This window comes from Melospiza georgiana, chromosome 4 (assembly GCF_028018845.1).
Source record: "Melospiza georgiana isolate bMelGeo1 chromosome 4, bMelGeo1.pri, whole genome shotgun sequence".
Lineage (NCBI taxonomy): Eukaryota > Metazoa > Chordata > Aves > Passeriformes > Passerellidae > Melospiza > Melospiza georgiana.
Window position 1 is genome coordinate 30,475,318 of NC_080433.1, and position 122,204 is coordinate 30,597,521.

A 122,204-nucleotide genomic window follows, 5' to 3' on the forward strand; every position below is an offset into this window, starting at 1 on the left:
AGTCTTACTTTTCTTGCATGACCATTTTGATTTACAAATAAGCAGAGTCAAACAGTTGAGACTTTTTCAGTTCTAAGACTCAGATAAAATTCTGATAAAAGGCAAAGACTCCAGCCTGTTCTAAGAGCAGGAACTGATGTTGGAGACTTCTTGCCACTTTCCCACGCGGGGCCAATCTTGACTAGTGAAATAAACACAGATCAATACTGTGGTTATTCCCAGCAGTTCTCATCACCCAGCACCTTCTGTGTCTCTGCTTTCTCCAGTCCATGTTAATTTTACCATTTCCCACTGTGTTCTTCAGCCTGATCCATTTTCTATTCAGAAAGACCCCCAGTGAAGACCTTACAGTGACTACAATATGACCCTACAGTGACTACATCTCTTACAGCTGGCACATGGGTGGAGTGTTCTCAGGCTCATCAAATCATGAATGTGTCTCTGAGCTTTAATAACTGCTGTAAAAACAAAGTTCCTGGCTGGTGTCCCGTGAAGGGCTTGAAGAGGCTTTGTTGATGAACCTGAGAGATGGAGCTGGGCAAAAGGATATGGGCTGGTCTTGCAGCTAGCATAGTATCCAGCTTGCAGACACCAGTGTTATGTCCAGACAAGGGAGGAAGCTGGTTCTCTACATGATGAGGAACAACAGGAAGCAGAGCATGCTGATCCATCTGGTTTCATTACCTTTTCAATCACTGTCCCCTGCTTTTGCTGTGAGAGCACACAGACACATTGTAGCACATTTAGTAACAGGACTTGCTAATAATTGCACTTGAGTGGAGGATAATGTGTTACACTAGAGACAGTGGTGATAACAACTAATCAGATTGTCAAAGAAGGCTGGTTCTTCCTTATGTCAGTAAGAGCATAGTTCTGTTGAAATTATTTCTGCAAAACAAAAACTGTGAGAAAAACAGAAGCTGTACGTGTTTGTCTGACTTATGTTTCCTCCCAGATATACTAGATGTGTCTTGCACTATCTTGTTGCTACTTCTGCTTCCTTTCAGGAAGAGAACAGAACAGTCAGATTGGAGAGTATGAGAGGGAGGAAGGAACAGAGAATCAAGAAGAGATAGGGGAAAGAGAAAAAGTTCAATAGTGAATGAGGAGATGATCTTTCTCTCCAGCAAAGAGATTGGCAGGAAAGAAAACACATGAAATAAGAATAGGAAGAAATTACCTTGGTTTTAATTTTGAGAAAGAGCTGTAGATTTCATTCATGAATTGACTTGACAGCTGTGAAGGCAATGGAGAAAGTAGCTCTAACAATCCCTAGAGAATTGAATTACATTCCAAAAATTAGCAATTTGCTCTGAAGTCTCAAACCACAGAAGTGTTCCTGAGGCATAAAGGACTTCACGGTCTGCACTGAAATAATTTTCTGTTTGCAGGAGCTCTGCAGTCCCACAGTCCTTACAAAACCTCTGTCTCAACTGCTGGTTACATTTCTCTGGTGTCCCTGCTTTGTATTCCCTAGCGTGAGCAAGCACAACAGATGTGTGTACACATGTAAAATGCCAAGCCCGCTGCTATGGAAGTCACAAGCTTTGCTTGCTGAGGGAAGGTGAGCTGGGAGCTGAAGGTGACAGCAAGGCATTGGCCTCAGTGACAATGGTGTGATCCCACAGTAACAGGAAATGTAGAGCAGTGAGAGTGACCAGAGTCAGCCATCAATCCAGACCCCATAGAAGTCCCTACCCAGTAGCCAGACCTAAGGCCAAGTTAGGAAGTCAATCCCATGGATCACAATCAGCAATGTGCATCACCAGGCTCAAGTATGGCTGTGCCATAGCTCAGGCAAGGGCCTGAATCTACAAGCACCTTCTGAGTGAAGGTGGGGAGACCCTCAGCCAGGATGATTCCAGTTTAGGCAGCCTTGAGCATGGGCAGCCAAACCCCTTTTGAGGGAAGGCATGAAAAAGGTTGTGCTCAGGGCCCAGACATCCACCAACCCAAAATAGTTATTCTGAGTGCATCTTCCTTTGAGAAAAGAAAGAGAGAGTAAAACAAAGTGTTTGATATTAGAGAATTTATTCATGTCACTTAAAGAATTACAGGAGTATGCCAGCATAATGTAATATTGATTTAGAAACAGAGTAAAATATAAGTGGAGAAAGATTCAGCAGCCACGCATAGGGCAGTGCAGCAGCATCATACTGAGATAGTCATGCTTTTTTCCTTCTGATTAACCAGGAACAAATAAATGGTTCTGAACAAAGAAATGGACCTGAAGGTCCCACAAAAGTCTAAAACCCCTTGACTTCCAGAACTTCACAATATCCTGGGTGTGTCACATCCATGGATATGATCAAGAAAACCACAACTTCTAATTTGACTGGATAGTGGAGGCAGAGATGAATATCTACTTGTTTCAGAATGATAAAAGTGAACCACTAAGTTTTGTCTCTAGTCTTGAGTATTTAAAATATTCTCAGGTTATATTATTGAATATCTAATCCTTGAATTCCTTACTAGCCATAGGCTAAGAGCAGGCTGCACATGGGTATCGCCCATTGCAGTGGGGGAGACAAACTATTTTCACCCATTTATCTCCTGTGTCACCTTCCAAACACCTATGGAAATTGTAAGGAATTACTGCAACTGCAGCCCTTGATCTCCCTGGATGGAAGTCTGAGGATAGAAAACTGCTTCCTTTCTTCTTCTGCATTTCCTTTGGAAATAGGTTTCAATAAAAAGCAGTGGAAACCTTGTTGGCTGAATTCCTTCCAGCTTGCCTGAACACAACTTCTCTCTCACAAAACACAGATATTCCCTTACCCCCCCTCATCCTTTAGAAATTACATACTTTCTGCTCCTTGAAGCAAAGTCTGACTTTGAAAGTGGAATGTAAACAAAGAACAGCTGCATTGGTCCCAGTCAGTGTGTGGCTGATCAGAAATAGCTCTAAATGGTCCATAATGCCTCAAATTTATGACAGAGTGGGAAGGTGACCAGAACACTCTCTTTGGGAAAATATCCTAGGTTGCAGAACAGTTAGGGAAACTGATACAAATTAAATTGACTCCTGGGTCTCATGGTAATTATCTGGCTCATAGGAGTGAGGGTCAGGTCTTTTTAATTTGTACTTTTGTAAGTCATGTGAAGGAAAGTTGGGGTTGTTTGCAGCTTCTTGGAAATTGTTGTCTTCTCCCTTTGTCTAGTCTCACACTCAGTGCTTGTAAGAGACAAGGGCCCTTTATTTTAAAAAACTGACTGCAAAATATCCCTGAAAGCTCGTGAGCTTCATAAATGCTGATGCTAGCAGTCACATTGCCTGAGTTATTAGCGCCAAATAATTCAGGGCCAAGATGTAGTATCACACACTGCCTTGCAACTGCTTGCACTGTTTTGTTGTCAGCACTCCCCCTGCCATGGTTTTGCCTGTGCCAACCAGTGTTCTCCAAGATAACAACCTGGCACCATTTGGGAGACAGCACAGGGTAGCAACAATTCCCACTGGGCAACATGGACACAGCTGTACTGGCTGAGGCTGTAGGCAGTGTCCTTCAGCAGCATTCCAGCAGGCTTTGCACCCAGGCTGGGCAAAGCACATCCTTTTTCACTCAGAGTACAGCTGTAACACAGTGTGTCGGGCACTTTGAGCTGAATAAAAGAGACACAGAACTTGATCTGTGTTTTACACTGCAGAGGCTCTGTGGGAGACCAAGGAGAGCAGCAAGGCTGCAGATGCAGCCAGCCTGTGCCATTTTACCAGAGAGCCAGAGAATGGCCCCTGCCCCTGTTTTATTTATGGGAAAAACATAGATTTTTCTCAAAAGCTGAATTGTGCTTTCATATCTCAGAACTGGGACACTTGTAGTTGGCAGTAGACAGTTGACCTCTTCCTGGGTCACAGAAAAGTCTGAGGCTTGCAACTTCTGAGGAAGGTACAAAAGATTTGGCCAGAGGTTCCTTCTGGCTTCCTGGAAGACAATGTACCCCATTAGGTCATGTCCTGTCTGCATGCACCTTAGAGCATCTCCTGTTAGCACCTTAGAGAGCTGCCAGCTAGAGAGCTGTTAGTAGCAGCCAAGTCCTGTGCTTCTTTTCATCCAGCAGTGGCAAGGAAGACACTGCAAGGCTCTTCAGAACACTGAAGAAAGCTGTTGGAAAAGGAAAGTAGCCAGCCTTGAGATTCAGAAAACCCCATGCAGGGGTGTTAGATAACCAAACAAAAAATTAGAAATATAACACCACTATCATCCCATTTTCTGTCCAAAAATGCTACCTCTCCTCTCCAGCTTCTAGTTCAAGATGGCGAAAGATCTCAAACAACCCCAGCTCTTTCTTAGTCATATTAATGTATTTGGTAAAAGGGACAGGCCATAATTCCTAGGCACCTGCATTCAGATAGGCTTGTCTTGCACTCCCTTGATAGGTGTGATTGGCAGGGGAAGAAGTCAGATTTAGCTAGAGCTTCTTTCTAAAAATAGTTAATCAATTTCAGTTCAAGGCTCTTGGGTTATAGGAAAAGAAAATTATTTCACTTGGGCACATAATGAGCTTGGATAATCAGTTTTCCTGCTCAGAAGCAATGAATCCAAGGGTTTAAAAGAAAAGGAATGTTATTAAGAGGGATAAAATGGCAACTCAGCATAAAAATTCTAGGCCTGTTCACTAAAATCAGCAATAGAACCTTCTTGCATATTTTTCAATGTAGCCCTCACCCCTGTTTTGCCCAAATAGAGAGAGCCTATTCTCCATCTGTAAGGAGCTGTTGTTCTTAAACCTCTTGTACTGTTTCCCACCCCTGACACCGGGTCACTGCTCTTCCAGCTTCAATCCAGGAAGCTTTGGCTCTGTCAGAGAGGAGTCTGTGGCAAGGAAAACACAAAGTGAACCCCGAGGAACACATTTGAGTTTTGGTTTTGTTTGATACCTTTCTTGCTCCTTGGCTCATTTGCTCTACCCCTATCAAGTGGAGCACCACAGGTAATTCCTAACCCTCAAATCACCATTCTCTCTTCATGAATAAGAGTTTTTAATACCTTCAAATGTAAGACACAATTGTATTTTAAACTGCCTGAGAGTGAAATCCACTGAAGTCAATTCACCTGCTCCCTTTTTGTTGCGATCTCTAGTCACTTCAAGCAGTGCTGGATTTCTCTTTGATCCCATTATGGGCAGGATCAGCAGTAAGTCTCCATTCTTTTAGGAATACTGGGCTTACCTCAGGATAGATGTAGCTCTGAATTTTAGTTTTACTTCCATGCAAGTTTACAGCACAAAGGATTGAATCAAATAGCTGGCTGAAGATGCTAAAAGGAGTTTTTGCAGTGTCTGTCTTCCGTTTTTACAGTTGTTACCATCTCTTTATATGAGCCATTCAAAGTCATTCACAGTGGAGATACCAAAGGTTGGAATCATTCAGGAAAGCATGAAATAGGCAGAGGTGAGAGGGTTAAACGAAAAGAAAAAATAAATATTGTTTGGATAATAGGAAATATTTATTGTAAGTGATATCGTGCAAAATGACCTGTGCTTTAACTGCAGTGATGCATAAATCTGAACTGGGAAGTAGCCATTACTGCTAGAAAAAGCTGTGAAGAGAGTGCTGCAGAAGCTGGGGTGAAACCAGCTTCTTCTACTTCAAGTCCTTGTAGTCTGATTATTTTTCAAGTGCACCGACTCTTTAGAGGTGACCTAAACAGTTCTTTAATAGCAATTTCAGTGAATGCTTTCGCTAAACCAGAGAACTCATTTCCCCCCCCAGTTTCTGAGCTGTCAGATAAAAACACTGGCTCAGAGCTGCCACCCAATGATCAGACCCTGTAAAATCACTCAAATACGGGCTACCTGTGTTGCAAGGCACTGCGCTCTATGACACAATACAGTGGAGGCAAACTAATTTCTTGCTGCATAAAAAAGGCAGTGAAAGGCCATTTCCATCTCCATTCTCCTTCTCCTCCTCTTTCCCCACATCTGCATATCCCATCACTCATTGCCTTGTCTGTTAACTTCTGGTTTGTTTTGTTTTTCCTTCTGTATTGATTTTCTGCTGGTTTATCAATTTGACTCAGTTCAGAGCATGGGCAGGGAAGTGCCAACCCCAGCACAAAACAAGCAAGAAGGAATGAACTGTTGAGAGCTGAAGAAGGGAGATTTCAGCTGCTGTGAGCATGAGCACTTATTTCAACTCTGTTCTTTTCTAACTGCATGTGACATGGTACCTGCAGATTCCAAGGCTGGCTTTCCATATATGTGCTTGGAAATCCAAAGCACTCTAAAACACTTCTGCCACACAGGAAAATGCTCCTTGCCAAGGCTGTGGCTAAATTAGTCTTTTCAGCACTCAAAGACTTCAGGTATTGATTGTCTCCAGTGGCTGTGCTGCCTTACTGAAAACTATAATCTCAGTTATCTCTGCAGCTTTCATGTGCCACCTGTCTGAAAGTGGTTTTTCCTGGCTGAGCTGTACCATTTGGGAAAGCAAAGAAGATGAAGGGGGTTTGACACAGGTATGTTCATTTATCATCAAACAGCTGTCACCCATTTGAGTGCATTATACACCACCAAGTATTTTATACTATTTAAGTGGTTATAAAATATCTTCATTTGTAAAAGGTATACACAGTGCCTTCATTTCACTGCAAGAGGCAAATACCCCATTTTGGGCCCAGTGGTGCACCAACAGGACCTTTCAGTCCATTTCTCTTCTGATCTATTCTCTTAATGAGCCCTACATGAATAGTAAAAGGGTATTTGCTTCCAGCTGAACCATAATCCTGCAGTCTGCTTGCTTGCCCTAATGTCCATTTCTAATGGCTAGTAGGCATTTTTAATGTCTAGTGGGAACAAATTTTACATTTATGCATGGATTCATCCCACATTATGTGTTGCCTATTAGCTGACTGTGCCCTGAACTGCCTGCTTCCAATATGCCCAATAACATCAATAGATTTCTCTTCAGCTCCATGTTTTCTGGACTAGGACCTGCTGTGGTCTCAGAGCACAGTGTTCATTATGTACCTGGAGTTATACTGGCCATCACTGCTGGGTGCAACACAGAGAACCGGCTGTTCCTGCAGAGCTGTGCTGTTCAGGGCAGGCCAGAGTGGTGTGTGCTCAGACAGCAGCCAGTCAGTACTGATGTACAAAGCAAACCCATAGGGATGTTTCTACAAGCTGCAATTTGGCCAGTCTCCTTAATTGGAAAGGCTTGGACATCTGCCTGGAAATATTCTGTTAATTATTGGTGGTGGAGAATGATTATCACTTGATTATCATATTAGTTAAATTTTAACCTCCTTCACTACTTTAACAAAGTCAGCATACTGTTATCTAATCACCAGCCAATGGTGAAGTAATAATACTAATTCTGTCCCAAAACAGTTCATACTATTGAGCAAAGCATCAATCTTCCGAAATGGTGAGAGCTTAGGACCAGATGGGGAAGAACAGGGCGTTGCTCTTCACAGAAATGTACTTTGTGATTGCTGCACCAAATTGCTACACTTTGGAGCTGGAAGGCAGAGTCTGCAATAAAGACCATTACATTTGTGAGAAAAACACCTCAGGAAGCACTAAAGACCCTGCATAGCCTGCATCATTCAACCCTTGCATGGTCCTCACTTACTGCCCACATAAACTCCTGAACGCCACGTTGAACAGACTGGATGCTGGATGCATGTACTTCTCTCTGAGAGCCACTTACCTCTGAGCTAGGTAAAGGTCTGTCAGGGGCAGGTGGGGCTTATGAGAGCTTCAGTAAGGGAACATACATGTTGTAGGGTGATTTGTGCATTGGAGGAGTCCTGAGGCTTCTTGCAGCTTTCCTGTTCCCTTTAGGTGGAATAATCTATTGATTCTTTGGTTTTATTTTCACTGGCTTGGCCTGTAAATAGCATGAGCTTTCACAAACAGCCTGATGCTGCCTCTTCTCAGGTGAATTTCCATTTGCTTTAGTACATTTCTGCTGCTGGGACAACACTGGCTGGATCCCAGTGCATCCTCCGTGCTCTCTGGACTGCTAGGGTAGCTGTCAAAGCATCATGAATCTTCTCACAAAGATGAGTTTGCTCACAAACACACACCCCTTCCTCCACTGCCCTCTTACACCACTCACAGGTCCTGCTCAAACTTACAAGCTGAGCAGTTGAATTTCTGTGTGGGCTCCTCTCAACACCATATCCTTCTGCAAGGGTATGGACATCACACACCAGTTCTTCCCACTGTACCAGTGGTGGAAACAACAAAGTGATTTTTTTCTTGTTTACATATTCAGATTTATCTCACACCGCTCTCCCCTTTATTATAATCTCTTTATTATAAAGAAACACTTTATAATAGAGAAGGGAGAAAGCACCAGGAACAAATCTGCTGTTGCCAGCTAGCAGGCAATGGGTTCAGGTTTCGCAGGCAGGTTTATTAGATGGTGGAAGAAAAAGACTCATTGTTGAATGCACTCCAATCTTCAACTTTCATCGTCTAGGATTTGTCTTTTTTACTCTCCTCATATTTCTCCATTTCTTTCTGCAAGTTAAGTTCTAGGAAATATTTCCCATACCATCTCCCTGAAAAGAAGGGAAATCGTAGTTCAATTACAGCTTCCCTCCTAGTGCTATCATACCCCAAGGATTATTCTAGATGTAGAGCTTTTGTCTTATTAAAATGCCAGTTTCTACTCCCCTCGTGCCTCTGCCCAAATTCATCTTTTGTCCTTGGCAGTGGCAGCACCCATCTCAGGAATTCAGCAATGTATTTTTCCTGGGAGAAGTCATACCTAGTTCAGTAATTCTCCTTCCATGCCAATGTCTGGGATCTATGACTGCCTTCTGAAATATGTCAGGGGTGTAGGAGTCTTTCATCAAGCTTTGGATCTTCAGTGGGCCACCTGTAAGGAACAGCAAATAAAGAATTGTATGTAGAAATCACCCTACTGCAGTCCTGGATTTGAGCAGGGGAGCAACACCAGCAGTTGCCAGGGCCTCAAGAAAAGGCATGTGATAACTGCTGTACCTTCTATCAGGTCTGAGGCTGGGTGCTGAAAAATAGCTTCATCATCATCACCCAAGAGGTTGCCTGTGTTTGCCAAGTTATCTGCTTTTCATTCTCAAGTATGAGATGCACAAAAAGGGTGATGCAAGGTATCATCTTTATTTATATCCTGGTGCCCTTTCTTCAGTCAAGTACCCGCTTACCTCCTGTTGAATCTCCTCATCCATGTGACTAGCTTCCTAGCAGCTACTAGCAGGGCAACTCCACAAAATCACCACCATCTTACCGCTCCAGGCCTTCTTGATCTCATTTTCTGCCACATTACTTAACAAAGAGTTGCCAACTGTGACTTCTCTTTTTATCCCCTCTTTACTTCTAGCCACGAGGGGGCTTTCTTTTAATCTCTAACCCTTTCCTCTTCACCTTCCTTTTAATCACACCTTTGTCTTGACAATATTGATTTTGAGCTCCCTGAGGAAAGATGTCCTTCTTTTCTGTGTGACTACACAAACCCAGGACAATGCTGTCCTCAATACCCACAGTATGCCATGGAACATACTGTATAAGGAAAAGGAATCTGCCTTATGCTGGTAAATGAGAATCTAGAACCAGGGACAATTATTTCAGCATTTCTTGGATGAATTCTCAGTTTCCAATATTTGCTTAGATGGAGGGATCCTGGGGAACCTTGGAAACAGAGGTTAGGGAAAGATATTTCAGAGCTCCACATGTCTAAAGGTCTGGAAGAGAAATTATGTTGAAACTGAACTGGAGGTAACTAGCAACTGGATATGGCGGGGACAATTGGTGTCCATTTGGACAAATGCAAATGGTGTCCATTTGGACAACTCTGGACAGGATGACAGAGGTTATGATTTGTGTTCACTTGTCACACTGTGGGGGAAAAAATAGTGAAAGAAAAGAAAGGGATAGAATACATAAAATGAGAGTGTCTAGATTCCAGTTCCTCAGGTACTACAGCCTGGAAAAGCAGTGACTTTGGATGGAAGGAATAAGAAGGGAAAGTGAGTATTACCTATGGTCAGATCTCTACCCACAGCAATGTGGCTGCCTGAGACCTGGCAAAGCATAGATGGAATCGGCTTTGAAAGTCAGGGGTAGGTGGTGTGTCCCCTCACCTTGGAAGAGATTTACTCTCAAATTGTAATCCAGCTGTTGGTAATCTGAAAGAGATGCCCAGGCCAAGGAGTTTTTTGTCATTTCAGTACAGTTTTTAGGTCCTTTTTGTCCTGCTTCTAATGCTGCAGTGGCCTGAGCTTGATGTTTCTGGAAATACAAACAACAGGGAAACTCTGTCAATCCACTTTCCCAAAGTGCAGCAAACTCCTGGCATTTCCACCCCTGCACAGCTCTTTCAGCTATGACTAATCCCTGGGACCTGGATCTGTCCTTGAGTCTCCCTTAGCAGCTTCTGTAGGCATTGCATTTGCATGGGACAACCAGGATGAGAAGAGCCTTTTGGGCAGAGGGAACATCTGTGTAACCCTCTGTCATGTCCTGCTTGTGGGTGTGTTCCTCATCCCAGGAGGACTTGACAGGTTTAGCTCATGCAAAGGCTGTGACAAGTTAAAACCAAAGCCCTGGCCAAATTCCACACACATGGTGGTGTGTGGGAACCCAGGGCACCGGGAATATTTCTCTGTCTGCTCTGGGGTGCCCTGACCCTCTGGGGAGCACTGACTTTGATCCTCATTCATGGAGAAAGTTTCCTAGACTTCAAGATAGACTAGAATCCACAAAAGTGTGAAATAGATTGTAGAGAGTAGTGTAGGTGTATCACCTGGTGAGAAGTTTAGATTTTAGGATTTTTAGTATGTTGTGGATGGAAGCAAGATGAAGGGCACAGGGTGTCATCCTGGGTTTCTTCTTCATGCTGCTTCTTCCTTCTTCAAGGGTTTAGGTGGCATTTTGTAATTGGGCAGGAAGGCCAGCATTGCGGGCTCTTTGGGATCAGTTTTGGGTTAAAAGAGAAAATAATCTAGGTGTTGGTTCTTAATTGGATAGTTTAGTTTTAAAAGACCTTGTAACAAGAGATTGTTAGCCATTTTGTGCTTTCTAATGAAAAGCTGCCAAACTCACAGTGTCTGTTTTACAGATAAATAATAAACACCTGAGTCCAAACGTGAACTACTGTCTCAAGTGCCTTCAATCCAGACCCAGAGAAACTGACTACTGGTACCGCCAGAGTGGTGGAATACAGTAACTGTGAGCCTGCTGGCACTAGCAGCAGGACAAATGGGATCTGGATCAGGTAGGAATGTATGTTTGGATTCGCCAGATTAGCTCAGGACATGACATGGGGCTTACCCTCTGCTCTTGAGGCAGTTGTGGGAATGAAGGTGCCAGCCCATGGGATAGGAAGCCTAGTGCTCCACCAGGGCTGCCTTGAATCAGCAGCAGCTTGGGTATTACACTGAGACAAGTCTTTGCAGCACCAAGTCTTTACACAGTATTGGGATCCTGAAGCTGAAGTTACTGTATCAGCCAGACTCCAGGAGTCAGTGCTGCATGCTCTGTAGAACCTCTCCCACAAAAAGAACAGAGCCACAAAACATGAGGAGAGGAAGCCAGTCCTGACTCACAGGGAATGATCTGCTTCTTTTCTCTATCACTCTTCTTTCTTTTTAAAGAAGAGCCATACACTTACACATGATCAAAGTGCAGGAAGCTGCTGCTAAATAAACTGCTGTGCTAACTCCCACCTCCTACTTAAAACAAAAACATGTCTGTTTGTTATTATTACTATATTCGGTAGGAAGAACTTTCCAGTCTGCTGATGCAGAAATTCCTCCTCTCCCATTTCTTCCAACAAAGCAGAATTTCTGTGTAATGAGGCAATGTCTTCATTTCCCAAATCCCTTTCATCAATAATTTCCCCAGTTCCTCTCAGACAAAATGACACCAAAGCCTGCAACTGTTCCTACTTTCTAGTTTGTAATTGTATATGATATTCTTGTCAGTGTTATTATAAAAACACTGCAACTGCATGTGATTGTTATTTTTTAAATTTTATTTCTGACTCTGAAGGTCCAAAATCAAAGCACTGCTCAGAGAATCCCACACCTTGAGGTCAAGAAGGACTTCAAGGCCATTTCACCATTCTCCTGGATAACAGAAACCGCAGAAGTATGTCTACTTATTGCTTTGCTAAACCAATTCTGCGAGGGACAATAGGCAACCAATCAGAAAATATATATCTTGATCAAAGAGCTAAGAAGGGTTAAACGTGATCCTTCTTTCTGAAGGAAATGTTTAGCATAGCCTAACACAGACTTTCCTAACATGCAGCCTTTGAGGAAAGAGGGAGCTGTTCTTCCCAGGCAGAAAACCTCCTTAGACAGGTGTGGGAACTGGCCACTCTCACCAGCCAGCAGCCAAGAGCGGTCTCATAGGCCTTCCATCTTTGACTGGGTCTCCAAAGTGTGAGGAGGTTTCAGTGACTTTCCAAACCTGAGAGCCCCATGGATGTGAACATGACATTTCTCTCTCTTCTTTTTTTTAACTGATTAAAAAAAAAAATCCAAATATCTATGGTTTACCAGGAGGCAAAGCCTCTTCCATAACCACCTCTCTCACCTGTTCCATGATCCCTGGTGTGGTGACTGGTGGTTTGTAGAAGCAGGGAGGTCCTGCTGAAGTCCAGGTATGGAGGTGGGATGAAGACTGAAGAGTAGAGATGGTTGCTAGGGAACAATGTTCCCTCCCTCTATGAGCTGTGGGCTCCAGCTCCATAGGAAACATGGAGTTTCACACAGTTTACAGAAGGGTTATCCTTGCTGATGGAAAACCACACAAGGAGCAGAGTAAAAGGCTCATATTTCATGAAATACCTGTGCCCAAAAGTTCTCAGCACACATAAAGGATTTCAGGGGACTTTCCTAACGTAGTCATGATAATCAACAAGACTGTATTTCAGCAGAAATGGATCTTTTAGCATCTCCAAATGCTAAAGCTGAACATGAGCTCTCTGACCTCAGCCTTCTTGCTGGGACCTTATTGCTGCCTACCTGGAACAGCAGTAGAGGGTAATAATCAATGGGCCATACCAGTTGATAGCATACATTTCCTTTTGATGTCCCTTACCTGGACCCCAGGGAAGCAACGCACCTCCCTGTGGGTTGGGTCCAGTTGCTATATGGAAGGTACCCCCATTTTCCACATTCCAATGGGGAGATGGTGCGCCGGCAAGAAATCTTCCATAGAGGCAAAGACAGAACCACAGCTTGGCCCTCCCATGTCCAATACCCAGTGCTGTATTTAGCACTTTGATTCATTCTGCCCCTAATCTTTCACCAGGACACTGGAATTTCTGCAGGTCTTCAGGCACAGACTGTAACTCTCTTTCATGCTGCAGAGCTGCTGTTCCCACCCAACACAAGCAGGTCGCAGGTAACAGAAAAGAATTAGAAATACTCACAGATGCATCATCTAAGATTTTATTAATTGTCAAAAATCAAAAGTTCAATAGAAACCTAATGATAATTCTTTAAAAAATTCAAAAAAACCTAAACAAACTGATATTTTCTTTACTTTACTTCCTCCCTTTTGCTTTACCCTGGGCTGGAGACAGCTGCTAGACCGCGTTACCCCAGACCCAGCCCTCCCTCTAGGCCTTGCTGCGCTTCAGCTCGGTGACTTTGTAGTGCGGAGGGGCTCGGTGGAACCACTCGGACCAGGAGCCGTCGTACACGGCCACGTCGCGCTTGCCGCACAGGAAGGCAGCCAAGGCGATCTGGCACGCCGTGACGCCCTTGCGGCACGTGGCCGTCAGCGGCTTCGAGAGATCCACCTTCTTCTCGCGGAATATTGCCTGGATCTCCTCAATACTCTTCTCGTGCCCCGTTTCTGATAGGAATGAGTGGAAGGGTATGTTCACAGCGCCAGGGATGTGGCCAGATTCCAAGCCTGCGAGAGTGAACCAGAAAATGAAACATGAGCAAGGACACATTAACATAGGTGATGAACGACACCCACAAGAGACATTAAAAACATCACTGCAGATAGTCTCACTCCCTCCAGAAGACTCATTTGTTCCACTTGATGATGAAGATGCAAAGTGGTATTAGGCTAAAAAGAAGAGGACAAATATTATTCAACTTTGTTGAAGTCAAAACTTCCAGAATATTTAGCAAACTATTTCCTCGTTGAAAGCAATGAGATGTAGAAATCTGAAGAAACCCTAGACATGACAGAAATCAAAGAACCTCCACAGAAAATGCCTTAACAAAGGCATTAAGGGCACCTGTGATAAGAGGAATAAAGCAATGCATTTCCAACCTTCCCCAGGTATGCCATCAGTCTGTAGTGACACACTGTCGTTTTCAGAAGCAGGAAATGTGGCCTGTATGTGGAATTTGTGAAAGTGGTTATCTGTTCACAGTTTATTCCTGCATCACCTTAAAGTCATATTTCAGAAAAATAAATAAGAAATCATAAAGCAACCTTAAGTCAGCCACATCACTTCTGAGGCAGCTATTCTGGGACAATGGGGTCAGAGAAGTCAAAATTTAAATTTTGTATCACTTCTTATCTACTCCATGGATGAAATCAGCACAGGTTGTTTTTCTGCTGGTGTATCTGACCACTTCAGGCAAGTTCAAAACTGCACGTCAAAAGAAGGTCTTTAGAGAGTTGCAGATATAAAAATATAATGGGCAAGGTTGGCATCACACCCTTCAAATTCAGACTCTTAAGGCTTAATAATGGAAGCTTTTCCAATCATTTTGAGAGGCTTTGGATCAAGCCTCACTGGAGCCAAAACCATTATGTATTACACTGAAAATGTGTTTCAGGGAATGTTTCCTTGCTAGGTTTGAACTTCCAATGAGACACATCTAAATAAAATCACATGAATAGTAATCTGTTTCACTGACAGCTATCTATGTGCCCAAATTATTGGGATAACTGGTCTCGGGAGGTGGGAGTGATTGGGGCAGTTTAATCATTTGACTTTGTTACAGTCAAATGATTAAAGTATACCTAGGCAGAGACTGACATCATACATAATGACACTGCAGTTTCATCACTATGCAGAGTGGTAACATGACATGGTGAGATATAAGGGGAAAATGGCTTTGGCACGGAATTGAAGGGAATTTTTGCTCTGCTGAACAAAGACAGAGCCTAAAGACAATCAAAGCTGCCCTGAGTCAGCTTCACAAGTACTCTTCCTGTTCCAGATGGACCCTCTTTGTCTCTTGATTAATCCTCCCCGGGTGCATTAAAAATACAGCACAGTTGTCTAGGAGTCACCTCATGCATGCTTCAGAAATGTTTAGCATTACTGAGAGAAGTTGGGATAAAAACTGCTGACTTCTGCAGGGACTAACGTTTTAAAAGGAAAAGAAAAAATAAAAGAGGCAGTGTTTTGACTGATGGTTTCACCATACTTTTTCCAGTTCCAGAAGATAACAACTCATCACTTCAGTACAGAGAACTCCAAAACTCACTCATCAATACAGTGTCTGTATGACAGAGATGAAATAAAAAATCAAGCAAAAGCTGAGAAAACCTTGTATATGGTTCTCAGACTGCAAAGCTGCTTACTGAAGCCTCTTACATGCCTGGGTTAGGCCACCACTTTCCCACAGAGTAAATGGAAAAGGACGCTTTCAGCAAAGGATTTCTGCAAGGCTCTGCTGCAGTCCTGGTGATCACCCCAATACAGAAAAGTCTGTGAGCCACCTAGGGCACTGGGAAGTATACTGAGACCAGGAACTCCTGGAGGATGAACTAGAAGGGAACTCTTGCTCAAAGAGGCTTGCTGGGCCATCGATTCACTTTCTAGGTGTCCCAGGCATCATGACCATTATAGCTTCTCTAGACTGTTCACACACCTTAAAATAGGTTTGTACCTCTCTTATAGGAGACTGACAATTCATCACCCTTAAACAACTCTTCAGGTAGGAGCTGAGCAGATCTGAAAAAAACACTCATTTTAGAGCAGTTTGGACTTTGATCTTTAGGGAGACTATATTGCTCCAGAGATTCAAAAGTCTGCTGGAGTCAGAGACCAGTGTTTGCACTCTGTGGGTGAAAGATGAGAATTCTGTAGAAACTGCATTTATTCACATATGTGGGTGTTCAGCTGAGAAAAAGAGCTGAAACTGCACAACCACAATCGCTTGGACTGCCTAAGAGCTCTCAAGTGGCTGAGGAAGCTTTATAATCTCTCTCTGCTAGGTCAAGAGCAGAGAAACATAGGATTGGAAGGCAAGGCTGGATGCAGCTGGAATCTGAACAGGGGAGAGGATACATTTGCTCCTGTCCCATATGAAACAGAGGACACTCCACACCAGATTCCATCCATCTCAGAACAGTTTGGATTCTTGTAATGAAACTTCCCACTGAAGTACCTCCTGGCTCAAGTGAGGAGGAACATTAATTTCCAGTGTTCAGATCATCACAGTCAGTCCATACACCATTTATCCTTGAGCTAACACTGCCCTATGGCCAAAATAGTTTTTCTGCTATTGCTCCAACAGGCTGATGGCAAGCCCTCAGCACTCCCAACAACCTCATGTCCTTAGCCTAAACCCAGTAAGAGCCAATTAGATACACTTTTCTCTGTCCTGGCCACCCTAGAATCAGCTTTAGGGGTCCAGCAGGCTGCTGGACAAAGAAGTGGCATTTCCTACCGTCACAGTTGGCAAACAGGAGTTGCCAAGGCTGTTGCCAAGGTTAAATCACATGTGATGTTCCTGCACCCAACTAATTCATCCAAGTCTTACCCTCTTCTATTGCTTCCAAATGTGGATTATTGGCCTGTAGGAGAAACACAAGCAGTTCAGTTTTGGGCTACTAAGCACTTGAGTTTGCTCTCTGTACTGTTATACATACATACATCTGCAGGTGGCACCTCACATCATTCTCCCCATGTGATCATTTAGACCTTCCCATGGCTGTCCCACAGCACATTTTAGTATCAACTCCCTATGTTCAAAGCCTTGATGATTCAGGAAAATACAAAACAAAACACGTAAGCTTAATGATGGGACCGTGCTGGCAACTTACAACCCCACAGATCTTCTTTCAGTACATGCTGTTCTCATCTCACTTATCTCCTTTTCAGTCAATTTTTAAAACCTAACAATACTTGTGCTATTTGCCCTCTCCTCATATTGACCTAATAAATGTCCCTCTAATGTTATGCCCAAAGCATGAATAAAGTGCAAATGGCACAACTCTACCTTGTAGGTGCTTCCAATGGGTGGAAGAAAAGATCAGACATTACTTCCAGACATGCATGTTTCCATTTCTCTTATCTGGCCAACCAAGTGTGTTGGCAAGGAAATAAAGCCCTTGGGTGAAGTGCAAGTCTACCAATATATTTTACTCAATTTTGCCTTTGTTTAAAGTAATTTTTCTTGAAGAGTTTTTTGAAAGTTTCCCAGTTTGTCTATGGTAGAAGACCAGCAGCTGCCTAGGTTGTGCTGTATCCCCTATTCTAAAGATGAAGTTTGCAATTGTTTCTGTCCCATAGAACTATGCTTTGAATAAATGTATCAAATTCTTGCTTCATGAAGTTCCAATATCACATGACTGATTCTTGGAACATATTTGGGATCGAGCTCATCTGCCTCACTGATTTGAGCATGGGAATATCTCTTGGTTAGCCCTCTCCCTGCTCTGCAGAATTATCCGTAGGAGAGAAGAAAACATGGTAGCACAGACTCAGGGCTCAGTATAATGCCAAGACCACACACAAATAATCTTCCACCTGGAACCCCTGCTAACTGCACAGCAACCTTATTTATTCTTTCTCTCCTTGTTCTCTTTTGTTCACTCTGTTCCAGAAGATTTTGTTATTTAATTCCTTTTGCCAAGTCTCACTCAGCTTGGTGTCTGGCAATCCTTCCTCACAATTTATAACTTGTAATATGTTATCTTCTTCACTACTTAATCCCCTTTTCCACATCTGTTGATTCTCAGCTTACATATTGTTTTTATTGTTGGCTATTTATCTAAAACCACGGCCCCTCCTCTCTTAGCCTTCCCTTTGCGATGAAAGCTCCAGATGGAATTTCTTAATGTCAAAAAGATAAAAGATTTGCTCAGCCCATATTTAACTCCCTGTGGCTTTGGAGTGTGCTGGCTGCAGATAGTTCTTTTCCAAATGCCTCCTCTGTTGCCTCCTTGTTTATCTCTCTCTTCCATTCAAATGGTATGTCTTAGAAGGGACAATTACTGATCTTGTCTAACCTGCCATGAACACATTGTAAGGAACACTTTAAGCTCCCTCAAAGTCCTCATAGGTTCCTGTGGGTTGAAACAGACTTTGATAAAGTCTCTCACTCTCCATTCCTGTGACCCAAGTATTATTACAGAATCAAAGCAAAGCCAGTCCACGCCCAGCTGCAGAATCCACTTGGAGGAGAGGGGAAAGAAAAATGTACATTTCATTCTCATTTCCACTGAACATTCAAGATTAGCAAAAGCTTTACGTTTGAGGCAGGCAGGATGGAGAGCTGGGAAAATGGGCAAAATCTGAAGAGTTCTATATGCAGAAGGGAGACAAGGACTACTTCAGGGTTGAGAAAAAGAAGAAAACTACCTGCAAGCTCATTAAATGATTTTGGGTTTGCTCTCTTTTTTTAGATGATAGACTCCTTGCCTGGCAACTTTTGTCTCTTTTCTCAGATGTCTGCAAAAGAATTCAGAAATGCACAACTCTTCTGTATGCATTTGGTTAACTATAATTCTTGTTCATCAGTTTTCAGCGCCCGACAGCCAGAGAGGATCAGCACTGGCAACCATCATGTAATTATTTTTATCATCAGCCCTGGACAGCTAGTTCCTGCAGAAACAGAGCACTGTGCAGGGACACCTTGAACTATTCAGTGCATAGGTCAGGGCTGCACATCTGTCAGGCTTCTGCTGCACACTCTGCATGAACATCCAAGCTTTGCATCCAAAGCAATACCTGCATTTAAGACCTAGGAGACCTGGCCTATAGAGATGCCCACTTTATTCCACTCTGGCAACTTTGGTGAACCTCTCCCACCAAATAAAAATTAGTACTATATTATGGCTTATCTTAACCAATACAGAGGTCTAAATCCCAGCAAGGATAAAAGTAAAACGGGGACAATTAATTCTTACCACAAAGAACTGAAAAACTAAAGAGGCAAAAGAGTCAGCTGCAATTAGCCTCTTCTAGAGATGAAGTTCACAGAACAGGAGAGATTAATTGACTTAATTAGGAAGTCAAGAACTGAAGCAATAATTAAACTGAAATCACCTGAGAAGGCAGAAAGTTCCTTAACCTGAAGACCATTAGTCTTCTCTAAATTGCGTCCTCCCTGATTGGATGACCCCTGCAATTAATCAGCATTGATTTAAAATTGCTCTTTTAGGTGTAAGCACTGTCTTTTACCCACTGCTGGCTGATGTGCTGCTACTGGCTAGCTTGGTTCAGAGAGCTGTCAAGCTCCTGTGGAATGAGCAGCTGCAGCTGGAGTGCTTATCCTGCTGGATCTGCTGTGGGAAGCAAAACTGGACCACCACAAATAAGCTGTTCCATGCTGACTCATTTCAAAGGAAAAATCTGTTTTGAAGATGCTGTTGGGTCTGTGGTATTTGTCATCTTGTGACAACTCTCACCTTGGGAAAGAATGCAAAATCTACCAGCTCCCAGCAAGGAGCATTTTAGTCACATCTTGAGGTTAAAATTCAACCTTCACTTTGATGGGCTGTGGTAGGAGAAGAAATAGAATGAGTGATCAGCCTAACTTTCCCTTTCCCCAGCCACAGTGTCCTCCATCACTCCCATTACCTCTCCCATGTTCCCCATTGTCTTTCTGCAGATCAAATGTGTTGAGGAGCTCCCTGTAGACACCTGGGCCACCCATGTGTGCAGTCATTTACAGCCAAATGCCACTGAAGTTTGGATGCAGGAATGCACTTCAGGTCATACTGTCACACTAACTGGCTGTACAGCAACACACACACATGTGAACAGCCAGGACAGAATGACAACCTGTGGGGCAGCAGGGCAGCCAGCCTGGGGACCACAGAAACCCTCTGCACGTATCAGCAGGGTGGGCTCTGCTCAGACCCAACAGCTGCTGCTGAGCTTTTCTGTGCTTTCTTCTAGAAACTCTTTCTTTTCCAACCATTTCTGTGATTCCCTTGTTGAGGAACGCATTCAGTGCTGGCAGCTCGGCGTGCAGCTGCAGTGCCAGCCGCAGCTTGGGCACTGGGCTGGGAGAGCCCCAGGCAGGAGGCCAGGAACTGGTGCTGACCCTTGGCACAGCACAGGGCACAGGACCTGCGGCACAGCCAGGTGACCGGACACTGAGACACAGCAGGAGCCGAGGACTCAGCAGGAAGAGCCAGGACTTTGTCACACACAGACTGGGAGAGCATAAAAGTTCAGTGCTTCCTTTGTCTAGGTCCCTCCTTGGAGGCACGAGCTCAAGCTGTTTCTGTGTTATTGTACTGTTAATAAATTGCTTTAAGGAACCAGACTTTTGAGGCTCTGCTAAGGAAAACCCAGGCTCGAGACGGTAGGAAAACCTGGTCTGAGTGTGTGTGGGGGGTGTAGGTAGTCAAGTGAGGCACCCATCAGTTTAGTGGAACTGCCTGCTGAGAAGGGGCTTTGGTCTCAGCGGTTAAAGTCTCTAGTGGTGGGAGTGTGATTGCCAGAGTGCCTCCTGAATGGTCAGGAAAGTTTCCTTTACACCCTTTCAGAAGGGAGGTTATTCTGGGATATACCAAGGCTTAAATTACATAGCAAGGGCCTCCTTTAACCAACTTCAATTTCATTTCAGGCACATTGCTGTACCTGCTGTCCCCACTGCACAGGACTTCTCCCACCCCTGCTGATTGGGTGTCCAGTGTTTCACCGAGGTAATGAAATCAGTTTTTGTTCCTCTAACTTGGGGCACCTAAAAGAGAGAGGCTGACACCCCACACATTTGCTAAAGGCTTCAGACTTTTCTTACATAAGCAAAAGAACAAAGATCAGCTCAAGCAAATTCTCTATTTGCTGGAAGTCAGAGCGATAAGAAGAATGTCCCTTGGGTTACTGTATTACCTAAAACCTTGGCTTTTGCTTGTGCGCTCATTATGGTGAGAGGCGCCTGTACGAATACTGATAGTTTTTATGTGTCTGCTGGTTTTAGATAGGCCCCTGAACAAACCCCTGGGAGCTCTCACCTCCCATGTTTGCATTTTGATAAACTTCTGCAAGGTGTGGGATGGGAGATCCTGGAACCAAATGACTGCAGCCCTTTTCTGCTATTTCCTCCTGCAGCTTTATAGCCAACTGCAACAAAAGCATTCAGTGATGGCACTGGGGTCTGAACGTGCAGCTGTGGATCCCTTAAGGTAATCAATGAGTCGGGCTGAGGCATGCCTGTGCATTAGGAAAATCTTTTTGATGGCTGTCAGGAGCTGTTACGCCTGGTCTAGAGTTGACATTCATCCCATTCTGGGGCAGGTGCCAGTCCCACCTCCATTACCTTGATCCAGCTCTGTCCCCCGAAACCGGCCCTCGGGGCGGGAATCCACCACCTGGAAGTTTAGGGACGACACGTTCTGTATCATCTCCTCGAAAGTCTTCACCAGGGCCCTGTTCAGCCTGGCCTTAAAGACAGCCGGGGTGGGCTGGGTGACCTCCGCCGTGACGGGGTGCCCCTCCTTCACCCAATTCTTGAAGCCGCCATTCAGCACAGAGACTTCCTTGTGCCCGAAGGCTCGGAACATCCACCAGGCTCGGGGGGCGTAGAAGGTGCCCACCTCGTCCCCGTCGTACACCACCACGTGGGTGTCATTGCTCACGCCCAGCCCCCCCACGTAGTCGGCGAAGTGGGACTCGCTGGGCAGCATGAAGTCGTAGGGGGAGGACTTGTCCCGGCACTCCTCGATGTCGAAGAAGGACGCCCCAGGGATGTGCCTCTCCTTGAACTCCTGCCGGGCGTTTCGCTCCTTGGGGGGGTACCAGGAGGCGTCCAGCACCCGCAGGCCGGCGCCCACCCGCCCGGCCCGCACCGCCTCCGCCAGCCAGGAGGCCGTGACCAGCGCCCGGCTGAGGCTCTGCCGCGCCATCTCGGGGCACCGGCGGGGGCGCCGCAGCCGGGCCGCGCTCCCCTCGCACACAGAGCCCGACGCGGCCCGACACACGAAATGGCGGCGGGAGGCGCGGCCCGAGGGGCGGCACGGAGGCGGCCGCACGGCCGGGACCGGCCCGCTGGGAGCGCTCCCGCCCTCCGGCGACGGCCGTGGCTGGCGGGCAGCGAGGCCCAGCGCGGAGGTACGGGGCGAAGCGGCGGCAATCGCGGCCCCGCCGAGCCGGGGGGGCTCGCAGAGGGCGGCGGCGGGGCCCCGCAAGGCCCCGGCTGCCGGTGTTCTCCGTGCGGGCAGAGGCGTGGGGCCGTGCCTGACCGCCGAGCACTTGGTCCTTGGGCTGCCCCGCTGCGCTCTCGCTGCTGTCGGTGCTGGCTGGCGTCCCTGGATGGGGCCAGAGGAGCTGCGTGGGGCCGGGCGCAGGGCACGACTGCCGTGGCTGTCCCGCTCGGGGCGTTGTTTGGGACGAGCTCTGGGAAACTACTTTCAGGGCTGGAGCATTTCAAGCCCCTCATTGTAGGCTTAGCCAGCACATCAGTGAGGACACAGGTCTCAAAATGCACCTTTGTCAGTTGCTTTTTGAAAGACTGGTCTCTAATTTGTGACTCTCTACCTTCTGCAGTCAGGTGGACTCCGGCAGAATCCAGAAATTGGCTAATCTCAGCCAGGACTCGGGAGCGATGTCGCAACAACTCCTTTACCGAGCTCTGGTATCTGCAAAATGGCTTTCAGAAGCCATCAAGTCCCAGCAAGCTGGCCTGGCCTTGAAAATCGTGGATGCATCGTGGTATTTGCCGAAGATGAAGCGCGATCCGAAGCGGGAGTTTGAGGAGCGCCACATCCCTGGTGCGGTTTTCTTCGACATTGACCAGTGCAGTGACCGAACCTCACCTTACGATCACATGCTGCCCAAGGCTAATGACTTTGCTGAGTATGTGGGGAAGCTGGGTGTGGGGAATGATTCCCATGTTGTGGTGTATGATGGCAGCGACCAAGGTCTCTTCTCGGCACCTCGGGTATGGTGGATGTTCCGGGTCTTTGGACACGAAGCTGTCTCCCTTCTGGATGGTGGCCTGAAGAACTGGCAGCAAGAGGGGAATGCACTTAGCTCTGGGAAAGCCCAGGTATCTCCATCTGAGTTCCATGCCTCCTTGGACAAGTCCCTGGTGAAAACATACGAGGATGTCTTAGATAACTTGGATTCCCGTCGCTTCCAACTAGTGGATGCCCGTGCTGCAGGACGGTTCCGGGGAGTAGAGCCAGAGCCCCGAGATGGTAATGCGCCTTCTGAGACAGTGGCATTATAAAGAGGGGTTTCATTTAGGGTGCCCATCACTTTGACTCCTGTAGAGGAAATGCTAGGAAATAGTGGCTGTCTTTTATGGGATGGGACTTCAGGCAGTGCGTCCACCTGTCCTCCTTCCCTTTTGACTAGCAAGTGCTACTCTTTGAAAATTCAACAGTAGGGAAGCCATGTATCTTTTTGTCCTCATGAGGGGCTGGGGTGAGGAACAAAGCTTTTGATACACCCCGAAGATTCTCATTGGTCTCTTCAAGTACTGGTGCTACTCTTCCCTTCAGAATGGTCTGTGGAGGGGCTTCATCAGTGTGGGTTGCTCTGATGGGGAGAAAGATGTGGAAGGAACTGGGGGAAAAATGGAACTTGGCAGGGTTGTGCCCGTGGGGTAACATTAGAGCCATCCTTCCTGAGTAATCAGTAATCTAGTAAAGCAAAGTGTAACAAAAATGAATGTACTTCTTTTACCAAAATACTCTAAGCAATAAATATTCCTCTCAGTGAAACAGAAGAGGCTTTGCAATAGACTTGTCCCAGACAGTAGAGGTCAATTCCTGTCTGTATTGTTTTTTCTCTAGGAATTGAGCCTGGTCATGTCCCTGGGTCGACGAGCATCCCCTTCACTGATTTCCTCACAGAGTCTGGCTTCGAGAAGACCCCTGAGCAGATCCGCACTCTGTTCCAGGAGAAGAAGGTGGATCTCTTGAAGCCAGTGGTAGCCACGTGTGGCTCTGGGGTCACTGCCTGCCATGTGGCTCTGGGGGCCTACCTCTGTGGCAAGCCAGATGTCGCAGTGTACGACGGGGCCTGGGTGGAATGGTACATGCGGGCACAGCCTGAAAATATTATTTCTGAGGGAAAGGGGAAAACAGTGTAATAAGCTGCATTGTTTTCCAGCTGTGCACATAGCTTGCCTTGAAACAGGATTTGGAAAAGATGGGTTTAGCTTTCCTGATTAAGTGTCTTGAGATGAAGGCATTGGATAACAATCATGCGCACACGGTGCTTCGGCACTTTCTCCTTACCCTGCTGCTGCTTAGGAGGATGAAGATGACAGGAGTTCTGGGCAGCCAGCTCTAGGTGACCCTGCTTGAGAAGATAGGGTGGAACAGATGTCCTCTCAAGGTCACTTCCAACCTCAGCCATTCTGTGATTCTGTGACCCTTTCACCTTATCAGATGGATGGCAGAGAGTGCTGCTGCCAGCATGGGGAATTAATTGAGTTAAGCCAAGCTCCTGACTCAAAACATTCAATCATGCTCATTCACAGGGTGGTCATACTTATATAACTGTGCCTCATAATCCTGGTCTCTGCTTCTGTCCCATCCATGCATGTTATGGCCACTTTGAGTGCAAAACGTTGTGGGAAGAGATGGCTGTTAAAGGAGCAAATACAGCATTCAGGTTGGCACTTAGGCTAGAGACTTGATTTGTGTTTCTTCTTGTACTTGGACTCTAATGTGTACTTAGCCAGCCTTGTAGCCCTATTGTCCAAAATCCCCCTTGAGAAAAAGAAAAGATTATGGGATTTAAACAATGTAAATAAACATGTTTCAAGGTCTTTCTGCTGAATGGAATTTACCTGAGTGTTGCTTAGGTGAATACTTTTCAGGAGTTCTGTTTTTATGGAATCACGTTGTCCACAGTGAGATTCAAATGAGATATTTCCTTCTCTCTGAAAGTAGAGCCACACCTGCTAACCTCAACAAGCTCTTTGACCCAGGAAGGACAATGACATGCCTCTCTCTTGGGTCTCTGCACCATCTTCCTGCTTTCAGTCTTAAGTCCATTTGCTTTTTTTGCCTTAAGGTCCACAGTTGTAGGTTACAGCTCTGTTCTTGAAACACTGGATGTCAGCTTACATAGTGGAAAATGGACTGCATGGGTATTTTCATTCTTGCCATGTAACCTTTCCCTGCAAACTTAGCAGAACTGAGACCTTCAGAGGAATAGCCCACACTGAAACCTATTTTTCCCCAAGACCTTTTTCTTTTATGTCTTAAAGTTGAAAGTACACCAGGTATCCCTGATAATGTTCAAGATTTTGTTCTCTCTGAGATATTCTCCTCATGTGAGGAGAAAATGCCCAAAACTAAACAAAAAAAAACCTCACAGAAACCTCCCACAAAAAACAAACAAACAAAAAAAAAGCCTGCATCTCTTTTGGCCTACTGCTAACTTAAAAGTTCTTAAAAGTTAATGTGACAGTTTCCTCTCTTGGGCTTGCAGCAACAGGTACCTGTAAACATCTGTGGATAGTGGGGTTGGACTTTCTAGGGAATGCAGTGGATAATTATTGTCACAGTTTTGACTGTAAGGACTGGATTCTTCCCTATTGCTGGGTGTTTATTCTTTGCATTTCCTCTTACCTCTTTTGGCTGCTTCTTCTTGGCCTTGGCTTGCATGCATGGAAGTTCTGTTTCTACTTACCTCCTGGGCAGCTGGAATTTCACTGTCCAGTTTATTTCTTCCTCTGTCCTCCCCACTCACACACAGGGTCCGAGCACCCAGTGACTGACAGCCTGCAATTTCCCTGCTTGCGTCCAGACTGACAACCCAGCTCTTGGAGGCCTTGGGACTGGCATTGCAGCAAGTGCTGAGCATACTGTGTGCACAGGGGTCTGAAACAAGTGACCCTTGTCACAACAACAACACAGAGAGGTTGATTTTTTGATTATGTAGCCAGATGAGTGCCTGCTCTGTTTCTCCAGGAAAGTTTAGTTATTAGGAAAATTGACATATTGTTTCAGACTTATTTGCAATAGATGCAGGGAGCTGGCTCTTGTGTGTATTTTTGGATGCATCTTAAGCACTCTGTTCCTTTTTTGCCACTGACCCATCAGTCCTGGGTGTCAGTGGGGAATCTCTCTGCTTCCTCTTGAGACTGGGATACTTTTCGCTGTCCTGTGTGTTGCAGGCAGATGTGTGACACAGCCCAGCCATCCACCTGGAGATTGCAGATTACACTGAAAACTTCCCTCTGCCCTTGCTCTACATTTCACCCCTGTGGCTTGATGACATCTAGCAGGGCCCTTCCCCCTCTCTGGTATTTAGCCAAGCTTGGCAGTACTCAACTGCCCTTCTCTGGCTGAATTTTCTGCTACAAAATCTCAGTGATTCTTCCCAGCTTTTGGCAAATCTTTTCCCAGATGCTTAACTTTGCCTTCATTTCTCCACAGAGGAGAAACTGAGATCTTCTTTCCCACAGCAAGATACTTTGTTTTTCTGAGGTATTCCCTCTTATATCATGTATCAAAAATCTATCCAAGAGTGTCTTCTGATGTTCCCCCTCTTTTTCGTTGAGATCCCTTCTGGTGATGCAGGCAAAGCACTGAGAAGGTTGTGAAGACCGGGCAATGTTTTCAAATCCTGGAGACTTGAAAAACCTATTTTGAGCTATAACAGATGCTACTGGACATATGGAACAGCTGAGGGGACTTACACCAGGACTATAAATGTTCTGCAGATCTTTATGTCCCTGACTCAGTGGGTGGGTTTCCTATAGGAACCAAAAGCTGGGGAGAAGTGTATATAATGCAGATCACTAATGTTCATGATTTTCCTGTGGAAAATTTGCCACAGGGGATTGGTAATAGCATATCTTTGGTAGGGCTCATGGTAACCAAAAAGGTAGCCTAAACAACAGCCCTGATGTAGGAGGAAGGTCACACTGACCTGTGGCTACCTTGGAACTAGAGTTTTTAGAGCTCTCTATCTAAATTTGAGAATCCCAGGCCAGCATGTAAACTGTTTATTGGTATATTTTACTATCTGCAATACTTTTGTCCTGAAGGAAGTTTGGATTCTGTGCAGTCTGGTCTAGTCAAAAGTAATCCCATGGTCCCCTGTTCTTCACTTGTCTTCTTTGTCACCTCTCTTCCTCTTCCTTCCATCCTGCTCCCTAGCAGTCAGGCTGCACTATTTCATGCTTCATTTCCCAGCAAACTTTGTTTCTCTGCAAATTTTTCCAAATTCTAAAGCAGCCCCTCTACCAGCACCACTGGCCCGGTGAGCACTGCGTGAGCCGTGGTAATTGGTGTTGCCTGCAGGGACTTTTCGTATTCCTCCCTTCTCTCTTGGTCCCAGCTTACAGCCAGGTGTTCCACAACCATTCTGACTCCTCTTCCCAGCAGTCTTCAGCAAAGGTGCTGCATGATGCACATCCACACACAGGCTTTGCACACTGCTTTGAATGCAGGTACATTGCTCACAGACCTCATGCAGCACAAGGAGCTGGAGGAAGAGTAGCTTGCCTGTACACCATGGAGCCTTTCTCTTCATGCTTCAATGTGCCTGGCTCAGCTGGCAGTCAAGCTGCACTCTGTTATTCAACAGTGTCCACCCCCAAGTCCAGTGTAGGGAATTTTATTTGCCCAGTTCCCTCAAAATGTCAGAGCATCACTTGTCTTCCCCTCTCCACTTCCTGCAGAAAAGAGAGTGGCACTGATCCTACATGGACATGCCAACTAGTTTTTCCTGGTTTCTTCTCCAGTGCCTCCTGCCATGTAATCCCCAGTATGTATTCCCAGCCTATCAGAGTGGTGACACTCTGTGCCAGCACATGGTGATCCCTGCTCCCACTGTTGTTCCACAACACAACAGTTCCAGAAGAGCAGCTCTACAATGCCAGTGATGCATCATATGCCATGTACCAAGCTGCAGACCACTGCAGTGTGTGTAGCTTTCTGCAGGATTGCGTTGCAGGCCTGACTGCTGAACCAAGACACTCCCAGTTTGTCCTGCTCTCTTCTTCTCAGCTCTTGCTCAGTATCCAGTGGCTGTCAAGTTTTTCCTGCTCCCAGTCTGTCTGAGCAATGGTCCCCATGATTTCTCTGGGGACTCTGCAAGGTTATAGGGTCTTACAGCATCACGCAGCGCTGTGTAAGCTCTTGCTTGCTCTCCCTCTGTGCATATGTTTTATATACAGTTGTCATAAAAGCAGCAGGAATAAGTCATAGACTCATAAACCCATAAAACTGGGAAAGAACTGATATCATTAAGTCCAACCTTTGACCAAACACCACTGATTGTTTAAACTTACCTCTCCTGTGTCCTATTTCTTGATTTTAGGGAACTTTAACAAGGGTGCCTTAATTGCATCTCAGAACTACATCTGGTGATAGTGTGCAATCAAGTCTGTATTTAGCCTATGCCACCAACTCATCAGAACATTTCAGTTGGTAACTCACCCCACATTGGCTTCTTACTGAAGAGTATTTTCACATACTATGGGGAAATCCCTGGCCTGGTTCATTTTCAATGATTTTTTTGCTGTATATTGCAGAAAAAAAGGCTCTGATGTTACAAGTGGTGTTCCTTGGCATCTTTCCTTACTCACAATATACCTCTTTAGATTTAGCAATTAACTTTTCACCCCATGGCCCTGGGGTGAGCAAGACTTGAGGTTCCAGCCACAATTGGAGACTGGTATTGATGGAACAAAGTATGCCTCGAATATAGACTGTCCTGGACTCATGAGCGGCATTGTCATGGGAGAGGTTGGAAAAGAAGATGTTCAGAACAGGAGATGGACCTTAAAAAGAAGAGGCTGAGGGGATGTGAGAGGAGAAAAAGGAGAGGGTGAACCCTTGGTGAAAGAGGGAAAAAAATTGAAGGCAGGGCAGATTTCTTGGAGGGGGAGATAAGGGGCTATAGTCTGCCACCTATAGGGGGCAGACTATAAGGGGCTATAGTCTGCCACCAACGCATATGAACTACTGCGTTCATATCAGAGCCACAATCCTCACCCTGTTCTGTGCTGGAGCTGCAGCCAGCACAGACAGGGTCCTGTAGTCCTCACACACCAGAGGGCAGGGCAGAGGTCTCCAATTTGCTGTGGTTTGACTCAGAGGCAGAATTAGGAGGACAGCAGTCTGACAGCCCAGAGCTGTGTTGCACTGTGATGCTTCAGCCCGGGTCAGCAATAGTCTGAGCATCTTTGATACATGTTACTGCTCAGTGGAGACTGGTCCCAGGGCTGGGCAGTAATTTTGGCCAGAGCTTGCTCCATATAGGTAGACAAAAATATTTTTTCATGCTCTGTTAATGGTCACTCTAGTGCTGGTTCAAAATTATTTGAATTTACACCCTGGAGCAGCTGAATTGTTCCTGTACTTAAATTAACTGAAGGTCAGCAGTCTTGAAACCTCTTCCGTGTTGCCCTCTCTTCCTCTCCTCCCTTGGCACTCCTCCACAGAAGGAGCAAAGTACACATGCCATCTTTGTGAAGGAAATCCTGGGTGATTGGGGGAAGGGCAATGCTGCCTTCTTCTGTAGTGATAAAAGGGAGTGATTTGCAAGTAAAAGAAGGAAGGACAAGAAGAAAAGGAATGTAAGAGTAGAACATAATGCTTCTCTTTACCCAGCCTCTTCACTCAATAACCTCCCATGTCCAAAGGCCCTAAGATCTAAATGCAAGAAAAAGAGTGTTGTGTGTCTCTGCAGTGCTGCATTGCCCTGTCAAGGAAGAGCCAGGAAGTTGCTTAGGTGGAGGAAGGTTTTGAGCCACAATGGGGTGAAACACCAGCCTTTCCTTTCCATTCTTAATGTGCTCGAGCTGCTGGCAAGCACAGCTGTGCTTAGGTGAGAGTGGGAAAGGCAGAGCTGTTGGAGAGAGTTTGTTCAGATTGTTTCTGTGCCAAGGAGTGTGTTTGAACAGAGTCCCCTGGGGCATGAACTGCTGAGCACCAGGCTCGGCCTGGCAGGAGCGAGTGGCAGAGGCAGGGCTAGATTCCATACCACGGGATTGGCACATCAGCCTCGGCGGGTGATACATGCCTGGGGCAGAGGTAAAGCTCCACACAGAGCTGACTTCCAGTCTGAGCTCTCTTGCCCAGACACAGACAGGGATGGCAGGAGCCCAGGGTGGGGAACGTGGGGGGGTTTGCTCTGGTAGAGCAGCACAGGGGGGAGTTTGCTGAGTCAGCAACTCCTCTGAGCTGGAAGAAAAATGATTCCTGCCCCCTGCCAGCGCTTCATACAGATCCAAAATACAGTTCCCAGAACTGTCCCTATGTATGTTAGCAAGAAGGCAACTGTCTGCATATTTTGCTGCAAGAAAGTATGGTAACTGATGTGGCACTGAGTGCTGAGCCTGGGATAATGGATGTCCTGAAGGGAATGCTGGGAAGTACGGCCCTGAGGGGCTTAATCTGCCGACTGCCAGGAAGCGGCTTGTGCTTGCTGTCTCCGAGGAAACTTGCAGGCAAGACCCAGGACTGGAAGCAGGCAGAGCACCGTCCGCAGGGCTGGCGCCATGTGTGCAGTGCCCTTCGTTACAGCATCCTCATTGCAGGAACTGCGAGCTGGGAAAACTACAGTTCCCATCACCCTTTTGTGCATGTCCCGGCGAAACTACAGTTCCCAGAACCTTTTAATGAGCCAGAGAGGATGTCTGTGGAAATAAATGCCGACGATTTTTGCATAACACCCTGCACCTCCGGAGTGCTGACCGGCCCACGGTCTGTGGAAACGGGAACAAGGGAGAAGCCAAGGGAGTGTCAGAGCTGTGGAGCTGTGGCTTTGCCCACCCCAATAGCCGCAGCGATATTCTCCAGCGTCGAGCAACCTTCCTCCTCTCAGGACTCCCTTGGTAGTCACAGGGAAGATCCTGGCCCCCGGGAAACACGGCTGCTGCGGAGGGAGAGGCAGATAAACTACAGATCCCGGCATTCTCCGACAGGCAGCACCTGCGGCAGTCCCTGCACGCCGTGGGGGAGGTGGGGGTGAGGATGAGGATGGAGGGCAGGGAGGAGATGCAGGGCGCCGTGGGGCTACGCTGCACCTGGGACATTCCGCCACCCGCTGGCACCCAGGCCAAGTGGGTGAGGCTCAATGTGGGGGGCACCGTGTTCCTCACCACCAGGCAGACCCTGTGTCGGGAGCAGAAATCTTTCCTGTGTCGCTTGTGCCAGGGCGAGGAGCTGCAGTCGGACCGGGTAAGGCAGCTGGGTTGCCTCCCGCACCGTGCCCCACTGAGCACGGGGAGGGCTGGAGGGATGCAGGGATGGAGCCAGACCCCGGCAGCTGCAGGAGCTGCTGAGTGAGAAATGCCTGCTCTTTGCCCCCCCTCTCCCGGGAAGGATTTCCCCATGCCAGATTCCACCTTGTTGTAGCCTGGCACTTGCCTTCCTGAGCTGGGGAAAAGAGAGGCCATCCCCCCTCTGCTCCTGCTCTCCTTCCTCTTTGTCACCGCACATCCTGGGTTTACTTCCCAGCTGTGTCTGCCTGACTCAGCCTTGTTCCTGTAAGGCGGTCTCTGCTCTCTTGCACCAGGCCGGGATTCACAGTTACACAAAGAGGCTGAGGCCTATTTTTTGGGCTTTTTCAACTGGATTGATTCATGCTGAGGTGGGCATGCTGAGCAGATCAATACAGGAGTTATAATCCAAGCTGGACTGACTTGGCTAGGGACTCTCAGGGACCCATGGTTTCCAAAGAATCTTAGAAATAGTGGACATTTTTGCTTAGGTTTGTATTTTCTTGTATTCTAGGGTATTTTACAGTTAGTTACAGTTTTCCGTAGGTTTTTTCTCCTTGTGATCTGTATCTGTTGCTAGGATGAAACTGGTGCATACCTCATAGATCGGGACCCCACTTATTTTGGACCGATTCTGAATTTCCTCCGCCATGGGAAGCTGGTCCTGGATAAAGACATGGCTGAAGAGGGTGAGTTGTGGAGCTCAGAAAAATCCCACTTCCCATATTCAGGAAAAATAGGACTTGTGATCAACCTTGTTGTCTCTTGTTCTTGTTTTGGATGTTGATGTGGGGTGATTTCAGAGAGCTATCCCTGCAAAGTATGACGATGTCTCCTTTACTAAAGGAGTTTGCAGTGGGTGAGGAAGGCATCCTTGCAGGTGTTGTGGCATCACAACTGTCCAGCAGAGATGTCACCAAGACAGAAGTAGGCAGCATCTCAGAGCCTCAATAAGCCATTTTTTACTGGTTCCTGATCTACTTTTAACCAGGCTCTATGACTGAGTTTTCTATTAATGTCTGTTTCTAATTAGGAACGAAAGCCCAATAGACCAAACAAAACCAAGTTCATCTCTTCTACTGACTGCAATAAAGACCATCATTAATCAGTGATATGCCCTGTTATGCTGCTTGTGCTCTCATGATCGAGGACTGCAGAAATTCCAGTGGAACAAGTCAGATAAACTAATCCTTCATCTAAGGTTGACAGTGGGTCTAATAGGATGACTTAGTGACATCACAGTGTTACCAGTCAGCAGTCCACAGTGCCTTGTAATTTTTTGGATGCAAGGGTGTAATAAGGAGCCAATTCCAAATACAGGTTGTGCTGTCCAGCCCTTGCCAGGCACGGTTTCTGCATGGTCATTTGTCTTCTTGCCTTTCTTAGACATTTTTACCTAAAGCAAGGAAACTTTTCTTCAGAGTAGTCTTACCAGTTATAATTCCAAAAATATACCCAACTAATGGTACAGGATTGTAATAAGCACAATTTTGAGGTGTTTCCTACTTTACATTTCTTGTAATCCTTGGGTCAGAGAGAGTTCATCTGCAGGTTTTACTATCAAATCTGAAACATAAACACGAGCCCAGTTCATTTGCATTGCCTTTTTTTATCCTGCTGCAAACATTCAGGCTGGCATAAGACTAACCCAATAGACAATACACTGCTGAATGAGAGACACAGAAGAGGTCTGAGTGTGTCAGATAGCGAGGGACCTCCCCATCTATATTTTCTTTGTACTGCCTTGGGAACATGTGAGTGTTGGCTTCCAGCCACCTTTCCCTCACTGACTCTCTGGGAACCACCTCCCTTTTCCTGAAGGCCTGTTAGCAAACAGGTGAGTCTCAGGAGAGGTGATGGATGCAAACACCATAGAGAAAAAAACAAAACCATTTCTGTTTACCTCTTTTAAGTTGAAGCACAGGGAATAAAGCCAAAGATCATATAAAGTCATATGGGGCTGCAACTCCAAGTAGCCTAGGAGGTAAGCTAGGCTTTTCTAGGGTCTTTTGGTGACTTGTCAGAACTGCAAGTTTTTGTTTTCTGCCTTATTGAGAAAGTCTGAGCAAGGTCAGACAAATGGTCATTGAGAGAGACTGGAGCCTACAGTTGTTCTCCTTGGCCAGGTATCTGGGACAGGTATTGGCAGTCCTCAGCACAAGCCTTCACTGGCAGTGCCTGCTTCTGTAGTAGCAGGCAGCATAAGGAAGTTGGGATGAGCATTAGAAACAAGATGCAGAGAGCCAAGTTTCAGTTCTCTGCAGTAAGGGTTTCAAGCCTGTTAAAAAGAAAAGCAGTAATATAATTTCTCCCTATGGACCTTGTGAGGCTCAGAATTGATCTTTTGCAAGTCAAAAAATAAAGATGGGCTGCTAACTTTCTGTCTTTTTGGTCCTTCTGTCTGTCTTTCTCAGGGATCCTTGAAGAAGCTGAGTTCTATAACATTGGTCCTTTGATCCGAATAATCAAGGATCGAATGGAGGAGAAGGACTACACAGTAACACAGGTATGGAAAGATGGAGTGGGGTGGGGGAAGCAGGGGGTGTAAAAAAGGAGAGAGATGAGTCCAGAGCGAGAGAAGACTTGAGAGAAGCAGCAAGGAATGGAAGGAAACAACTAATTAGAGATTATGTGCTAATCCCAATGCAGCAAAATCTTGCAGGGGACAAGCTACCACCAATTTAGTTACAATAAACAAGTTGCAGTCTTGCTTTGCATCCCAGAAGTAATGCTGGATGTAGCCCCTGAAACTAAGTGAGCTCCTCTAGCTTTTGGAAGAAGGCAGCTGGTTGCTGTGTGATATAGAGGAATGTTTGTGAGGAGAGCAAAGGTGTCATGGGGAGGAGGACTGGTGTGGGGAGTCCTGGGAGTGTAATCACAATGAAGAGCATGGAAATACCTGTAGAGAAGCTGGAGGAAATAGATGAAGAGATGGCTGTGAAAGAGTTAAATGCAGACAAAGAATCAATCCTGTGGCACAATCACACCCTGTCTTGGCCAGCAACCTTTGAAAATCTTTCTTAGAGGGAGGATTGTCTGCTATCTCACTTTTCATCTTGTCTTCCTCAGATTGTAAGCCTCCAGCAGCACAGCCACTTTGTGCTGCCAAGCCCCCTCAGCATTTGTTGCATTTGCAAAAATTATTTTGTACTTACAAGTGCATACTCCCCATCAAAAGAGGGCAATATCTTCTGGGGACAATGCAGGGAGCACTCAGCTCAGTCCCTGCTCTTCAGAAGAGATACTGTTCTTGCCTCCAGTGACAACACAGGAGAAAGCTGGATTGTGGTTTCCACTCCCCTTTCACCTGGGACACGGGGAAGGGGACAGGTCTGTCAAGGAGGGGTATTACCACTTCATTCTACAGGAGGGGAACAGCTTTTAGCATGTGACAGTTGTCAGTGTGCTCTGCAATTTTGCTCTCAGGTGCCTCCTAAGCATGTCTATCGTGTGCTGCAGTGCCAGGAAGAGGAGCTCACTCAGATGGTTTCCACTATGTCAGATGGATGGCGCTTTGAGCAGGTATGGGTAAGGCAGAGCAGGGGGAGAAGGAGTTGTCTTCTGGGGAAAAGATCATGGATACCATACAGTTGCCAGGCAAGGCTCCTTCCCTCTCTGAGAATACTGGGTAAGTCATTGATTGACTCATCATGCTCAATCAATGACTCTTTCTTGCCCCTTTCTAGAGGTTTAGAGGATACTGTGTGAGGCCAGCCTGTTTTGCATCCTGGCTGACTTCTCTCCTGCTTCTCTGTGTTGTCTCCTCGGCTTAGTTATGAGGCCTTTCCAACAGGATTATGCATTGGACTCAGTGATGCATGATGGGCTTTCTGCCTTGCTCCCCAGGTGGAGTGGGTGTTTCCAGGAATATGTGCTTGTGATTTTTGCTCTCATCTTTTCTAGCTTGTGAACATTGGCTCATCCTATAATTATGGGAATGAGGATCAGACAGAATTCCTGTGCGTGGTCTCCAAGGAGTTGTACAACTCCCCCAATGGCCTGAGCTCTGAGCCCAGCCACAAAGCCAAGGTGAGATTAACTTTGCTATGGCCCTGCTCCCATTGCCTATGAGATCCTTTGCTCTTTGCTCCTTCTCTCTTTTCTCTCTCCCTTGCAACAGTGGGGCACCTCAGTGGTGAAATACAGGGGCTTGCCCTGGTGTTCAGCACTGTGGCATTACACCCATTGCCCAAAAGGAGGAGTATGTGTGTTGGAGGGGTGGTGTGTGGCTGTGTGTGGCAAATGGCTTTAGCAAGTCACCCTGGCACCTCTCATGCTACTCTAACACCCCCCTCATGCCTCCTCATGCCCATTCTGTGTGTATCACTGCCTATAGGGCACTATTTCCCTGAAGGTTTTGCAGCATTCTCTTCCCTTTTTGAGTCTCAGCCTGAGGGGCAGATATCTCCTGCTCCCCTTTTGAGGGAAGGACAGAAACATGTACAGTGCATGACATTCTGTAGACACCCAGGATGCAGGAAGGAACACTAGCAACTGATGGCAGTTGTTGGACGGTGGGGTCACAGCACTTGTAAGTGGGTTAGATACCCTGATGTGATACTCCAGAGGAAAACAACCCTCTCTGTTCCCTGACCTAGAATTGTCTTGGCCATGGGGAAAAGTCCCTTTTTATTCCAGTGTTATGACAATTGCTTTGTTCCGTTGTGTGTCAGAAAGAACTGCCATGGCTCATCTTGCAAGCATTTCCACTCTTTCTTCCTTTTGTCCCACATGCTGGGCCACAGAACACAGAGGAGGACCTGGAGGAGGAAGAGCAGGAGGTGGAGGAGGAGGCAGAGGCAGAAGCAGAAGCAGAGGAGAAAGGTGCAGCAAACCCCTGAGGAAAATGATAAAAATAACCCCCCAGGCATAGACTCGTCCACCTTTCTGGTGAGAGCTCACAGCTAGCAGCAGGGAAGGACTAGAACAGGTGTGGGGTGTGGGGGCTGTCCTCTCCAGGAGTTGGAGTCTCTCTGGAGATAAAGCTGTCAGGGGAGAGCTGTTACCATGGCTGCTGCTTTGTATTTTAAACTGTTTGGTTTATCTGCGGTTTTATTTTTATTTGCAGACCGTCCATCTATTCGGGATTGTGCTAAACTCTCTTCCTGCGGACCCTCCCTCCTGCTCCCTTCCGTGTCCATCCCAGCACTGCCATCTACCTCCCACATTGCCCCACTCGCCAGCCTCCAGCATCCTTCCCTCTGCTCTCCTTGTCCCTCAGGGCTCAGAGTGGTCTCTGCCCAGGGCCCTGTCTCTCTCTGCTCCTCACTTTTCCTCCTCTGCAGGTATGTCACCTGTCTGCACTCCCAGCTCCTGCCAGCCTGAGCTCTGCATGAGTGACTCACTTCCCTCTTGTGGGTATGGCCCTGGTTTGTAGAGCTTGGGGAGGGGAAGGAGGGAGGTGTGAGGTTGACTCATCCCTAAGGTGGCTTTACATATTCTGATCCTGTGTGTGCCTTTACCTGCCAAGCAGATCCTATGGCTGTGGACCAGAGGCTCTGGCAGCAGAAAGGAGAGTGCAGCTGGGAGAGGGGTGGAAATGAATGCAAAGCAGGCCGGGGTGGTTTGGGGAAGGGGTGGAATTTTGCCACGTGTCTGCGTGACATGCATGCCAGATCGCTCCTCCAGACTGCGTCCGCAGCTCCTTTGCCTGCCAGCCCGGGCAGTTTGCAGAAGGCAGCCTGTTATTTTTCCTTCCCTGAGCTTTTCCCCCACAGGCTCTGCCAGGGTGAGAGTGCAGTGGGAAAGGTGGCAAAGGCAGAGCAGAAGCAGCTGGTCCCCACTGCAGATGCTCTCACAGCTGTGTGCAAAATGAGCCTCTCTGCTCTGCCTCCTGCTTAGGAAGGCTGGCTGGCCGACAAGCGTGGGGCTGGGTATGGAGAGTGTTAGAAGGAGGATTTCTCTTCATACTGCAGAACTGTGAGGCTCCTATTAAACTGGAGATTCTCAGATTCAATCTCCACCAGTCCTGATGGAGGGTACTTGTTAGCTGGCTGACATTTCTTTCTCCCTCTGTGGCTGTGGGACCTGAGTGTTATCTTAAGACTCAGTGTATGTTAATCGCATGGACTTTTTCTTCCTTCTGTTCTATTTTCCTACCCTCATTTATTTTCTTTTTCTTCTGTTTGTGTTTCCTCTGTCATTTCCCCTTTTCTGTTTCACTCTCCCCTCCATGCTCAGTTGCCTTTTTTTCCTACCATTGATTGTGTTTCTCTTTCTCTCTCCTTCTCTAGCTGTTACAAGCCAGAGATCTGAGGATGTGATCTGAACACTCCACTCCAGCCTTTTCATTTCTTGTTTATATCTTTATTTTTGTACTGCAGTGTATGGCAGCCCTTTCTCCCACAGTGACGCCCCCAGCCCCCTTCACTCTTCACATGCAGCCATTTTTTTTTTTACAAACTCACCTCGGAGGCCTGAGCTTCCAGCCCTGGAGGAGGGCAGATGCTGCATGGAGCCCCTGAGCTGCTGTAGGAGCGGGAGCCCACAGCCCCCTCCTGTGCCTGGCAGTCTGGCTTTCCTTAATGTCACAGTGGCCCCTGCTGGGGACATCAGCGATCAGCCACTGCAGCCTGCGGGTCCCTTCCTGAGCACCCTGGATGCAAATGCGGACCGAGGTGGTGGCAGCTGTCTAAGGACCAGCCCTTGCCCTTTCACTGTTGCAGGCAACTAGTGTGGGCTTGTGGCCTGGGGACAAATGCAGAGCCACCGTCCTTTTCTGTGCCACCTGTATGGCTCGGAGGTGTCCCTGTGCTGGGTATCACGTTCCTTGGTGCCTCCCCCCTGTCCCCCAAAGCAGCTCTGTGCCAGCAGTGTGAGAAGGAGAATGGTGTGCTGCCTGGGTACCATAAACATGCTGGTACCTCATGTTGTGTCAGCCAGCACCAAGCAGATCCCAGTTTTGGGGAGCAGGGTGTTTGCTTCACTGCTGTGTCTGAAGACTCCTGAATAAAATTCACAGTCTGTTCCTCCTTGCCGCCTCTCATTTTAAGTGGCAAGAATTCATTCCTGCTGTAAGGGGGTGGGAGTTGGAGAAAAGGAGTTTGGATTCATCACCTGGAGCCAGCAGAAGCTGCTTGTGCTGTGCCTGTCTTCTGGGGGCTGGAGGTGCTTCCCACTGTGTCTGTGCTGCTGCATCCCAGTGCAGGCAGCTGGGCTACAGAGCAGGTTTGCTTATCTGCAGCCCTAAAGCATAACTGTAAGTGAGGACCACCTGGCTAGTGACCTTATTGATCCCAGGGACATCTCATGGGGGGCAGTGGGCAGGGGTGTGGAACCTTTTGCCAGTTGCCAGTGCCAGGACTGGAGTTTGGTCAAAAATATACAAACCTCAAGATAATTTTTAGCAGAGTGAGGCAAACTAGAGCCAAAAAACTCCTCAAATCAATTTTATTTATAATTCCAGAGAGTGGCCAATTATGTACACATACACACACACACACATACACACACATGTATCTTTAGTTAAAAAACCAAACCTGCAGCAATTGCAGTTTAAGCCCTGTGCCCTGAAACCTTCTCCTTCATCTCCTGCATTACCTGAGATAGGAGATGGGAGAGGCTGAGATGCCCTGATGTTAAAGGTATTTAGAAGGGCTGAGGGAAGGGATGGGAGTCTGCTCCAGCATTTTTACTGGGGGAGGTGCAGCAGTGGAGGCTGGGTGCTGCTCCAGCAGGGAGGCAGGACACGTGCTCGGGGGGCGCGATGCTGGGCTCGTGCCTGGGAGTCAGTGAGACGTGAAGAGTTGGCTGGCTGAGCTGAACAGCACACTGAGCAGCACACGCCAGCTAAGAAAAGAAGCAATTAGGGAGATGGAAGAGGAGGAGTGATGGGAGGGGAAGGGGGATGAAGGATAAGCAGCAGGAAGGAAGAGGGAGGCAGATTGATTTCACAGTTACTGGAATCTCTAACTACATCAGTCACATTTTCTTTCAGCAAATGTTCCAGCATAAGACTGGCTGAATCACATGGTTCATGGAAAGTTCAACTCCCCTTATTCCTCTTCTCAGAAACCATCAGCTTGGGCCTATTGCTGTGTGTCATTGCCCCAGACTCCCTCACCTGCCTCCCTTCTCCCTGCTTTTGGATGGATGGCCTAAAAACCCCTTGGGATGCTCCCTGGGAAGCACCAAGGGAGAAGAGGGTCTGCCTGCTTTTCTCCACAATCCCTGCAGCAGCCTTTTTTTACCTAGTTCAGAGGAGCGTCCTGGGTCTGACAACATCCCACACTCTCTTTCTTTGGGAGGCCAGTGAGCAAGATGAGGAATGAGTGCCATGTGAGTGTAGGTGTGATGGGGAGAAGACAGAGTTGCACTTTTCTCAGCTCATGGTTTGGTTCATCCAGCCCAGCACTTGAGTGATCCTGGTGTAGACTCCATAGTGATTTGCACGTGCACATCCCATTCCCCAGCTGACCAAACCAGCCAGAAACCATCTGCCACTGGGTTCTTTGCAGGCCAGTGGACCTCCAGAATCACCCTAGAAAAAAGAAAAGTAAAATTAAGTGGTGGTGATCCACCAGCTTCTGCTGCTGCCTGATTATGTTGTCTTTGAGCCCCTCTGTATACAGATCCCTGTTTCCCCTCAACTCATGCCTGGGACATCTGTAACATTCCTTGTACTTTTAGGCAGATGTCAAACACAGTCTCCAGTGCAAACATCTGACGCAGTTATTCCTTCATCATGCAAATTTCTCCCCCTCAGCCAGGTCCCAAAAAGCTGATTGCTCTACTGATTCCTCCTGGCCCACATGGCATTTCCAAGTATGTGGCAGGCAAGGATGATTGTTGGAATTTAACTGGATTCCATGAGGGGTGGCAGAGAGGAATTCCTTGAGGTTAATAGTAATAAAGGAGCACACAGGTTATTGTGTATGACAGGTGTTAAAGAGGCTGAGGGTGTAAGAGACTGATGTAGTCACCTGACTTGAAAGTGGGAGGTAGAGTGGCCAATGGGCTGAAATGAGAAAAGGGTAATTTAACTGTATTTGGATCCTAAGGCAAGGATGCTGGGAAGAAGTGGTCATGAGAGCTGTTGTTGGCTGCTTAGATCAGAGGAAGTGTTGGGAGAGTGACCTTATATGGTCTTTTCCCCCTCATTTCAGGCTGTGCATTGCAGTTGTGAGACATGGGACACATCCCACCTCTGGTAGTCAACCCTGATCCCACAACTCCTGTCACCTGGCAAGCATCCTTCTTGCCCTGGTAGTACCCAGCACACAGCATCCTGGGAGTAATCATGTAGTGATAAGCCTCACTGCAGATGTTCTGCTGGATGAGCTGCACGTCCACCTTCTGCAGAACATTGCTGGTATGCCCTGAAAAGTAGAGCACCAAAATTAGCACAGATGAGCTATGGTGGAACTTCCTCTAGACCATGGCCACCTCACTGCATGCTGAAACCTGCCATTGGAATTTCTGTTCTGCTCTCCACTGGCATCACAGTCTCTGACTTTGAGCAGAGCACTTTTTTTCTGTGTGGAAGGCATAAAATTCCCCTTCATTCCTTTTCCTACAGGCATATGTTGTGGGTACTTCAGCTTTTGGGACAAGGGGTATTCTGCTTTGGGGAAACCTCTGGGTTGTCAGAGTCTTGGATTTGTTTCTCACTGAAAGGGATGTTAAGCTCTTCTGTTTAAGAGTACAAACCAGGAGTGTTCAGGTCTGTATAGTCTCCTGAGTGTTTCCAATTGGGAAGCTGCTGGAACAAGTCTGTAAGTGGGTGAAGGCAGTAAATTGACCTGAAGGGCTGTTCTAGTCTTGGCTATTCCAGTCTTTGAATGAGGAAACACACACTGTTCCCATACAGATTACCAGACTGCCATGCCTGCCTCTACACATGAGGTTTCAGGGCACTCAACAGGTAACTGTGGTCAACCTATTACCAAAATCAAAAGGAGTGAAGGAGACACAATGTTTTGGGATGAACAGAAGCCTGTTGTGCCTATGACACATCTGAACCTATGTTTCTGCCTCAGCACTGCTGCAGTAGGCCACCAAGAGACCTTGAACCTACCTCCTTCCTTGAGGGCTCCCCAGCCAGTGATCCAGCAAAGAAGGCCAGGCTCAAAGATGTGAGATGGAGCAGGCAAGCAGATGGGCTGGATTAAGGGTGAGATGATCACAGGATGATCCAGCTGGAGCAGGGCCACATCATAATCATGGCTGTCCTCCTCATAATAAGGGTGAAGAAAGAGATGGATAACCTTGAAGGACACCTCTGTGTGGCCGGTGGCATTTTGCAAGTATTTACCCAAGTAAACGGTCCAGATGGAGGGGGAGGCCAGCCTGTAGGATGCAGCAGAGGAGCATGGGACCCAAAGGGCACACTTGGCAGGTAATGCTATCCCCATCCTAGCACATGCTGACATCTCCATCGCTGTGACAGCGTGGGGACAACATAAAGCCAAAACAAAGGTGGAGCTGTGCAGCATCTTCCTCTATCACTGCCCCCTGGGAGCTGCTCTGTGAATCTCAGCATTGCCCCTTTTCCTCTGCACACACCACCAGAAAATACTGCATATATCCATACCCCTTTCTTCGCTTCCAAGCCATGGAGAAGCATGGCTGAGGTGCCAGAGGAGGAGTGCAGCTGCCCCATGACATTTTCATCAGTCATAAGAGCCTCCCATCACACATGACAAGGAAAGCAATGCAAATCTTTCTACCAGCACCTCCCCTCTCCGATTACCTCTCATCCTGGAAGCAGTGCGCGGCTGAGACCACCCAGCGGTCAGCAATGAGTGTTCCCCCACAAATGTGCCGGCCCCGAACTTGCAGGCTGGCCTGCCACGGCCATTCCCCTTCCACAGAATTCATACCACCCACAATCCTGCTGAGAGGGGCTTGCATCCCACAGTCTGAGGAGGAGACACAGCAGGTACTTCAGGGAAGGAAGGGAACATGAAACACTGTGCCTGCCCTTCCATTCCTACTTAGTTGACTGAAGAGTTTGACCTCTAATTGCTTGTCTTACCCAGCCAGCACATGCTTTATGTACTACCCAGGACAGGTCTAGTGAGCACTCCCTCCTAGCATTCCCCATCTCCAGCTGCAGCCTGGGGATGCCTTTGGGGCAGCATGCTGACTGTGCTAACTGCTGTGCTGTCAGGAAACCCTCCCTGTCATTCTCCTTCTCTGCCTACTGAGGCTCCAGAAAAAAAAAAAACAACAAGTAGGGAAATCAAAACATTAACTCTCTCCCTGCCAGTGGCCATGCAGACATGCTGGAGCCTTGAACAATGACATATTAGCTGACAGAGTGGTCAAACAGGCAGCCTGTAGGTTGAATCTGGCCTGTCAGGCATGTCTGTCTGGCCTGATGCCTCTGCCTGAAGGAGGCAGGGAGCAGCTGTCCAAAGAGCAAGAGCTTGCTCACACTCAGCACAGAGCTGGCTTGTTGCTGCTGTCCCTGCCACTGCAGGGTGGAGCAGGGACACTGGTACTGTGGGACTGAGGTGGGGAGAAGGTAGTGGAACAAGGGAGGGTGGCTGCTTCTTCTGGGTGGTGGGAGAAAATGGGGCAACTTGCAGCTACGTGTCGTCCTGAACCTGCCTGGCTGATATGTGGCTGATCATTTCCTCACCACAGTGATTCTCATCAGACAGGTCCTTGCAGTCTGCAGTGGTGTCACACAGCGGGTTGGGTTTCTTCACACAGGTCCCATCTTCACAGCGGTAGGTGAAAGGACCGCAGGGGACCCCTGCAAAAAGGAAGGGAAGCCAAGACTGAGAGAGGGCAGCTGGTTGTAGATACAGCCTGAAGTCCTTTAAATGAGAAAAAGGGCAGCAGAAGAGCGTGGGGGAACTCCATAGACGATGACAGGGAATTTCCTGAACAAGCAAACGGCTCACAAACATTGTGAGGAGGCTGGGCGAGCTAACTCCCCGATGGTGCCCTTATGTCACATGTGGGAAGTACTCTACAGACAGCCTTGGTTTGAACACAGGGGTGGGCATTTGTCATCCCAGCACTGTCCCGTCCCTACCTCCACTGCAGTGCTCCTCATCACTCCCGTTGACACAGTCCAGCTGCTGGTTGCAGACCCTGCTGAACTCGATGCAAGTGCTGTCCTCATGGCACTGGAACTTTGCAGGGCACACTGCACAGGAGGGAAGCATGTGGGAATCAGGCAGACAAGGTGTGAGGTCAGGGTCATAAGTCCTGCAGTCTCTGCAGCCTCTACCCCCACCTCATAAGCTGTGCTTGAGACCAGCTCTGGTTTAGTGCAGCTGTGTAGCTTTTGCCTGATCTGCATTCTAGCTATGCCTGCACCTTGTCTTACACTTCACTGTTGCTGACTTAACTTTTCTTGTCTTGGCATCAGACCCACCTCAGCACTATGTACTTGTCTTGAGGTCCACGGACTCTTCAGTTACCACCACCAGTCCTGGTCTGCTTGCCTTGTCAGGGTTTTGTAGGACTGTATCCTGTCTGGTGAGGTCACTGTTCCTCCTGCCTTGCTGTCAACCCCAGCTCATGGGTAACTGTTCCACACAAACCAGCACTTCCCCTTGCAGCTGAGTCCTGAACAACACAGGATTCCACAATGTCCATGAGCTCTGGTGGACATTGGAGGATGGAGATGGGTCTAAGCTGCCTGCCCACCACAGAATTTGACTTGTGTCCACAGATTTCCATAGCAGGAACTTGTTCTGTTTGTGTGTACCATTTTCTTACTGCAATGACTATATTTTTTTCATTATTAGCATGAAGCTTCTAGATGACTAAAGGTACATAAAGGTTTGAGGCAACTTGAACTTTGATTTTAAAGACAGAGATTGTTCCATACCAACATAGAGTGAATAATCAGAGATGCACTAGTGGCAAGAGTATAAGAATGGAAGGAAATAATAATGTTTCTATTTTCTTTTTCAAATATAAATAATATTGGAAAACATAGAGTGTGGGGTTTCTGTCAGTCTTGGTGTGTGCCAACCTGTGGAACTGAATGACATGATATCCCTGGGGCCAAGGAGATACGGGGATTCAAGAAAAGATTAGACATTCATAAGGATGCAAATGTATCCATGTCTACAGGAGGGAAGCATGCAAACCCTGATGTCAGACAGCTGGATGATGGGACAAAGCACATTGTCAGCAACACTGCAGACAATACAAAACCCAACTTTGGCAATCCTATGTGAGCTCTCACATTTCTAGCACTGAATTAAAGCTTCTTTAGAAAGATTTTTCCTTCCTTTGACTTTAGACTTTTCCTGCAGCTTCCTCTGAATCTTTCAAAACTGGCCACTCTCTCCAGTGGTTCAGGGCTCTTTATCTGTGAAAGAAACATCTACAGGAAACAACTAATGAAAAGTTAGTGATGGCAGCAATATGATGAGCCTCCCATCACACCAGAGGTGAGAGAATAGATGAATTAGGCGCCATGTCTAAGCCTGAATTGCTGTTCCTATGAGAATGGGGCTCTGCAGGAGTTCTGAGATGCTAAGAGTGAAGCCTGAATCAGCACTAACTGCTTTTGGCATGAAGAACTGATTGAAGCTGATCAAGGACTTTGATGCTCCCAAACTCGGGCAAAATATATGAGTGAGGATCTGTACAGATGAAGTGTCACAAATGGCTGGGGGGGAAAGCAGAGAAAGAAGGGCAGCAAGTGGGCTAGGGGAGGTGAGAGCAGGGAGGGGGATGCTGAGGGGTGTGACAGCAGAGGAGGCTCTAGGCCAAGGCTGAGGTTGGTTGTAGACCCTGGGTGGGAGGAAAGCAGGACAAGGTGGGGGACAGCTTGGGCAGGGGGCTTTTTTCAGGCTGCCTGGAACTCTTGGTGCTCTTGCTCCTAGGGGACTCTCTCAGGAAGGCTGTACTGTGACAGGAGCCAGAAGCATTACTGCTCTTTCCAGAGCAGGCTAAAGTCATATAGCAGTGGGATGAGACTTCCAAGGGCACCGAGGTTTAAGTTCCTAAAGTTGAGGTACAAGGCTGTGCCTTGGCCACCCAAATCTCCTCCCTGCCTTCGGAGGAGCAAGGGGCTGTGTCTTGCTGAGACCAGAGACTAGCAGGGAGAAGAAATCACTCACCACAGTTTCTCTCATCCAGCCCATTGGGGCAATCTTTGATCCCGTCACAGGCTGGGACACACAAACCGTTCACCAAACACAGAAACTCCCCAGGACAGGCTGTGAAACCAAAAGAGAGTAATTAGTCCCCAGTGACTGGAAACCTCCTGGCAGCAGAGCACCATGGCTTGAACTGCACACTCTCCTGACCACAAGAGTGCTGCTGCAGTGTACTGCACTCCCCAAAATCTGCCATGTCATCTGCTCTTAACAGGGACATATGGAGCCAGGATATGCACCAGGGGAAAGAAGGCTTTCACTGTTTTGCATGGTACCAATGGGCAATATCCAGGACAGCCGTCTGTCTGGCACACCATACGTCAGGATTACGGCTGTTTCGTGTCTCTTGAATGCCACAGGAAAGCTGAAACAGGCTCTTTGGAGTTGCTACCAAAACTTACGTGGGACCTTGAAGAGGTTGTTGTTAGACACGTTGACAGGTACACATATTCAGGGACCGGTGTGCATTACTGGCACCCTTTAGGAGGGAGATGGTGAAACCTTGGAAAGACAGACTGTGGGTGGCATTTGCATATGTGTGTATTTGTGTGTGGTTTTATTCGTCTCTTGTTTGCACGGATTCCAAGGTGAGCAGGAAACAGCTCTCTCTAAGAGATCTTGTAATCAAAACAAATGTTGCTTCAAGCAGAGTTGCTTTCTCATTGAATTCCCAAGGCCAGTCCGTGATGTTGACTTGAGGGGAAGATTTTAGGCAATTTTGTGACCTTGGGTTTTGTTGCATGGATGCTCTGGCCACAAGACGCAGGGCCACATGTGCAGAAACAGCTTTGCACATAATTGCCTCTTCTTTTGGGGGGATCACTGATTTGTGAGCATCTTCCGAAGGGTGGATGGTACCTAGGGCTCCTGACCTGTGCCTTGTGTTTTCTCCCAGGACAAGCCAAGTGCAGAGGGGCTGCTGGGCCCCCAGAAAGGAGCAGGGAAGAAGCCAAGCTTACGGTCAGATTGCTTGTACAGGCTGTAAGCTGCCTGTACGCCAGGGCCAGTTAAGGAGATCTGCGAGGTGAAGGTGATGGCGATGTCAGCAGAAGATGTGACTGGGATCCGCTCAGCGTAGGCTTGCAGGGTCCGCAGGCCACACAACCTGAGGGGCAAACACAGGCAAGGTGGGTTGGACAGGGAGGCAGGGACAAAGCAGGGCAAGGGGGCTGGGTGGGGCTGGGGTGGGAAGGGGTCACACAGACTGGAAGCTGTGGGCAAACCAGAAATACAAAGTGCTTTCAGTATGCATGAGATACAGAGTCCAGAGGGACCCTCCTGTCTTTGGACTTTTTCTGCTTTCTGGAAAGCACAGAGATCAGGCCATACAAAGCAGTTCAGTTCTTATAGCGTAAGAAGATTCTCCTTCATGATCTTCCGGAAGAAGCCATGTTGTAGAAACTGTGGCACCGACAGTTTAAGAGAGGGAGGCAGGGAGAGAAAAAGTGGAAATCCTAAGCCAGGGTAACATAACTTCTAGATCAGATCCTTCCTAGGAAGAGAAGTTAGCCCTACAGGAACCATGGAGAAGGCACTAATGAGGTGGATTGGGGGAGGTTTTGGAGGGAAACAGGCAATTTTGCAATAAGAGGGAGGAAAACCAAAAGCTATAGGTCCATCTGTCTCAGAGCCAGCTTTGGGGAGATGGGAGCACAACAGGTCTCCATCCTTTTCACCTGGGCAGTGGTGAGCAGTCGCCCCAGCTACATATGGATGCTATTTGTGGGAAGTCCTGCAGGGAAATGGCTGCAGTCAAAGCAGGAGGATATAGAACTAAGGGGAAGATCTGTACGGAGGTGGCTGCAAGGCAATGGCACACACAGATAATATTGCAGAGGTGGTGACAGGCAGATTTGCAAACACAGGAGACGTGGGAGGACACCAAGGTTACACACACAGGAGAAAACTAAGAAGCCTGATGCGAACAGCAAGACAGAGAAAGCAGGTTGGTAGCTTGAAGCAAATCTGTGAGAAATGTGTTCACTGGGGAGAGAGTGAACAAGATTAGCAGAAAAGCAGGAGGCACTAGCACATAGAGTGGTCACTGAGTGCAGCTCAGTGCAGGGCCCTTCTTCCTCACATATGGTGGCTAAAGTGAGCAGGGAACCTGCAGAGGTTTAATCCCTGTTTTATCCCAGGTGGGAAGTGAGAAACAGAAACCAGGACCCCACCACACACCTTCTGTTCTGAATGATCCACTGGCCTTGGGTACAGGGCAGGTCGTGCTTCTGTCTGCTGAGCGCGTAGGCATCGAACCAGAGGGTGACCCCATAGTCGAGGGATGGGACCTGCAGACAAGGGGGTGCAGAGCAGGGGCAGAGGGCAGATGGCCCCTGGGAGTGTTACAGCACACTCCGTAAGCCAGACATGAGCAGAGTAAATGGGAAGGCCAGGTGTCTCTGACCACACTGCAGTCAGAAAGAAGCACCCTCTAAACTGGAGCCATGCCACAGCCAGAGCCAGGGTGGCTCTGCTGCTGGTATCAAAGCCTGGCAATTCTTATCAATTCCTATCAATCTAGTTCTGTTTTGAAGAACCCCTCCGGAGATCAGATTTCAGATTCCTCCTCAGCTACAGCATCTCTGTGGTGGCATGCAATATTAGACTTCTTCCCCTTCAGAAACACACCTTATGTGGAGGCTGGGCAGGCTGTCACCCTCTTCTTGCTTCTCATGATGATCTGACTGAGAGCCCTGGCTGTACCCCCACAATGTGCAGAGTGCTGCCCTGGTTTTGGGGACAGGGTGGATGCTCTTGTGGGAGCTGGCTCTTACCGTCATGTGCCAGGTGCACTGCGTGTTGGGCGAGTAGTAGCTGGGGTAGTGTGGGGTGCCGATCTTCCCCTGCAGCTCCAGGCTCTCCCGCAGAGTTATGTTCACTTCACAAGCTGTAAATACAGACATTCAAAGCCCTGCTCTCTGTCAGCTCAGCCTCAGCCCAGGGAGGCCATGTAACCTGCCTTTTACTGACTACCCCTGCAATCCAGAATGAATTCTGCCCCTAACAGGGATGCAGGACCTCTAGGAGCTGTGATACTGTAGGAGAAAACCAATTTTTACCCTTTAACTATAGCCACTCTCCTCCAGCCCTCCTCACCTTCAAGGGGCACCGCCTGTGCTGAGAGGATGAAGGGGTCATAGTAGCTGTACATGGCTTTCTTCCACACAACAGACATGACAGGGCCAGACGAAAGGACTTCAACTATGGGCTCCTGCCGGCTGCAGCCGTAGATCCTCAGGGAAAGAGATCAAAGGATGGGAGTGAAGCAAGCAGTAAACAAGTGAAAGAGAAGAATGAGAAAGAGAGGCAATGGATATCGGTGTGATCCACACACAGCAGTTGTAAGGTGCCATCTGAGCCAAACAAAGGGCCAACAGCAGCAGCTCCTGCAGCATGGTTTTAAGACATATCCCACATCAGTGAGCTGAGCAATAACAGACAGGTTGTACATCAAGGAGAACCTCCTTTGATGTCGTCTGACACCTTCCCCTGCTGTGGTGTGTCATGCCATCCTGCCTGTCCCTCCCAGCACGTTCTCCCTGCTCAGGAGCCACCTACGAGGTGATGAGGTGTTTCTCCAGGGGCCCGGCTGCGTCGTACATGGCCAGGCGGTCCCTGCAGTCAGGCAGGGTCCACTCCAGCCGCAGCTTGATCATGTAGCCCTTGAGGCCATGGAGGTGCCAAAGACAACTGGAGGCCAGGTAATCAGGGCCCTCCAGCCTTAGGACATCATCCTCCTGGACATAGCTGTACCTGTAGCAACCTGAAATAGATGTGGTTGTATGAGAAACAGAGATATGGGATTGTCACTTGGTATATCAGTGTAAGCCCTTTTTTAGGGTAAGGCTGACTCATCCCAGTGATCTCGGTTTACTTTTACATATGTTGTGGTGGCACTTATCCTTTTGTACCATTGCCCCAGTTTCTCTAAGAACTGTCCCCCCTTCCTTGGTTTACCTAACACTACCTCAGGCTTTAAATATCAGCACAGCACAGTTATCTTCCACTGGCTTTATTTACTTTTTCACCTCTTTCTCCTCTCAGCCCCATATTCTTCCTGGCTTTAGATCTCCCTCATCTGAATTCCAGGTTTCAGAAGACTTTCACATCAGGATTTTTGAGTAAATATCAGCTTAAAGGTGAGCTTCTAGTAGCATATCTAATGCAAGCTGCCAGACAGAGAACTTACAACACTGCCGGAGAAAACTAAAAGCATCTTCAAACATTGCCAAGACAACAGACTCCTAAATGAGGCACATCCAATGCAAAACCACGCAGGAAACCCCCACCCCAACAGCAGCATGGCATGGGGCCTGGAATCAGCACTGTGGTGCCAGTATACCCTGCTATTTCACAGTTCTCATTAGGACCAGGACAAGTCTGAGGTGGCTGCATTGCCCCTGGCAGCTGGCATCTCTGCCCAGAGCCATCCAGTACGTAGCAGTCATGTAGTTTGGATCTGGCCAAGCAGCAGCACTGATGCTCTCTTGCTGCTACTCTCCCCTCCCCAGGATTTACAACTCCAGGAGGCCAACAAGCTTTCTGTCCCCAGTGAAAATCCCTCCCTTAAAGTCATGAACTCAAAAGGAAAGGAGAAGGTAGCCTACCCAGAGTAGATTGCAGCACTACTATGTCTTTCATACTGGATTCTGTTAGAAAGAAAATACATGAAGGAAGATAAACAAAAATATAAACTGGATAAAAAAAGATAATCTGATCACCTTGTATGGTAGGTGAGGACTCCTTTCCTTCCTTCTGCAACTAGCTCACTTACAGCTTCAGCATGGGCATCCTCCAGGTACCTCTGTGTCTGCTTTCAGGGTCTTGTTTCAGTCCTGCCTTCCCCAGCCCATCTTTCTGCCCTTGAAATTTCTCTGCCCTTGACCCAAATCCAATAGCCCTAATTCCTGCTTTCCAGCCCACCAGGGACTTCTCTGCCTTTTTCCTTGCCCATTTTAGTGGGCTCTTCCAGGACCTCTTCCCCTTCCCACAAGGGCTGGTCATTCCCCTCCCCTGCCAGCCACATCACAGGGCACAGCCCCACTTCCCAGAGCCTTCTCCATCTGCTCTCCCACTTGAAAGAATGCCCAATCAAAAATATGGGAGTCACTGAGGGTGGAGAGGGGTTCCCTTTTGATGACCACTGTGCAATGAGTTACTCAACATCCTTGCAGAGTCTACCTTTGGAGAAAGGAGTTGCAGAGAAAGTGACCATCGGGGCTACAAATCTCTGCAAATCAGCCACAGGGATGATTTAAGAGAGATGGGCTTTTCTCCAGCCTCCCAGCTGAACTGGAATCAGCCAGAGATCAGGTGCTACTGGGAGTAATTGCCAAAATAAAAGGCACTGTGAGGTCAGCTGGGTGTGAGGATTGTTGTTGGGGGTTTGCCTAGGTCAGGGCTTTGGTTATTTGTAGCTTCCAAGCATATCCGTGGGGAGAGATGAGTGGTTTTGTCATAGCAAAAACAGCTGTGGAAAATAGGATGCTGCAGGCATAAGGCAGGCTCCTAGGCAAGCTCATGTGCTGTAGGGAATAGTCTGTGCAGAGCTGGTATTAAGTACTCCTATATCTGAAGGTAATTAAATCGAGTTCCTGTAGAGAACAGCAAGTCCTGAACGATTTTTGGGGAAGGGGGGAAGGTAGTGTACTGCAAGGTAGCCACTGAGTGTGGCTGTTAGTAAAAACAAAGCACTGGAGATGGTGGAGAGCATCCTGCAGTAGTCAATGGTTTGCAGCTCTGCAAAGTCTCACGGCAGAGTTTAGAGCTGAGCAGGCCGGCAAGAGTCTGCCCGAAAGCAATGAAGTTATAATGACTGCTCTTGGCTGGCTGTTTCTCCACTCTGTACTGGGCAAATGACACCAGAGGTGAAGTCACTGGCTGGAGGCCACCCTGGCTCAACAGTATAAGAAATTTTTGGCTTTTGTCTCAGTTATCAGACTGTGCTTCTGACTGTGCTTCTGACTCAGTTATCAGACTGGGTAGGACTAGGGAAAGCAGAAGGAGCTGGATAAACTACAACTGGTGTGTTAAGTCAAAAATAGAAAGAAGTGTGGTCTGGTGAAATGAATAACACAGTGAAACAGATGCAGAGCAAATAAGAGGGAACTGGGAATGGCTAAAATTATGGCACCATCATTTTTATTTGTTTATGGGTTGCATTATGAAGTGAACAAATAAAAGGAAAATGCTAGATGGGCTGACTTGGAAGGATTTAGCATATTTCCTTGTGATATCTTTGTAAAGAAAGTTCATTTATATTGGCTGAGCATAGGATCTGGTATGCTGGAAACAAATCATAACTAGAAGTAAGGAGCTAATGGTAACTGTGGGAGGAGATGTCTTGATGAGATGCTAATGCATCTTCTGCCTAAGACCTTAAAATGATGGTCTGGATGAGGGAGTGAAAATCATTTAGGGAAAATCGAATTTTCTTTACAGGCACCAAAAAATGACCCACAAAACAATTGGGATGTGGGGGTAAAAGTTAAAGAAAGTATGGTAGGATATAACAAAAGAAACTTCAAGTTAGAATAATGCAAGATGCCATGCCTGGGGGGAAAAAACCCAAAACAAAAAACTTGGAGATTGAACATCTCATGGGAAGAAGAAACTTGGAAATAGGAGTCCCAAGAGGAGGAGAAGAAACACTGTGTATTTTAAAACCTGTGAGATTTGGTAGTCTGTAAGAGGGATCAGACAAGACTGGCAAGTTAAGCCTCATTACATTGATCAGATATAAATTCCATTGGACTTGTATGCATTGATTACATATATATCCTTGGCCCCTTACCTAACAACTGCTCTGGAGCAGTTTTGCATGGATGGCTTTTTAAACAGGCTGTGACCTTCACTGTGAGCAACAATAAATAATCCTTAAAATCGTATGTCAGGAACTGAAATGACAATGATGCTTTGTCTCAGAGGAACACTTAGTGGTGACTCAGATATGTTGCTTTTGTTCTCTCTATCAAACAGTCTGGAATAATCTCCCAAAGGAAAGTAGCAAACCTAAGTGCTTGGTATTTTCAAGCTGAGCTGATCAAAGTCATGACCTAAGACCTTGCTCTACAGAAGCCAAAGCTGATGGGTGAAAAAAGAATCACCTATCTGATTGTGGTCCGGTGTATCTTCAATAATTTCAATCTTTCAAAGGAAGGATATTTTTTTTTTTAATCAAACTTCAGTTCTTCTCTATCAGGAAAAAATGCCTAACATTGTATCTCCTGATCCTTACTATTTCCCTCATCCTCTTCAGGTTTCCTCTGTCTCCTTCAATAGACTCCTGGCCTTTTCTCCTAAACTTCTGCATCGTGGAGCATTCCTGACTGCTCAGGCCTCAGCTGAGCAGCTGGTACTTACCCAGGAGAACCAGAGAGTCTGGGTTGAGCCTGTACTCCGTCTGGTAGGACAGGCTGCCTGAGCTGTTGAAGCTGGTGGAGAGCTCTTGGTGGAGCACTGTGTTTACCCTCTCAGCAGTTGCCTCCTTCTGCTGACTCTCAGGGATTTGGAGGGTGAACCAGAAGAAGAAGGTCAGAGCTCCCTCCCTAACAGAGAAATAGCATGTAAAATAGTCTTGCTCATCATCTCCAGAATTACTGGAGAGACAAACCCTGGAGAATTACCCTCCCCACTATTTCTCCATAAATCAGACATATCTGTGTAGATTTTCCAACTCTGCTGCTGTGACCCAGAGGAACCTCTCTGAGTGGGGCAGGAGAGCTGCAATATCCATGGTGTGAGTCAGTGCTTTGCGGGAAGAAGCTGTTCCATGCCATCTGGCTTTACTGATGACCATATGAGCTCAAATTATTTTGATAATTAATCAAGACTAGTCTAATGAGTAGTCTCATTTCAGGAAGATATGACCTTTGGGTACTACTGACCAGGGGTTGAAAAGAGAAGCTCAAGACTTCACTGTCTCATCTCCCAGTGGTGACAAGTGGATGATTTATGACCAGACACCTTACCTCAACCCATTAATGCTGGGCAGGCTAAAGCTGCAGGAGACTGTGCCTGGGAAAGTTCTGTTCAACCAGCTGGCTGAGAAAATTGGCTGGGGGAGGGCAAGGAGGTGTTGCAACACATCTTTGTTCAGTAAAAGGCCAGAAGAAGATGTGCAAGTGAAAATTTTCTTTCCCAATTGAAAGTGGAGTTATGTCAAAGTTGGAATATTCCTTAGGTAAAGGACAAATTTAGGGGTGTGGTTTTCCATAGGAATAAAATCAGAAGCAAATTACCATCAGTCTGGAAATCTTTTCTGCTATCCTGTTCTACTATTATGACCTGCAAAGCTGTAGGTCCTCTGTCCCATTCCCCTGTTATCCTGTTCCCAGGTGGTCCAGGCTTCTTGGCAGGAATAACTTTTCCATGCTGCAATCTGGCCTCTCCCTTCTGTGCCTAGAGTCAGGCCATAAAATAGCTTTCTTGAATTAGAAAAATTAATTTCCAGCTGCTTGGTTTCTATTGACAATGCCAAGACAATTTTTTTAATCTCTTCCCAATTATTTTTTTTTTACTCTCTTGAACTTTTGACTCTCTGAAAAATTTCTCAGTTTTGGCTTTTCATCATGACCTGGGATGAAGAGGAGCATCAAAATATCCCCAGCTCTATTATGCTGGAGCAATTCTGAGCCTTGACTGTACAGCTTAGCTTGGAGGTCATGGCAGGGTCTGCAGAAGTTTGTCGTGGGCAGATTTCAGTGAAATCAGAGTACAGTTTTCTGGAAGCTTTCACACAGGAGCAAGCAGATATGCTGCAGGTGCTACTCACCCAAAGGCATACACCGTGCTGGAGTTGTAGTACTGACCCAGCTCTGTGGCACGAATCAGTTCCTTCAGCTGCAATGAGAACGTTGTCCCATAACCGCAGGGCAATGTTACAGTGCCTGATCCCACCTTTCATCCCTCTCGCTGTACAGCCTGCCCAAGCCTGCCCTTGGATGGGGGTGCCTGAGCCCTTCCTCATCCGACTCAGTGAGCAGCCTCAGGGCTGGCTCTGTTGAGGAAAGTGCCCTCACCATGCTCTGGAGCTTAGCTGACTCCACCCAGAAGGCCCTGGACTCCACCTGCCCCAGCTCCGGGGAGTAGCGGCGGTTGAGGACCTGGAGGCTGCCGCAGTAGAACTGCAGGATGGATGGCTCCAGGTGCCATGGTCTGTAGTCTGCCAAGAGAAGACACTGCTGGGTCACCTTAGTGATACATAGGAAAGAGGGGATTACCCCTGTGTGTGACTGTCTAAAGGCCACCCAGAGGCACTAATGTGCTCTGGGCTGGGCATTGCTTTGACTACCCCCCCTCCGCCTCCTCTGGGGAGAAAAAACGTGAATTTTTACCTAGGAAATACCAGGTTGCTGCAGCAGCTCCAGCCAGCACAAGAAAGGCTATCCCAAGGGGCACATAGCGGAGGCAGCAACGTGAGTTAGTTTCTGATTTGTCATTTGAGAGAGAGCTGGAGTCTTCCTCCTGTTCCTCGGCCTCCATCAGGCGCGTCTGGTGACACAGCATGCCAGGGTCAGGCTGGTTTTTCTGTTTCCCCTCACACCCTCTCTGAAGGTGTTATGCCAAATCTGTCCTCCTCTCCCAAGATGTACAGCCCCAAGAGATCACTGTGCAAATATCAAAGACTTTGCTCAGAGCAAATGTGAGTAAAACTGCTAAATCAGTGGGAGACAGGCTCCCAGGACACTGTCTTGTCTACATCTCCTGGTAATCCATTGGTATTCAAAGGCATTCCCTGGGTTTTTCTTCTGTCAAAAGTGCAAATTAGTACAATAATGAGTTTCTCTGAATACAAAAGTGTGGTCTTCCCAGGCTGGGAGTTGTTTTAAAACTGGTATTTTTTTGATCTAGAAATCAATGTGGAAGAAAATTGGTGACCTGAAATGTGAGCAAAAGCTGCACAAAGCAGCCACTGCCTGGGAACCTGAAGTTACACTTTGCCTGCTGTTCCATTTTTATCTTGATCCCTAAAAGTAAGCAAATGTTGCCGTTCCCACCAGGCCGTGTGTTCCCAGGCAAAGCCAATGCTGGCACTGGCTCAATAGCTGAGCTAATGAGAAGAGAGCACCTGAATAATGTTCAGCCCTTCACCACCACCTGTTTGTGCCAGGGGACACCTTCTGTCTTCCTTTGCCCCTCATCTCCCCCAAATTGCTTCTTTTGCTTCTTCCTGGCTGCTTCTCTTCTGTCAGCCCCACGTTCTGAGGGTGAGAAATACCATTGCCCAAAAGAGCCACATTAATATTGGTTTCGTCACCCACTTTCCTTTGCCACCACACAGTACATGCCTGCCCTCAAAGGTTTTCTGTGTTTCTGTGGTTGGAGAGGAAAGGGATGTGGATGCATCTGCATGGGAGGACACAGAGGTCTTGTGGAATGCTTGTGTCCTGTCTGTGAGTCGTCTTTGTTCCCAATGGTGCATGTGAACATGGGGAGAGAAGTGCATGGGAGGGACTTGCTGCAGCTGGGGGAAGAGGTGGCTGCCCTCATGCAGGTATTAGCCCATGTAGATGCCACTGAGCATCACCTGATAAGGATGAGTGGGCTTTTCAGCCTCGTCCCCCCAGTTATGGAGCCCCAAGCCCTTCAGGCTGCCTTGCAACATGGAAATGCGTTTGCAGAATGTAAGCACCAGGTAACTCACTCCAGAACATCAAACCCAGCCTGGTGAACATCCACACTCAGACAGGCAGTCACACATCCACTTGCTCTAACACAGCCTTCCAGAGGAGCAGGTGGTACAAAGAGGCCCAGCGCAGACTGCCCTCCCTTGCTCCTTGTGGGGCACCTTCCTGTGCAACCCCTGGGAAGGCTCTACTCCCCAAGAAGCCAAACTGGGTAGTCCAGGAGAGCAAGGGCACCTCTCCACTACCACAGCATCCCTTCAGAAACAGCAGACATAAGCACACGACACAGATGGAGGGGCAGGGGAGGGAGGGCAGGAAGCAGCAAAAGAGCCTCTTTGTTAGTAGATTTGATGGCAGGCACCGAGGTTTCCCCCAGAGCTACAGACCTACCTCTAAAGCCTGCTGCTGCCTGTGAGACCTGGCCCACACCCCAGCTCACACCTGCAGGGAGTGGGGGAGGAAGCAGGACATCTATTTACCCAGCTCAAGGTCTCCTCAGTGATCAATAACCTGGTGGCACGTCCCTTCAGCTCGGCCTTTGTCCTGCACCATGCTGCTGTGGTGGGTCAGCGCACCCTGCACAGCGGCTTTTTTCTTTTCTGAAATGGAGGGTTTGGAGGCTTAAAGCGGGAGAAGATCTGCAGGCTGAGCAGGGGTAATCCAGAAAAAGTCAAGTAGGAGCACCTCTAGCTCTGCAGAGAGGAGCAGCTCAGGAGATTGGTGCAGATGGCTTACGTTGTCCTCCTCAGGGGACGGGGAGTTGCTGAGCAACTGCTGCATTTCTTAGCCACCCTCTCTGGTCCCATCGGTGTGTGCTCCCCAGCACAGGGATGGAGCAGATGCTGGCTGGCAGGGGTAGATGGCTGGAAGGAGAGAAGACAGCAGCAGAGAGCAGGTCTGGTTACCACAGTGTTCATCAGATGGAAGCAAAGCACAGTGCCTCTCAGTGCCGGCCTCAGAGACTCCCTCTTGTTTTCTTGCACTTCTCGCTGCCCAGTCTCCTGACGCCGGGCTCCCCACACTCAGCTGCACAACCTCCCATGTCTCCCTGCATTGGCTTTTCTTCCAGCCCCAGGTCCTCCTCAGCTACTTTTCCTACATGACCTTCTGCTTACAGTCCTGCAGGTCTGTATGTGCCCCTTTGTTTGTCACAGAAAGCAGAGACTCTGCAGCTAGAGCAGAGAAAACAGAGTTACTCTATCAATAAATGGGTGGCTCCTGACCCAGGGCTGAGCTTAAGCCAGTGACATTGACCTGGGGTTGAGCATATTTGGGCCAGGGCTTGCTTGGGCTCATTTTGGCAGCTGTGCAGGGATAGATATTTTTCAGCTCTGTCACTGGACCAGGTTTAGTCTGGGACTGCATGAAGACCAAAAGCCATTGCTGTAGTTGCCTCATGGTGGATTCTAGTCGATAAATATTCAATGTAGGTAGAAAGCTGTAGTGTTTGACTGGGAATGCTTTCAGAATCAAGAGATTTAAACCTTATTTCACTTTTAAAAGTTACTTTGAACCAGAATTTCCACAGATAATAAGGGACAAGCAGCATCTTTAGGCACAAATGTATTTATATATAGCTTTTCTGAGTTTACACTATGAGGGGCTTGCCACAGTGGGTCAGAACCCATCTGAGCATATTCCTCAATGCCAAAAACCTTACTTTTTGAGTTAAATTTTCCTGGAAAGAAGAATCTAAATTTTCTGGTGTTTTCAGCAGAACGAAAAATGTAGAATCTGAATCTGATCTATCTAAGTAGGCATACCACATCTATCACCACAGGCTTTTGAATCAACCAAGGACCCAAATCCTTGATCAGATCTGACTTCAGAGGAATTTTTTTACTGCAAGTACCCCTTGCTTTCTGTTTTTTCACAGAAAAAAAAAAAAAAAAGGAGATGTGGGAGGAGGCTGAGAGTGGTATCTATTTATGAACAAGGTATCTTGGAAAGGAGATGAGGGATGTGACAGCTATCTTTGCTGTCTCTGGGCTTAAGATAAAGAGAGGACTCGTGCCTGTGGCTGTTAGCTTGATATTTTCCACACCAATATTTTCCACCCAGTGCTGTTGCTCAGCTTTGGTTTGCCTCTGGTACTGGCAGACACGGCTGTGGCGTGTTTCTGTGGCTTTGCGAACCACACGCCGCGCTCGCATGGGCTCGCAGGGGAGAACACGGCGTGTGACTGCTCCCCGTGTGACATTTCCAAAGGGCTCTTGGGAGCCCAAAAGGTCCCCAAATCACTGAGGGTGTAATGACTCTGGCGCTCTCAGCCCGCGTTACTCACACACAGGACCACATGATCTCGTCTTCCTGGAAGAAAGGTCCGGTTATCGCCAGATCTGACGCTGAGCGCTTCCTGCCGCGGTGTGTCACACATCACACCCAGCATGGCTGCGAAAGCTGCGCTAGCAGCTTGCCAGCTCCAAAGCTGTCAACATTTTCACAAAAAGCGAGGGGGCTGTGTGTGTGTGTGTGTGTGTGTGTTGAAAATACTGAGCCAGCAGGACAGTCCTCAGGATCACCTCTAACTCCGCTCTCTTTTTTAGGTGTCTGAGTCCCTTGGGGCAGGGAGTAGGAAAGGGAGCTAAAGGTGTATTAGTCCGCGCAAAACTTTACCTAGTTCCCTGTTGAGAAAAGTTCTTAATCATTTCCCCTCACCCAAAGGACAGAAAAACACTGTAGATTCCTTAATATTTTGTTTATTTACAAAAAAGCTAATCTGTTTTTTTTGTACTCATCTTAGCAGCAAGATGTACTCAGTAAGAGTACAGATATATAGTTTGGTCCTGCAGAGAGAAAATTAGAAAGGAGGAAGTCCAGCTAGAACTCAATCTAGCTACTGTTATCAAAAATAACAAACACATTAATAACAAAATGAGGGTTAAGGAGAAGCTCCATCCTTTATTTGACCTGGCAGGTGAATATTGTCATTAAGGATGAGACTGAGCTACTTAATGCCTTCTTTACCTCAGTCTCTAACAGAAAGACCAGATGTCCCCAGGGTACCCACCTCCCTGAGCTAGAAGACAAAGACAGGAAGCAGAATAAACCCCCTGTAATCCAGGAGGAAGTAGTTAGTGGCAAGCTGTGCCACTCAGACACTCCCAAATTTTTTGGGCTGGATGGAGCCCACCCAAGGGCACTGAGAAAACAGGCAGAAGAGCTCACCAAGCCACTTTCCATCATCTATCAGCAGTCCTGGGTAGCCAGAGAGGTCCCAGGGGACTGGAGGTTAGCCAGTGTGAAACCCATCTACAGAAAGGGCTGGAAGGAGGATCTGAGAACTACAGGCTCATCAGCCTCACCTCAGTGCCACAGAACATCATGGCACAGGTCGCCTTGAGTGCCATCACATGGCAGGTGCAGAACAACAAAGGGATTAAGCCCAGCCAGCATGGGTTTAGGAAAGGTTTGTTCTGCTTGGCCAGCCTGTTCTCCTTCTATGACAGGGTGAACTTCACCTAGTAGAAGAAGGAAAGGCTGTGGATGGTGTCTATCTAATCTTTAGTAAAACCTTTTACACTATCTTACCACAGCATTGTCCTGGAGAAACTGGCAGCCATGGCATGGATGTGTGTACTCTTTGCTGGGTAAAACACTGGCTGGATGGACCAACCCAAAGAGTTGTGATTGGAGTTAAATCCAGTTGGCAGCCAGTCACCAGTGGTGTTCCAGTATAGGGGCCAGATATGTTTAACATCTGTTGAAAATCTAGATGAGAGGACCAAGGGCTCCCCTTTAGTCAGTTTGCAGATGACACCAAGCTGGGCAGAAGTGTTGATCTGCTGCAGGGCAGGAAGGCTGTGAAGAGGGCTCTGGATGGGCTGGAGTGATGAGCCAAAGCCAATGGTATGAGGTTTAACAAGGTGCCAGTCCTGTTAGCAACAGGGTCACAACAGCACCACACACTGCTGCAGACTGGGGGAAGAGTGGCTGAAAATGTGCCCAGTGGGAAAGGACCTGGGGGTGCTGGTTCAACACAAGCCAGGTGTGCCCAGGGGGCCAAGAAGGCTGATGACATCCTGGCTTGTACCAGGAGTAGTGGGGCCAGCAGGGCCAGGAAAGGGATCATCCCCCTGTACAGAGGCCACACCTCAAATCCTGTATTCAGTTTTGGGATGCTCAATACAGGAAGGACATTGAGGTGCTGGAGCATGTCCAGAGAAGGGCAATAGAGATGGTGAAGGGTCTGGACCACAAGCTGAGGGATTGTTGGAGCTGTTTAGCCTGGAGAAAAGAAGGCTCAAGGGTAACCTTATTGCTCTCTACAACTCTCTGAGAGGAAGTTGTGGCAAGGTAGAGGTCAGTCTCTTCTTCCAGATAACAAATGATAGATCAAGAGGAAAATACTTCAAATTGCACCAGGGGAAGTTCAAGCTGGATATCAGGAAAAATTTCTTCACTGAAAGAGTGGTTAAACATTGGAATAGGCTCTCCAGGAAAGTGGTGGATTCACCATCTTTGGAAGTGTTTGGAAAACAAGTAGATGTGGTACTTTGCAATAAAGTTTAGTGGGCATGGCAGTATTCAGTCAAAATTTGGACTAGATAATCTTGAAGGTTTTTTCCAACCTTAATGATTCTACGGAGGAAAGTAGAAAAGCTTAGGAAAGTCTACATGGGGACAGTGCAGCTTGGATCCTTGGCCCATGTAGGATAGCAAACTGCCCATCAGAGGCAAGGGAGTCAGTGTCTCTGGGAGGATTTTCAAAGTTCATCTGGGAAGATTCTCAAAGTACAGGAAACAGCTGGCAAAGCCTTGTACTTCCCTATCGGGGAAGCTGTGTCTCCTGTTTTCTCCTGGACACAACGGAGCAGTCCGTGTCTTGAGACAGATGGTGAAGGAACTGATGAGAGGAGAGGAATAGTTCCCAAAGCCCTCCCAATAACAAGTAGGCTCAACTCCTCTGAACAGCCCTTTTCAGGTGAAATCCAAGCCAGTGGGTGACCCTGCACTTGGGACTCATAATGACATTCAGGATGCATACTGCAATGCCAGGTAACAGTGTAGGAGCAGGAATCTCAATGCTTGGCCAGACAGAGATAGGAAAGAATTAGCTCTAGCTGACACTCACAGCTGTGACAGAAGCATTAACAAGTTCAATATCCTTGAATTTTTGGTATAAATTCTCTTAGAAGAGTTTTTAAGAGATAAGAAGAACTCTTAGCACATGGCTGGTATTTTCCCACTGCTGAAAAGTCCAAAAATATGGCAAGAAAATGGACAGATGGTACAAACGGTGAATGCAGGGATCTTCCATTGCCTTAATACTTTTCTTCTGTGGCTTTTTCTAAGACAGATCAGGGCATGTAGAGGAAGAAGAAAACCGAAGTCTGTGCTATCCCCGTTCTTTGCAAATGGATTGAGGTTTTCTTTTCAGTAAAGGTGCTGATTCGTGGGTTAGTTTTCTGGGCTCATTCACCACATCTTTGCTGCTAATTAGGCAATGGTTTCCCTTCAGCAGTGGAAGGAATGGGCAGCACTGCTGTGATGTTTTCCACTTATACAGGATGTGGGATGAACTATTCTGCAATCAGCTTATCATAGTCAAATAACTCTAGTTTGCCAGCAGGGCAGAAAGGCTTTCGATTTCATAAAAAATATTGTAGCAAGAATGGGAAACTGTGTGAGTTCTTTTTACTGCCACCATCAGAGGTGGAGGAAAGAGAGGGAGGGGATTTCCCCAGTATTTTTAACTCAATAATGGGGATTTCTTTTTTACACTGCACTGCTTAGACAGCTGATGCTGTTGTGGCTCTGAGCCTGCCTTAGAGACTCTAAGGTCTAAAGTGTAAAGCTGGACCAAATAGCTTAGGATGTAATCTCTGATTAAAACTTAAAGTAAGGACATCATAGAAAAAAAATCACACCCTTGGTCAGTCAGGAGGAGATGTCTTCATCCATTTCATCATCAAGCCCAGCACTGTTGGGCAGTGCTATAAAATCTAACATCCACATCTTCAGGCATTTCTCTGTCCCATCAGAGGTTTTTAGGCCAGTATGAGGCAAACTGATCATATGCCAGCTCAGCCTCAAAGCTGAGTGCTATTTTACACAAAAATGCAGAGCATGGAAGTGCTGGCACAGTCTCCTACCAGGAGCTGGGAAGGGAAAAATGAATTAGTGAGGTTTTGAATGTCACTTGAAAAATGTGAGGAGTTTCTATGCCATCGGAGGCAGTAGTAACAGAAGAACAGATTTGCTTGTGAAGGTAAGTCCTTGTTGGCTGGGTTTCTCCAGCCTCATTAGCGAGCAGTCCCGATGGGATTGATGCTGAAGTTACATTCATGTCCTGAGGAGAGAAATTGTCCATCTAGCCTTCCCTGCAGAGGTGGCCTTTCCCACCTGTGGGTCTCCTCCAGGCAGATCCTAGACAGAGCAATGGCTGTACTGGCTTTGGAGGTCCCTCAGAGAAAGGTAGGCACCGGTGTTTGGGACCTGGCTGGAGAAGGCTGTTTTGCATGGCCCCTCATCCTGTCTTTGCATTAGAGGTGGAGGCTGTGGAGGCTGGGAGGGGGAAGAGACAGCATTTGCTGCTGGTGGGCAGGGGTCAGCTGGAGGGCCCCCCTTCCCACTCCCCTCGGTTACACTGACAGTGTCGCTGTCCTGCAGGTCCGGTGGGTCAGGAAAGTCAGTGTCCAGCTGGCACACGGCCCCAGCCGGCTGTGAAGCTGCTTTGTCCATCACCTTCTCATCCTGCTCCACAAGCGGTGTTGGTGAGGTGCCTTCCCTCGGCTGGAGAGCCCCAGGAACAGCCATAGCCTGCTGGGCTTCACCTGCTGTCTCTTCCATGAAGTTGCTCTTTTGGGAGCCCTGGCTTGCCTCGATACAGTGAAAGAAGTTGTTGGGCAGCACATTCATGTCCTCTGCCAGTGTGCAGAGGTCTGGGGAGGGGAGAGCCTGGTAGCAGTCGCCATCCTTGCTGCCACTGCCCTCCTGGCTGAAAGGCTCGTAGGTGAAGTAGACCTGACAGGGCTCGACCTCAAAGGAGTTGGAAACGTGGAAGAAGAAGTAGCCTTGGTTGGTGAAGCAGCTGGATCCAGAGTGCACACTGGTTTCTCTGGGAGGATCAGGAGTCAGGGCTCCCTTGGAAAGTAGAAACCGGGATTCCTGGTCATTCTTCTGCATCACCTCGAGCATGGAGATCTCTGGGATTGTGCTGTTCACGCAGTAGGAAGATGTGGAGAATGGGGAGGAGAGCCATTTCTGGTGGGGAAGAAACACAAGAGAGGGAGAGACAGTGACTATCAAAGTATAGCACTCAGAGAGGAACCAAAGGTTTCATCTACTGACTGGCCACAGCAATCAAGTGACCTCTTTTCTGTCCAAGCAAGGGTTACCAGAGATGGTGGGGAGGGAAATTCCCATTCATGATGTCTCATCTGCAGGATTTTCAGAGAGAGTATGGCATTCTGTCACATTAAAATTAGGAGTGGATCTTGTCAGCCTATGTTTTGAGATTTCTGAAGCAGTAAATTTAAGATGGAGAATTAAAATGAATCAAAGGGAATAAAAAAGGTAGGAAAACTCCTTACAAGACCATAAGATGAAGTGAAGCATGGAAAACAGTATTGAGGTATCTCATGTAATCTATTCCTAGGTGCTGAACAGCTTCTGATATATCCACATGGCCATATGCAGATTTCTTGTCTAAAGTGCTCCTCCAGACCCCTTCTGCCTAATTTTCACAGTCATCATGAGCAACATCCTCCAGTGCATCATTATCCTTAAAAATAAACTGGTTTCAATAACACCCATTTTCTTTATGGCTTGTAAAGCAAATTTTCCAAGTTCTTTCTGCACTGATAAAGTGTCTTGAGTGCACAACCCCATCCCCCTACTCTGTACTCTTTCCCTGTAGTTTAAGCTTTCTAAGTATTTTTATACCTTGGCTTTTCCAAAGCTTTGCTCTTTCTGAACCCTCTGCAGTTTGTTTCCATCCTTCTTAAAGCAAGATGCCTCTTGGGATCACCTCCCACGTCTTGCATCTGACGCTCCCTTTAATGCTGCACAGAGTGGTAATTGTCTCCTTGCAGCTGCCCATACAGAGAGCTTAGGGGAGGGGAATAGTGGAGTGGGAAAAGAAGGGAAGCTGACAAGAATGCAAGGAATAGCTAAGTGCTATCCAGTGTGATGGCAATTCACAACAGGAGCAGGGGAGAAGCTCACAGCAGGAAATCTGGGGAAGAGCTGGGCAGCCTAGGGCAAGCAGGGGGGCACTGAAATGGGAGGGAGGGGGATCTTGAGAGGCCAAGCCCCCTCCTGCAGGTCCCTTGCTGTCTCTCAGGCTGCTGATTATGGGAGCAGGATGCTGTGCTTTGTGTGGTTTGCCATTTCTTTGTTCTGTAATTAGAGATTCCTCGGCTGCATGTCACGTTTTAGAAGGTCAGAAAACAGAACTTGAGCAGAGAACCCAGCAGCTGGTGCTACTGGTGCATATATTGTGTGTGCATGGGTAGTCTATCTGTCCTGGGCACGTGCAGCTGGGTGCTCCTTTCCCTCATTTCTCCCCACTCTGGTCCCATCCCCAGCCCCATACCTGAATGTCACCTCCGTGAACTGAAACAAGTGGGGGAAAAAACTTCTCAGGGTCTGGGATGTGAATCCTCAGGATCTTCTTAAACCTTGAGGAGAAACAATGAGAAGGACAAATGAAGCAGAGCCTGGTCCTGATCACTGTGACTGTGGTGGGGGTGAAAGAATGCCCTGCAATTCACAGGTACTGCCCTGGCATGGGGGAAGAGGTAAAGTCAAGCCTGGGGTCTGTCCTTCCTCTTGAGTGGTCTGAGAGGCACTACTGAGCCACGAGATGCATAGAGGTGAGACAGATAAGCCTGGCACTGGAAAATACATTTCCCCCAGCCTTTTCCCTGGGGAAAGACATCCCCTGGTTTTTCTGGTTTCTTCCCTGCCTTGCCTGGTCACCTTAGCCTCTCCACCTGCCCCCTTCAGCCCCTGTCCTGATGACAAGCTGAGCAGGCCTCACTTGTTTCCAAGTTCCCGCTGCTGTGCGCTGATTTTTCTCTGTTTTGCTATCACCACAATGGCTCAGGACCATGTGGCCTGAGCAGGGCCATCACTGGGAAAGTTCTGCCGCAGCTCTCTTTCCTCCCAGATGCATGCTGCATGGCATAGCTGGGGCACACTGGCTGTGCAAGCCATCTGAGTGAGTATGCCTTGCATTGTCCAGAGGCCTCTCCTTCCTTGGAACCACTGTGTTGTCATCCTGTGGCAGCCTGGAGTGATCTAAGCTGCTCCTCAGCTTCTCAGAGTGGTTGGATCATCTTGTCATCCCTTTGCTGAAGCTTTGCTGTAGGATGTTGTAAGGAAAAACCCTCCTGACCTCTGGAGGCAATCAGTGTACTCTCTGAAGTATCAGAGCTTGCTAGCCCTTGCATATAAACTACCTTACATCACTGCAGATGCTATTTTTATTCATGCATGTCTAATCCTTCCGTGCATCTTACCTCAGCATTATTCTGCACTCAATTCCCCTAGGCTGATTATACTTTGTGGAGAAAGGAGGCCTTTTTAATTCCCTCTGTGCTGTGCATCTAGCACTTCCTCAACTTTGTGTAGTGACTCAGGGTAAAATAGTGACCGGTGACTTTCTCAGTATCAATCGTCCCTCAGCATGGTTCTCTGTCTTTCCTTACGAAGAAACCATCCAGCCTCTGCAGCCTCATCCCTGAGAATGTTTGTCCCTTCTCCCTGCCATGAATATCAGCTTCTTTACCCCTGACCTGAGATGAGAAAACCTGTGACTGTTTCCAACCTTCTGCCAAGCTGAGAGGTCACTGTTCCTATTATTGTGTTGAGTAACCTTGTGAGACACTTTCAGTCCTTAATAAAAGCAGTGTCTGGGTAGAAACACTGGCAAAGAGGTCTTGAAACATCATGTGGGTTTTATCAGTGTGTGAGGACTGCACAGACCAGGAAGAACAAGAATTGTGCTCCTCACTCAGCAGTTTTGCCTGCAGGCCCAATGTCATCTCATCCTGCCTGAGCTCTTGCTGGAATGTTTAAATGAGAAGGAAGTGGTAACCAGGCTTGCTTGATCCTCACTACAGGGAGAGTTCCCAACCCGGTGACCTGCTTTTGAAGAGGCAATTTTGATGCACCCCTGCCAGGAAACACCACTCTAACCCCTGGGTAACAGATGTGCTGAGGCAGCTGTTTTAAATTTAGCCAGGGCATGGTACCGGGTCACAGGAGAATGGCACAATACGACAGTGCTGGTGAAACCACATCATCTTGGGTGGTGTTATTTTTCCACAGGCAAATATCAGTCTCAGGAGTTTGGGCTATAAACCATAAATTAGTTTGCTTAAAGCCATCTCTATCCTGAGCAACACCAGGTGAAAAACAATCTGAGTTTTGAGAATACCCACAAGATACAGGAGAGGAACAGAGACGTAAACTTAATTCTCAATTACCATTTCAGGGTGCGTAAGTTAATGAGGAAGGCAGTCCCAATGATCACAAAGATGAAAGTGCTCACTATCAGAACTGGCAGGACTGGCTGGGATGTTCCTGCAAGATGAGAAAGAATGAGGAAACGGCTGTTAAAATCTAACCAGGATTCTGTAGGTAGAAGGTGCAGCCTTTCATGGCTGTTCAAGGTGATCAAAGTGGGCCTTTGTTATAATTTTATATAATATTATAATATTATATAGAATTTTAATATACAGGTCAGTATATGTGAGTTCTGCTGTGTTGTGTAGGATGCCTTTGAGCTGATATGGGTTTCAGAGTCTAAGCATTGCTAAACAGATAATTTGTGCTGAACAAACAAAGCTTGAACTCCCTGGTCATAACAGCACCACAGCTAGGGGTGGCCACAGATGAGGTGGCACAGTCTGCTAATTGAGGTGTCCACCAACCTGTTTCATTGCTAAGGAAAGCAGGGACTCCTAAAACCAGCTAAAGTGGGGTTGGAGGCTTGAAAGAGCATTAATGGTCAGTGGGGAGAGGGAGTCATGGGGTTCACAGGTCTCTGAGAAGGCAAGAAGATAAGGATAGAGAAGGTTAGGGATCAAGGGACTGGCTTCTTTCTTTGGGGAAGTGTAGGGAAGCGTTAGGAGGCTAGGAAGGTTACAACTTTACACAGTATTTTAGTACTTGGATTGTAGAGTTAGAACAAAGAGACTGGGCTCCCACGTTGCCAGGGCTGCCAGCACTCCTCAGGCTTGTTTGGCATCATCTCAAACATTCCTTAATCTGTCTCTTTCACACATATCTCCCCAGTGCACCTTTGCTTGGTCTTGCTATTCTGTGCCTGTTTCCTCTGCCTGCCCCTCATCTCCTCCCACCCCTCGTGTCCCTCAGCCTGGTCATGCAGAGAATCTCCAGAGCAGTTAGGAGAGAACAGAGAAAAATAAAAGACGGAGGGGACATTTTTAGCACATTCTTTCTTTCCCTGTCCTTGAGATGCTACTCAGATCACTTTGTCTCCTCTGCCTCTGGTACCCTGGTTATCTTTGGGTCTTGGTTGCTATGACAACTGGTTGCGGCTGTATCCTATTCACTGACATCACACACTGTCAAAATTTGATCGCCACAGCAACACAGTGCCCTTTCTAAACATAGCTCCTCTGTTTGTACCAAGACCAGGAACAACAGGGAGGGGTTGAGCAGAGGCAGGATGGGGGCAACGTGAGAAGGAATAACTTCTACCTGTTTATTTTTTGGAAATAGAGGCCACAGCCACCGACTCACTGGAGGGCTCTTTCTTCCAAGGCTGGAAGTTCACGCAGTGACTGATGCAGATCTCAGCAGACCTTTTTTGAAAGAGTCTTATCATGCTTGTAAGTCAGTAAGTCTCTCCCAGTTTCTATGAGACTTTGCTTCTCAAGCTTGGTGTTCCTCAGCTCAGGAGCTGAGAGCTGTTTCACTGCATTTCACTGATCAATACCGCCACTAAACTGGGCCATTTTAGGAAGCTGGGAGAATGTTCCCAGGTAACATTAGCATCTGGGAAAATGCCAGTCTTGGCCACTGCATCTGCTGGTTAGACATCTGGCCTTACTGCTCTGGGGAAGCAGTCCCTGATTTATACCTTGTGCATTTTGCCTGGCTTCTGGAAGTCAGAGAGGATTTTCTGGGGTCAGGGGGTCTTTGCCCTTAAGCTGTGATGCTGAGATGATCTCACCTAACTGATCAGGAGGGACAGTTTTCAACCTTTCTATTACTCTTTGGTCAACACAGCTCTTCCTACACATCTTCCTTCAGCTTCTCACCCTGTTTTGACCATTCTACATTGTTTGCCCTGAGTCCCCATTTTCCCCTCCAGGTCAGACTACCTGACTTACCCTTATGGTCAGCATGTGTCCTCCACAGGACCGGCTTGCTCCAGTCACTCCACACGCCTTTGTAGTCGCTCCTGGCACTTGGCCTTGCACGGACAGCTGCTTCATACTTAGAGTTGGGTGAGAGTCTCTCAAAATTTGCCCACATCTGGTCCTGCTCAATGGGCAAGTTTGCAGCCTCCTGGGAGTAGGGCAAATTTAGAACATCATTAACACCCTGGTTTACAGCCTCACATACCCATCTTCTCCAAAACCCTCAGAGAACACTTGTCTCAAGTCCTTATACCTCGTGCACGGCTTGTTCACCCTGAAGGAAAATTCTTCTTTGCTTTGCTTTTCCCATACCTTTCAGGTCTGTCCTGAAACTGTCTAAATTTTTTTTGTGACAGCACTAAGTAAAATAGGATCCCCATCTGCCTCCTTTTCATCACCAAACACTGGCAGCAGGTGACACAGATAAAAGGGCAGGGGCTGTCATCCTCCCTCCAGCTTCACCAAAACTGCTTACATCCTGAGAGGAGGCCCAGGAGCAGGTCTTGGGGGACATAAACAAGACCAGGATTCTCCAGGACTCACATGGAAACACATCCCAGCTTCCCCCTCTGTACTCACCTCCCAGGACTGACTCACGTGTCGGAACCGCACTTGGTACTCCCGCTTCCCATCCAAATAGTGAGAGGAAATATTCAGGCTCCATGTTAGGTTGGAGGTGTTTTCAGTTATGTTAACCAGCTGAAGGTCTCCTGGAGGCCTCAGCTTTACTGGAAAGAGAGAAGAAGCAGGGCTGATGTCCCCATACTCTGTCCGTAACAGGACTGCACACCAAGCCCCTCAGCAGCAGGACATCTCCTTGGGATGGGTAAACTCACACAGCCAGCAAACAATGTCCCTAGCAGATGTTTTTCCTCTGGCTTAGTGACCTGAATCCTTTCAGCAAAGACTGAAACATGCCAAAGCTGTCTTAAAGAAGGGTGGGAGCACATAACTAGAGGGGGGCAGAGGAAGAGCAGCAAGACTTCCCGTCCTTCCTGCAGCACACATTTTTCGTGAGGGCAGCTGAACCATCATGACCTGTTTGAAGCCAGATATGGGACAGGACAGGGTGTGGCTGGCATGGCACTGTGTGACAGAGGAGCCAGTGGCAGGAGTCAACATTGTGCTCATTGTAGCAGGGGACAAACAGACAAAGGCCTAAAATCAGCTGTGGGTGTTGCATAGGAGTGGATGAGGAAGGAAAATTAGCTATCCTCTCATGGGGAAGCTTCAGAGACCAGAAGACAGATAAGTACTCACTATTTGCAAATGGTTTGAAGTTTTTTATTTGGTCAGGTATTTTGGTTTTGTTCTCTCCAGTGTGGCAATGGACAGACAAGTTAAGACTGTCTGCAATGGTGAAGCACTGATTCTGCAGGGAAAATTAACCATTAGTGACAGTGAAACCTTGTGAATAAGCATTCAAATTTCTAAGCATTGCCTACACATAAGATGATTAGGCATACTTGACAATAAATATGGAAGGTATTTGTAGCAGAAAGGCATAAATCTCAGTGGTGAGTGAGGAGCCAAAAATTTACATTTCATGTGGTTGGATTTTTTTTGTTTGTTTATTGACAAGAAGGGCACAAAATATTGTGATACACTAGTTTCTTGGTATTCCTGTGTATGCTGACTAAGCAGGAGAAAAAGTTACTCTCTATGGATTATATTTATTGAGAAATTTTATTTTTACCAGAACATTTTATGTTCCCTGGTAAAACTGAGACCGCATTAGTATTAAACTTGACACTTGAAATGCAGTGATGCTGAAGGGCCACATACATCATACAATACTGAATAAGCAACAGAGAAATTAGCTTGATTAGAAAGAAAAGATTTTGGAGCTATGTACCAACCCTGCAATTTGTCTTTGCACATGATATGCAAATGTATGAAAGCCTGTCTGTCATTAGAACTGGTTGTGACTTTACCAATAAAAATATTAGCTCAAATTTGGGTGGGTGTTTTCTGAAAACATGGGAACTGCAGTGACACTGGATGGGACTGAAGGAAGTACATAATGGATCCAAATTAAGACTGATTTAAATAAAGAATAATAGGTGGAAGATTTGCATCACCATTAGCTCCAGTGATGTGTTGCTGTTGCATCTTGCATTAGACACATCTAACCACATTTCACAGTAGCTAATGATCTGGAAAGTGGTATTGATAATTTCTAGGAAAAAGAGTTCAAGAGGTGATCTCAGAGCTGGTGGTGATGCCCATCCCTCCTCAGAGGAAGAGATTTGGGCCAAACACAGGTGACTGACATGGGACACTGCTGATGATCTGTCTGTCCTGCAGCTCTTCTGCACGTGTCAGCACCGCTCACAATGAAGCCAATCCCTCCTGCAGGGGAACCCACAGGAGGCACATATATCAACAATACACACCAAGCCCCATCCCAGATCTGCACTCAGGGATTAGGTTTGGCCTATTTATACTACCCCTGGATGTTGCACTGTTTATACACCCAAAATGCATATGTAAATCCTTTCTCCTTTGTCCTTAGCCAGGACATCGCAGATGAATTACTCACATTAACATTTTGGTTGAAGGTTTTGATGCATCTCCTCAGTCCTGTCATATGCTCTGCCTTGGGTAACTTGCAGTGCTTCTTGGGTTTTTCAGATGAGGGACGTGACTCCAATGGAAAGCTATGGCTGGAAAGTTATAGCTTTGTAGTTAGTCAAATACTGTGTAATACTAAAGGGCTTTCAAAGCATTTTACATTCTACTGTATTTGCTGAACAGGTTACAGGAAATATTTAATCCTACTTTCTCTCCCCGCTGTATCACTCAGACAAATTTTATGTGCTGGCACATAAAAGTCAATGCACCCCAGTTATTTCAAGGCAAAGATAACATCAGATTTCCAGTTTCAAAGATTTCACAAAGTCCTCTTCCTATTGTCACTGCTTCCTGTTGATATCAGAGGGCATACAGAGCCCAAACTCACCTACAGCAACACGGCCCTGGAAGACAGATGCCTGTTCCAGCCCCTCTAGGCTTTACAGGTCTCCCTCCAGACACTGACAGTGCTGTAGGATCTCAGATACTCAGTGACATGCACCTTCTGAGCCACGTCACATCTCAGTCAGCCAGGACAGTACACCTCAAGTGGCATCACTACATCGAAACCTCTCCTCTGCCCCGACAAGGGAGCCCCAGCTGAGCTCTGGCGTGGGGTGTGGCAGGGTGGAGAACATCTCTGGGGCTGCAGCTGGGGCAGCGTCTGACTGAGGCTCCTCTTCCAGCTCTAAGGTCAGATCAGGCCTGGGACTCGCTGACAGTGGGGAGGGTTCCACATCCAGCCCCAATTCCAGCCACAATCTCTGATTCACACCCATGGAGCAACATCAGTGTTTTAGCTTTCTAGGGGCATGCATCAGCCCCAAGATATTTGTCAATCTAACCCAACTAGAGGTGCCTCCATGACAGTGACAAATAACCCACCCAGTGACAGAATCACACTGAGCCTGTCCTCAAGGCAGGCACCCAGGGCAGACCTGGGCTTGGCTGGTAAGCCTCTTGGCTGCAGATGTCCTATCTGGAGATGACAGAGCCCCCAGTGCAGTACTGGCCAAACACCTCCCTCTCCTGGGAGGCATGTAGAAGAGGAAAACAGCATGAACTGGAAGAGATGAAAAAGACAGGGCAGAAAAAGAAGGACAATATTTTTCTTCTCTCATTATTACTCAAAACGCAACATCTCAGCTCATCCTGGCAATCACCAAATGGCCTCTGTATAACTTCAATTCCACCCTTCTCCAGCCCCATCTCTATACATCCTCATTTTCCGTTGAAAATGCCTTTCAGTCCCCAGGGTGTCTGCCAAGGAAGAAGGATTTCTTGAAAAGTGAAGTTCAGATAGAGCCATGGAGCTGGAAGATGGGTTGTGCTAGACAGTTCAGGACTGTCAGATGGCAAACACTGAGCAGTGGCTGCCAGCATCTCAGCCCACATAGAGATATAGAGTTCAAGACAAAACACCTCAGCTCTCTCCACTACACCTGGCCTGAGAGGGGGAAGCCTACATTTTTCTAAAGTGGCATTGTTTTCCCTCAGTCTCTCCAGTCACCCACCTGTCACAAAAGCCTTTCTTTGATAAAATCTCCAGCTGGCACGGTGCTTCAGCCAGGTCCCTGCCCGGGTCCCAGTCACAGAAGAGAGCTGCCCGAGAGTCATACCAACAAGTGAGGCTGGAGGCACCTGCCAGCAGAGAAGAGACAGACAGCAATGTGGCTCAATTAGCAATGATGCTTGGCATTAATCATCACCCCAGACAATGCTGCCCCATCCCAAACTACTGACTGAATCCTCTGCTGGCACGTCCATGTAAGAAAGACAGTGCCACTCATTTCTCTATATCTTTGTAGGCTGAGTGCTCATCAGAGACCTGTAATATTGCAACCTCCCCTGGCTGCACATTACAACACAAACATTGCACAGCAGCATACGTGGGGCACACACTGCCCTGGCTGACTGCCCTCCCTGTTCACCCAGCTGGCACAGGTGAAAGGAATCGCTTCTTACCTTGTGCTGAGTCTGATGCCCATGAGGGAGGCATGAGGCTGAACAGGCAGAGGTGAGACAGAAGCAGCAATGAGGGCTTCATCAGTACTGGTGACACACTGAAAGAGAGAAGACACCCCCACAACACAGCTCAGCAATGGAACTTAGGAGGATGTCAAGATGTCATCTCACAGGAGGCATCCACTGTCCTAGGATGCAGTGCCAGGCTTGTAGGTCCAGAAACTCATATCCCTTCCACTCCGGAGCCTGCACCTTTCCCTCAGCACCTCGCTGTTCTCCCGCCTTGGGTGCTCTGCTCAGCAGGGAGGCTGTTCACAGGGCAGCACAGGGGCTGTGTGCAGGAATCTTGTCCTCTGCAAACGCGAGAGTGAGCACGCAGCAGTCCGTGCGCGCTGTCTCAGGCTGCCTGCTGACTCAGGTAGAGAGTGCTGCCTCGGCTGTGCGCAGCTTGCGCTTTGAAGAGCTTCTTTTTTTGGTAAACCCTAGGGCTGAAATAACTAGGTGCTTGCTGAGTAAGAGGGTCCCTGGATGCAACTGACAGAAGTTAGTTGCAGAGCTCATGGCTTAGGAGGCAGGTTTTGAATAGCATGTTTGGGACAGGTGGGGGAATCAGGGAGAAGAAAGTGTTTACCATGTTCTAGAAAGTGAAGGCTTTATAAAATATATTTATAAAATATATACCATATAAAAAATATTACATAGTAGTGTACAAACAGTGCATCATCCCCTCCAAGTAGACCCTTTCTCTGCCTTGGAAGTTAATTATTTTAGCTGAATCAGAAAATTTGGGCTTTGTAATTAGGAAACTCAGCAGCAGCCCTCATCCAGACCAGGCATCCAGGGAGCCTCCTTGTCTTACCATGCCTGTACAGTCGTGTTCCATATTAGACAGACTGGCCTTACAGTCTTCTCATGCAAACCTCTCTCTCTCCCCGTCCACCTGGACACCTGGACTTTGAGTTCAGCCTTTGCCCACAGGAGAGGAGAAGGAGCTGCCCTCACCTCTCACCAACCCTGGAGCTCAGGCAGAGCTGAGGAAAACAAAATGGAAGCTTCACTGGACCTTGCCAGGACTGCAAGAGGGGTGTGAAGAGAGGGTTTATAAAGGGCCAGCATGAGCTTAATACCAATTTCCATTGTGATAAAAGATTAGGTTCAGAGGAAGAAAAATATGATGACAACACATTAGCAGACAGGAGAGAGAAAGAGAGAAAGCAGGCGGCATGGTTGTGAGATGTGGGGTATGATTTGAGAGGATTGTGGAGAGACAGAGAGATAAATATGTTCTCAGCCCTTCCCAACGGTGAAGTGCAGTTTGTCAGATTGAAACTCCTTCTAAGATGCTTTCAGATCAGCCACCCCCATGTGGGAGAGAGCTGGCATTACCCCCTTTACCTTCCAGCTCCAGGCACTGAGCAGTCCAGACGAAGGGAGTCCCTAGGGTCGTGAGACTGGATGGCAGCAGGTGCTGGATGTCAAACAGCGAGGGGAAGGGTGAGGGGAAGAAGGGAGAGTGATGAAGGCAGATATCCTGGCTCAGTGCATGTCCATGGGAGAAGCGGTGCCTGCAGCCCGGCAGTTCTGCTCCAAAGATGTTTCTCTCATACGCGCATGGTCTCTGCCTCCTCTCTCTCACCTGTGCACAGGAAGCTGCTGCTTGCCTGCCTTGTCAGACTGAGACAAGGCCTCAGAGTATTGAAAAGGCTAGCAAGGCCAAGAATAAAAAAAACCAAAAGCAAACCGCATTTTACTTCCTGCTTATGATAAAGCAGTAAGCACAGAAACAGGTCTGGAGGGGTCAGGTATTAAGCAATGCTCAGACATTCTGGGACCAGTTTCAAACCATTGCTGGGAGGCAAAAGAGAGCAAAAAGGACCTCTTGGGATACTGGCAAGACCCATATCTTCCTCTTTGAGGCAACCAAATGGATCACTCATATTGCTCTCAGGGTCTACACAAGTTTACAGATCACTTTGAAACTGGGGGCAGGAGTCTGTCTACAGTAGAAATACCATGGACTACTTTGTGAAAAATAGCTGGAGTTGCTGACCTGAGCAACACCTGAATGAAACCAGACATGGTTGCCCCAGTTTTAGAGGATCCGTGCTGGGTCACAGTGGGAGTAGAACCAGGTCAATGCTGAGTGTGAACAAGTTTGAGGCACGCCCTGACACTTGCAGATGGTGTGACACCACAAGAACACCCATCCCACTGCCTCCCTACCCAGCCAAACACCCCATTCACTCCACAGAAGGAAGAACCACGCTTCTCTGACCTGAGCCTTGCAGCTAGTCCAGCCAGGCAATAACACCCTGCAGTAGCTGCAGTGCCTGTTTGGCATGGCTTGTCCATTCAACAGGCCAGAAAAAGATAAAAAAAATATTTCACCTTCTTCCAAAGCTTCCCATGCCCTCACCTTTGCAGACAGATAGCCCTTTTCTCTGCCTTCACATCCCAAGCCAAGGCAGATGTACAAATGCAAATCCACAGCTTGATGGTTGCCCAGTTCACAGATAGATACGGACCTGCAAACATGTTCTCACACCCCTTTCTCTTTTCCATACAGAAATAGAATTCTCTGAAGTTCAGCACATCACATTTCCTGTCTGCTCTGGGCTGCACAATGATGGCCGTTCTTGTGAGGCCGCATGGTGAGAGTCTCCTCTTACACGGACAGCGGTCGCTCCTTCTCTCTTAGAGCAGCTCAAGGCCCAAACTCAGGTTTGGCAAGAAGGTTTTGCTGACCAAAATTTGCCAGAGGCTAATCTCAAGTCTCCAGGCAGTTCTTGATTGAGGACTCTATAAACCTGGAGGATGGGACCTAGTATAACAACAAAGTGATCTTGGATTCAGGTAGTGGAAAAAGGGTGTAGGAGGAAGATAGGTTCTTAGTCACAGGAAGCCCAGCCCAGAGACTGGATCTCAGAAGATACTAGACCTCAAAAAGAAATTGTGTTGGAAAAAAACACAGTCGTTTGAAGGCAGAGCCATTCTGCAGAAGGGTGCAATAGTTACTCCTCATGGCCGTTTCTAGGAAAGCATTGCAGCTGATCCAGAACCAAGCACTCACTTAACCAGCAGTAGCAGAGTGCACCACCTCTTTCTTCATCACACACAACAAGGACCAGGAGTCTTGAGAGCTGTAATTTGAATGCATCTGAAAGCTCTTGTCAGGCCAGGCTTGGGGAGGACAACTAGGGAATCAAAGCCAGCCAGCCTCTGCTGAAGAGGAGCAGGGGAGAGGATGGGCTGCTGTGTGCTCTCCTGCTGTGGAAACTGCTGGCTGGGTATGCTGCACCTTGGAGGCTCCCATTGGGATGGAGATGTAATAGATTATCAGGCCACAGACCACCCTTCCTAGGAACTCTGAAAATGAATGCAGCTTGCTCTGGCACAGAAATCCTCAGCTGAAGCAATGAAATTCTCTGTAAGTTCTTGGTATCACCACCATTGCAGCTGAAATGGATCATTCATATTAACCATAATTTTTCCTGTTTGTCCTTCAGGCTAGAGAAACCTACACGTTCCTTAAGACCAGAGATCACTTTGGAAAAGCAAATGCACATAGCACAGGTTTTTTATTGTTCAGCTTATCAAGGAAAAAACCTCCACTGATTCCCTTTTTTTCCTTTTTTTTTTTTTAATATATGCATAAAAATCCTATGAGGTTGATTGTGCACTATGGCACCTGAAATAGTAGAAGAGGAAAATTTAACATGTAGTCACCCCCTATAGGGGATGGGTGGCTGATGCAACTGGAAACAAGGATTTGTGCGATCAGCTGCCTCTCTGAAGGCTGTGTTTTTCGAGATCTGTTTCTCTATGATAGGTTCTTGTGCAGATTTTCTGCTGTCTAGTAAGGACTGATGTCACATTGAAGACCTTCCCATGGAGGGTCCCAGTGGAAAACAGCACTCCTCTATCAAGATACCCTTGCTCAATAAGGGATTTACTTCTTTGTCAAGGGCAACTGGAATCGATTGACTTTTCCAAAACTGTGAAGGGAGGGGGAATGATCCCATCGATCAGCTACAACCAAACCTCAACCTCTGTGGAGGCAAAAACTTCCTCAGCATATTTTCCTTGGAAACACAGTTTAAAATGTATGAAGCAATGACCATGTGGCATAAATTAGAGGGTTTCCTCCAGAGACATGATAATGGCATTATGTCCAGACCCCACCTGGCACATGTGAATTTTGCTTGCTGTCAGCACAGGTTTTGAACTTGATTGCCCAAGATGCTGTGCTACTGAGAATGTGTTGCTTGTTATCTCCTTCACACTGATATTGTTAGGAATTGCGCCATTCTGTAATGTGAGAAGCCAAACAAAACCACACTGTCAGCAACACAAAGAGGTGTTCTTGGCTTTACCTTCCTGTCCCCATAATGGTGGCTGAGATAGGTAAACTCTGCAGTCAGTGTTGTTGCTCAGTGTTAAAGTAGCAGGTAAAAGTGTGATGATGGAGGTTTGGTTAAAGGTGTTGTTTGGTACAGATTCGTTTCAGGGGCAACATAAGTTTTAAAAATACTCAAGACTGAGGCACGTACTTATGCACAAGACTTTTTGCCCTCACATTGCTTTCATTAGAGAAGAGGAGTGCTGCTGAAACTGCTCATTTTCAGTTGTGTGTCCACTGAGAGTCTCTGCAAAATGGCAAAGGTGAATGGGGGAGCAGACATAGAAGAGGCATGAAGGGCAAAAGCATTGTGTGGTGTCAAATTACCCCACAAATCATCAGCTCATCCTGTTTGTTAGGCTGGGGACACCCCTTCCCTTTGCTGGCTCTCAGTGGGACCAGAGTGCCAGGTTAACTGGGGTGCCTTGCAAACTGCCCAGCTCACCGGGGTGAGCTCAGTGGAGGGCTCAGCAGATCCATCTCGGTGTCCTGTCCCCAAGGCCCTCTGGAGTGGAGCAGTGGAAAGGGCACAGAACCAGCAGGAGGTGAAGGCAGGAGGGCAGAGATGCCCGATGGCCACTGAAGTTCGCCGCTTGACAGCATACAGTGAAGGTCTCTAGAAGCTCTGCAAGTTATTTCTGGTACTTTCCAAATAATGTTGTTTTAACTATAACCTTTGCATTGAATTTCCTGCCAATCGTATGCGTGCGCTTCTCAAAACTACGCTGTTGTTCTACATCGGCAGTAATTTTCCCCTTAAACTGTGGTTCTACTCCGAAAAATGTCTGTAAAAATGGCCTTGTGGGAAACCACTGCTCAGTGTATAAGTGAGGTCTTTGTTGAATTTGTTCACATTACAAGCCTGTAAGAGGTTTTCCTTTGTATCAAAACAGCAAACTTGGGCTGATGTGAGAGAGATTTTTTCCCTCCTGCTCCATGATTCCTAGAGATATTGCTGCTACAGGCTAAACACTGCCCTCAGGTAATCTCCATCGCTGTGTTTAAGTGGAGAGGCATTTAAGCAATAGAGTTTAAGATCTGGAATCGGGTACCACAATGGAGTAACAATGCTGGGCAGCAAGTGCTAAGCCTACCTATAGGGCAGATGATATTCCTGCATTTTTTCCTTCCAAATTCTGCCCTACAGAGTTACCTGGTAGACATGCCTGATAAAGGCAGTAGACATGAAATATACACATGAATACACAAAATGCTCAAAAGTAGGGACAGCCCTTCTGTAGCCCTGTAGGCTATAGAAGAACGTGGACAAAAGTGGTAGGAGGCTGAGGCATTCACAGGCACCTTCACTCAAGGCAAGTCGAAGGTCAGAGGTGGGAGGTGATGGAGGAGGTGTTCACTTTCACTCCTTGACAGTGATGGTCACAGCCCTAGAGAAGTGGGGGAAAAGGGTGGGAGGGAGAGCATGCTACTTTCAAGCACTTTCACTCTTAGCCTGCCTGGCTGTGAACACACTGCTATGATCTCATGAGGAGGAGCATGGGACAGTCACAAGATGCTCCTGCTTGGGACCTGAGCCCTGGCTCCTCACTATGTTTGGGCTGAACTAGACAGTGTCGGGACTGGCTGGAGGGGCTGGAGCCAGCAGCAGAGCCAAGCTTTAAGAGAGCTCCTAGGAGGGGATGTCTGTCTCCCTGATGAGTGCTCGGGGTGCCACAAGGGCTGTTCAGACCCAGAGTTCCTCCCTAGAGACTCTCAAGGAAGACCTGGGCTGTCACCCTGGGCCTGGCTCAGCCACATGAAGGAAGACCACTGCCTACACCCTTGTCTGAGCCTGGGGACATGGTGTCTGAGGCCCAGCAGGCATTTGAGCCACAGCAGAGTGGCAAGTGACCTATGTCAGCTTAATCATGGTGCCTCTGTATGCAGATGGTCTTATTCTGGGCACGCTGTGATGGAAAATTTAGCAGTGGGAACTGGAAGGAAGGTGTGTACCCAGGGGACTATGATCGTGTGTGCACAGCTCTCACATCCTCTCTGAGTCTCAATTTCCACAGCAGAGAAAGAGACATAAATGACACCTTCCCATCTTCTTCAAAAACAGACTCACAGACCAGGCTCTTGCATCACACCCAGGTGTGCACTGCCCCGGTCTGTGCGGCCGTTATTGACTTACAGTATTTAAACATGCCTCTGCAAATCCCTGAGGGTTCTCCTGGCACTGAATACTGAAGATGCATGGCTAGACTGCCTACAGAACTTGCTCACAGACCTGTATTGAAGATGGATTACCTGTACAAGTGACATGTTCCACAGGAAGGCAGCACAGGACACAGAGAACAGCCTTACACCAAGTGTATGCCCAAGCAAGGTAATGAGCTGAATGCTGGCTGATTTCCTATTCAGCGTCAGTGGCTGCTCTTGTCCTTGAGGGAAATCATTACCTTATTACCTGGGCAGTCTTGGAGAGATAAAGCCCTGCTCTGTTTTTCAGCCTGTCAATGTGTTACATCTCTCTCTGTTTAAAGTTAGAGGGTACAAATACTTGACAAGCCTAATATGAAGCAATGACAGCTTCCAGACCTAATAAATTGAGAAGAATTTAGGGATTTATTGTACATTCAGAATTGCTTGAAGGCAAGACACAATACAGTAAGGAGATTTTTGAGAATAAACCCTCAGGTATTTTGATTATCAAGGCTTGCTTCCAGTTTAATCACATTTCCCTTCCTTCTCCAGAGGAAAAAAATCATTACAGCCACCACCCCCATTCTGCTCAGAGCTCTCCTTGCTCCTCCGTTTTCTTCATCTCTCTGCCTGAGCAGCTTCTAGAAAGGGAGTTAATTAGATTGTTGATTTTGTTTTAAAATATGGTTGGTGATGTCATGCTTATCCAAGGACCAACCTCCTACTCCCCCTTAAGCCCTTCTGGGGGTTACTGATTTGTGACTGCAGTAATTATTAACTTTCATGTCATTAAAATGCCTGAACAGAAATTACTTGTTTGGAGGCAGCTTCCTGTCTCCTTACAGCTCACTGCTCAGGAACTGCATTCCTCTTTCTCCCCTGGGCTCAGCCTGAAGTGCTATTTTCCCTCTGCTCTGTGGTTTCCTGGGTTCGGCTCTGCCCCCATTTGCCCTCCAATGTTGCTGCTCCCCACCTTGGGAGGCAGAAGGTCTGCTGAGAAGGGCCAGTGTACTTGGGTGTAAGGAGTGGAGGGGAAGGGTGGTGCTCAGGTGAACCACCTGACCCAAGGACTTGAGGGCATTTCACTCCCTCAAGGGATGTACCACTACCTTGTGAAACAGCTCAGAACCGAGCCCCCCAGCCCCCCTGAGAGCACACCTCTGCCAGGGTTTTACCTCTGGGACTGCTCCTCTGAGCATTTTCCTCCTATGGAGCCCTCCTGTGAGGTGAACTGCCTGCAGCAGAGTGGCTCTGGCCCCATGAGGCTGCACGCAATCAAAAAGATTATTTTGTGCCTATGGGTAGGTAAGGCTGTATGTTACTGGAGACTACTAACAAGATCCTAGTGAACATTGCAAGACCACCACTTGGAGGGAAAACAAGCTCTGTGGACACTACTGTTTTCCTCACTGTGGTCTCTAAGGAACCTGTAGATGGTCCTTGAGAGATCCAACCCAGAGCCCTGTCCGTGTGGTACCTGTCAAGTTTGTTGCCATAACAGAAAGCCCAAGCTGAAGCTCACCTCATCTGCTCCACAGGCTTTGGGAAATGGGATGTATATGTCTCAGGGAAAATGGGACTTAGTTCACTGAGAGAAAGACAAGCAGGGTTACACTTTCCTCCTCTTCTCTTCCTGACTGACGTGCTTGGGCAGGGGGAAATGTCATTTTGTGCATCACTGTTCCCTGTTGCTCTGGTAGCTCCCACATGAGAGGCAGGAAAGGGCACAGAGCATGAAGCAGTTCAGAATTTCACCCTCCCTCTCCCTGCAGCTGCAAAGAGCAATTGCACAGGGCTGGGAGGGCTATTTTAGGCAGGTGCTGTGCCCTGCAGTTGGAGCAGGCTGCAGGGAAGGTCCGTGGGGGCACTGCCCTGTGCCTGCACCTGAGCACACATTTGTGCACACAAACACACAGAGAGCACAGTTCAGGCCCAGGGGGAAGCATGGGGGGCATCAAGCACTTGGCTCCACTTGAATGCTTACCCTGGAAACAGGCCAAGGACAGCACGCGTCCACAGACACCACAGTCCCTTCCCTTAGCCACAGCCCACACAGGTGAGGCTTTCATTCTAATAGGAAACATGAACTGTTGCTTTTATATTTTAAGGACAAAAGTGTCACTACATTTCTCCAGTGCTGACCTTCTGTGCACCACAAAAGATCCCCCCCCCCCTTTCTTGCTACTTTTTCCACCCTCTTTGCAGGCAGCAGGTTCCTTCATCAGAAATGCTCAGTGTTCAGAGGGAAGGTGGCTGATGGAAAGGACTGCCCAGGGTTTTTATCCTTTTGGTCTTGGAAATGATGCAGGCAGGCTGGTGCAGCACCTCTCCCTCCTTCCCCCTCCCCTGCCTCAGCCCCCGTGCTGGGGGAGGGAGGAGCGTGGGCGGTGGAAGGAGCTGTGGTCCCCAGATGTGTGAAGTGCTGCCGAGCAGCAGTCGTGCACCACGGACAAACCGCAGCTCAGCCGAGAGCCATCGCTCTGGGCTGTCGTCACTGACCTTTTCCTCTCGCCTTCTCTGTCCTCACCTGCCCTCCCACTGCTCCCCTGCTCTTTGTGCTCCGAGAGCTCTCTGCACAGGGCTTTGAAATGGTGAGGGAGACTGGCACAGGAATGTAAAGGAGGAGGAGGAGTGGAAAAAAAAAAAAAAAGATCTGTAGCAAAGAGAAGGCTGTGCATTCATCCTCTCTCCATTCTCTCCATTTCCTTCGGGCTCAGGTTGCCATCCTGCAGGACAAGAGAGTCGTGGGCTGAGCCAGCTCACCACTGCCCCTGCCTGCTCTACCCATTGAGCTGAAGGCTCAGATGCTCTGCCTCCACAGCTGGCAGGACTGGGGATGAGGGGGGAGAAGGAAGTTTGTCTGAGGGTCAGGGGAGTCTTCAGTATCTGCCATATAATGAACAAATCAAATTTTTAAAAAAAACTAAAATCATGTGGTACAGCTGTCAGAGCCTGTGAAATTCTCTTAGACTAAAACAATGCCACCAGCGCACCACACATAGAAAAGTGGGAGTTGGGGCAAAGCAAGGGCTTGAGAGGTGTTTTGGATTGTGTGTGGAATAGTAATCCTGTGGACCCTTGGCCCCAAAGATCTGCTGGATTGCCGGCTGTGGCTGCAGGTGACAGGGCTTTGTTGCCTGGAATGTGCTTTCTAGTGATCTGCCCCATTCCACTATTTCAGGGAAAGAACTGAGGACATGTGGGGAGAAAAAGAGTGTCTGTAGGGGTGAATGTGAGAATGCCACAAACCCAGAAAAGCATGTGTGGGGCAAACAGAATGCTGTGACCTTCAGGCTTCCCATAGAAGATGCTTGCTCTAGGGCACTGTTGTGTCAAACACCTGGAAGGTGATCAGGGCTCCAGAGCAGGGGATCAGAACAGCGAAAATGATGCCTGCAGGATGTGGGTCAGTTTGACAAGAGACCTATTGTCTTCCTTCTTCTCCGTGGACCATTTCTTCCTCTGGCTACTTTGAAGCATTGCATCTGCCCTCAGCAGCACCTGTGAGGCTTGGGCACATCTGCCCCCTTAGGGGTGCACTGCAGCTCACACCAGCAGTGGAGGCACCTCTGCACTTCTCCATCCTCACCCACACTGGCAACGGGTGCAAGTGTGTTAAAATGGATCAAGATAAAACACAGATTCCTGCCTCCCCCTCACCCAGGGCTCCATTTACAACCTGCCCAGGTAGATGGGGAGTTCCCTAATCCTCAGCTTGTCCAAGCTGAGAGCTCTACATCCTACTCCCTCCCATTTTACCTGTTGCAAAGAGACACTGGGGAAAGTGTGAAGTTTTGCAATAATCCACAGGTCATTTGTGAGTTAAGTGACATAAACCCAGGAGACTGGATGGTCTGTGGAACGAGAAACTGTCGGAAGCCTTTGATTTAAACCTCCTGCCCTGGCCCTCAGTGTGGTGTAACTGCAAGGCACGAGATCACAGAGATCTCGTGGGTGAAGGAGAAGGTATTTCATTAGTTGAGGGAGCTGTGCTTGTACCAAAGAGGCCTGGAGCCTCAGCACCCTCTGCCCACCTCCTGATAGCATCTTCAGAGTGAGCCAGGCTCGCAAAGGGCAACCAGTTTCCGTTGTCAGGAAGGTGAGAGGTGTCCATGCGAGGTTGGTATGGGTGTTGGCATGCGTGGGTGTCACAGCAGAGCGTGCATTGAGCTGGCCCCTGAAGCCTGGCATGACTGGGCCAGGGCCTGCCTTGCCACTGTGGTCAGAGAAGGGCCACACCACACGAGGCAGCGTGCATTTCACACTGCCCTCAAATGCAGCTGTGCCCCACCGTCCACATAGCCTTGAGGAGGGTCCACGTCCAGCCCTCTAAATCCTGTGGGAGCTCCCAGCCAGCAGTGGGAAAGGGAAGGTGAGAGAAAGGAGATCTGGGCAGACTGAATCCACTGCTGGTGCCTGGCTGCAGTGTGCTAGATGGAGGGAGGTGGCAGCTCTGCTTGTGGCACTGGGTGATGCTGGCTGGGGTGTTGCTTCACCCCCTCTCCCTCTCTGGGCCCTGGGAGATGAACAAGGCTGGGGTGTGAGTGAAGCAGGCTGTCTGGGAGGTTTGGGAGAGGAGGAACGACAGCAGGCTGCAGCAGAGGGGAAACTTGCTCCAGTGCAGTGTGGCAGCCCCTGAATAGTGCACTGATGTGGGGCAGATCTTGCACAATAGCTGGCAGCTGAGGCAAGGCCAGAGACTCTTCCTGTGACTGCCCCTCCTGTGACAAAGGCTCTGAAGGGATGTGGAACCAGGTCTTTTCTTCTGTCCCTGCTCTCCCTGGTGCTTTGGGTGCAGGCACATCCGCCTGTGCCCACCTGCAGGGTCAAGGGCCTCCTTCATACTTTTCTTGTCCTGCTTCTCTCTTCCCCTTTCCCACAGCTACCACAGGGCAAAGAGCTATTGCAGGGCCTTCAGCTGCTCCTGACTTGTCCCTGGCATGTGCTTCCTTTCACAGGGACAGCTCCATGTCCTGCACTCCACCTCCTTTCTCCCGCTCCCTTCCTTTCCTACCTGCAAGACCAGAGACCTGCAGGAAGGCAGTTTTCAGGGACAAGCCTGTGATAGATGCCTTGAACAAACTTCAGACATGTCCACAGAGCCTTTTGCAGCAGAGCTGAGATCACTCCTTCAGGGGAAAATAGAGGCACAGCTCCAGGGGTAGTGCTGTAGCTGTGCATCCCAGGGAACTTGCTTGTCCAGGAGAGAGATTCTGGCTGTCACCAACCCCTGAATTACATTCCACAGGGCAGCTCCATTGCATGGAAAAAACCACAGACCTGGGGTGAATGAATGAATGAATGAATGAATGAATGAATGAATGAACAGTCTCATGGCCTTCTAGGCATGGGTGCACTCACTGGCAGGCCAGCAGGGCTGTTCTGCCCCATTCTAGACCTTGTTTCTTCAAAGCATTGCAGGGTTCCCCTTGCCTGATCTGAGCCCCACCTGCAGCAACTCCCTGGTCAGGCATTCATGGTGTGATGGGTGGCACCAGCTACAGACCCTGCCTGTCACCATGCATCTTACCCCAAGGGATTTGGCTGAGGAGACTCTTCAGGGGCCAGGCTGAAAGGTTGAATCATAGAAAACTTTTCTTGTAGATCTGACTGCACATTTCCTGTCCTCCCTCCCTCCCTCTCTCCTTTCCTCACCTTTTGTAAGTGTGACAAAGTCACTTCCAATCTGCCAGCATCTCACCTCAAGGAACAGGAACACGCACAAACACAACCACTACACTTCCTGAGGATGCATTTTTATCTGCTTCCTCAGAAGTAAATAAAAAATGGGAAGAGGGCTGGGCTCTGACCTGACAGAGCATTGCATTTACTAGGATATATATAGCCCTTGCTCTGGGTCTGTCACAGGACCAAAGAGGCCTGTAGGGATGTGTATGATTATGTATTCCACCCTTTGCCAAATGAAGTGTCTGGTACACATCAAACCACAGGAGAAACTATGTGAAGGCAAATTAAACTCAAAACAGAAGGTCCTATATGGGCACCTCATCTTGTTCTTTTGCCTGTCCTTCTACCTCAGCAGGAGTCCCCTCAGTCCAAAGATGATAAACAGAACCCCACATACCTCTTTGACTTGGACTGAGACCCCAAAAGGTCCCCAAAAAGTCCTCCCTGTCCTTAGGATTCTATCCTTCCAGATCTTTCACTCAAGCCCCAATCTCCAGGCCCTGCTCACGTCTTCCCTTCTCCCTCAACTTTATGAGCAATTGCCACTTGTCCTTCCACCCCTGACCTGAACCTCAGGCCTTTCTCATCACACACAGATCTTCCAAATAAGCATTCCAGCTTAACTCTGGAACTCCCACTCATTCCAATATTAGGAAGCATAAGTGTCCAGTCAACAGTTTACTGTCCCTCCTACACTCTGCTTCCTGGCCTTCAGCTCTTGGCAGAGAAAAGAGAAATGCCATAGGGAAAATAGTGCTTACCAAATACTTGATAGAAAAATGTGCTAAAAAATTCATAAGATAAAGGGATCTGATCTCCTTTAAGAGAACTCCAACATTAACCCAGCCTTCCTCCATATAAATAAGTAGTTGAAGCCTAGTCCTACAACTCATCGTATTGTCCTGGGAGTTTTTTGGTGATCTCCAAAGAATCCTTTTCTGAATTTGCTGAAAGCTTTTCCAGCAAAAGGGAGAGGGTTGTCATAATTAGAAGTGTTCAAGCAGTTAATATTTTAAGGTAATAGTTCCTTGCAAAGTAAACAGACACAAGATTGCCAAGCATTACCCAGGGAAGTTTCAGAGCTGAGTTAAACTCTGTACCTGTCAATTTCAGGCCAGTGTCTTTTCCATCACATCATTCAGCAATAACCAGTGCTAGAAGGAATAGGTTGGGAGAGAAAAACAGATTTAAGTGCAAAACAACCAAGGAAAAAAGTTTAATACCACTGAAAAAATATATATATACAAAAGTTCTTGGAGTTTGTTTGGTTTTGTTACATAAAGCACCATTAATTCCAGAGTACATCACAACTCAGCCTACTACACTTTCCAGAAAGCACCCAATACTCCTGAAATCTGATTTAGCACCAAGGGAATGCCATCTTGTTTAGCACCAGAAGCCTGTTAAACACACCCTTTGGTCCCCCTGCCCTGCTCTCTCAAGTGCATCAGGCACCCTCTGGCTGCTCATGCATAGCACAGGAGACCTGTCACCAGCATTCAATCACCAAATAGGAAAGGAGAAAGAAGGAAGCTTGTTTATGGAGATATTCAGTGATAGAGAGGCTTGCTTCTCCTCAGGGAGGCATGGGGCACTGTAAATTGACTATCTTTGGATTTGCAGCCTGTTGAGGGAGAGAAAGGGATTCAGTCCCGAGCATCACTTCCAGCTTTCTGCTTCCTCGGCTATCTGAAATCCTGTCTCTGATCAATTCCACACACTTGACCTGCTAAGGGAGAGGAAGAAGCCCACAGTCTCCTTTAGTTTCCATGATCCCTTCATCACATGTTTCCCTGTGAAAAAATCAGCCTTGCCTTAGTGAAACTTTGTTTTTATACCCATTGCCTCACTGACAGTGGTGGGGAGGATCCAGAGCCAAGTTCCTGAAACTCACTGCAGTCTGTGCAGCTTCCTTAGAAAAGCATGGAGAGTAAGCAAACAGGATAAGAGAGAAAATGCCCTGCAATTTTTTCAAAGTCAGTTTTAATATTTCACCCTTGGTCCCTGTTCCTTGCTATCCCGGGCTGGGTGTACCAGACATAATCTTGTACAATGATGCACATTTCTTTTGGGAGAGCCCTGGAACTCCCAGGTGCTATAGGCAGAGACCATGGCAGAGAGACAGCAGAACCTGGGTAAGTCCAAGGATTTCATGACCAGTGATGAGCAGAGGAGAAATATCTGTCTCTCCTGCTTGTCCTGTCCTGAGACTTAAAAAGGAGACAAGTCCTGGCTCTGCTGTTTATGGGAGCATCACATGTGGAAGTAGGTTTCCTAAAGTGCTGAGCCAGCCTCACCTGCTCCCCCAGGACTGCAGCATCCCCACCAGCGGGATGCCAGTGGGAGCAGTGTGAGACCAATATAAATAGTACTAGAAAACCCTACCACTGGCATTCCTTTCTCACTGCAACATCTCCAAACTGACAAAAAGAGCGAGGGTTTGTTTAGCCACGTGTTTTCCTCACTTACTCTGATGAGATTGCCAGAAAAGGGCATAGAGCATATGGCAGGGAAGCTTTTAACCCTTGGACAAGGTGCTGTTGTCTCACCTCCATCTCTGTTCCATCACAGAGGCAAAGACAAGGCAGCTTGTCCACGTTTGGAATGGATTGAACTGCAATTGCCCCTACAGCCTCAAGCCCAGGCCCTGAAACAGTGGTCCTTCAATACCAGTGTGGGAGAACTACCTTCAGGAGGACAATGAAATGGCACCTCTGCCAAAGGAGAGCAGATTTGGGTTCCCTTTCTGGACTAGCTTCTCATAGCTGATAAGCCAAGACTGAGTAGCACCCCAGGGGAGGTGTGGGAGGGGTTTTCAAGGTTTTCTCTCTCTGTCTCTCTTTCTGTACTCCTGATCCCTAGTGGAAACAGAATGGCTGTCTCTACTGAATCATGGGCAGATGCCCATGAAGGGTCTGGCCAGGTGTCTGGCCCTTCATCCCTTTGGAGAGCTAGAGCTGGCACAGAGGAGGACAATCCCACCAGGTCTAGGTTTGATGGCCAGCCTGGAGTCTGAGACACAGAAGAGTGTCTGTGGAAAGCCAGTTTAGAAGGCCAAGTGTTCTCCTTTTGAAAAGACAATATCCTCTCCCAGTGCTCCTACATCTTCCTTGTGGTACAGGAGACCATCAGACCTCAGTCTGCTCTCCAGACTACAGATATCAGAGGTGACATCAAGACCTTGTTTCAGGCTGCAAAACTGCTGTCTAGTTGGGATGGAGAGGAGCCAGGACGTACCTCAGCAGTGGGGACTTTCTAGCCCTTTCCACAGGAGTCCTTTGTGTATGAAGCCCCAAGGAGGGATACAGGCCCAGGAGCAGCATTTTGGCTTCCTCTTACTCTAGAACCCTAAATGCCAGAGGCAGCTTGCTGGCAGATGGAGAAGAAGCCAATAACCTAAGTTGGGGTTATGAGGTGAGGGGCAAGAGGCGGTAGTGCCATGATGTAAAGTGGACAGATACAGGTCTGGCTACAAGAGAGCGTGAGGTGGGAACCAGTGTGGCAAGTTTCACACTCAGTGCCTGAGATTTGACAGGCCCATTTCCAAGTGATTTGCAGTGGTTACGGGCAGTAAAGAGAGAAAGAGAGAGAGAGAGAGAAAGGAAGAGGGAGGAATAAGGAAAAGGCCAAAGAGCCCTAAGGAAGAGGAGTTATTCAATGCTGGGCTTGACCAAATACCCGCTGAAGGTGATGTACACATCAACATCATCACTGTAAATGGCATTCTCCCGCTCCCGCTTGTAGAGCCTCACCCAGATCTCATCATTTTCCTGGAGCTCCAGCATGAGGCTCTGGCTCTGCATGATGCTGCGGTCGCTGGGTTGGGCATACAGGATGACAGCCTCCTCTTCGTTGTGCATGATGTGCATGTAGGTCTCCTTGAAGTTCCAGGTGTGGACATTGAGGCTGAAATAGTAAAGTCCACCCACTGAGCAGTAGAACTTGCCATTGAACATGTCGAAGTGGCTGTAGAGGTTGACGAAGACGGTGTCAAAGATGAGGACCTGGAAGCCCTCGCTGCTGTGCAGCGCTTTCTTGCGGCCCACGGAGAACGCAGCGTACTGATGCTTGCAGGGGTCTCCCGCCGTGCCCATCTGTCCCTTGCTGCCCTTCTGGCCCTGGGCACCCCGCTCGCCTCGCGGTCCTTCTTTGCCCCACTTCCCTGGCATCCCAGGCTCTCCCCGGTCTCCTTTCTCTCCTACAGGAGGAAGCAGAGGACACAGCTCCTGTGTGATACCAGAAGATGTGGAAGCGGCAGTGAGAAAGCCTAATGAGGAGGAAGAGGATTGCACAAGAATGGGGCAATTCCAGAAAAAGGAACACTTCTGAGGGTGACAATACCACTGCTCTTCATGGGAAAGCAGCTACCAGAACTCTGGGAGTGACGGGAGTCTCTTCCCCAATGAATCCCCTGCTCACCAAATGATGTGGCTCTGCTGGAGGCACCAGGATGTCTCCCTAGGAGACTTCAGCCTCAGAGGGAGCCCAGCAGCCCAAAGTACTGCTGGGGCTCTTGGCCTCTTCTTCCTCTCCCATACTCCTTTACCTCCAGCACAGCCTTACCTCCCATGCACCTCTCCTATGACCCAATTATCCACAGAGGATGCACACTGGTCTGGCTGTAGGCTGCAGGAGGGGAGGAACTGCTAACACCTGTGGGGGAATATGATTAGGGAGGCACAATAGGGTGGGTCAGAGGGAAAAGATCCAAGCTGGACTGGGTAGATGGAGCACTGCAGCTTAGAGAGATGATGCTTTCACAATACTGGCATGCTTTGAGCATCTTGTATAACTAATACTGCAATTCTAATGTGGAGTGTGTGCACCGCCCATTACACACTTGGGCAGTCATCAATACATAGAAAGACCAGCACCAGAATGTACTTTGTGTATACAGAGAAGAAATGGGACTCAGAGCAGCCTCCAGCTCTAAGTGACAGCATTCAAAATCTGTATCTTGTTCTTTTCCTCCTCTCCATTCCCTGCATGGTATTGAAGGTCCCCCTATGACACCCCACTCCAGTCTAGGCCTCTATCTGCCCTTCTGAGCTTTGATGGATTACAGCTACTTCCAGGCAGGGCAGGGAAGGGAGAGCATCCGCCCAGTTAACCCAGAAAAACCACAGAGCTACAAGAAGCATGTGGCAGCACCCAGCTGGGAACAGGCTTTTGCCCACAGCAAAGGCTAAAAGGGGAGTCCTGAAGGGAGGAGCTGATCTAAAATAGGGAACCCTTTCCCATTAGCCAAGCCAGCCACTGCAGGGTGGAATGAGCTGGGGGTCACAGCAAGTTTAACCTGGAGGTGCTTGCAAATAATTGCTGTTTCCCTTTGCCCTCCTCACGGTCCCAAATGCACATGACTTACGGAGCTGGAGAAGGTTTCCCCACAACCTCCCTGGGTGCCAATGCCCTTCAAACACGCTTATTTTGCAGTTGATAAGGAGTGTTCCTTCCCTCAGGCACTACAGGACTCTAAGTCTGAGACAAGGAATGTGTCCTCCCAGCTTGGCAATAGGCTGTCCTGTGTCAGCAAAGAGGAAGAATTAGCAGCAGGCACATCCTGAGATCACAGCAGAGATAGCACTGACTTCTATCCCCCAAGGCTACTCCTCATCACAGCACAAAACACCTAAACCCTGGGCACAGTGTGTGTGGTCACTCATCCTCCAGGATGGCTCCTGGTGGTCTCTGGACAGCAATCCAGCTGTCACCTCCACTGCAATGCCATCAGTCCATGAGCCAGCCTTGGCATCCTGGGGCAAAGACTTACCCTTCAGAATGGTGATGTTGATGTAAGGACGGACCTCTGGCACTGGGTAGGGAAAGTGGTGGTGGCTGGGAGGGACTGCTGGGGTATCTGTGGAAGAGTCCAGTGAGTCACAACAGCGCTTGCAAGCACCAGGGCCTGGTTCTGTGAGGTTGGGTTCATCAGCGGGTGCCCCAAACACAACAAGAGGGAGAAAAAGGAAGGTCAGGGATGTGCGCAGGTAGGTTATGTCCATGGTGACCTGGGAAAATACGAGGAAGTGCCAAGAGTGAGGTATAAAGAAGGGAGAGGACATAGGGGATGGAACAGAGATCATGATAAAACATCTTTCTGTGACTGGAGCTGGGGTGGGATGAAATGGCATTGTCCTGTGGAGGGAGCTTACAGGCTTGGTCAAGGCTGCAATCGGAGCAGCAACCGCATGGCCCATGAGGATGCCCCACACCCTTCTGCCCAGGCCAGGGGAGACTTGGTGCTGACCCTGGGAGAAGGCTTGGTGCTGACTAGGCAAACCATTAAAGCCACTAGAATATGCAATCCCCAGGCTGAGATAGAGGAAGGAGACAGAATCATAGAACTGTTAAGATTGAAAAAGACCTCTAGGGTCATTGAGTCGAACCTCAACAGCTCTTTAGCAAAAGCATGCTCTGGTAGGCTGCTCAATCTGTGGGAATCACTGTAAAAAATTCTCCAGCCCTCCTATCACTGCATACCAGCTCTTTATAGGAATCTAACTCCAAAATCCCCATGTCCCAGCAGAGATGCCTCTTCCCCTGTGGGCTGGGAACCTAACTCCAGCCCCCTCCTTTCCCCACCGAATCCCACCCGCCGGCGGCTCGGTCCCCTCCCAGCGGGTTCCCAGGCAAAGCCCAGCACCTTCCCGAGGGGCCGGCCGGCCCCACGCAGCCTTCGGGCGGGCCCGAGGGGAGCTGCCTCGCTGCCGAGGGTGAAGGACGTGAAGCTCCGCAGCTCGCAGAGAGTGTGCTTACGAAAGACAGGCCCGCCAAGCAGCGGAGAAAGCCCCTGTGGCGGCCTGTGCCCTCATGGTGCTGCCTGCCCCGGCGCCGCGCAGTGCTCACCCCGCGGGCCGCAGGGTCCCCGCTCCGCGGCCCAGCCCCGGCTCGCCGGCTCCCCTGTGCCTGCGGGGCAGGCCCCCGAGCCGTGGCTTTAAGGAAGCCGGCTCTTGGCACAGGCGCTGCTCAGCGCTGGCCGGGCGCGCAAGCCGGGCTTGGACCGGCTCCCTCCCCTCTCCTCTCCCGCCTGCTCCCTCCCTGGCTTTTGGGTGCTCTCCATCCCAAACCGGCTTGGGTTTCAGCGTCTTTTTAACTCTTTCCTAGGAAGCGCCTTTTCCTTGCACACGATGTTGGTTTGGTTTTATTCTCTGCCTTTTCACTTCCAGCCAGCAAAAAAAGCAGGCAGCACAGACTGTGCCCTGTGCGAGGGTAGGGCAGCAGCAGGGCAGTGTCCCACCCTTGGCATCTCAGGATGGACAAGGTAAGGTGCAGTGGTGCAAGAGAGACACTTTCCTTCAGGCAGGGTGCTGCAGAATTCTGCCCTCAGTCCTTTGTGCTAGTCCCTTGTCCCAGGGCCATGCTTGGCCATGCTCTCTCCCCAGCTGTGCCTGACCCACTCATGGTCCCCAGACTTCATCTTTCATTCTCTCCTGCATTGTTTTTTCTGCACATCACTGTGGCCTCTTGCCCTAGGCATGATATTTCTAGCAGGAGCAGCTGCCAACTGGGAGAGGCATCAGTTTTTTCCCTCTCTGGTCATCCCCTCTGCCTGGGCAGAGCCCCAAGCCTTGTGCTCCAGCACGTGTCATCCCTCGGTCATGTCCCCTGGTTAGGTCCCAGGCTGAGCTTTTTGGATGGGAGGGGTGTGCCTGCTCTGAAGCAGAGCCTGGCTGCTGGGAGCTGCCTGCCAGCAAAACTGGGGATCTGGAAACAAACCCTGGCTGTGACCATTGTCCCCAGCTTGGCGCCAAGCTGACAAGCTTGTGCCTTTGGGGTAAGCACAATGTGGATGCACCAGAACATTGGAATGAAGGGCATTTTGGAGGGGAGAAGAATGCAGGGTGGGAGAGATGAGAGATTTTTCTCACACTGCAGAGTCTGTTGGGAAGAGGATTGGAGGATTCTATCCTGCACCAGAACTAACCTGGGTATTTATACCCTGGGTATGTTTGGGGTGGGGGGTGTGTGCACACACAGATCTTTGGGAGGCAGAAGGAAGGGTGGACAATATCTCTGCTCTGCAGGGGTCAGAAATGCCAAGTCAGCACTGTGCCTCCTGCAATTTCCAAGAGGAGCTGCAGAAGGCTCCAAAGTTTCTGAGGGGAATCAGGTTTTGAGCATGTCTACGTGTGCTGGGACTTTTTTTCCCTGTTTCCCTTCTCCCATTTGTTTGGTTTAGGAATGGGAAGCCCCGCTTCCCAGAGAGTGGCTGGCGTTTGGCAGGACCCCAGAACCACTGGAGAAGCAAGCGGAAAACTCTGGGAAAATATGCAATGTGAGCTGAGGGGGAAGGGAGGAATGGGGGCTGGGAGGCCTGGAGATATTCTCAGGCTGCCTGTCAGCCTGGAGCTCAATGAACATGGAGTGAACATGCCTTCCAGCTGGGGCAGGAAGAGGATGGAGAAATGCACTGCTGAGTGTGCGACCTCCTCACCGGGCTCCAGCACTGATGTGCAACGAAATCCACTGCGAATTGCCCATGTTTGCCTGTGCCTCAGTTTCCCCTTTTGGGAAACGAGGTGGAGGAAGTTTAGGGCAATACATCTGCTAATGGAGCCTTACCAGCTGACAGAAGAGGAGTTTTGTGATGACTTGTGTTGTCTACTCCTGGCTGCTGCTGGTGGGAATTTTGGCAGCTGACAGTACTATTAAAGGCAAGAAGAATTTCTGGGGTGCATGAAAACTTGGAGCCTGATATGGAAGACAAAGCTTCTGCACTGCCTCTCTCAGGTTTTCCTCCCTGGCTTATTTCCAAACATGACATTACTCACTTGGGCTTCTTGGCCTTATGCCTGGCCTCTTCCACCTTTCTAAGGGAAACAGGTAACAGGGAGGCCATTGTCCTCATTTCCGTCCCACATTTCCATCTGCGTTCCTGAGCTGCTCACAGCCAAGCAGATGTTCTTCATGGGGGACCTCATCTGCTGGGGCCTTTGCCTGTGTCTCCTCTGATTGCAAGAACAGCTCACAGTGGGGAGTGAGCAGGACTTTGTGTTTAATGCCTCACCTGGGCTGAGCAGGGACCTGCCAGGAGCCAGCAAACAAAGATGTGCTCTGGTGGCATTGCCCAGCTGGGCAGCAGTTTGTGCCAGTAAAGACACTTTTGCTAGGGTAATACTGCCCAAAGGGAACAGTGTGTACCAGCAATATTTCGCCAGGGCTGTTACATTTACAGGAGATTTTGAGAATTCTATCCAGGAAACCTGTGCCAGCCATGCTTTAAAGTGCAGTCCAAGCCTGAGGGCACCTTGTGTGCCCAACAATCTTCGCTCTCCCTCATCACACACTTTGCCTTGGAGGCAGCCCAGGCAAGCACTGTCCAGATTATACTGCAACAATCCCTGCTCAAAAGCAGCTGTTTCCTCCTCCTCCATTTCCTCCCTTTTCCTGTACCCATCACAACCCTGGCAAAGTAGGGGGACAAAGACTGTCTCTACCTCAGTGGCTGCATCCATCCTATTTCCCCACTCTGCCACAGGTATGGGGAAGGAAATTGATGCTTTCTCTCCTCTCTAGCCCCTGTGTACAGCTCAGCTCCCCTGTGGCACATGTGGACCTGTTGCACACACACACGCGCGCACAGACACTCGCCCTTCGCAGCTCCTCCCTCACCAAACCTCCAGGGTGAAGGGGGATCATTTGCACCAAGAGCCAGAGGAAGAGCCGCTTCTCTTCCCCTTCCTGACTGCTTCTCCTGCACCACAGCTGCCTTTCCTTCCCCACGCTCCCCGCTCGTCTGCCCCTGATGTTCCAGAGCGCCAGAAGCCGGGCGGGGCAGCGGAGCAGCCCTTACCTCCGCTCCCCTGGGCAGGGTCCCGCGCTGGGTTATCGGTATCCCGAACCCCGTATCCCGTATCCTCAGCTGCTCCTGCTTAGCAGCGCAGGAGAGAGGGAGGGAGGGAGGGAGGGAGGGCCGCCGGGGCCCAGCTGACTCCAGCCAGATGCTCGCCAAGTGCTCTTATGTAATTACTGTCTTTTCCATCCTGCCTCCAAGGCCTTTGTGAGTGCCTCCCCTCCTGCTCTGGCCCGTGTCAGGCTTGGCTCTCCCTCCCTCTCTCCCTTCTTCCCTCCCTTCCTCCCTCCCTCCCTTCTTCCACCCACCCTGCACAGCATCACAATTTGCTCAGCTCAACAGCTGATTCCTTCTGGAAGCAAAGTTCAGGCTTTTGGCTACTGCTGTTACTACCCTTGGAGAGAGCTCACATGTGTTTCAAGAGCTGGGAAGGGATCAGCAGCACTGCTCTGCACTTACCTCCTCTCCATCCCAGCCTGGCTGCTCCTGGGTGCCTTTGCCTTGCCCTTGCATAGTGCCTGTAATTGGGGAGGGGTGCACCTGAGACATTAAGAGGTGGCAGTGTGGTTTTTTGCTTCAGTAATTTGTGGTGCCCTCGGGTTATCCTGTAACAGCAGCTGTCACTCTGCTGTACCAGGATCGCTGATCATCTCTGGCCAGGCAGCAGAAGAGGCTGGGAAGAATAGATGACCTTTAAAGGTCCTTTCAAGCTCAAACTATTCTGTGATTCTATGATTAGATGAATCTTTTCCAGCCTGGGGACTCCACGTCTGTGCACAGAGCTTGTGCAACAGCCAGCCTGTGTTACTCAAGAGCACCAGCATGGTTCAAAATTACTGGTTTAGAATACTTTCTACGTCTCTAAGGATGGGCAGACTTATTCGATGTCTGCTGCATGGCTACATTTCTCTTTAGACTTCTGTCCATGTGGAGCCTGGACCAAGCAGAAATGACACGTTCCCTGGCTTTATGCAGGCTGCTGCTGAGTTTGAAGGCACTTCTGCCAGCAGGGATTTCTGCTGTGTGCTGCTTGGCGGCCTGGCCTGTCTCACACAGAGATCAAGGCCTGGCAAAGACTCTGCTTTTTTTTTTTTTTTTTTTTTTTTTGCTGTGCATTGCTGAAATGCCACGTGGCTGAGGAGCAGCTGGAAGAGCCTCACCTGCACTCATTGCTAGACCTGGCAGTCTCCAATACTGAGCATGAAAGTGTGAGCTTGTCTCCTACATCCCAGTGCCCCCGCAGCCAGTCCTTGTGTGACACAGCTGAGCAGGGAGGGAGTCAGACACTGGCTCACAAGCTGCATCAGCTGGAGATGCCTCACAGCATCACCCCGGCTGCCCCTCTCCTCATCAGCAGCTTTTCCAACTTGAGTGTCCCATCTGTTACCCTGGCCTTGTGACCCTGCCTGTGAGACCAAGGAACTGTGCTGGTACCCACCCCAGGCTCTGGCATATGACTACAAGGACTGTCCCTACTGCAACCAGGAAGAGTTTGCTGCCTTGTGAACATCCAGATCCAGCAGCTTGGCTGGGTGGGAGATACCAGGTGACATTGTAGCCTGTTTGAACCAGTTCTTAAAAATAACCTTCAGGCAAGCCTGCTGCCTTCTGCTTCTCAGAATCTACATGCACCTGAAGGCCCCTTCCTCCCATCCACTCCTGTGTAGACCCAGAAAATTTTACTCTTTTGCCACCTTCTTCTATGCAACCCCCTCCTCGACCTGCCCGTTCCACTTATCAACAGTAGATCACTGCTCAGGGCATATGAGCTCTCACAGGGAGTGCTGAGAAAGTTGCACAGCGGTTTGGGTGAGAAAACTTTCTTCAGAGATAGCCATGAGCTTTCTCACCAAAGAAACAAAATCTTTGTGCAGGGAGGAGGGGGTGGTGGGGCATGAAAGGACAGGTGGATGGGCAAGGAAGCTGGTGTTTAAGAGCTCACAAACTCTTGGATCTGTGAGGGGTGCTTTCTGCTAAGGGAACCACACTGGCATGACAGAATTATAGAATCACAGGGTGGTTTGGGTTGGAAAAGACTTTCAAGATCATCTAATTCCAAGCCCCCTGCCATGGGCAGAGACACATTCCAGTAGATCAAATTGCTCAAAGCCTGGCCTTGAATGCTGCCAGGGATGGGGCAGCTACAGTGTCTTTGGGCAACCTGTGCCAGTGCCTCACCACCCTCACAGTGAACAATTTCTTCCTCATATCCAATCTAACCCTGACATCCTTCATTTTAAAGCCATTCCCCTTTGTCCTATCACTACATGCCATTGTGAAAGGTCCCTCTCCAGCTTTCCTGTACTCTCCTGTTAGGTGCTGGAAGGGACTATAAGATCTCCATGGACCCTTCTCCTCTCCAGGCTAACAACCCCAATTCTCTCAACTTGTCTTCATAGGACAGATGCTCCAGCCCTGTGATTATCTTCATTAATGTCATCTTGGACCTGCTCCAATATGTCCATGTCCTTCATATATTGGGGCTCCCAGACTTAGATGCAGCACTTCAGATGGAGTATCACCAGAGAGGAGAAGATGGCAAGACGTGCTTGCCACGTTTCGTTTGATGCAGCCCAGGACACAGGTGTCTCTCTGTGCTGCGAGTGCACAGGTCCCTGCGGATGTCTGACACGCGGGGGGTTAGCACGGAGAGGCTCCAGCGCCGCTTGGCAGCCCCGGTGAGCCGGGCAGGAGCCGCTGCCGGCCGGTGTCCGATCCCCCTCTGCAGGACGCGCCGCGCAGCGCCCGTATCCGCGCATCCCCCGCCCCGTATCCGCGCATTCCCCGCATCCCCCGCCCCGCATTCCCCGCATCCCCTGCCCCGTATCCCCGCATTCCCCGCATCCCCCGCCCCGCATTCCCCGCATCCCCTGCCCCGTATCCCCGCATCCCCCGCCCTGCCCTCCCGCCCCGCTGCGTGTCCTCCCGGCGGTGTCCCCCGTGCCCGGGGGCAGGGCAGCACCGGGACGGGCTCTCGCGTCCCCTCCGCCCGCAGCTCCGCGGCCGCTCCGGCTGCCGGGCACGGCGGGGAGCGCGGCGGGGCACTGCCTCCCCGGGCGCTGATTGCCGGTCGAGGCATCCGTGCTACCGTGCCCCGCGGGCCTGTTTGTCACGGAGAGCCGGCTGCTGCGCTGCGGCCCGGGCACGTGTCCTTGCCCGGCTGCATTGACGCACTGGCTCTGTGTCTGTTTGTGCATGACGCGCCGAGTGCGAGATCTGCGTGAGCCGGCTGCGTGGTGTGTGGCGTTTGCACCGTTGATGCTTGGGAAGACAAAGAACAGCAATTTTTCATGAGCAAATATTTGCGTATTTTCCACTCGTTCGAGCAGATAAAGCATTTCAATTCTCTGTCGGATCCTCAGGAGAGCTAGGAGCATCTTCTTTTGAAAGGTGTTTCCCCTCTTTCTATTCCCCTGTCTCTTTTCTCTGTAGGCTACTCCATTACAACAATGCTTCCTGCCCCCTCCACACACCCCCTTGTTCCACAGCCCTGTACAACAGCAGAAAGCAGAACATGGCCAGGACAGTTTTGCTGTTGCCTGATCTGAGCTGCTGTGATTCCCTGCTGATGACAAATACAGTGGCTCCCTAACAACAGCTTCGAATGACATTATGTGTGGGCTGTGCTGGTAGCAGCCTGGAAACACACCCTCGGTTCTCCACACTGGAGCCCCTCTGCCATCACTATTCAACACCCCTCCAGTTTTCCTCCTGAAGATCCACTGCAGGGCAGAAAGGCCACACTAAGTGGGTCAGGAGCTGCTCCAGACCACTGTTGTGTGATTGGGTTTGGTGTGGGTATGTTTGTGTGTGTGTGTGTGTGTGTGTGTGTGTGTGTGTGTGTGTGTATGTTTGTGTGCGTGTATATATGTGTGTGTGTGTGTGTGTGTGTGTGTGTGTGTGTGTGTGTGTTTGTGTGCGTGTATATATGTGTGTGTGTGTGTGTGTGTGTGTGTGTGTGTATGTTTGTGTGTATGTTTGTATGCGTGTATATATGTGTGTGTGTGTGTGTGTGTGTGTGGAGGGTCCTTGGCAAGGCGCAGCTGCCCCCTCCCAGCCTGAGCCTGTTGCATTAAGGTGAATGTGCTGAGTTCTTGGTGTTGGTGCTTAGGCTGAGCAGCACACACAGGTCTGGGTGTGTGGGCACCTCTGTGGGTGGCCCCATATGGTCTCATGCACACACATATATGTGCTTGAATCCGTGCATGGCATGAACATGTCTGTATGTTTATACACATCCATGTCCACACACACACACACAGAGGCATGCAATCATGCAATAAACACTCATTTGCATGCATGCATGCATGCACAGCACACGGAGATGCCTCTCTCTATCTGCTCTTGTGGACTCTGACGTGTGTGCACAAACCCTCTGACAGAATGGGGTCCCCATGTCTCTATCACCCCATCTGTAATCACATGTTTGCTGGGAAGAGGATTGCACAATGCTGCTGAAATCATTGCAGCCCTTTCTAGTCTTGCAGCTCTGATCACTACGTGACAAGAATGAAACCTTTTGTGCAGCACAGGGCTTGATGAAGCCCTTATCTCTGTGTCTCTGCACCCAGAATAGAAAAGCACTTTTCCATAGCTGACTGGAGCAAATCCCCCCTGAACACTTCCAGACTTTCATTTAGCCACTGCACATGGTCCCCATGGCCTCTGGGCTGCCCAGGGCCAACCACAGCATCGTTAAGGAGAGAGAGAGGGATCACAAGGGCAGTCAGATTAATGCCATTACCACAGACAACTCTGGGGATTCACCAACAGGGAGACAGTGCTGAGGAAAGAGCAGGGGTCAGGAGACAGTGACCTCCTGATCATCATTCCAAATGCCTGTTCCTATGAAAACCAGCCTTTAAATCAGTGGTGATAGTTTGAAAATTTTTGTGGCATTTGTTTACTCCTCTTGAATTTTGGACAAGGAATACCTTTTCCTTCCCCTCCCCCAGTCTTATTTTCTGTTCATCTTCATTTTTTATTTCCCTAATTTGTCACTGCAAAACAGGATACAGCCTAGGGGGGCGAAGAAAACACAAGACAGAAAAACGTGATGCTTGTGTCTCTTTTCTTTTAAACCCCTATTTAATCTAAAGATCTCCAGTTGTTGGGTTTTTTTTTTTTTTTTGCAGATCTCTCTGGAACACATTTTGTTTGCCCCAGCAGGCTGCCCTGCAGAGCTGCCTTGGTGGGAGCTCAGATTCCGTGTGTCAAAATGATGTCTCCTTGGCACGCTTGCTTGGTGCTGGCATCACAGTGCTTGGGCTCTTAAGGAATGTTGGTATTTTAAGAAGCCAACTAGTCGACAGAGTTTCTTGAATGGTGATTTGCAGCAGATGGAGCTGCAAAGGCATGTGAAATGAAGTCTCAGCTCAGTTTAGTGGTGAAGGAGACTGTCTCCGTTAAGTGTGTTGGCAGCTGGGGAGCTCCCCCCATCTCCCCACAGCAGCTGGGCTGCCTCTCCATGGATAAGGAAACCCATCCTACATCCTGAACTGCCTCCTGCAAGGTTCTTGATCACAGCCACATGCCTTCTTCAGTGTCTGGTCATCAACCACGCGCAATGTTACAAGCTCCTCAGACAATACAATCTCTGCTCTGTCCTACAGGGATTGCTCTGCTGGGGGAGTCCAGCATTCACCTGGCTCTGCCCTGTCTGCAAGAGGAGCAACACAGACCAGAGTCTAAAGTGCTGTGTTGTCCATCTATCTGACCATTTGGTCGTCAGCCCTTTTAATCTTTCCACCGCTAGCTGCCCCTTATATAGGCAGAAGCTTTGGCAGTCCATCTTTATTCTTCCAGGATTTCTTGGTCATGTTGCATCCAGTGGATGTTGTGGGAGCTCCCCAAGAAGCTAAACCAGAGGCTTTTTTTAGTCCAACAAACTTTATCCCACGCCCGTGAATAGTTTGGCTGCTTTTCTGACTGGGGCCCATGGTGTGGGAAGCTGATGCACAGATTGAAGGAGAAAAAGATGTGAAGACATAGCAGAAGATAGAAACTGGCTCCCAAGCTCTTTCTTTTCCCCATGAGCTGAGCCTGCACTCCTGGGAGTCTGACTGCTCGTGCTCAGGGGAGCGCTGTAAGGGCAGCTGAGCAGTTCCTATGTGGTCTGGCAGGCAGCTCAGCTCCAGAGGCTGAGCCTGCAGGCATGGACAGCTTGGCACCACCATCCCAGGCTTAAAGAGGAAACATGAGGATATAGGATTTCAGGGGACAATCGTTGTTGTGGAGGTGACGGCAGTACCAGTGGCTGAGAGCACAGCTGAATGTGTTTTGGTTGGTTGTGTCTGCAGTCCCTGCCTACCCTTCCTCTGCTCTCTCACCTGGCTAGGAGATGTCTGTTCATCTGACACCCTGTGACAGTCCTTTTCCAAAGTTGGGTGTCCTGCACTGCAGAACACAGTTCTGAGGCCTGCCAGGCCTTCTCACACTGCCTTTGTGTGACCTTGACTCTTGCTTCCTCATAAAGTGGTTCTGTTCCCACGATCCTCAGCTGCTGCAGCTTGTTCTACTTCCCAGTCCACGACTTTTGGCTTCTGTCCCAGCATACCCAACCCCATGCCACCCCTTCCCTTCTCTTACCTCTTCTCAAGTGACCTGTGAGATATCTTTCCATTACCCAGCCATCTCCCATAATCGACCTTCCACAAGTGACCTCCTGCAACATCTCCTGACCTCAGGGAAGTGTGTGTCCTTCTGGTGGGTCCCTCCTTCCCACGTCTCAAAATTGTTTTAGAGAAAACTGCCCAAAGGGCTGTGGTATGAGGGTCATTTCAGTGTCTGTAACTTAGCAACCACATTCATGGAGAAGTTCAAAGTAATTTTTACAGAGCTGCAGGAATGAAGCCAAAGTGGAGAGGGAGACCTTTATCTCACCCACCCTTGTACAGTGCTGCTCCTCTAGCCTGCACACTCAGATGGGCCCATCCACAACTTCCCTCCAACAAGCAGTGTGCAGGAACAAGCTCTCATCCAACTCCACAGCAGTACATTTGCTCTCCAGCTCTTATCCAAGCACTCATATCTGTACTTAAACATCCTGCAATTACATAAACACACTCCCTCACCTTTGTTTGTGTACACTTACACACATGCATGTCCCCTTAAGTACCCCTGCACACATGTGCACGCCCCCAGCAGATGAGCATCAGTGCCCAGGACTGGCACCAGCCTCCCACCAGCCCTGACTCCTTGGTCTCTGATACTCTTCAGCCAGCCCCCTACATGTACAGTCCAGGGAACAAAGTTTTGCCTACAACTGCCTTTGTACACATGCACACATCATTTGTTCACCATTCTGGGCCAAATACTCTACCACTTCCTACAGGATAAATTGGTTCCTAGTATTGCCCCGACTCTTTACAACCACAGCTCTGACACACTGGAGATCCCCTGACCTCTGTCTGCTTCCTGCCCCCATCCTGTACTGAGAGCTGCCTTTACCTCCTGTGCCAGCCAAACATGACTCTGTACAGAGATTGACTCAGCTCAAAGACATTGTGTATTCTCAGGAGAGCAAATCTATAGCACTCCCTTCCCTAAACACATAGAATGATTTTGCCCACCTGGCCTTCCAAGTCCAAAGGCTTTTTCTTTATTTATAGTAAAGCTTAAGGAGAAGGAAAGAAATGCTGCCTCCAACTCATGTCTCATTGTCTTCTTCTCTACCCTTGTTACACCTCCCACCAGAGTGCAGAGGCACCAGGAGAACCCTGAAGAATGTGGGGTGTAGGAAAGAAATTATCAAACTTTTTGTCCTAGGTAAGTCTCGTCATCCTGCCCAGAGTCCATAAGAGCTCTGAAAAGAAAGAGGAGGTTTTGAGCAGTCAGTGGTCTCCAGCCAGACCACCACAGGCAGGAAATCTGTTCCCAATACTTTTTGAAGAACTAGAGAGGGCCAACCATGCATGCAACTGGCTAGTATATCTTTGCTACAGACATTTCTCTTTCCTGTTCATCTTTTAAGGCAGACCGCTTCTCATGTTTATAAGTCGGTTGCCTACATGTGGTATATGCCATCTGGGGACTTCCTCAAGGTGCCACCATGAGATGGCAGCCTATGCCCTCCAAAGCTGGATCATCTAAGGGCAGATCATCACTCTAGGGCTGACCTTGCTTCTCTGTACTCTCAGTGCCCATCACCTCTTCAGCTCTCCCTAAATGCAGTCTGCTCTTTACCTGGTGTTGCCAGATGAAAAATCATTTGCTCCTGGTAGCGAATACGATGCTTATTCTTCAAAAGCCATGGCCTATGGAGCTGCACAATGTTTATTCTGTAGGAAGAAGAACTCAAAAGCAACCAGCCCAGTTGTGCCACCTTTTACCAGTTCACCAGGCAGTCAGGTATGACTTTGGGGTCACCAGCCATAGGGGACCACCAAGAGACTCCCAGGACAGAAGAATACATGTGTAAAGGAGAGGGAAAATATATTGATGGTTTTGGGGAAATAATTATCATATGTATGTTTATACTGGGAAAATTAATGAGTATGTATGTAAAATATAGTCATAAATGGGAGCTTTTTTGTACTCAGCATGCATGATATTTTGAAGGAGATATCCCCTCGTGCATCCAGCCAAATAAAGAATACCTGCTACTGAACGCTACATTAGTGTTAGGGAGGTTTTATTTTTTACCAATTTCTGGTAACACTGGTACCACACAAACCTCAGGTGTCTCTTCCAAGCCAAGAACAATGCCTTGCTTCTTCCACAAGATCATGGGGCCCTATTCATCTTTAAGGCTACTCTTGGACTTTATTATTCTCTTGTATCATCTCCCATTGCCTTTGAAAGCAGAGAAGGTGAAGGGGATCCCAATGTCCCGATGTGTCTTTCCCCTGCACCACCCCTTTCATCATAAATAGCTGACATGCAACTTGCTGCTCTTTTCGCATCCCGCAGGCTCCTCGGGGAGTGGTTTTTGCTCATTGCTTTTTCCTTCCCCACTGCTTAGAGGGTGCTCCTGCCTGTTGTTTCCATTCCTGGTGATCTTGCTGATCTCACCCTCTTCCCTTTCGTCATCGATCTTCTCTGGGGGGCATGCTGGCACCTCTTGGCTCTGGACTCGGCGGGACGGCCTGAAGATGGCCCTGCGGAAGCCCTGCTTGAAGCGGTAGGAGAGGAAGCCATAGATGATGGGATTGGCGCAGCTGTTGGCATACGGCAGCACCACCACAAGGAAGTAGACTCCAAAGAGGGATGGCTCCTCTGGCAGCGGGCACACAACATTGATTATGTTGAGGACGTAGAAGGGAAGCCAGCAAAGGACGAAGACGGCCACCACAGTCACCACCATGCGGGTCACTCTGCGGTCTGAAAGCTTGTGCTTGGAGGACAGAGCCCTCACCCGCCTGCCGGAGGAGCGAACCTTCACTACAATCAGGAGATAGCAGAGACAAATCACCAGCAATGGTCCAAAGAAGCCCAGGGTGGCAGTGTAGACGATGAAGCCAGCTCTCCACACCGAGGCAGGCTCTGGCCACTGGATGTGGCATGTACTCATCCCTAAAGGGACATCTGAGAAGACAACCACGGGCAGCACCACTATGGAAGACAGCACCCACATGGTTACACTCACGGCCTTGGCCACCCGTGCTGTCCTCCATTTGGAGGACTTGCCGGGGTGGACCACAGCCAGGTAGCGGTCAACGCTCATCACCGTCAGGCAGAAGATGCTGGTGAACTGGTTGATGGCATCCACGGCCATCACCAGGCGGCACATGAAAGAACCAAATGGCCAGTAGGACAGGGCATTTTGTGCAGCCAGGAAGGGCAGGCCCAGCATGAAGAGCTCATCAGCCAGGGCCAGGTTCAAGATGTACACGTTGGTCACCGACTCGCTCACGGAGTGCCGTAGGACCACATAAATGACCAGGGAATTCCCAGCCAGCCCCACCACACAGACAATGAGGTAGACCACAGGGATGAGGACACTGCTGACAACTACACCAGGGCTGACAGTGGAGGAGCTGTTGGGGATAGTGAAGCCTGCCCAGCTACTGGAGGCATTCCCCTCCTCCAACACTGCTGGCGTGGGGAGGCTAAAAGCAGAAGTGTCCATAGCAGAGGCAGGGAAGAGGGCAGGAGCAGTGTCCTTGCAGGATTAGTTAGTAATCTGGAGATGAAGGGAAGAGAAAAAAAACCATTGATACTGGGGATATGACAGCTGAACAAGCCACAGGTAAAATCATCACGTTAACTGTGTGTTAGGTATAGGCACGGGAAATCAAGGGGAGTTTGTGGATGCTAGGGGATGCTGGAAAATCTAGGACAATATCAAACCCATCTAGGCCTGCAAGGCACAGTGCACATGGAGGGACAAACGGGGACATGGCTCAATGTGAGCCTTTCCTTTAGCAAAAGATCCTCTGGAGAAAGAACAACAGACTAGCATAAGGACAGGGAAAGTTTTCATTTTCTGCTAATGGATCCAATACTGAGGACACGGTCACAGGGGCCTGGTTCTCATTTATGAGTGGCAGGTGCTTTACAAGCAAAAGAGGGAAAAACATCCATTGACAAAGTGCCTTTCCAACTCTGACTTTCCAATTCTCTGAGTATTTATTCTCCTGCTTGCTGAAGCTCTTTTTGGACTGGCCAGGTTATTGTTAGCCTCGCAGGAGAAGGAAAAGCACTTTCAATCCAAGCAGAGAGGCTTAGCTCAGCACCTGAGCTGAAGGGCAGCTGGTTTGTGTTATGCCAGTTTGAGAGTAAAAGAAAGATAATTTTGGGTACACCAAGAGGGATCAGTCCAGGTCCCCCTTGTCTCTTTTTCTTCTGTTCTCCCTGCCATTCTCTCCCTCTCCTTCAGCACGCTGCAACACACTGCTAATGGCAGAGGCTTTGCCTGCCCCACCTGTTTGCAGCACCAAAGCAGCATCCCAGCCTCTCTAAGCTGAGGAGCCCAGTTGTGTGTCACACGAGGGTTTGGCATGGAAACAGCACTCGGCTCACTCAGAGACAGCCTTGAGCAAACAAGCTTTCCATCCACCACCAGCTCGCTGCTGACACTGGAGAGGAGCTGCAGGGAGAGAAGGGACAGTTGAGGGATGGATGTGCATTTTGTCAAGGCTCCATATGTGAAACACAGAGCCCAGCACATACTGTGGACCAGAGACACCCTGGAAACCTAATGCAGGGGAGATTTGTGTTTCTTTCAGGATTTCTCCAGCTCTGGAAAAATTTCTGGGGGTGTGGACAGGGTTATCCCCCTGAATTAGGTCCTTGGAAGGGAAGATGACTTGGTGGAAGTGAATGGGGACATTGAGGCTCACCTTTTCACATCTCAACAAATCTCTTAGGGCTCTGAAGCTTCTTCTCTATTGAAATTAAAACTGGGGATACCAAAGGAAAGGACTCCCAACCTTAACTACTTTCAGGAGGCCAGAGACACTCCAGAGAATTTTCTTGCAGATTCTGTAGCACCACAACTTTCTTCACAAATGTCTAATATTACAATATTTGGGGGTTTTTTGTTTGGTTGGGGTTTTGTTACTTGTTTGTTTGTTTGTTTGTTTGTTTGTTTGTTTTGTAGATGCCATTCCAAGTTCTGGAAACCCTAGGGGAGACCTGAGCTTTAGGATTCCTTGGTTACCAGACAGGCAAACCCAATAGACCCACAGATGTATTAAATTTTACACTGAAAGAACCTCATCTGAGAGGCCCCATAAAAACACAGTTGAGCAACTGTATCTTAAGGCCATTTCTACCAGCTATTGTATAAATGTTTCCTGCTTTAGAGCATTTGAGCTTTGAAGGACTGGGATTGTTTAGAATTTTTTAAATTTCCAGGTGCCTTGGGCTGTGACACACTGTCCTGACAGAAGCCCATCTCACGGGGTCCTGCAGTCCCACACATCATGAGTGGCTGCACTGAATGAGCCGAATAGGAAGTGATTTGAAACTCTAAGTTAAAGGATGTTTCCTCTGATATTTTTTTCAATTCTGTTCTAGTGACACAAATCACTTGTTGGAAAAAAACAGGAGGGCAATGGCTGCTCTAGGGACAAAGATCCCCACAAAAAGTGGCAGAAGCCAGAACAGTATGTTCATAAAAGGATGATCCTCTAAAAGATGATCACATAGACAGGAATCTCTTTGCACATTCCTCCTGCATGCAAAGGAGTTTAAAGAAGAAAAAGGCCAAACATTTGGAGCCCTACAAATACCAAATATGGCTGGAGATACTCCTGGGGAGCTGTAAAGCCTTGGAGAAGTGTCTGGGGTCCAGACCTCAAAGCCAGCTGTTCAGGATGTTGTTTAACAACACAATAAATCCAGCTTCAGGGCAGCTTCAGAAGCCCTATCAAAAATGCTAAGATGTGCAACAAAAAGCATGGATTTCCTATAAACTCATTTTCCTGCTCAGGCAGCTGCAGGGGAGAAACTTGATCTTTAAGCAGGTGCAGTCTGTTGCTGCCATTCTAACTTTGTCAAGTACCATGGACCAGCTCAAATGCCATGTCACACATTTTGGCTAGTTTGGCAGGAAAAACACTGGGCACCAGTGCTCCATCTAGTCTGGGTCCACTCTGCTGGTGGCTTTGGCAGCGCATGCATAGGCAGGAGTTGGTGAGGAACACTGGCCTCAGACTGACAGTGTGCTGGCATCCTCTTGGATCTGCTTCTGATGTGCACAGCACCTGTTGCAAGAGGCTTGGGATCCTCTAACAGGTGCTGCCAGGATATGCCTGGTTCATGCAGCTGGAGAGCAGGAAGAAGGCAGAGAGGTAGCAGGAGATGGGAAATTGGCACTACTTCTTTCCTTAGGTTGAAAAAGATAAGTATATGTATATATATTTCTGCATTGAATGAGAGGAGGAGGTGGATGCTGAAAGCTGAGCCTAGTGCTGGTAACAAGCCATGAATAGCAGTTGGGAGGGACAACACAGCCAAAAAACCTGCACCACCTCTCTTGACCCCCTCCCCTCCTGTCCCCCCGGTTTCCCACGGCCCTGCTCCAGCTCAGGACTCTCCCGTCTCACCTCGGGGCTGAGCTCTCTCCTAAGGACCAGGCTGGACTGGCAGAGTTGGAGGGCCGAGAGCGAGGGGTGGTCGGCAGTTTTTCTTCTCTGGAACTGCAGACTTAACTTCTGCGTGGACTCATGCCCGCGGGAGACATCCGGGAAGAGCGGCCAGAGCCGCCGGGTACTTACATGTCGTCGGGATGCACATTTTCCTCCGCTTCCCCGGGAGAATCCGTGTCATGCTTTTCCCCTTCCCCTTTCTCAAGCGCGACCGAGCAAAGCGCTCCCGTGGGGAGCGAGCCCCGCCGGGCGCTGCCGGAGGCTCGAGTCCCTCTGGCCGGGCTTGCCCATGGCCCCCGCCGTGCCCGGCGCGGGAGGGGGTGCGGGATGGCGGCCCCTCAGCCCCGCGGCCCCGCGGCCGTGCCCCGCGCAGCCCCCGCCATCCGCGGGCTCGGGCAGAGGGAGCCAATGGGTGCCACGCACGGAAACACCGGCAGGAGAAGGAGGAGAAGCCGGGGATGGACGGCAGGGCAGGAGAACAAAGATGAGCGGGGGGAGATACCGGGATGGAGAATAAAAGCGGGAGAGGGAGGCGCGAGGAGATGGGCAGAGGGATGAGGGGAGCGCAGAAGAGGGGAGGATGAAGGAATGAGGAGTGCGGTAAAAGCTGAGGACAGTGGGGGGAAGAGGGAGAGGAAGAAAAGAGGGATTCAGAGAGCAGCCATGTGGTGGGAGAGGGGCACGCAGGAGGGGGCGGCTCGGCTCGGCTCTCCTAGGGGCACCCTGGAGACGGGCCCCTGTTCCAAAGGTCTTGCAGGCAGGACTGGTGCTGCTCGGAGCTGCAGGCACACAGCAAATCCTTCTGTCTGGCAGGGTGCTCAGAAATCGGGCAGATGTTGAGCACACGGACCCTTCTCCCTTCTGTTCTGCCCTGTGAGCACCTCCAGATGGATGGAGATGAGGGCAGATGGGCAGATAGGGGACTGTCTCCTTCAACTCCTTCCCCGGCTCCACACATGATCTCTTGTCTTTTGCACCTCCATTGGGAAAATGTTCCAGGTTAACAGCCCCAAACTTTCCTACCAAATTTAATCTCTGCTGGAAGGCACAGACCCAGAAGAAATGGATCTAAGAAAGAAATTAATCTTTGTGAGAGCAGTTGTCCCATGAAGGATTTTCCATCCCATTCCCTGCACAAAGGGCTTCCCTGTCATTCTCACCCCCTTTCCTGCCCTGCAGCCGACATCAGTGACTCCTTGTACTGTGCATCACCGTGCTCTTGACATTTGGCACTGCTGTGGTGAGCATTTGAGCCCCTAGGGTAAATTCCAGCTTTAACAAAAGAAAGCAGTATCTCTTCCAGCACAACACAGCCAGGGTCTGGCATCCAAACCTACTTGGGCAACTTTATACGCAGCCAGTGCTGCTCAAAGGTGAGCTGATGAAGGCAGTACAGAACTTCAAAGCTGCCAGGCCTCTTTAGGCCAGAACTTGGCCACAATGCTGTCTGCAGACACAGAAGAGAGAGGAATCCTCATTGGGAAAGGAATGGCATGGGTAGCACCCAGAGGTTTTCTTTGCCATGGCAGGGCAGCTGTCTGTAGCACCATGCAGAAGCCCCCAAGCTCCTCTGTTAGAAGAAACAGCCATGAAACAGCAGAGTTCTACACAGTCCTGCTAACCTTGCATAAACACAGTCATAGCATCACAAATTCCAGGTCTCCAGATCACTCCCTGAATGCTCTAAGGTGTCCCATTCTCTGCCTCAGCTCCAGTGGGGGGCTGTGCAAACTGCTTAAATTGTGTTGGGAGGAGAGCTCAGCCTGTGCACCTCCCCAGGTAGGCAGATGCATGAATTTTGTTTCACACACATCACATGCATTGCTGTATGTTACAGGGGGTGGGGCAGACTGAAAAGGCAAAAGCCAAGGCTTGAAAACTGGAGAGAAGTAATAAACCGCTGGGAATATATTGCCTTGAGTCATGCTTAGGATGCTTAAAGGAGGTTAGACACAATTTCCAAGTACTTTGTGTCCCTCACCCTTTCACAGGTATATGCCCATGCCAGAGGCTTCATTTTTACTCTTCTGGACTTACACTGACATAATTTGTATTACCTTTGGGTGGGGCCTGGGAAATTCATCCAACAGCCCATGTGCAGTGCAGATATTTGTGGAACTCCCTGCCACAGGGCGCCTGCCAAGGGTTGCTCTGAACTTTATCAGTAGGAAATGTGTCACATCACTGAATTAACTGCCTCATTCAGATCTGACTGTGAATTGGAATTGCAGAAATCTCCCTGGCAGCAGGGTACCTCGGGAGCTTCCCTGTGTCTGGGTGCACCTGGCATCACCAATGCTCCTCCTCGGTGCAGGAAGCAGCCTTTGAAGCTCAGAAGTGCTGCTGCATCCAGGAGCAGTAAACTGGCTCACCTCCACAGATTCTCTGTGCCCTCCTAGGACTGCAGGATTTTGCAGTGCCAATCATCACACCCTGAGCCCTCCCCTCTCCTGCAAGTAGTGGCAGTAGCAGCCACCCTGTAACACTTCCTCTGGAGTCCCTGCAATGCATCAGGAAAGCAGGTGCTCACAGCTGCCAGATCCACGGTACCGCTGGGACCACTCTCTTCAGCTTAATTTTAGTGTCTTGGAGGCAATTTGTCTGGGCTGGTGACTCATTCCTCCCTTTTAATTTTTTTCCCTGCCCTCCCCCTTCCTATTCTCACTCCGCCTGTGTCTGGCAGTGTGAGAGAGCGCCAGAGCTTAGAAGGATTGATGCAGCAATGTTTTGGTGAAAAGATGTCCCCAGCAACTGCGGGGGCAGTCCCCAGGGAGAGGAGTCTGCGTCCAGGTGTCCCCTCCCGAGGCCTGCATCCCATCCTGTGTGTGGCACAGAGGGGAGACAACTTTTCCTTTCAACGCATGGATACCGAGAAGAGGAAAGGCAAAAGGAATGCGGGGGGCTCAGGTGAGAACTCAGCACCTTCGCAATCATCCTCCAGCCCCCAGGCTCCCCGTGGGGCTGCCAGAGGAGGGGCACAGCTCCAGCCCCGCCGCCCCACTGCTCACGGCTCAGGGCTGTGTCCCCCGAGGTGCGACACATCAAGGACATGACACAAATGTACAGTCTGTTTATTACATCTTATTCACTACATTGCAACCTCAGGGGCCCGGAAGGAAGGGAAGGGACAGCTGGGCAGGTGAGGCAAGAGCGGGGCCGTTGTGTGAACATCAAACCAGTGCTACAGACCCACAGCAGTCTTTCAAGCCGGCAGAAGGAAAAAGAAGGAAAAACCCCAAGGTGCTGAGCTCTGGGCTGCTGGAGCCATCACTCTCCTGTGTGCTGGGCAGCTCCTGGTATCAGGATGAGACCGGGATCTATAGCCAAAAACATGACAGACCTCATAATACCAGCTCAACTATTTTCCTGCTTTCCTTCCCTCTGCTCTGGTGATGGTGGGAGTATGAAGGGACAGGGTCCAAACTAGCAGGCTCTCACTCTTCTCTGTTATCAGGCTCTGACCAGCTTTGACTCTTGTCCTGAGGCCTCTCTCCTCCCTCTGCTGCTCTGTACTGAAGTGGAGGCAGGTTGAGACAACATGAGGAGTAAAGGACTCCTGTAGGAGAAGCTGCCACTTGCCAATGAACAACACAAAAAACCACTTGAGGTGAACAGGGCTTGGTAAGAGGAAGGGCCACTGGAAACTGCTATGAATAATGAACAACTTTTTCTTTTCCTTTTTTTTTTTTTTTTTTTTTTTTCTACAGGCAAAGGCTATGGCCTCATAGGTCTCAGGGCAGGTCATCCCCAGGGCAGCCTGTATGTAGTTCCCTCTGCAGCAGAAGCCGACAGACAGTTCTTCTCTGTAAGGGCACATGTGGAAAATTCTAGGCTGCCCCACATCAAGAGATGGGAACAAACTTGCCCACAGTCAAGCAGAAAGGAGGGGGAAGTTCATCCTGGGTGCATCATACCACGTTCTGTCCTTTCCCCAAGCAAGATCAGCTTCTCCCTCTCTCTCCTTGAAGGTGACCCATTCCAACAGCCTCACCAGGAACAGAGTGGCCCCGACTGGGTTCAGGAGCAGGAAAGCACCACTGGTGTCCCCCCCAGAGATCCCTGTCAGACTTACTTGCTCAGAGGAGGCTGCATGCCCGTTTCTTTGTCCGGGTGGGCTGCGGGCACAGGACTGCTCGGATGGCCTCGTCAAACACCGTCTTGAGGCCTCGCTGCGTCAAGGCCGAGCACTCGAGGTATTTCACAGAGTCTGTGGGGAGGAAAGCAGCTGTTGCACTGGGGGGGAAGGCAGCTGGGGTAGGCAGTGGGGATACCCAGGTTTCTGCTCCTTACGCTAGAAAGCACAGCACCTGGCTCCTGCCCAAGCTGAATAAACACATCTCAGGTGATCAAAGACATTACACATTGTCAGGACACATTTCACTCACTCAGACAGTCTGGGCAAAGCTTGCCGGCTGCACTAGACCTAGGTTTGCCTACTGGCTACCCATGTAGCCAGAGCACAGCCATTTTGTGAGTCTGATCATGTCATCCTGGCCAGACACTCCCTGTGCTGAGCTCCTTCTTGGAAACTCCCTCAAGCTGTGTTTCTCACTCTCTCTCCCATTTCTGTGTGCCACAGATGAGAAGAGCTGGATGGTGGGGTGAGACACCCATACCTGGGATTGCATGTATAAGCCCCAGCAGACAGAAGCAGAGACAGGAAACTACAGTTGCAGTTCTTCCTGAGAGAAAGGTTAAAAACCTCTCTTCTGCGTCTCCGGATAGGAAGGAGTGGCCTCTACCCACTGTGCAGCTGTGGCTTGCACAGAAAAAATACTGTCCCAGATAGAAGTAAGCGGAGTAAAAGGGGAGGAGAATGTGAAAGTGTGTGGTTATGTGTTTATGTGGAGGATGGTGGCCAGAGAAAGGCAGAAAATAGAGAGCTGAGGGGTTGAGCCTTCCTCAAGAAGCAGATCTCCTTCCTGAGTCTCCTGAAGTGCATTTTGTCCCATGACCCTGGATGTGTCTCCTTGTGTCCCCCAGAGACACCACTGTGCAATACCACTACAAAAGCCTCGTTAAATTGAGGTGAAACCCTTTTTTTCTGCCTCTCTCCTTTCAGTAGGTCCAAGATGACTCCCAAACACCTACCTATTTCCTTGGCCAGAGCAAGACCCTGAGGATACGTTATGGGGGATAGCTTCTTCTCCTTCAGCTTCTCAATGGTGTCCTTGTCATCGCGGAGATCCAGCTTTGTGCCCACGAGGATGATGGGGGTGCTTGGGCAGTGGTGCCGCACCTCGGGGAACCACTAGCAAGGCAGCAAAATGCCAAAGGGGTGAGAAGAGGTCACACGTATGGGCATGCACATGGGAAACAAAGAGGCACTCCTGAAAAATGTCAGCTAACAGACTGTCCTTTCTCACATCCATTGTTAGCACTATAGCCTGGCCCAGGCCAACTCCTGTTGCTGGGTCCTCAGGCAAAATCTCTGACAGGGAGCTCAAATTTTGTTATGCAAAAGCACCAGCTGTTCTCAGCCCTCGACCCTCCCACGCAGGGAAGAGCATTAAAGTGGTAGGAAGGACATACTTTTGTTCTCTGCTCACCAATCTCTCCCTTTTTTCCTCACTTCCCATCTAAAAGCTGTGGGTACCTGCTTTTATACCCTATGGACCAGTCCTGTGTGTCTGTGCTTTGACAGTCCTGGCTGAAAGATGCCACCAGAATATAAGTCTATGATCTGACAACACAATAGCCCAGCAAGATGAATACTAGCCCATTGGTAGAGTTGTCTGCCTTCTTTAAATGAATCAGAAAATGCATCTGAAGGAGGTTTCTGACTAACAGAAAAGAGGTATGACTTCTTGAACCTAGATGTCCTACTGGTAGTCCCCACCATAATCACTGTTCTTGCAAGATCACCACCACCATCATGTCCCTCAGCCCCTGGTGGCCCAGGAGAGGGTCTCACCTTAGCACGGACGTTTTCGTAGGATGCTGGGCTGACAAGGGAGAAGCAGATCAGGAAGACATCCTGCAGGCACACAACCATGGTGCAGAGTTAGGATGGGAGCATGGGACGGCATGATGAAGCAGGAAGGAGCAGGGAGGGGAGGGAAAGTCTGTGTGGGCAGCACCCTCCCTCTGCAGCAGAGGGCTGTGCTTGTGAAAGCTCTCTATAATATAAAAGTCCTGACTGCTGCTTCTTGCCTCCAGTGGAGAGAAGGATCTCTGCTCCCCTGAGTCATGGTAACCATAGCCACCATTATCAGAAGAGCCAAATGGTCAGCTCTGAGGACGGGGTTTTTGTGGTTGGCACACTCATCCTCATGGGAAACGGCCTGACAGCGTCCTGCTCATTTCTCACGGAACACCAGAGGGCTTTCAGGCCAAAATAATTTTGCCTACAGTTGAGACAGACCTAGTTCCAGCCTAAAAAGTACAAATACAGGACTCAGAGGAGGCAATTTTAGGTTTCCAGGTAAGCAATTCTCCTGGGCATGGTAGAATTCAGACTTCCTTTAAAACCAAAGCAAACCAAACAAAACCAAAACCATACCAGCTCATCAAGGTTGCAACTATTTCATCCAGCTTCACCTAGCTGGAGCAGTGGTGCCAGATCCAGCCTATTCACTTCCATACTTCTATGCCATCAGAGACAAAAACCTTGGAGAAACATTCCTCCACCTATCCTTCAGATATGTCCCAGGGTGGATGCAAGCATGCTGTTGAGAAATAGACCTACTTGCACTGACTACAGGCAAAACCATCTTATACCAGGTGTCTGATTCTTAGGTGGCTGAACCTAGCTCAAACAAATAATTTCTAATTAATTCCTAACCTTTTTGACTGCAGTGGCAACCTTCAGACTAATGTCTGATGCAGCAAGGTCTTTTTGAGCTTGCCAAAGCACTGCTCAAAACAACATTATCCAGAGAAGGTGATCCTCAAATCCTGAAATCACTCGGTCACTGTGGTGAAAGACTGGTGAACACAGTATCTGAGGCACCCATTTGTTCTGCTAGAGGCAGCAGATCAAACACATGCCCACAAATCATAGCTCTTTTAAAAGGCAGAAGTCAGGAGAGTGGGGTTCACAGAAATGTGACAAGCTCCTGCCTCAGCTCTTAAATTCCATGAACCATCTTAACTTTAAAAAGAGAAGGTTTTTTCCAGAGCTGTGTAAGGCATCTGCCTCACACAAAGTCAGTGTCAGCTGGGCTCAAGAGTGTCTTTGAATGTCTCGTTTTCTTGCTCAGTTACAGGAGTTTAGATAAAGGCTCCAAAATATCCTTAAGGTATCTTTCAACTTTTGGTTTCAAGGCAGTTGTATATCAACAGAGATATTCTCATAAAAGGCCAGAGAGAGGCAGTAACAACCCTGCCACTGTTCCGTGGCACATGTTGAGTTTTGCCGGGAGGGATGGAGATATACTGAGGGAGGAAGGGAGGAGGGGCATGGAGTGTGACCCACCGTCTGCGGGTAAGAGAGTGGCCTCAGCCTGTCATAATCCTCTTGTCCAGCAGTATCCCACAGTCCCAGATTTACAGGCTTGCTGTCAACCATCACGTTGGCAGAATAGTTATCAAATCTGAAATTCAGAGACATAGGCCATGGCTCAAACAAGAGAAGAGGGAGCCCTTCCAGTAATGTAGGTGGGGTTCATTCACTATGTGCACCCAGGAGCAAAGGCTGGTGATTGCTCTTCTCAGCTCAGCTCAGCTGGGTGACACTGCTTTCCTGTTAGCCTCCACTTTATGGAATTCCCACTCATCAACCTCCTCCCCATCATTCTGCTGTCCTGGACAGGTGCCTGGCTGCAGCTACACCTTTGATACCTTGCATGCAAATTCACAAATCGCTTTCTTTTCCCATTTTTTTCCCCAATGTCCTTCCCACAACTGTCCCTGCTGTAGAGCCAAGCCCCTGTTTTTCTTCTATGTTCTAAAACCTAGTTTTATTCTTAGAAGTGAAGAAGAATCCATGTCTCTGTAGTTTGCTGCGCTCCTCAGCAGCCCTGCTGGAACTGGGAACAATGTGTCCCATCACCCTTTGACAAGCGAGCTTGAAATATTTTAGAACAACTGTCAGGATTGCATGCTTAGGAGTAAAGTCTTGGTAGGAAAAAAAAAGGATAACAAAGCAACAGAGAAGTTCCTGCCCTTATCCGAGAAAATTTTACTTCCTGGTCCTTTTGGTACTTTTTTTCCCAGATTAAGGGAAACCAGTGATAGGGAGGAACCAACACAAAGGTCTTTTGAACGTGTTCATGGCATCTGCACGTTAGAAGGGACATGATTTAGTAGAGGGCTTGGCTAGAGATTGCACCTAATGATCTCAGAGGCCTTTTCAACCAATGCTGTGATTCTGCTCCATGCAGAACCTATGACTGCTCCAATGACAGCAAGTGCTTTGGACAGGGAAGAAAGTGGGGTCTCATGTACATCCACCTGCCTTCTCCTGGGTCTGGCCCAGCTGTTGTAGCCTAGTGCCTGTTTGTTTTGGCCAGCAGGATCACATCTGATACTTGTAAACTTAGCAAGCAGACAGACCTCGAGTTGGCTGGAGTCTCCCAAATATCCCATTTATACCAGGGTTTTATAAGGTTGCTTCTCGTGAAAGGTGACAGATCCAAAGTTAGAGAGACCTTCACCAGATTTCCTCTGCTTGGCATGGAGATTGTGACCCATGGGGTGCACAACAAGGGGTAACTGAGCCCCTTCACATCCTGCTTTTCATGCCTCCCACCCACTCCAGGACCTGTTTATGAATTACTCACACAGTGGGGATGTATTCTCCTGGGAAGGCATTGGTGGTATAGCTGATAAGGAGACAGGTTTTTCCCACAGCCCTGGAAGAGAAAGAAAACAATGGCAGGAATTCATGGAAGTGTAGGCAGCCTTGCTAGGCTTGGAGATGGAGATAGGGCAATCGTTCCACACCTCTAACCTCTCCAGAGACCCCTGGAAACAGAAACGCATTCACAGGGCTAGACAGTGCACAACCACAGGTTAGAAACCTGGCAGGAAGAAAGACAGGGTGTCACTCAGAAATGTGTGTTGTCTTTGAGCATGAAGGCTTATTTTATGGTCTAGTACAGAGATGACTCTGAGATGGAGATGGGAGCCCATTCTGCAGGGCAGGCTCACAGCCAGGACAGGTGCATTAGCTTGGTGTGCCATGACAAAACTGCCCTGCAGCTCCAGCACTCGAGTACAGGTGTTCCTGCCTGCTTTTCAGCTGCTGTGGCCAGGGACTGGTAGCAACTTTTACACTGACTTGCCCAGTCTTTACTACCTGCACTAAGCTGCAGCAACACCTGCACAGAGAGCTGTAAGGAGCCAGAAAGGTGCCTGCCCCCATGGCTGATGGAGGCTGCTGGTGACGTTTCTGAGCTGGAACCTTGTGCTTCCTCTCCCCTGAGCCTCCCCCACAGCCTTCTGCAGCAGGGTGGAGTGCAAGGCAGCAGCACAGCCCAGACTGGGTGAGAGCATTGGTGGGATAAGGAGCAATAAGGCTATCATGTGAGGAAAGGTGTTGTGGGCAAGCTGAAGCCTGTGGTGAGGGAAAGAAGTGCAGAGAAATTGGAAGAAAATAAAGCAGCCAAGACAAGTGTTAGAAAGAAAATCCTTCTCCTGCTGGGATGCTGTTTCTCAGGTTTGTGTGGCCTAGGAAAGCTTGGCCTTGTTTCAGTTACAAACACAGGAAATGGAGGTGGTGACAGCAACCTCCCCCAACTAGCACAGCCCAGAAGGAGGGAGAGGTCTTTCCTGGGCAAAGGTTGGAATTCTGCTGCTGGGGACTTTCAGACCATCTCACTGTACCTGCAAAGTCCCCAGCCACAGGGCTGCAGTTCTGCCTTTTTGTGTGTCCTTGATAGGCACCCTGGTCACAAGGCACCTGCCTCTGTCACTGGACTGCGGGGCAGCTGAGGAGGAAGCTGAATTTTCGGCATGCTCTAACATTTGTTTCTTCCTCCTGTCACCCCCCTTTCTTAGATCCTCCTCTCTCAGTCCTGCTCTTTCCCCAGGTGGCTTGCTTCCTTCTTTTCATGGAGTTATGGAGGGAGGTGAAGCTCTGTAGGAAATGCCTCAGGAGATCTGTGGGCCTGCCAGTGGATCAGTCAAGGATGAGGGGGAGGTTCTGAACTGGTGTGGCTGAACAGAGAGCTGTGCAAAGGGTCAGTGAAGGGGAGGTTAGTGGCATCTGCAGGCTCTTGTCATTGAACCCAGGGCATGTTGAGAGGTCAGTGGTGTGTGATGAAGAGGATATGGGGGGAGAACAGCTACGGGAGAATACGGGAGTTGAGTGATAGGAGAAGGTCCTGTGGTTGTTCGGGTTGAGCCAAGAGGGTGACAATGCTGGCATGCCAGGAGGGACGTAAGGGGTGGTGAAGCAAGAGCTCAGAGCAATGGGGGCTGTGTTGCAAGATGGTGAGAGGTACACCGAGGTGCAGTGTGCAGAGAAGCAAAATGACGAGACAGGAGACATTTAAGACAGGTTGAAAGCAGGACTGTTACTGATAACAACAGTCTACTATTGGTAACACAGGGCATGATGTGAGGGGATGCTGCCTTGAGGGAAGGCTGCAGAGCTGGTGCTGTGTGCGAGGGACAAACTGGGGGCTGGGGAGATGGATAACAGATAAAAATGCCCAGTGAAGTTGTTAATCCATCTCCAATTTAAAGCCTTCAGGGGGCCTTTCTTAGAGGTTATGTTTTTTATTTGGGGGTTTGTCTTTCCTCATCCCTTCTCCCCGCCCCCTTGCCCCAGCCCCTGAGAACATGTCTGACATGTATGTGTGCAGACATCTTCTTTCCCAGGCGAGGTCTAAAGGAGGAAGTGACTGTGGGGAGCAGCACTGCTGCAAATGTCTCTTCATCTGCTACCTTACAGCTGCCCCAGAGATGTCTGGCCAGCTTCTAGGTGGAAAGGAATTAAGCTATTCCATTCCAAGCACAGGATCTCCTCCTTCCCTCCCTTGCATTTACTCATCCCACAGGGCAAGAAGAAGCTCTGTCCACTGTATCCTTCCTGCCCCGGGCAGTGATGACTGCTTAATTAATTGACAGCTTGGATCAGGCCATTTCCAGGCATCAGGGAACACGGGCAGAGAAGCCACCATGTTGTGAAAGCAAGGATTTGTTAGCTCCCACTCCCAAAGTGGCCTATATGTGTGTCTGTCTCAGCGGAAAGACCTTCTTCTCCTTGTGCCCATAGAGGGCCCTTGCCAGCAGTCTCCAGCACGCCCCAGTACAGGGCTAACCTGCTGAGAAAAGCTGAATAGGGAGATCCTGAGAGACATCTAGCCAGGACCAGAGTGCCATGCCCTCTCCCAGTCATTCTCAGTGAGCACACAGCTTTCGAAGAGCCATTCACCTGCAGGAGAGCACTTGCACCTAATGAGTTTTAAATCTAAATGGGTTTTAAATCTACCTCCTGCCTACAAGTTGAATCTGGCAGGAGCACCATCACCTCCTGTGCATGGGACAGACCTGCTCTGCTTCCCATGGATGCAGATGGAAATGCAGACACACGATCAGCATTCCGTGCAGATGCCCTGCGAAATGCCCTCTTCCACGCTCTCCCAGAGGAATGTGCCTTGCCCCGGGGAGGGAGGAAAAGCATGTCTGCAGTAGCAGCACGGCAGCGGGAGGTCAGAAGCCAAGCGGGGCAGTTTCACCAAGCATCCCCCACTCTCCGTGCCCGGTCAGGGGCTGTCCCGCCCCGCTCCCCCGCAAAGCCCGGGTACGTACCCGTCTCCCACCACCACACACTTGATGGCTTGCATGGCTCCGGACCCGTGGCGAGGACGGTGCCCGAGGCAAAGGGAAGTCAGGCCAAGGCAAACAGCAGGGAGGGATGGGCAAATGTGGGTATCAACAGCAGGTTGCAAGGAGGAAGGAAGTGGAAGAGGGAACTTCTCTCGGCGATCACCCTCGGGTCCCTCCGCCCCTCACCGCAGCCGCAGCGCTGTGGCAGAGGCCGCTGGCTGAAGGCGGAGCCGCTCTGACTCCTTGGTTGGGATGACAATTGCTGTAATATTTCTCGTTCTCCCTGCCTGTCTCGCCCACTCCCTTCCCACCTCATCCCAATGAACAGCGGGGGGCACCAAACTGCTTTTTCAGGGCAGCTGGACAAGGGTTGGAAGCGGGGTGAGAACGTGGAAAGGTGGAGTTTCTCCTGCCTCCGTTATCTTCCAAACTTTGGAGGAGGTGTTAGCAGGGAAGGCAATCTGAAGTAGGAGTACAAGGGTGATGAGGGGTAATGAAGGTTTTTCAGGTCTTCCCAATGCCCCCAAGTGTCAAGGGTGAAACATCACAAGGAACAATACTGCGGAGGCTGAACAAGGAAGTCGTGCAGCCTCTAGAAAGCAGCTGCGACCCAATGGCTGCTCTGTTCCTCCTCTGCTGTGGGGATAAGCTATTGCTGCACTTACTTACCTGCCCAGACTACTAGTACATCCTTCTCTTCCTCAAGCTGAACAACCCCAACTCTCTCAGGCAGTCCTCATTGTCCTCAGAAAATAAAAGATTTTTATAGCTAAGCATTGAGAAGAAGACAGCAATCACCCTAAGAAAGAAGAGACACGAGCAGAATGATCCCAGGAAGCTCTACTCCTTTCTTTATTGAAATGAGGAGTTGCCTCCTCTTCCTTCTTTCTCCTCCTATGCAGCATTAAGCCTTGAAAAGAGTGTATGTGTGCACATCTGTGTGCTTCAGCCTGACCTCGTGAGTGGATGGGTTTTATAGAAGATGGGATATGGCGCAGGAAATTAATTAAGAATTTGGAGGCCAATCAGAGCAAGAACAGTGGTTTTGCAGCTGAGATGTTCCTGAAGGAAGGAAGGAACTCTGAGTGAAGTGTTTCTCCAGAGGCTGATGACCTTTGTGCTGCTGCAGCCACAGGAGGCTGTTGTGAGTGACCTGCTCTGGAGAAAAGCGCTCCCAGCTGTCCCTCAGCACTGGCTGCAGCCCAGAAACCTTCAGCCATGGAATGGTTCCAAGCCTTCCCGCTCTTTCAGAAGCACAAAGTGACCAGCTGTACAAGGTGTTCCCTCTGTAGGTGGTAGGGAAAGGGAGGAAGGAAACCCACTGACACCTTTGCAGGTGATGAGAGCAGGGATGGGACACAGGAATCCAGGTCAGAGAAGGACAAAGGGAGAGAGGGACAAAGGCTTTTACAGAGGGGAGCTGGAAAGGACAGGCAGGCACAGAATATATGAACTCAGTTAGAAGGCAGGTGTATCAGGCTCTGGAGAATGCTACTGTGGAAAGACAAAAACCATTCTATGACCTGGTGGCAGGGATGAACAAGGACCACTGACCTGCTGAATGAACACCTGAACAGCAGTGTTTGCTTTTGTACTGGTAGTGTGGCATATGGGCTTGTGGGACTGGCAGTGTGGAAGGGATCAGTGAAGACCAGTTTAATTGGTCAGGGAAGAGGGATTGTTGTGGAGAACCCACACAGAGGTGGGCCCCATGCCAAAGATACTGTAAATATGCATGTCTGGAAATGAGCTATGAAGTCCTGTCAAGTGCCCATTTCTGGGCAAATTTCTTTTGCAAGATAATTCCCTGCAACTGCAATGGACAGTCAGTTCTTGCCCAGTCAGAAGTCTGTGCTGTGAATCTATAAACATCCTTCCTCCACCAGTGTCTCTGTAGAGGGACAACAGGGATCTACATAAAAGCTTTCAGGATGTTTCTTTCCATCACATTTAAAAATGGGATTATTTAATAATGGGATATTCAAACAACACATACAGTAATCCCTCCAAGAACAACTGGCACCTGCTGCATTAGTACCTTTCAATTGTACATGCTGCAGGAAAAGGAAGGAACCTGCAGGAAACAGGCTGATAACCCCAGACTGAGCATATACACATGAGTTACTGCTGCTCTGGTGTCCTCTCACACCACCAAGAGGTGCTCTTGACATGAGTTTCCTTCTGCATGTGCAGCAGGGCCCACATCTGGGGTTTCTTGTTCCCTCTGCTGAGTCCGAGGGAGATGCTAATGGGAATTCATTGCTCAGTGAGACACTTTTGTTCTGTGAGACTTTCAGGGTCTTGAGCTGGGTCACCTCAGAGCGACCTGGATGTGCTGGTTTGCATGGCACCCACGTGAGACTGCAGAGCAGGGATGAAATGCATGATGCTGCTTTTCCCCAGCAAGGATACAAAGCAGTGAGGAGCAGCTATCTCTCCCTTTCTGGGGTGTTCTGCCCCCTCAAGGATGATGGAATAAAAGTAAGGGGGCTCTTTCAGAAATGATGCTTGCACATCCCAGCCCTGTACAGGAGGGCAGGAGC

At 48.8% G+C, this 122,204-nt stretch overlaps 8 protein-coding genes and 1 long non-coding RNA gene across 15 annotated transcripts; 3 read left to right on the top strand and 6 right to left on the bottom strand.

The window, feature by feature from the left end:
• Positions 1-13,378: 13,378 nt before the first annotated feature.
• TST (thiosulfate sulfurtransferase) lies at positions 13,379-22,030 on the bottom strand. Its single transcript, XM_058022701.1, has 2 exons — positions 21,423-22,030; positions 13,379-13,863 (listed from the first exon to the last, which is right to left on the bottom strand). Exons 1-2 carry the CDS (start codon positions 22,006-22,008, stop codon positions 13,565-13,567), a joined length of 885 nt encoding a protein of 294 aa, XP_057878684.1. The 5' UTR covers positions 22,009-22,030; the 3' UTR covers positions 13,379-13,564.
• On the top strand, positions 20,242-21,399 carry LOC131082639 (uncharacterized). The gene is made up of 3 exons (XR_009114372.1): positions 20,242-20,465; positions 20,730-20,808; positions 21,215-21,399. It is a non-coding gene; the product is annotated as an uncharacterized LOC131082639 (long non-coding RNA).
• A 123-nt stretch (positions 22,031-22,153) lies between the features above and the next one.
• Positions 22,154-24,892, top strand: MPST (mercaptopyruvate sulfurtransferase). Its single transcript, XM_058022700.1, has 3 exons — positions 22,154-22,213; positions 22,649-23,301; positions 23,902-24,892. Exons 2-3 carry the CDS (start codon positions 22,707-22,709, stop codon positions 24,198-24,200), a joined length of 894 nt encoding a protein of 297 aa, XP_057878683.1. The 5' UTR covers positions 22,154-22,213; positions 22,649-22,706; the 3' UTR covers positions 24,201-24,892.
• A 6,161-nt stretch (positions 24,893-31,053) lies between these two features.
• Positions 31,054-38,272, top strand: KCTD17 (potassium channel tetramerization domain containing 17). 4 transcript variants are annotated; one of them, XM_058023234.1, is made up of 8 exons: positions 31,054-31,260; positions 31,882-31,990; positions 33,716-33,807; positions 34,728-34,823; positions 35,205-35,330; positions 36,047-36,125; positions 36,370-36,659; positions 37,535-38,272. In XM_058023234.1, the coding sequence occupies exons 1-7, from the start codon at positions 31,054-31,056 to the stop codon at positions 36,624-36,626; spliced, it is 966 nt and encodes a 321-aa protein (XP_057879217.1). In that variant the 3' UTR covers positions 36,627-36,659; positions 37,535-38,272. The 4 variants fall into 4 exon arrangements, with proteins under 4 accessions (XP_057879217.1, XP_057879218.1, XP_057879220.1 ...); XM_058023235.1 differs by having other exon boundaries at positions 36,370-36,586; XM_058023237.1 differs by lacking the exon at positions 37,535-38,272 and having other exon boundaries at positions 36,047-36,191; positions 36,587-36,657.
• A 1,331-nt stretch (positions 38,273-39,603) lies between these two features.
• TMPRSS6 (transmembrane serine protease 6) lies at positions 39,604-54,859 on the bottom strand. Its single transcript, XM_058022972.1, has 17 exons — positions 54,712-54,859; positions 54,397-54,539; positions 54,150-54,217; positions 52,739-52,923; positions 49,984-50,025; positions 48,935-49,139; positions 48,473-48,609; positions 48,151-48,263; positions 47,555-47,664; positions 46,336-46,481; positions 45,338-45,436; positions 43,288-43,401; positions 42,886-43,002; positions 41,992-42,160; positions 41,317-41,588; positions 40,482-40,618; positions 39,604-39,780 (listed from the first exon to the last, which is right to left on the bottom strand). Exons 1-17 carry the CDS (start codon positions 54,857-54,859, stop codon positions 39,622-39,624), a joined length of 2,364 nt encoding a protein of 787 aa, XP_057878955.1. The 3' UTR covers positions 39,604-39,621.
• Positions 54,860-58,743: 3,884 nt separating this feature from the next.
• IL2RB (interleukin 2 receptor subunit beta) lies at positions 58,744-73,258 on the bottom strand. The gene is made up of 9 exons (XM_058022574.1): positions 72,885-73,258; positions 72,434-72,560; positions 70,888-71,011; positions 69,606-69,717; positions 68,925-69,073; positions 68,316-68,493; positions 66,441-66,537; positions 64,544-64,628; positions 58,744-63,210 (listed from the first exon to the last, which is right to left on the bottom strand). The coding sequence occupies exons 1-9, from the start codon at positions 72,964-72,966 to the stop codon at positions 62,374-62,376; spliced, it is 1,791 nt and encodes a 596-aa protein (XP_057878557.1). The 5' UTR covers positions 72,967-73,258; the 3' UTR covers positions 58,744-62,373.
• Positions 73,259-86,311: 13,053 nt separating this feature from the next.
• Positions 86,312-91,118, bottom strand: C1QTNF6 (C1q and TNF related 6). The gene is made up of 2 exons (XM_058022809.1): positions 90,887-91,118; positions 86,312-89,314 (listed from the first exon to the last, which is right to left on the bottom strand). Exons 1-2 carry the CDS (start codon positions 91,116-91,118, stop codon positions 88,767-88,769), a joined length of 780 nt encoding a protein of 259 aa, XP_057878792.1. The 3' UTR covers positions 86,312-88,766.
• A 12,406-nt stretch (positions 91,119-103,524) lies between these two features.
• Positions 103,525-108,608, bottom strand: SSTR3 (somatostatin receptor 3). Of its 4 annotated transcripts, XM_058023575.1 has the most exons (3): positions 107,902-108,608; positions 105,774-105,938; positions 103,525-105,032 (listed from the first exon to the last, which is right to left on the bottom strand). In XM_058023575.1, exon 3 carries the CDS (start codon positions 104,976-104,978, stop codon positions 103,773-103,775), a length of 1,206 nt encoding a protein of 401 aa, XP_057879558.1. In that variant the 5' UTR covers positions 104,979-105,032; positions 105,774-105,938; positions 107,902-108,608; the 3' UTR covers positions 103,525-103,772. The 4 variants fall into 4 exon arrangements, with proteins under 4 accessions (XP_057879558.1, XP_057879561.1, XP_057879559.1 ...); XM_058023578.1 differs by lacking the exon at positions 105,774-105,938 and having other exon boundaries at positions 108,073-108,608; XM_058023576.1 differs by lacking the exon at positions 105,774-105,938.
• A 2,387-nt stretch (positions 108,609-110,995) lies between these two features.
• Positions 110,996-119,758, bottom strand: RAC2 (Rac family small GTPase 2). Its single transcript, XM_058022363.1, has 7 exons — positions 119,644-119,758; positions 116,667-116,738; positions 115,361-115,478; positions 113,858-113,920; positions 113,035-113,194; positions 112,016-112,150; positions 110,996-111,260 (listed from the first exon to the last, which is right to left on the bottom strand). Exons 1-6 carry the CDS (start codon positions 119,676-119,678, stop codon positions 112,020-112,022), a joined length of 579 nt encoding a protein of 192 aa, XP_057878346.1. The 5' UTR covers positions 119,679-119,758; the 3' UTR covers positions 110,996-111,260; positions 112,016-112,019.
• Positions 119,759-122,204: the final 2,446 nt, after the last annotated feature.

Bases quoted from the DNA above. Each gene is read 5' to 3' on its own strand.
- TST (XM_058022701.1), bottom strand. From the start codon at position 22,008: ATGGCGCGGCAGAGCCTCAGCCGGGCGCTGGTCACGGCCTCCTGGCTG. The intron at 13,864-21,422 runs GTAATGGAGGTG...TCACTCTCGCAG, and splicing joins GGGGACAGAGCTGGATCAAG to GCTTGGAATCTGGCCACATC.
- MPST (XM_058022700.1), top strand. From the start codon at position 22,707: ATGTCGCAACAACTCCTTTACCGAGCTCTGGTATCTGCAAAATGGCTT. The intron at 23,302-23,901 runs GTAATGCGCCTT...TTTTTTCTCTAG, and splicing joins AGAGCCAGAGCCCCGAGATG to GAATTGAGCCTGGTCATGTC.
- KCTD17 (XM_058023234.1), top strand. From the start codon at position 31,054: ATGAGGATGGAGGGCAGGGAGGAGATGCAGGGCGCCGTGGGGCTACGC. The intron at 33,808-34,727 runs GTATGGAAAGAT...TTTTGCTCTCAG, and splicing joins AGGACTACACAGTAACACAG to GTGCCTCCTAAGCATGTCTA. The intron at 34,824-35,204 runs GTATGGGTAAGG...CATCTTTTCTAG, and splicing joins ATGGATGGCGCTTTGAGCAG to CTTGTGAACATTGGCTCATC.
- TMPRSS6 (XM_058022972.1), bottom strand. From the start codon at position 54,859: ATGGAGGCCGAGGAACAGGAGGAAGACTCCAGCTCTCTCTCAAATGAC. The intron at 52,924-54,149 runs GTGAGTAGCACC...TTTCTCTGTTAG, and splicing joins AGCACGGTGTATGCCTTTGG to GGAGGGAGCTCTGACCTTCT. The intron at 48,264-48,472 runs GTGAGGAGGGCT...CTGTATTTACAG, and splicing joins ACAGGCGGTGCCCCTTGAAG to CTTGTGAAGTGAACATAACT.
- IL2RB (XM_058022574.1), bottom strand. From the start codon at position 72,966: ATGAAGCCCTCATTGCTGCTTCTGTCTCACCTCTGCCTGTTCAGCCTC. The intron at 69,718-70,887 runs GTGAGTAATTCA...TTTTCCCTGCAG, and splicing joins CCTTCAACCAAAATGTTAAT to AATCAGTGCTTCACCATTGC. The intron at 63,211-64,543 runs GTATGGGGCTGG...CTTCCCCACCAG, and splicing joins TTCACGGAGGTGACATTCAG to AAATGGCTCTCCTCCCCATT.
- C1QTNF6 (XM_058022809.1), bottom strand. From the start codon at position 91,118: ATGGACATAACCTACCTGCGCACATCCCTGACCTTCCTTTTTCTCCCT. The intron at 89,315-90,886 runs GTAAGTCTTTGC...TTCCTCCTGTAG, and splicing joins CAACATCACCATTCTGAAGG to GAGAGAAAGGAGACCGGGGA.
- SSTR3 (XM_058023578.1), bottom strand. From the start codon at position 104,978: ATGGACACTTCTGCTTTTAGCCTCCCCACGCCAGCAGTGTTGGAGGAG.
- RAC2 (XM_058022363.1), bottom strand. From the start codon at position 119,678: ATGCAAGCCATCAAGTGTGTGGTGGTGGGAGACGG. The intron at 115,479-116,666 runs GTGAGTAATTCA...TCTGAATTTCAG, and splicing joins GGAGAATACATCCCCACTGT to ATTTGATAACTATTCTGCCA. The intron at 113,195-113,857 runs GTGAGACCCTCT...CTGCCTTGCTAG, and splicing joins ACGAAAACGTCCGTGCTAAG to TGGTTCCCCGAGGTGCGGCA.